This window comes from Euleptes europaea, chromosome 17 (assembly GCF_029931775.1).
Source record: "Euleptes europaea isolate rEulEur1 chromosome 17, rEulEur1.hap1, whole genome shotgun sequence".
In the NCBI taxonomy this organism is placed as follows: domain Eukaryota; kingdom Metazoa; phylum Chordata; class Lepidosauria; order Squamata; family Sphaerodactylidae; genus Euleptes; species Euleptes europaea.
The window spans coordinates 11,329,037-11,473,215 of NC_079328.1; the positions used below are offsets into that span (position 1 = coordinate 11,329,037).

At 46.0% G+C, this 144,179-nt stretch overlaps 3 protein-coding genes across 3 annotated transcripts in view; 2 read left to right on the forward strand and 1 right to left on the reverse strand.

Annotated features, from left to right (window-relative positions):
* HBEGF (heparin binding EGF like growth factor) overlaps positions 1-11,873 on the forward strand; it is a 12,715-nt gene extending 842 nt beyond the window's left edge. The window contains exons 2-6 of the mRNA XM_056862849.1: positions 58-240; positions 6,508-6,679; positions 10,072-10,227; positions 11,016-11,107; positions 11,785-11,873. Coding sequence (XP_056718827.1) covers positions 58-240; positions 6,508-6,679; positions 10,072-10,227; positions 11,016-11,088 — 584 coding nt within the window. The 3' untranslated portion in view covers positions 11,089-11,107; positions 11,785-11,873. The remainder of the gene's footprint in view (positions 1-57; positions 241-6,507; positions 6,680-10,071; positions 10,228-11,015; positions 11,108-11,784) is intronic.
* Positions 11,874-40,459: 28,586 nt separating this feature from the next.
* PFDN1 (prefoldin subunit 1) lies at positions 40,460-104,011 on the forward strand. The gene is made up of 4 exons (XM_056862709.1): positions 40,460-40,541; positions 48,050-48,216; positions 69,451-69,535; positions 103,863-104,011. Exons 1-4 carry the CDS (start codon positions 40,509-40,511, stop codon positions 103,944-103,946), a joined length of 369 nt encoding a protein of 122 aa, XP_056718687.1. The 5' UTR covers positions 40,460-40,508; the 3' UTR covers positions 103,947-104,011.
* Positions 104,012-109,267: 5,256 nt separating this feature from the next.
* Positions 109,268-134,458, reverse strand: CYSTM1 (cysteine rich transmembrane module containing 1). The gene is made up of 2 exons (XM_056862758.1): positions 134,230-134,458; positions 109,268-109,540 (listed from the first exon to the last, which is right to left on the reverse strand). Exons 1-2 carry the CDS (start codon positions 134,456-134,458, stop codon positions 109,434-109,436), a joined length of 336 nt encoding a protein of 111 aa, XP_056718736.1. The 3' UTR covers positions 109,268-109,433.
* Between the last annotated feature and the right edge of the window lie 9,721 nt (positions 134,459-144,179).

Consider the following 144,179-nt stretch of genomic DNA (forward strand, 5'->3'; position numbering starts at 1 on the left):
CGGCAGCCGCGCCTGCATGTTCCGGGTCCATCCGTTTGTCCTTTTTCACACTTGCAGGTTGCTCGGTGTTGGTGGATGGCCAAGGCACTGGAGTGCTCCAAAATGAAGTTTACCAGAAAGAGGGCAGAGAAGGTCTGGCGATTTCCCAGCTCCTCCCAGCCCGGGAGGTCTTGGAGCGTGAAGGAGAGCGGGAGGCCAGCGTTCAGTCCTCCCAGGATAGCTTCAGCGAACTCCCTCGAGGTATGTCTGTGGGTGCCCTTGGGGCAGAGATCCATCTTTCTTCTCTATAGGAAGGGAGCAGACAGTTCACTGGGGTGGGACTAGGGCAGTAAGTCCCGGGCTCCCTCCAGATCTGGGAGGCTGCTCTTTCGTGTGCTGGGCTGGGAATCCTGACTATCGGCAGATCTCTTCCATGATGCTCTCTAGCTATAATCCAGTGGTGAAGTGTAGCCATGTAGAGTTGAGAGACAGCGCGGTGTAGTGGTTAAGAGCAGTGGTTTGGAGCGGTGGAGTCTCATCTGGAGAACCGGGTTTGATTCCCCACGCCTCCACATGAACGGCGGAGGCTAATCTGGTGAACTGGATTTGTTTCCCCACTCCTCCACATGAAGCCAGCTAGGTGACCTTGGGCTAGACACACTCTCTCAGCCTCACCTACCTCCCAGGGTGTCTGTTGTGGGGGGGAGGGAAGGAGATTGTAAGCTGGTTTGATTCTTCCTTAAGTGGTAGAGAAAGTTGGCATATAAAAACCAACTCTTCTTCTTGTGTCCATTGAGAGTGGCAACTTTGAGCTGCTGATGCGGGGTGGGGGGCGCTCTGGCTGTTCGCAGGCCCTGTAGTGGACTTATGCTACAAGAAAGCACCACTTGATATATTCACAATGATACCTGGAAAAGGACTTTTACTGATTTTAGACAATTTTGTGATTTTAAATGCTTTCAGTATATTATTTTATTGTCGTGGTTTGATTGTCAGCTGCCCTGAGCCCAGCCGAGGACAGGGCATAAAAATGGATTTTTTTATGCATACACACGCACACACATACAGTAGTTAGTGTACTAGTAGGTACAGTTTCAGATTAAGATCTAGGAGACCCAGGTTCGAATCCCCACTCTGCCATGGAAGCTTGCTGGGTGACCTCTGGCCCGTCGCACACTGTCGGCCTAACCAACTCACAGGGTTGTTGTGAGCATAAAATGGAGAACAGGAGACTGATGTAAGCTGCTTTGGGGGGAAAGGCAGGGTTTTAAAATAAACAAATTTAGGCTTTGTTTAACCTGACCTGTGATGATGCTCGCTGTAGCATGGTGGTACATTACCCATTTTACATGTTTACGGTCTCCAATCCAATCTCTGGTATTTCAAGGATTTTGGGACTAGGAAAACCCTGAATCCCTGGAGAACCTGTGCCAGTCACTGCAGGCAGTATTAGGCTAGAGGTCCTGGTACGAGGGACTTCATTTTGGGTCCGATTAATTGGAAGCTCCTCTTCACGAAGGGCAGGATTAAATCCCAGCAAATGCGGTTCAGAGAAACATAACTCTGTGCCTTGTGGACTAGCTGGAGACTAATTTTTGACCTCTTCATTGTGAGCAAATATCACCTGTTTTCTTCCTATTGAGCAAAGCGCTTAGGCATGTTTATGTAGGGACAAATGCAAGAAAACGCAAGTGATGTGATATGAGGTTACAAATGAGTACGGTAGTCCTTTGAATTTGGAATAAAAACGAGCAATGCTCAGTCTAAATCCTGGGAAATCAGTGGATCTGTGGTCAGAGGACAGTCTGAGCTGTTCTGTGCCTTTTCTCTTGTATGTGTACGAGGTTAGTAGGAATGAAACCTTGCAACGGGGTGGGGTGGGAGGGAGCGAAGGCTGGAATGTTCCCACCGAATGTCTTGCCGCCTTTGCTTTCCATCCCAGCGCGTTGGTGTCTCAGTAGTTCCTGGTTTCTATTTTCTGACCTTGCTTTTATCCGGGAGGGGCCTCCCCGCCCCTGCTTTGAGCCTGTTGCTCATTCTCGGCTACCCACGGAGAGTCCGGAGTGCTGTGTGCGCTCTCCAGTGAAATGCAACCGTTCACCTTCCGCCAGCCCCTGTCTTTAAATGGAGTTTTCCAAAATGATTGAGCTGCCGGGTCAGAAGAGTGCTTTGGGGGGTGGGGGAGAAATGTCATGAAGCTCCTGGAGCCCTTCTTTTCTGCCTGCTCCTGTTGATCTTGGAAAATAGGGGCCAGGTGGAGTAACCACCACCCCTTGGCAGCTTCTTTCTGTCCTGTTGGGAGACACTTCATACCTTGTGAGTCTGGATGTTTTGGGGGCCTCCTGCTCCCCAAGTATTCCAGTGTGGCTGGAGCTTCACGCTCTGCTTCTTAGTTTCTGCTTCCAAGAATCTGCAGACCCACACACTTCTGCATTTCCCTCACACCTCCACCCTCCATCCTTCCTCATGTCGAAAATATTTGCCGGCACTGGAGAGCCATGGCGACAGCCCTTTCAGGTGCACCAAAGCAAGAGAGACCTCGAGTGTGGACGTTTGGCATCACTTGGTGCGTCCCTAGCAAAGAGGAGACTTGCGGTTGAGAAGGGCTGGATGACGGCGCGCAAGCGGGACGCTTCAGGCGTTGGTCATCCTGTGCTGATCCCTCTGGGGTGCGTAGGCCTGGCCAAACGGAAGTATTAATTTTCCAGTCCGTAGGTGTGGGTTGGTTGGCGGAGGGGATCCACAGATGACTCACTCTGTCCCCCACCTACCTGGTGTGGCTCTTCTTTGCTGGGCTTAGTCACTGAGGCTGAAGTTATGCCATCTGTGGGTGTCTGGCTGGGTTACCGTTGCATCCTCCTTGCCTGTTTATGTCCTGAGTCTCCAGCATGTGTTGGTCCTGGACTGGATCCTGGTGCAACAGGTATTTGGTTCCACCGCGTGGGACAGACAAACTCGCTGTTGGCTGACAAGGATGCCCATATCAAGATCTGTCTTGCCTTCTGGAGTCCTGCTTTCCTTCCCTTTAATCTTGACTGTGTCCTGGCATCTCCCCCCCCCCCCAGGAGGGGCTGGGCTGCCTGCATAGCAAACCCCCTCTGCGACAGGAGTCAGTGACAGCCTCCCCCAACCATGTTTTGAAAAAGAGCTTTCGTTCCTGTACCACATCCGTGCACTTCCTGGTCTCATTGTTCTCCCTCTTCTTCCTTTGTCCGCTTACAGCTAATTCTCTGACTCCCTTCTGTTTTTTTCTCCTTGGTTTCCAACTTTCCCCTTGAACACCGATTCTCCATTTTGGGTGAGATATTTGGTAGGGTGAATGACATCACCATTCACATCCAGAGGAGCTGATGGGCAACTGTGCAGGGTGTGTGACTCAGCACCCTTTGGTGGCCCTTAACGGGCTAAGCGCTCGCTTTGGTCACCGTTCCCGTAGCTCATCTCCTGCAAGCCTTTTGTGGCCCTTTCTTTGTTTCTTTAGATTCAGCCTCTGCAGTTCAACCACTTCTGTCCTTCACAAGGTGTTTGCAGCCCCAGTTGCTGTATCAGTTTCATGCAAGGGGGGGAGTGCTTAATTGGGGGGGCACGATCCCGGGGCTGTCCATCTGGCTTCCACCTCCTTGTGCGTCCTGGAAGCTGTGATGCCTCCTTTTGCTATTGGATCCTGTCTGACGCTTGAGAAAAATCGCTTTGTTGGGCAGAATGGAGAATGAACTGTAGCCCTCCCCGCTCACGCACACACATTGACTTCTGGAGTGTTTCTTTATCCATTGGTCCAGTCTTTGCTTAGAAGAGTCAAGAAGATGATGAGACAAACAGGAGAGGCCCTGCAACAAAAGAGGGTCTGAGTTGCTTCTCTGGCTCTAGACTAGGGCCCCCGCTGTATTGTTATGGAGAATGCCTGGAAAAAGGAGATAAATTTCGATTTGCTCCCTGGGGGTGCTGAATTTTGGTGCAGAGCTGTTTGGGGAAGATGGACTGGGGAGCTGCGCTAGGAAAGAGCACAGTGGCCTTCTGAAAGGTACAGGTGAATATTAAATTGCCTTCTGGCTCTGTCTGTCTGACCCAGGAGTCCTGAATGGTGCCCGCAGACACCTCTTCTGGTGCCCGCCAAGTGTTTTTAGGAGGGGGGCTTCAGATTCCTGCTCTGCCATTCCCTTTGGCCAAGGCTCTGTTTCAACCAAAGTTCTCTGTCTATAAAGAGGCCAGATATTGACAGTCTCCCTGTTACGGAGATGTTGCAAAGGTGAATTAGTTTGCACGGTAAAAGTCCTAAGGGAATTCTTGAGAGGGTCAAAATAGTGGTCATCCACTGCACAGATTCTGTGCAGATCTCTCCTTTGTGAGGAGGAACAGTAGCCAAAAATGAAATCTACGTAGATGCTGCCATCTTCTGCAAAGCTGTAAAACGGGGTACAAAGACATCTTTTGTAATGCTGCTAAGATGCTGTATGAGGACGGCTTCAAACTGGAGTTGTAATTTAGTACTCTTTGATAAATGTACACCTCACCTTGCAGCCTTGTGCCAGGTTAGCTTGATGGCTGCTTCTCAGCTCCAAAGAGCACTTGGGAGGGGCACTTGGGAGTGTAAAAGTATGTTGGGTGGGGGAAGGTGCTTAATCTTTGCATTGCTTTCCTCTTGAAACTTCCTTCTCTGAGCCATTCTTAACACATGAACACAAGAAGCTGCCTTATACTGAATCAGACCCTTGGTCCATCAAAGTCAGTATTGTCTACTCAGACCAGCGGCAGCTGTTCAGGGTTTCAGGCAGAGGCCTTTCACATCACCTACTTGCTCAGTCCCTTTAACTGGAGATTCCGGGGACTGAACCTGGGACCTTCTGCATGCTGAGCAGAGGGTCTACCACTGAGCCATGGCCCCTTTTACCTCTGCAGGAATTTCAGGTCTGTGTTTCTTGCTCTGGAACCCTGTGGGGTGGAAAACTAACCCTGGTCAGGAACTTAACTGAGGGAGAAGCAGCTTGGTAGGAAGGAAACGTTTCAGGGGAGCCAGGGTTAAACACCCCTTTCCTACCGCTTGTCTGCACTGCAGATGGGCGCTCCTGAGGCTGAGTGGGAAAGGAGAAGCGGTCCAGGCTGCACTCCTGAGTCAGCTATCGATGGAACTGCATGATAATTCCTTTGCGGAGGACCCTTTCCCCCCCTGGGATTTTGCATAACTGGAAGCTCCTCAGAAGTCTAAAGAGATAAGAGGCGTGCACACTCCTAAGCGAGGCCTCTTACGGGTCCCACCTGGAGTTCTGCAACTTTCGTTCATGCGCGGCCAACTTTGTGTGCCCGTGGGGCTCAGAAAGCACAAACGGCAGCTCTGTTGTCTGCAAGATAATGGGCGAACCAAAGTTGAGCAAGTTCATAGCAGGGGCAGTTAGGAATATCTGTGGGGAGACCTCTGTTGTAGCCTATTCACTGGCTTCAGGTAGCCATCTGCTGTTGAAGCTGCCTGGGAGTAAAAGGCAAGGTCTACACAGCCAATGGGGTGTAATAGTTAAGAGTGGCAGACTGTAATCTGGAAGAAGAAGAAGAGTTGGTTTTTAAATGCTGACTTTCTCTACCACTTAAGGAAGAATCAAACCGGCTTACAATCACCTTCCCTTCCCCTCCCCACAACAGACACCCTGTGAGGTAGGTGAGGCTGAGAGAATGTGACTAGCCCAAGGTCACCCAGCTGGCTTCATGTGGAGGGGGAAACAAATCCAGTTCACCAGATTAGCATCCACCAATTATGTGGAAGAGTGGGGAATCGAACCTGGTTCTCCAGATCAAAGTCCATCTCTCCAAACCACCGTTCTTAACCACTACGCCACACCGGGTTCGATTCCCCACTCCTCCACATGAAGCCTGCTGGGTGACCTTGGGCCAGTCACTGTTCTCTCACAACTCTCTCAGCCCACGCAGAGGCAGCCAATGGCAAACCGCCTCTGAACATCTCTTGCCTTGAAAACCTTAGAGGGTCGCCATAAGTCAGCTATGACTTGATGTCACTTCCCACCACCATTACTTTGCAGCTTCGCTCACTGCCTGCTGCATAAGAGAGCCGACAGATATCCTGTTCCATGTGACAAACCTTACAAAGTGGGCGTGGGGGGCAGAGTGGGGCACTGAAGCTGAGGGCTGGGGGAAGTGGGTCGTCGCAGCTCAGGCAATCCCAGGGTAGAGCCACCAGCAGATGTGAGGATGTGAGCAGAGGCCCCTGCACGCTGACTTGCTTGAGCGCCTGGGTGCGTGTGGGTCACTTTTCATTTAGGATTTGGGTTGTTCATGCGCTGAACGCATGAAGCTGCTTTATCCTGAATCAGACCTTTGGCCACTCTCATCTCATTGGACGGGCTGCAGCTTTCCAGAGTTTCAGGCGGAGGTCTGTTGTATCACCTCCTACCTGCCCCTTTCTGATAAGTGGTGTTATAACCAGGGGCCGAGTTTATAATGGGTGGCTGTAATAATTCAATGCTGGTTAATTAGTATTCCAACTATCTAACGGCGATCTTATTGCTTTCCTCCTGTTCCCAGTTGCTTTCCTGTCCAACCCACAAGATCCTGTGACAGCAAATAAAGAAGGGAAGGAGAAGAAAAGGAAGAAGGGGAAAGGGAAGAAGAGAGACCCCTGCTTGCGAAGATACAAGGATTATTGTATCCATGGAGAATGCAAATACATCAAGACACTAAGAGCGCCCTCCTGCATGTAAGTTCGGATTTCTTTTTGCACATTTGTACTAGCACTACTAGTGCTTAACTTGATGTTCTGCAGAAGGGAGGGCTGAATGCCTGTTCACTAATACCTCTAAAAATAAAAATTGGGGTAGAAGTTCATCTTCACATCGAAGGGATGGAGTTCACAGTCCAAAGAAAACCAGAAAAAGACAAAAACCCACAAAACAATGGAACATTTCATGGGGGGAGTTGGAGCCTGGTTGTTTGATGTGTTTTGGGTTTCATAGAATCATGGAGTTGGAAGGGACCACCAGGGTCATCTAGTCCAACCCCCTCACAATGCTGGAAATTCACAACTACCTCCCCCCAACACCCCCAGTGACCCATACTTCATGCCCAGAAGATGGCCCTCTCTCTCATGATCTGCCTAAGGTAATAGAATCAGCACTGCTGACAGATGGCCATCTAGCCTCTGCTTAAAACCTCCAGGGAAGGAGCGCTTACCACCTCCAAGGAAGCCTATACCACTGAGGAACCACACTGTTAGAAAATTCTTCCTAATGTCTAGATGGAAACTCTTTTGATTTAATTTCAACCTGTTGGTTCTGGTTCGACCTTCTGGGGCAACAGAAAACATGTCGACACCCTCCTCTATATGACAGCCCTTCAAGTAATTGAAGATGGTTATCATATCCCCTCTCAGTCGTCTCCTCTCCAGGATAAACATATCCAGCTCCTTCAACCTTTCTGATAGGACTTGGTCTCCAGACCCCTCACCATCTTGGTTGCCCTCCTCTGGACACGTTCCAGCTTGTCTACATCTTTCTTAAATTGTGGTGCCCAAAACTGAACACAATACTCTAGGTTTCTCATAGTACATTGGAGTATCTCTCAGCCCTCCAAGTGAAATAACTGACATTATAAAAGCTTTTAAAACTTCAGAAAAAGAACTGGGAATTGTGGAAGGAGAAGAGCTGCCTTGCTTATGACTGGTAATATCAAGGGTGTTGTTCAATGGCTGCTTTTGACATTGGAGAGGCAGTATCGTGTAGGGGTTGGATGAGGATCGGGGAGAGCCTGGTTCAAGTCCCGTTATGAAGCTCATGGGATGACTCTGGGCCAGTCGCTCTCATCTGCCTCGCAGGGATGTTGTGAGGATAGAATGAAGGGGGAGAACCACGTGCAGGATTCTGAGCTTCTTCGAGAAAGGCTGGGCTAAAAAATACACTCAGTTGGGCAACTGCATCTTGGGTCGTGGTCTGTATCAGGTGGGCCTGCTAGACGGGGGAGACCGCTGAAGTTTCCTGGTGATGAGAGGTAGCACCTCGAGTGCCAGCAAAGTACAACGTCCCTGCCTTATTCCATTTGTTGAGGAGGATCTGAAACTCTTCCCTCGAGTAATGAATTCGAGCGGGAGAAAGGTCCTTGCTCTTCATGGTGTTTCCAAGCAAGTTGTGTGAGTCTTGTGCCCAGTTGGTCCTTGGTTCTCCTTTGCAAGCAAGGGGATACAGCCTTGAGCTCCTCACTTTTCCATTTCCCTTTTGTGAGCCACACTAGTGCCTCCTGGAGTTTGCGAGGGAAGGGGCATCCAGAGCATGCTTTGTGCTGGGCAGAGGTCTGCAGACTGTGAGAGCGTGTGTGTGAGAGAGAGAGAGACTGAGACCTCCCATGGCGAATGAGAAGGGGTAGCTTTTCCTATTGGGAGAGCAGAACACTCTCCTTCCTCTGCTTGTAGGCATATGCACTCGAGAGGAAGATCACTAGATAGCGTCTCCGAATTCATGGTTCTGGCATCAAGTGCCATTTGAATTTTGGCCATATCCATTCCCAGAGGATGGGGAAACATTGGATTGGGTATAGTCTGGAACATTAGCACAAAATCAAATGCGACTGAAGAAAGGACGGTGAAACGGGATATACCGGATTCCCTTCTCGATGGATGTATGGTTGCTGGCATCGTTTTTACTTACAACCTAATGACAGTGCCTGGGTTTTCTTGATGGACAATTACGAATATTGTTCGTACTTATGATCTGCCCACTTGGGTCTGGACACTGAACACAAGTGATGTTTCAGACCTATTAGTCCTCTGTTGGACAAAGCATATGGTGTTATTGTTACTTGTTGCATAGCTAAACAGCTGGCATAGTCATAGAGTTACATGGGTACTTTTCATATTTTTTGTGGGTTGTTTGTCATGACACTATGGTTGTCTTATTGTTGTGGTTGTATAGATATTATATTTGTTTAAATATACATGTTGAACTTTATAATGCTTTTGGCCATAGTGCTGCTGTTTGTTTGTGGAGTGAGGCTACTGGATGATGGCATTTTGTCTCCATGACCTCCGAGGGAGGTGTCTCTCGGCCTCTCTAACAAGCATCTGCATCAGTCTGTGCCCCGCCATTCCCAACCACAGTGGAGGCTTTTATTATCCTTGCCCTCTGGGACAATGCTGCTAGAATAGGTCCCTGTGCGTCGTGTCGGCTGGTTAGCTGAGGTCACCAGTGCTTAGATCTGGATGGCGGTGGGCATTTGGGGGCCGTGTCATCAGCCATCCTCCCTTTGGCTTCTGTGTAATCGGAGCATTGACGCTTGAGGATGACACAGATGTATGGAATGTGCTGCTTTCAACGGCGCTCTTTCGAAGCATGAGACACCCAAGCTAGATGTTTGGAGCGCACCTCTTTCCTGTCTGAGCAGTGGGTCTTGGAAGGCTGTTTACTTCGCGGCTCTGACTCACCTCTGGGGGAATTTGGCCCCCAGTGGTTATTCTTACCATGTGTGTAAGACTACCTGGGCATGTGAAGATGCAAGGGCTCAGAAGCATGTCTGCTCCAAGGAACGAGTGCAGAGAGTGTGAAAAGGAGGGAAACTATGAGTCACTTGTGGTAATTTCCCTTCTCTTTGAAAGTGAAGATACTAAGTAAAGATAAGCAGCAGCATGGGTGGATGGTGACTTTGGCCTGGTCATTTGTAGCTGCAAGAACAAACCTTTATACCTTGCTGGGTTCTGCGTTGTTTGTCTCTGTCGCTGTATAAAGCACCGTGCACACTAATAGTGACCAGTCGGAACACCACATCATTTCTCCTCTTGAGATTGCCTCTTCTAAGCTGGTTTGGTCTTGGCTCCTCAGGCTTGGCCTGAGCCAGGCCTAACTGCCTCTGAGAAAGAGTTGTGCGCAGTGAGTTAGAGACGCCTTAAAGGGGGCCGCCTTATGGTGTCACGGCAGGACAGTCCTTCCAGGCATAAAAGAGAGATGACAAACAGTAATCTTAACATGCAGGGAGGGCAGCAAGGCGGTCCTTCTATTCATTAAACTTAAGAGTTGAGGAGCCAGTGGTCCCCATTCAAAGGATTATGACTTGACTGTTACTGTTGGGGTTTAAGCCATGTGCTTTGTTCTCTTTCCGTGACTCCAGATGCCAGCAGGGGTACCATGGAGAGCGATGCCATGCCTTCAGTCTCCCGTTGGAGAACCCTTCCCGCAGCTATGACCATACAACTGTCTTGGCGGTCACGGCAGTGGTCCTGTCGTCCCTGTGCCTTATCATCATTGGCGTGTTGCTGATGCTCAGGTGAGAGACTTGGGGATGCTGAGAAGAGTGAGGAAAGTCCAGGTGCCAGGCTGTGTGCCCTATGCCGGCATTTGGGGGTACCTATGCCACGAGAGCCCCCCTTTTTTTTGGCCTGACATACGTTGTTTGCTTGCTTGCTTTCATACTTCGCGGCTCTGACTGTGGGTCCCATGGTGCCTGCCAACACCTTTTCTGGTGCCCACCAAGTGTTGTTAGGAAGTGGGTGGGGCCAGGTAGGGCTTTTGACTATTGGAGATTTGATTGGCTGTGAAAAATTTTTTAATGTTGCTTTGGCAGCAGCTGCCACCATAGCAAAAAGATCTGTGCTGTGTTCCTGAGGTTAAGCTGTGGTAATCCTTTTATGGCTGGCTCCGCCTCCTACAGCAGCCATTTTCTGACAGCAATTTTGTGGCTAAGCCCACCATGCTGTGTCCGAATTCCACATGTGCCCACAGGCTCAAAAAGGTTGGGGACCCCTGTAGTAACGCTTCTGCACGGTTGAGCCCCAGGACCAGAGAAGGTTGTCCAGGAAGTGAGGGATGGAGTCCGGTTTCAGATCGCTTGCGATCTGAAACTGGACTCCGTTCCTCACTTCCTGGACAAGGAACCAGAGCTTGTGCTCTGCGTGGATGCTCTCCAAGGAAGAGGCACAAGGCAAAGTTCCTAATTTTCAGGATCTGGATGGGAACAGTACACCTGTCATCCACTGGCAGCGGACAGTTTTGCCCTGTTGCACATAGGGTTGAAATTGACCCATATCTTGATTCTTCTTTTTTTCGTCTTTCCAGGTGTCACAAGCAAGGAGTTTATGATGTAGAAAACGAAGAGAAGGTTAAGCTGGGCATCACTGCCAACCACTGATGCGCCCTGGGACCGCGAGGTAACCCCTCCAAATATGTGGCCAAGGGTGGGTGTGTGCTGTGTGGCAAGAAGGCACGACCGTGGCATTTGTCCTGGCCCTCCTCGAAGGGAAAGGACTGATCCCATGGCAGCCGAACAGAATAGGGGAAATGTCTGGGTCTTATTTATTTCCTTTATTTATAGCCTGCCTTTCCCGCAGAGGCTCAAGGTGGATTACACAGTGCAAAACCGTGCAATCAAATAGCATGGGGCATCCAACAAACAGCGCGAGTAGGACTAGGATCCCCCAGTTTTGCACATAGGGAACTAGGGACTCTTCAGCCATTGCAGGTTGCAGCCAGAAGATCAAAGTTAGGAAGATTGACCGAGAGTGCTATTTATGAGTGATCTCTGTTCCTTGGTCACATTCAAATTTTACATAGTTACCACTCCCCCGCCCTTCCTTCTGACCTGCTGTTTATAGTTTATTTTCTGTCATAACCTTGGAGATAATGTCTGGCTAGTGAGGACCCTTGACACGTATCTGAACCAGTCCATAAAAACTCTGTGCTGGAATAAAAGTGTCACCAGACTCCCCCCCCCTTTTTTTTACAGCGACAGACTGACTTGTCTCTCCCCCCTCCCATCCTGAATTATGACTGTTGAGTAGATTGACTGCCTTGTTTTGACCCTGGTTATCTTTGTGTCGCATTTTAGGATGCGGGAGCGGCTCTGCCTTCACAACCCAGCGGATAAAACTTTTTCTAGGACACATTTCAAAGTCAAAGGGGAGTTTGCATGAACAGAAGAGCGCGCTCTCTTCCAAGGGGGGGATTGCTGCTTTGAAGAAAGGATGCTCCCTTTCTGAGTTGGAAGAACTGGCCAAGGAGAGAAAGGGAGAGAGAGAGAGAGACATTTCTCTGCCATGGGCTTGTCCCTTCAATGTGAAGCCACGGCATAAAGAGAAGAGTTGGGCCCTCGCCCTGACGACGTCGGAAAGTAGTCTTCGCAAACAAACAGTGAACTGGTAAACTGGATTCCTTCAGACACCCCGCTGAGGATTTAACTGTGAAAGACTGCTGACGAAATCTAACTTCGGAACTTGATGAAAGAGGGAAAACTATTTAACAAGATATTTCATTTTAAATTATATATTTATTTTAGATACAATTGTACATATTATTTATTTAGGGCTTGATCCTGTGGTTCCTGCAATTTGGGAGGATAGACAGGAGGATTTTGCAGTGTGATACTCTAATAAATAACTCTTTGTTATACATACGGTTACTTGGAACGTTAATTTACGGAAGTATGATTTTAAAATAGAAGAAAAGAGACACCATTTGTGATACCGAATTCTGACCTGTATAAATATTTTTTACTTCCTTTATAGTCCTCACAGACACTCAAGAGTTCTGCTTAAATCACTTTTGATTTTTGGGGGGCTTTTTGCATTAATAATCATGGCTTTCTCGCTGTAATATTCCAAATACTTCCTCCCAGAGTAGTTTGACTAAGGCGTGGGCCTAGTCCTGCCTTTCTGCTATTGGACACAATTTCTGTCCAAAATGGATGTCTGCATTCATAGAAGACTGCATTCAGATGTCTCACAAATGCTATTCTAGACTAAGAGCACATACTTCCGGGATAGGGAGAAAGAATTGTCATCTATAGTGACTTTAGGCCTAGTTCTTACCATGATAGTGGACGTGTTTGGGTGTACAAACCAGCAATTGGCGGAGATCACATTAGTGTGTTCCTCCATATCAAAAATTCCCTCCACACAGAAAACTAGTATATCAGGGAGAAGCGGTCTAATGGGACCACTTCCCTGGCATGCTTGTTTTCTAGGTTAAGGTAGGAACATACTTTTTGTGGGGTTATAAACACCTTCAGCATCCCATTTCATGCACTCAGTTTAGAGTTGTACAAACTCTGTTTGTACAAATCTGGTTTGCCTTAAGCTGGGGGAGGTAACCCATATGCTGGAAAACTGCATTCTATGATCCACGACTCATTGAGCACAAATCAGGATGCAACCCAGTTTGCCTCTCCCAGATACGAGTAAGCTGTGACTGACCTGGACCCCTTCAGGCTTACAGATAGAGGCTCCTGTGCCAAAATACTTCCATGTGGAAAAGCCCCTGCATGTAGAAAACTAGCATGTCAAGGAGAAAACTAATGCCCTTCTAGCCAGCGTGGTGTAGTGGTTAAGAGTGATGGTTTGGAGCGGTGGACTTTAATCTGGAGAACCGGGTTTGATTCCCCATTCCTCCACATGAGTAGCGGACGCCAATCTGGAGAACCGGGTTGGTTTCCCCACTCCTACACACGAAGCCTGCTGGGTAACCTTGGGATAGTCACACTTCTCTCGGAACTCTCTCAGCCCCACCTACCTCACAAGGTGTCTGTTGTGGTGAGAGGAAGGGAAGGAGATTGTAAGCTGGTTTGGTTCTCCTTGAAAGGTAGAGAAAGTCAGCATACAAAAACCTACTCTTCTTCCCTCTGAAATCTAGCTTTTTATATGCAGAGTTGAATTTTTGTGTGTGGGGAAAGAGCATTCATTCCTATGAGCTTTTCCCTGCAGTTTGAAAGGGACCTGAGGCCATGGGTGTACTGTTTGTTGTCTGTGAGTCCAAAGGTACTTGAGGGGGGAAAATAGCCCCACAATGCACTGACAGATTTGAGCTTCTGCCTGAAAAGGAAACCACACAGGTACAGCAAAACACTTAAATTTCTCTCTGTGCAGGTTTGGAGTGTCTTTTCTTAAAATTCTGGTTGCATCTATAAGCTGAGGGATCCAAATGTGCAGGTCTAACATGCCTGCTTTTGTATGCAGGTGTCTAATTCATAGGGAAGTCTCGAAAGGATGTGAGTTTAGGAGAGGATAAAAGTTCTTTGCAGCCATGCTGTTCTGCATCAAGATCCCCAAACAAGGCACACCATCCACTTAACACCTTTTATTTGAATCAACTAAAATGACGCAAACCAGAGTGCACATGACAAGATAAAGGAGAGGTGGGAAAAAGATGTTTCAGGCCATGATTTTAAGGCCTGGGATGTCATCTGAGGGTCAGGGGGCAGATTTCCCAAATCTGGAAAACGAGAACAAAATAACACTGCCACCCACTCCAGAAAACAGCTCTATTTCTGATACATCTGATCAATAATGAAATTAACCTGGTATTGGAAAATGAGGAAACTATGCTAGCTAGGGGTCCAGGCAGGGTGGACTGGGGAACAGATATGCCTGACCAGAGATCTACTCTGGGCTGCAATCCCATTATCATATGGTTGATTTAAGCCATTTCAGAAATAAAATAGACACTCTTCTTTTCACGGCTCGTGAGATGGTATCTATGGACCAGGATTGTGTAAATGTAAGAACGTTTGTGGCTTTAGAAGGGGGTTAGACAGAGACACGGAGGAGACATCCGTCAATGGCTTCTAGCCATGGCGACTTAAGGGAGCCTCCATATGCAGAGGCAGCAAACCTCTGAATACCAGTGCCTGGGAGACAGCAGCAGGGGAAGGCCTTGGCTTCTATGCTCTGTTGTTGGCCCTCCAGAATAATCGGCCACTGTGTGAGACGGGACGCTGGACGAGATGGACCACTGGTCTGATCCAGCAGGCTGCCCTTATGTTCGAGTTCCTATCGGTCTGCCAGAAATGATACTCGTGCCTGCACTGGTTTCCCCCTTCCGGATTTCATGTTACTTCCATGGGAGGGATCCTTCAAAAGTCATGCAGGAAGGAATAGTCAAGTGGGGACGTGAAAGAGAGCTTTAGTATAGGTGAGCCTGGAAATCATGACTAAATTAGAGTGGGGGTTTAAAATGCGTCAAGAACCTGACATGCTGTAGGGCATGGATTCTGGAACAGTTTCCCCACCACTAGTGCCAGACGTTCTCCCCCTCCCTCTTTTTAAGGAGACTCCAAGGTGCTTCTGCCCTGACCTGGATGGCCCAGGCTAGCCTGATCTTGTCAGATCTCAGAAGCTAAGCAGGGTCAGCCCTGGATAGTATTTGGATGGGAGACCACCAAGGAATACCAGGGTTGCTGTGCAGAGGAAGGCCCTGGCAAACCACCTCTGTGAGTCTCTTGCCATGAAAACCCCAAAAGGGGTCGCCATAAGTCAGCTGCGACTTGATGGCACTTTACACACACACACAAGGTGCTTCTATTGTCTTCCTGCCTTCCGTTCTCTTTTTGTTCTTGGTTCCAATACTCTGTTTTGTTACTTTTTCTAACACTCTTTTTTTCCCTGTGTTTTGTCGCTCCTCTCAATGTATGCGAGGTTAGTTTTTTGTGCCTCTTCAGATTTCCATGTCCTTCACGCAACCCCTCTCCTGCTCAATCCCCCAGCCAACCTCTGTGAAGACCTCTGGCTCCTTGAGTAGCCCCTGCCAATTCCTCATTGAATGGGCTGCTGACATCACTCTTTGAGCCAATGGAGAGCCCTCTTGAAGCCATCTGGCATTTTTATGTTAATGGTGGGCCGTGGGTGGCTAACAATGGCTCACAGGCTGAGTAAGAGGGTGTGAAGCTTTCCCCTGTTTTGAGCCAGCAGACTATGACAATAGCCAGTGTTTGCAAGCCAAGGATTTTTCATTAGCCTGTGGGAAATTAAGATAATGATCTCAGTCCCCCCCTCCCTGCCCCAGTCAGCAGGACTGAATCCCTGGCACTGTTCCCTTAGAATTATTGCCAGGAGTAGCAGAGAGCTCGAGAGGCTTTAGCTGTTCTGTCTTTTGTAGATGGAGAGCTGAAAGACTGGTTCACACGTGCTTATGTGTGTGTTAAGTGCCATCAAGTTGCTTCCGTCTCAGGGCGACCCTATGAATCAACGTTCTCTGTAGTTAACAGCCTTGCTCAGATCTTGCAAACGGAGGGCCGTGGCTTCCTTGATTAAGTCAATCCATCTCATGTCGGGTCTTTCTCTTTTCCTGCTGCCTTCAACTTTTCCTAGCGTTATTCTCTTTTCCAATGACTCTTGTCTTCTCATAATATGACCAAAGTACAATAGCCACAGTTTAGTCATTTTAGCTTCTACGGAGAGTTCAGGCTAGATTTGATCTAGAACCCATTCATTTGTCTTTTTGGCAGTCCACTATGGTTTGCTTCCCCACTCCTCCACATGACCGGCAGACTCTAATCTGGTGAACCAGGCTGGTTCCCCCACATGAAGCCTGCTGGGTGATCTTGGGCTAGTCACAGCTCTCTTAGAGCTCTCTCAGCCTCACCTACCTCACAGGGTGTCTGTTGTGGGGAGGGGAAGGGAAGGTGATTGTAAGCTGGTTTGATTATTCCTTAAGTGGTAGAGAAAGTTGGCATATAAAAACCAACTCTTCTTCTCTTGGATGATTGTGTAAATTGACACAATTGTGACACTTGATGCGTGAAGTAAGGTGACTAAACAAAAATTCTGATTGTGGTGGTTGATCTGTGATAGCCCAGTCCAGAGACGCTGCCACCGTTCATGATTATCATTTGGAATATGAGCTTGACAGCTTGTATTGCTCAGATACCTTATCAACCATGCAATTCTTCTCTGGCTTAGTATGTCAAACGTGATGCTGCACATGCACAATCCGTGTTGAGGCTGAAAAGGCGGCTTTGTGTGTGCGCGCATAAAAGCTCTTTAGTCTCAATGGAACTTTTTGTTGGTTGCTGTGAAACTACGTAAACTACATCTGCTTTGTTGGGGTATGTATGGAAGTTCTTGTAATATTAATCCTTGATTAAATTCTCATCATTTAGTGTGAGCTCTCTGAACTTTTTTCCCTTCAAATATTTTATGCGATTGCTGACCTTCTTCCACAACTAAAATGCTCTCTTGTGTGTTTGTTGGGGGGGGGGGGAGACGCAGTTTAATGCCAAAGTGCCTTTAGGCCATGGCCGAGGCAAGGAACTTCAGTTCCCAAGCAGCCATGGTACTCAACCGGTAGGTCGCTCCCCTCAAGTGGGTCAGGATCATCTTGCAGGTGGTTCCCCTGGGCAGGAGGGAGAACAGGATCCCTGGAGAGCTGAGGTTAAGACAGGAGGATCGGGGCCTGCCTCCTCCCAGCAGTAGGAAAAGAAGAAAGGGGCTGCCAAGTTTTGTTCTTTGTTCCTGGTTCATTCCACCAGAGAGCGGTTCTGCCTTCCAGGTTAGGGTGGTGTGGGAGGAGCAGGGTGCAGAGAAGAAGAATTGGTTTTTATATGCTGACTTTCTCTACCACTTCAAGGAAGAATCAGACCGGCTTACACCCTGTGAGGTAGGTGGGGCTGAAAGAGTGTGACCAGCCCAAGGTTACCTAGCTGGGCTTCATGTGGAAGAGTGGGGAATCAAACCCAGTTCTCCAGATCAGAGTCCATCAACCTCCAAATGGTGGCTGGAGATCTCCCACTATTACAACTGATCTCCAGGTGACAGAGATCAGTTCCCCTGGAGAAAATAGCCACTTTGGAAGGTGGACTCTATGGCATTATACCCCATTGAAGTCCTAAAAAAAAACCCCTCATCACCCACCCACCCAAATCTCCAGGTATTTCCCAACCTGTAGGTGGTAACCCTAGTGCAGTAGCTGGCATCTATTGCTTCTTGGACCCATGCTGTCAGTGGTGGAGAAAGCCCCCCCCACAATGCTGTTGCCAGTGCCACCGCAGGGGTTTAGCTCAGACCTGGCATCACAAGAGGCAATGGGTATGATCGCTGATGCTTCCCAGCCCCACATTGCTGGTTGCAAAGAGTGACGTGAGCCCCTGCAGGGAAATGAGTCCCACTTCAAAAATGTTTAAGAATCAATGCAATAAGGCATGCGTGTACATCATCTAGGGTTGCCAACATATTAGGAAGTTCCTGGAGATTTGGGGGTGGAGCCTGGGGAGGGACCTCAGGAGGGTAGAAATGCCATAGTGTCCACCCACCAAAGCAGCCATTTTCTCCAGAGGAACTGATCTCTGTCGTCTGCAGATCACCCATCATTCTGTGAGATTTTCAGGTCCCACCTGTAGATTTGCGACCCTAGTTGCAAACCCAAAGGAGCCTTTTCCACAAATAGTTGTATCCAAAGTGCCGAACTGATTCTGAATCAAGCTGAAATGACAATTCCTTTTCTCAAGTTCCAGCAAATCTGGCTTTAGGGTAGAATTACCAACCTCCAGGTAGTGGCTGGAGAGCTCCTGGAATTACAACTGATCTCCAGCTGACAGAGATCAGTTCACCTGGAGAAAACGGCTAATTTGGAAGGAGGGAGAACAGGATCCCTGGAGAGCTGAGGCTAAGACAGGAGGATGATCCCGTCGATAGCATCATACCCCATTGAAGTCCCTCCCCTCCCCAAACCCCACCTTCCTCAGGCTCCACCCCCAAGATCTCCGCAATCCTGAGCTGGCAACCTTTACTTTTGGGCCTTCGGCTGCGACTGGTCCAACAAGCAACATTGGGGACTGCACATCCGACTCGAGAGAGCAGCAGAAGCAGATGGGCTGGTTGGGCACCCAAGTGTCCCAGGCAGCCACTTAGGGTGCAAAACCGGTAGGGGCAGGAGTGTAGCAGAAGGCGGCATGGGTGTGGCTTGAGACTGCTGCTGCCACCTACTGTGCTTGTGCTTAGGGTTGCCAACCTCCAGGTACCAGCTGGAGATCTCCCGCTATTACAACTGATCTTCAGCCGATAGAGATCACTTCCCCTGGAGGAAATGGCTGCTTTGGCAATTGGACTCTATGGCATTGAAATCCCTCCCCAAACCCTGCTCTCCTCAGGCTCCGCCCCCAAAATCTTCGGGTATTTGCCAACCCAGAGCTGGCAACCCTACTCATACTACCGTAGAAACAGAGCCCCCGTTTCTCTCCAGTAACTAATCCGAGCAGTTCTGGGTTTGGACCAGCAGACTCACCAATAATAGCAAAAAAGCTTTATTGAGTATAAAAATTAAGCAAAAGGTTTAAAAACACAAGTCATTGGTCTGTAGCAGAATAAACCATGAAAAATACTTACTTAGCTAAATACTTAAATATGTTACATAGCATAGCTGTTAATTAAGGCATATGGTTTCTTAAGCAAAGCAATATTCTGAGTAGCAGCATAACGGGAAACAAAGGTGCACGGCTAGGGTTACCAGGTCCCCCCTCTCCTCTGGCGGGAGATTTTTGGGGCAGGGATTGCAAACACATGGCCGCAAGCGACGCGATCCTGTCACTTCTGGTTTACTTCCGGAAGCGCCGCAGCACAACGGGACGATTCACCATTCAAACCGCCCCCTTCATCTGAGTGGTAAATCATCCCTTCGTGCTGCAGCACTTCTGGAAGTAAACTGGAAATGATGGGATTACATAGTTTGCGACCGTGGGCATGCATGTGATCCTTGTTGTGAGCCGGCCGATGAATTGGCGGACAATTGCCTGCCATTCTAAACCACCTGGCAACCCTATGGGTGGAGGAGAAGGTAAACTAACTTCTGGGTACTCAAACTTAACGAAAAGCTTGCCAGTAACAGGTGACATCTAGCATCCAATCACTGGGGTGTCTAGCTGGAAACTTTGGGTGACATGGGCCAGTTCGAGCGTTCCCAGGAGAAGATGAGCAAGTCCCCCCTGCCATCTCCTTTCTCAGCTGGATCTCATGAGCTAATTAGCTCTTGCCTGGGAAAAGGACCTTGAGGAGGCCAACTGATAACACACCTGCAGTGCTGAGAAGCCCTGGGCCTCATGACGGGAAATTACAGGCTGACCAGCTCGAGAGAACAAAATGGATTTCAAAGAAACAGGATGGATTCTGTCCTGACAGCTGCCACCTCAGTCCCATGGTACACTGGAGAGGCACTCCCTGCTGGGGCAGCAGCAAGACAAGAGCAGGTGCATACCACCTTGTGAGTCACCCTCCTCGGAGCCATCCAAGGTGGGCTGCAGATAGGGTTGCCAGGTCCCTCTTCGCCATCGATGGGAGGTTTTTGGGGTGGAGCCTGAGGAGGGCGGGGTTTAGGGAGGGGAGGGACTTCAATAGGGTTGGCAGGTCCCTCTTCACCACCAGTGGGAGGTTTTGGGGGCAGAGCCTGAAGAGGGTGGGGTTTGGGGAGAGGAGGGACTTCAATGCTATAGAGTCCAATTGCCAAAGCAACCATTTTCTCCAGGTGAACTATCGGCTGGATATCAGTTGTAATAGCGGGAGATCTCCAGCTAGTACCTGGAGGTTGGCAACCGTAGCTGCAGAGGAAGGTGCTTTTTCTGCCGCCTGCCTGAGGTTCCTTTGGAGGAGGGAGGAGAGCACTTGGGACTTTGCATCTGGTGATCCATACAAGGCATCTGTGACCTGCTGATGAGTTTTGACTCCTAAGTGGGGACTTATCGCCCAGCAAAACAGGGCATCCGGTAGCCATATTCCCCAAATGGTGGGGCACGTCCCTATGCAAAAGGATGGTAAAATAAACCACCACAAACGGCAGCCTCGTAACCGATCCCAGAGCAGCCTGCGGGGATGCAAAACGTTGGCTCCGGACCGCGGCTTCTGCTTCAGGCGGCCCGAAATGGGCTGCTGCCTGTGAGACAGCCCAGCATTGTTATTTAATCACACAGGACACTATTTTTGGGCACCCATTAATTTTATTGCCTGAGCCAAGACGCGGTGTGGAAAGGGGATCCTGCCGGCCAGAGCTTCAGCAATTCACGGCAGGGTGTGTGCGTGGGCGGCTCCCCAGAAGCTTTGGTGGGGGGCGGGGTGGATGGCAGGACGGCCAGAGCCTGTCTCCAGTGCCAAGTTTCCTTCGGAACCCAAGTTTACTCCTTGCTCCCTGCAGTTGTCTGGTTCGTCTATTCTGGAGGCCTGACAGCCAATTTCATTTTGACACTGAGTTCATCTTTAATGCTTTGCAAGCTCACCTCATCGGCCTCTTTTTCTGGTAGTTCTGCAGGCACCATTTGGCTGCAAACAGATAAATAAATCACGGCGGGGGCTTCATCCAGGCCAAGTGGTTATTTCAGTTCCGTAAACATACTTGAAGTCCTTAAGGCTCTTCAACTCCTTTGTGGTTAAGTGGGGGCTGATTTAAACATAGCTAAGGAATGCGTTTGCTGCCTAAATCATGGTGAGTTGCAGCACAGGCAGGTTGTGAGAGTAGCCAAATTTGGATGTTATCATAGCCATGCCAAGCCCCTGCCAGCAGGAAGCCAATTTCTGCGCCAACCCTTCCATCAGAATTGGTCTGCCGAGAGGAGCTGGAACAGGTGAAAAAGAGGCATAATACTTTAACTCTGTAGTCTGCAAATTTCTGATAGCTGAAGCACACTTGATTCTTACACCCCTGAAGGGGGGTACTTCTATAGTGTGTAAAGAACTGCCTGCCCTCAGAGGAGGCCACCTCATGTCTCTGTGTGAGTCACTGTTCTGGGCCTACCCCGTAACAAAGCTTGGGGTTTCCCTGGGTTTGCAGAAACATGTACTGGCTGGTCTTGTGGTGCAGATGTTTTCATCCACAGAGCTTAACCTGTGGCTATTAGATGTGTGGGTGAAGTGCCGTCAAGTCATGGCTGACTTACGGCAACCCAGTAGGGTTTTCAAGGCAAGAGAGGAACAGAGGAGGTTTGCCATTGCCTGGCTCTGTATATTGACCCTGGTATTCCTTGGTGGTCTCCCATCCAAATACTAACCGGGGTGGACCCTGCTTAGCTTCTGAGATCTGATGAGATCAGGCTAGTCTGGGCCATCCAGGTCAGGGCCTATCTGAGTATGCTCCAATACTTAAAGGTATGTCTTCATCGCCTTGACCTGCATGGCAGACTTACGGCAACCCAGTCGGGTTTTCAAGGCAAGAGATGAACAGAGGTGGTTTGCCATTGCCTGCCTCTGTGTAGCATCCCTGGTATTCCTTGATGGTCCCGTATCCAAGGACTAACCAGGGCCAACCCTGCTTAGCTTCCTAGATCTGACATGATCGGACTAGTCAGGGCCATCCAGATCAGGGTGCTATTAAATATAAAGATATGGAAAGATGGCCCATCCTCCTGAACAATCAATACGGAAGTATCTAATGCTGTCTGCCTGTAGTCCTGTGAATGACCCCTATCTGCTAATTCTCATATCCACTTTGAATGTGGTAAAAATGAGTTTTAATAGCTAAGGGCCAGACTGAGAGGAAGAGAGAACAAAACCCAACTGTTACACAGCCACTGCCTTCAAAAGTGACTGTGGCAAACAAAGTCACTCAGAGATCACTCTTGACATCTTGCTGAGTAGTTGGAAGTTTCTTTCTCTGCACCTTTGATAGGCAAGGAGCCACAGCTCAGTGGTCAAACATGTGCTTGACATGCAAAAGGTCCCAGGTTCAATCCCCAGCATCTCCAGTTAAAAGGATCAAGTAGTAGGTTGTGTGAAAGGCTTTTGCCTGGGACCTGGGAGAGCCGCTGCCAGTCTGAGTAGACAATACTGATTGTGATGGACCAATATTCTGATCAATATAAGGCAGTTTCATGTGCATGGTTGGGAAGGGATCCAAACTGTAGGAGAATTGAGAAAAAATATTGCCTCTACTCTGGAGGTGCCCAAATTAGAGCTCTTTGCACCAAATCTGACCTTTCTTTCTGGAGCCTGTTTTCATGACAGCAGAAATCTTAATTTGGAGTGCCACAGAAATGTGGCTGCCAGAGCTGCCCAGCGATACCAGGAAACAGTGGAGGCATCAAAGGGACGTTTCACTGCTAGGGAATTGTTAAGGCAACTGACAGGGTTGCCAGCTCCAGGTGGGAAAAGTCCTGGAGATTTAGGGGTGGAGCCTGTGGAAGATGGGAGTTTGAGGAGGGGAGGGACCTCGGTGAATAGCCAGTGTGGTGCAGTGGTTAAGAGCGGTGGACTCTGATCTGGAGATCCAGGTTTGATTCCCCACTCCTCCACATAGCAGCAGACTCTAATCTGGTGAACCGGGTTGGTTTCCCCACTCCTCCACATGAAGCCTACTGGGTGACTTTGGGCTAGTCACAGTTCTCTCAGAACTCTTTCAGTCCCACCTCCCTCACAAGGTGTCTGTTGTGGGGAGAGGAAGGGAAGGAGATTGTAAATTGATTTGATTCTCCTTAAAAGATAGAGAAAATCGGCATATAAAAACCAGCTCTTCTCCTCCTCCCTCCTCCTCCTAGTCCATCCTCCAAAGCACCCATTTGCTCCAGGTGAACTGACCTCTGCTATTTGGAGATCAGGTCTCCAGGCCCCACCTGGAGGTTGGCAACCCTAGCAACTGAATCGTACTACCAGCATTCATAGAAACACATCTTTCTCCTCTTTGTGGCTATGGAGATGAGTGGCTATGAGCCAGAAGCAAGAGATAACTTTCTGTCCCACCTCATGGGAGAGAGGCCAGCGTGGAAGGTTGGCTTTATTCAAGCTCATCTGGTATGTTCTGGCTTACACTTGGACTTGCTATGGCAGATCCTCAGCAGCACCAGTCTGCAGACACTTATCTCCGCTTTGCCTGCCAGGACAGAGGCTGGATGCTGACTTCGCCAAGCATGATATATACTTTGTGAAAATAGCCAGGAATGCAAACTGTAAACTCCTCCTCCACGAAAGCACAGCTTAGCACTCTCCTTCCTGAGCAAAAAAAGCAGCCAAAAAATGTGAGAAAAATCCCCCAGTTAGTCAGCAACCACAGGATTTCCTGCATATGGAAAAGTTATCAAAAGATCACGGCCAAAGCAGGAAATAAGGTGCATCAAGAATACAGCAAAGACTGCAGGCAATGTGAGACATAGAGCAGCTAGAACCCACATCAAAGTGTGATACCAGGAAAATGAAGCACAAATCAGCAGTAGAGCATCTGCTTGGCATGCCGAAGGTCCCAGGTTCAATCCCCGGCATCTCCAGTTAAAAGGACTAGGCAAGTAGGTGATGTGAAAGACCTCTGCCTGAGACCCTGGAGAGCCGCTGCCGGTCTGAGTAGACAATACTGCCGGCTGCCGAGACATCCGGCTGCCAAGACAACTGGTGAGCCTAAGATCCAGCGTGGTGTAGTGGTTAAGAGCGGCAGACTCTAATCCAGAGAATTAGGTTTGATTCCCCACTCTTCCACATGAGCGGCGGGCCCTAATCTGGAGAACCAGATTAGATTCCCCACTCCTCCACATGCAGCCTGCTGGGTGATTTTAGGCTAGTCACAGTTCTCTCAGAACTCTCTCAGCCCCACCTACCTCAAAAGGTGCCTGTTGTGGGGGGTGGGGAAGGTGACTGTAAACTGCTTTGAGACTCCCAACAGTAGAGAAAAATGGGGTATAAACAACTCTCCTTCTTCTTCAGTATTCACCACTCTTCCAGTGAAGGCACAGGTGGTGAGGTATGGGTACAGAAGAAGCCCAAATTGAACAAGTCTCTGGAAGGGAGTCTGTTGAGATCTGCATAAGCAGTCCTGCTTGGAATTCCATCTCCTTGGAAGGTTTTAATGTGTGGTTGCATGGCTTTCTGCCAGTGCCATTCATTACTCAACAAGACACATTGGGAGGAAGCAGCCTCTTTGAAAATTTAAGACCCAAGAAAAGCAGTTTGCTTTTGCCAGTTTCTGATGCGGCTGCAGTGGTTTACATTGGATGGTATGTTTTATATTTTAATTAATGTTTTAATTGCATTGGTGTATTATTATTAATAATGCACAGGCCTCCTTTACACTAAAGGGTGCTTAAGCAAAACGCCTAACTCTCCATGAGCGTCCTCTGCAACAGAAAGGTATGATACATATTTTAAAACTAAATAAAGACATGTACAAATTCCAGAACAGCGTACAGGCATTGAAAACATGTTTGGGGCGTAGTCTTTCTGAGTCCTGGCTCAAATTAAACCTTGAAGATATGCACTATTTAACAGTAACCTTGGAGACAGGGGGATTATTTCATGGCTCAGTCAAGAACTATCTATCTCCAGCCATTAGGAAATGGCTCTAGGAAAAAAGGAAACCCCAGGCAAACCTTCTTTTAAGGAGTCAGATGCTAAATATTTCAGCTTAGAATAAATAATGTATGTAGCCTCTATCACTTAATTTTTTACCAGTTAATTTTTCAGAGGAATCTCTCACTGGTCACTGCTTCTTTCTTCTCCCTCCTTCCAGCACCTTTGGCTTTCCCAATCTCAACACAGTAAATTGAGTAGGGTTGCCAGCCTCCAGGTGGTAGCTGGAGATCTCCCACTATTACAACTGATCTCCAGGCGACAGAAATCAGTTCACTTGGAGAAAATGGCCGCTTTGGAGGGTGGACTCTATGGCATTATACTCTGTTGAGGTCCTTCCCTTTCCCAAAACCCTCCCTCCCCAGGCTACACCCACAAATCTCCGGGAATTTCCCAGCTCAGATTGGCAACCCTAATTATGCAGTGAACTTTGCTGAAAATTAGATTGATGTTGAAATGCACCTTGTTCAATATGCCCTTTTTTTGTCAAGCTGAGCCTTTTTCAGTTACCTGGTAGGTTTGTTTGTGATTCAAAAGAAGCAGTATTGCACGCAGCTTTTTAGCTTCTGGGCAGTGCCAGCATTCAGCATGGTGGCTGGCCAGGTAGCTGCAGATCCTGCAACCTTGATTCTTTTGTCTGCATGTCTAAGTTAGTTTGTGTGCCCTGCTTGTGCACCTGCACAGTTGTCCTCATTTATCAGTCAGTGGCATTCCTCCCCCTCTTGCCTTGCTCTCGACAGCCACCAAACTGTTCCACTTTTTATGTTGCTCTGTATTTCTCAGTGGTAGGAGGGCTTTGCTCAATTTCAGGTTCCTAGTCCAGGAACTGCACTCCCATCCAGACAGCTTGTTTTCAATTCTTCGAAAGCATGTGTACGGCAGTGCATTTCCTTTGTGCTAGATGTGAGCACCAGCCTGAGCCTCAGGGTGTATTTAGAAACATGAGATCATAATCTGAAACAATTATGTGAAGGACCAAAGGGGCTGGGAGGCTTTTAAAGCAAGAAACTGTGACAGTTACAGAAATTAGCCGATTTGCATCTTCCACTAGACCCCACAACCTCATAAAGGGGCTTCCCAAAGCAAATGGGAATGCTCACGAGGATGCCTTAACAGGTCCTGAGGAAGCACTCTTAATTGAGAATTCAAGAAGTGAATTCAAGAAGTGAATTCAAGAAGTGAACAGGACCACACTCACTGCAGCATTTCTTGCAAGAATCGCAGCCCCAGAAAGTATCCTGGAAATTGGCCAATGGCCTACTGCTGGACTTAGGTCTAAGAACACAAGAAAAGCCAAGTTGGATAAGAACAAGACCCAGAACAAGCAGTCTGTTCACCTAGTGGCCAATGAGGTGCCTCTAGGAAGCCCACAAACAAGATGACTGCAGCAGCATCCCGCTTATGTTCCACAGCACCTAATATAATAGGCGTGCTCATTGGATACTGTAGAGAATAGGTATGCATCATGACTAGTATTCATTTTTACTAGTAGCCATGGATAGCCCTATCCTCCATGAACATGTCCACTCCACTCTTAAAGACTTCCAAGTTGGCAGCCATCACCACATCCTGGGGCAGGGAGATCCACAGTTTAACTATGTGTTGTGTGAATCATAGAATAATAGAGTTGGAAGGGACCACCAGGGTCATCAAGTCCAACCCCCAAGAATAAGAAATACTTCCTTTTATCTGTTTTGAATCTCTCACCCTTCAGCTTCAGCAGATGACCCCACGTTCTGGTATTATGAGAGAGGGAGAAAATCTTCTCCCTGTCCACTCTCTCTACATCATGCATAATTTTATAGACCTCTATCATGTCTCCCCTTAACCGCCTTCTATCCAAGCTAAACAGCCCAAAGCATTTTGGTTCTACCTTCTGGTCATCCCTGCCACAGGCGTTAAGTTTTCAGCCTCTGCTTCCTAGCTCTAGGGATGATTGATACATGTCCTAGCTAACAGGGCTGCTGTGATAACTTGAAATGCACTATATAAATGCCAAATTCAGTTACGCCTACCGCTATTTGTCTTTAATACAGAGGATTTGGAGATCCATAGTGCAACATTTAACCTGGATGGATGCAATCTTCAATTCTATACACAAATATAAATGTTATGAAGCTCAATTAACCATGTTACTCAAAATAACATTCAATTTCCTGAACATCCAGTTTTTTACCATGCAACATAAAGGTAAAGGTCCCCTGTGCAAGCACCGGGTCATTCCTGACCCATGGGGTGACGTCACATCCCAGTGTTTTCTAGGCAGACTTTGTTTACGGGGTGGTTTGCCAGTGCCTTCCCCAGTCATCTTCCCTTTACCCCAGCAAGCTGGGTACTCATTCCATTGGGATCGAACCAACTTCCGTTGGGATTGAACTAAGGTTGTGAGCAGAGCTTGGACTGCAGTACTGCAGCTTACCACTCTGTGCCACGGGACTCTTCACCATGCAACATACAGGTTAGTTTATTCAGCTGTACACTTTCCCTTAATTTCTCCAACCATTCCTCTTGATTTGGAGTTATATTCCTTTTCCAGTATTTAGCAAAAACGAATCTTGCAGAATTTACAGCATTTAAAGCAAAGTCTTGAGTCTCCTTAGAAAAGAAGACTGCAAATTCAACAAAAAAAATTTAGACGTAAAGAAATTAAAAATAAAATAAAATTATATCCCAGAAAACTACAGGTTATTTTCTGTGAACCCATGATGTGCTGTTCAGGGGGGAGTAGTGGTAAAACTGTACTCTGCTTTCGGTGACAACGTATCTTGAAACAGCCCTGCATATATGTCAGTGGAAAGTTGGCTATAAAGTCAAGATGATCACACTTAGTTTCAAAAGAGGAAACTTGTAAATAAGATTTAAAGGAAGCTGAAAGGGAGAGTCAGGTCTCTTAAAGGCACTTGGAGTATATTTAAAACCATGATAATAGGAGCTCCAGTACAATATATATGTACAGCACTTGATTTGGAAAGGAATAAAAAGAGAGTGCCAATATGGTTAACATGAAGAGTCAGGAAAGTTATGAAAAGGCAAGAAGATGATCCTTTTACTTATTTAAAACATTTCTATGCTGTCTTTCCTCCCAAATAGGGTTCCTGAGGCGCCGAATATCAAACCATTAAAACCTTCCGGCATTAAAACATTTAAAATAAAGTATATATAGATTGCACAGAGAAGCCATTGAAATTCATAAACATCAGCACAACTTTAACAGAAAAGAAGAGAGTTTAAGAATGAATAAGGCTTGGCTTCCTGTCCTGAAAACCTCCAGACTAACAAAGACTACAGTCAACAATAGCCATGCAGATTAGCTTTGGATTTCACACATTAACAGATCACTTCAGGATACAATGGTTCCATATTAACATACCACACCCTCATTAGCACATTATCTTGATACTTACAGGACAATGGTTATCACATTACCTTTGTTACTTTTTGCAGGACAATGATTCAGCTCAAACCCCTTTCTGACTATATATTACTCTTCCTACACACTTGACACTGAGAGACACTGTCCTTCGGTGTTACTCCTCTGAAGATGCTGGCCACAGCTGCTGGCGAAACGTCAGGAAAGAAAATACCAAGACCACGGTTACACAGCCCGGATAACCTACAAGAACCAATGAACTCTGACCGTGAAAGCCTTCGACAATATATATAAAATAATTCAATACAAATATATACATACACAAAACACCCACTTTGAAAGGTAAAAGTTTTAACTCTAACTGAAGTGATTTACTAGAGATAAGCAAGATTCCACCTGTAACATGAGACTTCAGTAACCCTAGAGTTAACTTTAACTTATTCTCCAGCAAATGCTGTAAAGTTGTCTTGCTAGAGTTGCCAATCTCCAGGAAGAACTGGAGATCTCCCGGAATTACAAATGATGTCTAGACTACAAAAACCAGTCCCACTGGAGTAAACGGCTGCTTTGAGTGGTGGACTCAGTGACCGCTGAGTCCCTTGCCTCTTTATGCCCCACCTTCCCCAGGCTCCACCCTTAAATGTCCAGGAATTGCCCAACTTAAGAGCTGCCAACCATATGTCCAGGTGAACTGTCCTCTCTCCTCTGGGCCAAAGTCACCTTCTTACCTTTTACAAGGAAACTATGTTATAGCTTTTTTTTTTTAAATTAAATTCCGTTCCAGAAGTTGCTTCCACTATGCCAAGATGAGTCAGCAGGACTCATGGTGTGTCGAATGCCATTAATAGTCAGATGGGAGTGCTCCAAGGAAAACTCTTGTCTGCATGGTGGGAAGCAATGTGAATGATTCACTTGCTGGCACTCCTTCCTTTGAGTCACTGTTAAATCAATAGCCTTGCCGCACAGCAGTGGTGGGGACTTGGCAACTGCAAGATCCCTCATGTAGATGACATCAAACCAAGGTGTTGACCATTATCCTTCTCACTACTTTTTGGATGTTAATGGGGGGGGGGGGAATCTGCTGAGGAAGTTATAGCAAGCAGCCTGCTTCTCAAACATCCTCCCGAGAGTAAATGCAAGCTCATCTGGGGGGACCCAACCCAAGCCCCAACCAACAAGGCCTGGATCAGACATCATCTTCCTTCCTTCCTCCCTCCTTCCTTCCTTCCATTTCCTGCTGACTAGTGCAAAATAAAATAAAAAACAAACAAGCAAGCCTCCAAAAGTAGGGCTTACTTTGATCCTTTATAGCAGGGGTGGGGAACCTTTTTCCTGCCAAGGGCCATTTGCACATTTATAACATCATTCGGGGGCCATACCAGGTGTAGCTCTCCCGGTGGTAGGGGAGAGGCTAGGGTTGCCAGGTCTCCGGTCACCACCTGGAGGTTGGCAACCCCAGGGGAGACCATGCAGAGAAGGCCTGGAGGGCACCCCCACTCCCCCAGTCCTCCCCACTCCCAGGCGAGAGGGCAGCCAGCCCACGGTCAATCAGCAAGGGAGGAAGGGAGGAAAGGGAGGAAGGAAAACATCAAAAGAGGAAAAGGGAGAGAGGGAGAAAGAAATGGAAAGAGAGGGAGAAAGAAAAGGACGGAGGGAGACAGACAAAGAAAGAGACAATTCATAGTGTGTAGCCATGTTAGTCTGTCTGCAGTAGTAGAAAAGAGCAAGAGTCCAGTAGCACCTTTGTTAGTCTTTAAGGTGCTACTGGACTCTTGCTCTTTTTCCTGCAAGCCACGGCCCCAGGAACGCCCTCGGGGAGGGCCGCCCTGCACCGCGCCTCCGCAGCAGGGCCCCGGAGCTCCGGAGGGCCACAAGAAATGTCCTCAGGGGCCGCATACGGCCCCCGGGCCTGAGGTTCCCCATCCCTGCTTTAAAGAATGCCCTAATTGTGGACCCATAGCTGAGAATGACCCTGCGTGTGATCTTGCTTGGCACACATGACACCCTTGCAGTATGGTGTTCTCAGATAGTGTTCAATGCCTTGTGGGCTTTACACATTATATTCAGCACCCTGAATTGTGCCCTTTGTGTGCTGAGGGTCACAGGAGCTACCGCGCTTTAACTAACTGTACCAAATTGAAACTGGTCTGGCTCCATTCCCATTTTTCAAATTACGGCTGCCTTTGTAGCCAGGAAAAAGCTTATCTGTTAATGTGCCTCGGAGAGTGTTGGATGTTGTTTCGGCCCTAAGAGGAGCCTTTCTCTGACTCTGTGTGACTTTTTGGAGTGAGATAATAGCATGCCCTTTCAATTCTTCGGCTGCGAGGGATCAACTAAATGAGAGCCAGTGTGGTGTAGTGGATAGTGTTTTGCCAGTGGCTGTTTTGCCTCATCTTCAGCCTTCTCTGAGGAACAGACTGTTCTTCTTCCTGCAATGACTCTGATATCTCCATCCCTTGTCTCTGGGCCCCACCTGAAGGAATTTACAAACGTCTGTACATTCACAAGAGATCAGCACGGAGGTTGTGTTTTGATCGGTTCCTATGATGTGGGAGGGCAACCCAAACAGCTAAGCCTTATCTTCAGCTGCCTCTCCTTCTTGTGGGCTTGGGCTCCATCCTCCCACAAGAAGAAGAAGAGTAGGTTTTATACCCCACTTTTCCCTACCTGAAGGAGTCTCAAAGTGGCTTACAATCACATTCCCTTCCTCTCCTCACAACAGCACCTTGTGAGGCAGAAGGGGCTCAGGACGCTTGTTCCAGGTCTAAAGCTGCAATGTCATCCCAAGTCTCCTGGAGCATCATCAGGAAAACCCATCAAATCCGCTAGATGGCCTGTTGGTCCCCATTTTCCACCCCTAGCTCCATCAGACAGTGACTTCCTGCCATTGGGGTCAGATCATCACCTTTTACCATCTGAACTCGCAGGCATCCTGGGTCCCATGCCAACATGTTGGGCCACCACCATGCCAACACATTGGGCCACCCAATTAGCAGCGAGGATGGGCTTGGTGGAGGGGATGGGATTTGTCTGGTCAAGGCCACTATGGGGCAAGACAGGTGGTGAAAGGCCAGAGCAGAAAGAGATACCTGGGTGGCCCAGGTATCTCTTTCTGCTCTGGCCTTTCACCACCTGTCTTGCCCCATAGTGGCCTTGACCAGACAAATCCCATCCCCTCCACCAAGCCCATCCTCGCTGCCAATTAAGAGTCAGCCTGGTGTAGTGGTTAAGAGCAGAGGACTGGGGCCTTCTGTGTGCCAGGCACAGGCTCTGCAAACAGCCACAGCCCCTCCCTGAGACCCTGGAGGGGCACTGCCAGTCAGAGTAGACAGTACTGACTTTGATGGACCGAGGTTCTGGTTTAGTATAAGGCAGCTTCATGTGTTCTGCATAGGATGGCATTGAATATACAAATGTGGCCAGTGTGGTGTAGTGATTAAGAGTGGTGGACTCTAATCTGGAGAACCGGGTTTGATGTTGCCAGGAGGCAACACCAGGGGAAGTCCTCGGCTTCTCTGCTGGCATAGATGGACCAGTGGTCTGATCCAGCAGGATCTACTTATGTTCCTATATTCTTGAGAGAAAGTGTGGTGCAGTGGTTAAGAGCAGAGGTTTGGAGCAGTGGGCTCTAATCTGGAAAACCGGGTTTAATTCCCCACTCCTCCACATGAGTGGCGGACGCTAATCTGATGAACCGGGTTGGTTTCCCCCCTTCTCCATCAGACAGTGACTTCCTGCCATTGGGGTCAGATCATCACCTTTTACCATCTGAACTCCCAGGGTTTGATTCTCCTTAAAAGGTAGAGAAAGTCAGCATATAAAAACCATCTCTTCTTCTTGCTGTTTTCCCTGAATTTAAAAAGTCCTCTAAGATTTTGGGGGCTCGTGGAACATGCAAAATACAGCCTTGTTTACTTACGTGAGGGCTTATTCTCTCCTGAGGCGAAGGGCATCCTGAGCTGTGGGTTGTTTTCCTCTCCATCCGGGTAGGCAGGACCAAAACTTTGACTTCCTGTCTCCCTTGGCAGGAAAACAGCCTGCAGGAAGCCAGTGACCGTCTAGACTAGCTAATTTTCCAGCAACGAGACTAACTCACGAAGAAAGAACATGTGTATAACATCAACTTGTTTTAAACTTCAAAGAACATGCAATAAACGTAAAAACAGTAAGAACAATTTTTAGGAATAAATGCTCATTATGTCTTGATTGTCAGTTAATATTGTCAGTTAATCCCCGGGTGGGGCAGGATGCCCTTCGCCTCAGGAGAGAATAAGCCCTCACGTAAGTAAACAAGGCTGTATTCTCCACTGAGGCAAGGGCATCCTGAGCTGTGGGACTTTATAGAGCTCCCAACAGGGTGGGTAAGAATGACATATCTGCTACTCAATTACGTTTTGTAAAACTCGGCGTCCGAAGGCCGCCTGGGCTGAGGACCATGAGTTGATCCTATAGTGTTTCACAAATGTTGAAACAGACGACCAGGTGGCAGCGCGACAGATTTCCTCAACTGGCGCTTGTCTGTCAAAAGCAGCTGTGGTGGCCGCGCTACGGAGTGAATGCACCGTGATACCCCCCGGTACAGGAGCGCCACTCGCTTTGTACGCCTCAGAGATGCACTGTTTGAGGGTGTAACTAATGGCAGGGGCTGACATTCTCTGACCCTTGTTGGGGTTAGTTATTCCTATGAACATGAAGTCTGACTTTCTGATTTCAGCTGTGCGTTTAATTAATATGCGGATGGCTCTTCTTAAGTCTAAGGTGTGCCATGTTGCCTCCTTCGGACCAGAAGGATTGGGACAGAAGGATGGTAAATTAATTTCCTGGTTTCTATGAAAATGCGAATTTATCTTGGGTTGGAAGGTGGGGTCTGGAGTGAGCACCACCTTGTCTTTGTGGAAGACGCAGAGGCCTTTCCGGATAGATAAGGCCCTAAGCTCAGACACCCTCCTGGCTGAGGTGATGGCTGTAAGAAAGAGAACTTTCATTCGCAGGTATTTTAAAGGCACGGTTCTGAGGGGTTCAAAGGGCGATGCCGTAAGGGCTTTTAGTACAAGATTGAGATTCCAGGATGGGAATCTGTGGATCACCGGAGGTTGAGTGTGTGATACCCCCTTTAGGAATGCAGAAATGTTTCTGTGTTGTGCTGTTAGTACTCCTTCAATGAACGGAATGACCGTGGCTAATGCTGCAACTTGACGCCTCAAGGTGGAGGAAGACAACTTGAGTCTGACTCCCTCTTGTAAAAATTCCAGGATTTTTGGAATGCCTGGGTTAATGGGGTCGACGCGTTTTCTCCTAGCCCACCTGATGAAGGCCTTCCATGACATATTGTATATGCGCCTAGTGGAAGGTCTTCTGGCCTCTAGAATGGTGTTGGCGACTTCACTGGAATAGCCAAGGTTTAGTAATGACCTCAGTTCAAGTGCCAGGCGGTCAAACTGAACCATTGTGGGTCTGGGTGTATTATCGGACCCTGATGGAGTTTGGCCCGTTCTGGAGGAATCCTCCAGGGTTCCTGGCAAGACATCCGTTTTAGGTTGACAAACCAAGGTCTGCGTGGCCAAAACGGGGCTATGACGATGACATTGGCTCTTTGTTGGTAGATTTTGCGGAGAACCTTGGGTAAGATGGGGATTGGGGGGAAAGCGTAAAGTAGTCGCCGGGGCCATTGACTCAACAGAGCATCTGTCCCTTCCGCTCTTGGTTGGAAGTACCGTGAGTAAAATCTTGGTACCTTGTGGTTTGAGTCTGAGGCAAATAAATCGACTAAAGGGATGCCAAATTTTTCTGTAATCTGCTGAAATGTTTCCTGATCTAATTCCCATTCTCCTTCGTCCACGAACTGGCGGCTTAGCCAGTCGGCCTGGATGTTGAGGGAGCCCTTGATGTGCTCCGCACGAATAGAGGGAATGTTTGCCTGCGCCCACGTAAAGATTGCCATCACCTCTTGGGGAAGGGACGAGGACCGGGTACTGCCCTGTTTGTTGATGTAAGCCTTTGTTGATGTGTTGTCGGTCCTGATGAGGACGTTGTGATTCCTGAGTGTACCTGCAAACTCCCTGAGAGCCAGCCGTACCGCTCTGAGCTCCAGGAGGTTGATGTGTAGTCGTGATTCCTGGTGCGACCAGTGTCCCTGAGCTAACTGGTCTCCCAGGGTGGCTCCCCAGCCTGTTAGGCTGGCGTCTGTAAATACCTGCATGGGTTCCTCTTGAATGTATTGAGTCTCCTTCCTGAGGTTGGTTGGATTGGACCACCAAAGGAGACTCTTTCTGACGCTGTATGGTAAGGCTATCGTTTTGATCTTTTTCTTGGTAATGTCTGACTGATGTGGTCTTAGGAGCCACTGTAGTGGGTGTGAGTGGAATCGAGCCCATGGGACGATCGCTATGCAAGCTACCATTAAGCCCATGAGTCTCGCTAGGGACATGAGTTTGGTAGTCTAATTTGGCAGTGTTTGAAGCCAAGGTTATTATTTTTACCAACCTCTCTCTGGGTAGGGATAATGAATTTGTTTTGGAATTTATCTTGGCTTCTAGGTGAGTCATGGTCTGGGAGGGCTGTAGGGAGCTTTTGCTGAAGTTTATAAGGTACCCGTGCTGTTGAAGTACCTGAACGACTCTGGTTGTGTGAGAGTGTGATATCTGTGGAGTTGGGGCACAGATCAGGATGTCGTCCAGGTAAGGATGTACCTGGACTCCCTCCTGTCTGAGGACCGCTATTACGGAAATGAGGGTCTTGGTGAAGACCCTCGGGGCGGACGTCAGGCAAAATAGGAGGGCCTTGAATTGGTAGTGTTGATGTCCGTACGCAAAGCGCAGGAAACGTCTGTGGGAAGGATGGATAGGGATGTGGAGGTATGCCTCTGTGAGGTCCACAGCAGTCATAAAGGTGCCAGGGAGGAGGGATTCCACGATTGATTTGACCGTTTCCATACGGAAATGTCTGCGGATCATTCTTTTGTTGATATATTTCAGATCCAAGATTGCCCTCCAGTCCCCATTCTTCTTTGGGACGGTGAAGAAAATAGAATACACTCCCTGGCACCTTTGTTGGCTGGGAACCTGTTCGATGGCCCTGATACGTGACAGATGTTGAATGGCTGCTAGGGTTCTGCTGTTTTTGCCCTTCCTGTAAGAGGTGGGGGAACGGAGGAAACGATCTAAGGGTTGGGATACAAATTCCAGAAGGTATCCCTGTGTTATTATTTTGAAGACCCATTTGTCCGGATTGAACTGAGCCCACCTTGTGGTGAACTGTTGGAGTCTCCCGCCTACGTGGCTGGCGTCACTGTGTGCTATTCTTTGTGAATCTATCTGGTTTGTCTGATCTTGGTTGTGATCCTTGTGGTCTTTGGAATCTGCCTCCCCTACGAAAGGGTCGGGGGTTGCCCCACGATCCCCGGGAGGATTCCCATGAGCCTCTCCTAAAGTCCTGCCTAAACCTGGGCGAGATCTTGAAGGCACAAAAGGAAGGATAAGAAGTTGTACGCTGATCATTTTTGATTTGCATTGGCAGCACCTGTTTCTTGTCTTTGGTCTCTACCAAAATGCTGTCTAGTTTCTCCCCGAAGAGCCTGCCTTCTTTTATTGGATAAGACATAAGTGTTGTTTTGGCTTTGAAGTCGGCCAGCCAGGCCCTCAGCCAAAGAGCTCTCCTGAGGGAGGTAACCTAGGACATGGACCTTGCTACTAATGGTGGCATTAAGGACTCTTTCAAGTCCTCCTATGACTCTAAGGTTGTCCTCCGGGACTAATTGCATGATCTTTTTAATCCAAAGATATGAAGCCCTGGCGAAGATGGAAGTGGTAGCACTGGCTTGGATGGCTAGGGCCGATGCTTCGTGAGCCCTTCTGGCCAAGAAGTCTGACTTTCTGTCCAGCTGATCCCGTAGGGACCCTACCCCGTCCTCTAGCACCAGACCTGGGGACTGCAGGTCAAGCACTGGGGCATCAACCAGGGGAAATTTTATCATGGTCATAGCATGTGGAGTGAGAGTGTAAAGTTTTTTAATGTTTTGAGGAACCTGTCTGTTGGAGGAGGGATTTTCCCACTCCTCTCTGACAGCTCTGATGAAAAATTCTGGAAATGGGACCAGATTAGTGTGGGACTGGGGTCTAGGAAAGCATTCCTTGACCCCTTGTTTCAATTTTGACTTAGGTTCCTCAGATAGTCTAGCATCCTCATTCAAGTCGAGGGGTCACCATAAGTCGGCTGTGACTTGACTGCACTTTACACACACACATTCTGCCAAGAAATAAAATGGCGGCCTCCGCCGTTTAGAAAGGGGAGGGGGGGTTGCCAACTCCCGGTGGGAAGGGGCCGGCTACCGCAGTATTACCCGTTCCCGTCTGAGAAAAAGCTGCCGCCACCGTCGCCAAGTTCGCCTGAGCGCTGGGGACGAAGATTGGGGCGTTGGGAGAAGAGTCGGGCGTGCTCCGCCCGGCTTTCTGTCCGGCGCTGACTTTAGCGCCGCGTCTCTTTCTCTTCCCGCTCTGGTGCTGCGGCGCGGACTTTCGCTCCTTTTTTGCCTTACGCAGCACAGGGGACTGTTCCTTAGGCGCGAGTCCGACCGGCTGAAAAGTACTCCCTAATGGTCCGCCTTCACGGCCGTTGGGGGAGCCGGGAGCCTTTGAGGTGGTCTGAACCAGCCCACTCTGAAAATCCTTCTCGGAGAGAAGGTCATCCTCCCTAATACTAATGGGGTCCGCCATTTTAAGCCCTGCTCTTCTAGAACAGAGGGAGAAGGACACACAAGGAGGGTTAGGGAGGGTTGGTGAAGTAAGAAAGAATTAGGAAGGTAAAATTACAATACAGACTCACAATACAGAAGGAAAAAGGTGAAAAGGGCTACTCTAGCTATCTTTATCTAACCTTTGGCACAGAGCTGTGCGGAGGTGCCTGCTCTACCCGAAGAGGCAGGACAGAAACTGGCTTCCTGCAGGCTGTTTTCCCGCCAAGGGAGACAGGAAGTCAAAGTTTTGGTCCTGCCTACCCGGACGGAAAGGAAAACAACCCACAGCTCAGGATACCCTTGCCTCAGTGGAGAATGAGATATCTCTCCCATTGCCTGTGCTCTTCTGGGTGTTCTGCCATCATTTGGGGACTGCGGTTAGCTTTCACAAAAATCAGCAACCAGCTCAGGGACTGGACCAAATCTTTGGCTTATTCCTGCCAGTCCAAGAGGCAATACTTTCGGGGGAGCAGCACATGGGAGGGGACGTCTCATGGGAAGGTTGGAATCTGATGAAAAACAGCTTGAGAGTAATCCATGGGGTTTATTTCTGAGTGCACCAAACTGGGCTGCAGGGCCGCTGCCCTCTGCCCATTGACTTGGAAGTAAGTCAAAATGAAGTAAACAAGGCCCGCTTCCAAGTGAGTATGTCAAGGCTTAGGGCTGTAACCATTTCAAAATGTGTTTGCTTTAAAATGTAAAAAGAACTCCAGCTGGCAATTAAAAACTTCCAAGGCGTGTGCAAGCAATTCAACATTTTACTAAATATTTCCCTACGGTTTTTCCTCTCAGTTTCACTACTGTTAATCAAAAAAGAATCTTGCTGTTTAGGACACAGGAAATGAAGTATTTGGTGTGTGTTAGCGCTGTGTGTTGCCTTCACAGTATTTAAATTTCCTCACTGAGACTCAAGTACCATTCCACATGCTGAGTACTTTACTCTGGGTTAGTCCGCTGGGGCATGAACGCTACGAGGGGTGCAGGCAGAGAGAGGCATGTGGAGGCACCTCTAGATAGGAGGCCCCAGCCTAGAACCCAGAGTCGGCCATGCACGGCACCAGCTGTGTGGGCCAGCTAATTAGGGCCAGGCTGCAGGGTAGAGTGTGTGACATTGGCACCATCGCATGCTTTCTGGAATATCTGCCAAAAATTGTTGGCCACCATGTTTTACTCCATGGCTTAGTCAGAGGGAGTCATGGAGCCATAAATGAATATCAACAGCCAATATTTTGAACAAACATGACGGCATACCAAAAGTGTGGGCTGGGATTGTGTTTACACTAGGGCAACTTTGTCAATATGTTTATGAGTCCACCTGCCCACACATCCCTATGTTAGTCATTTGTGGCACATCAATGGCTTAAAAGGAAAAAAAAAGTCTCCACACCAAGTTGTCAGGAAATGATTTGTGTGCTGTAAGTTACAGACAGGCTGTTTAAGAAGAAGAAGAAGAGTTGGTTTTCATATGACGACTTTACCACTTAAGGGAGAATCAAACCGGCTTACAAGCACCTTCCCTTCCCCTCCCCACAACAGACACCCTGTGAGGTAGGTGGGGCTGAGAGAGCTCTAAGAGAGCTGTGATTAACCCAAGGTCACCCAGCTGGCTTCATGTGGAGGAGTGGGGAAACCAACTCAGTTCACCAGCTTAGCGTCCACTGCTCATGTAGAGGAGTAGGAAATCAAACCTGGTTCTCCAAATTAAGAGTCCACAGCTCCAAATCACCAAATCAGTTTCTTCATTGTCAACTTTAAACCTGTGTAATTCCCCAGTAGTCATTACTTTTGTCTTCTTGATATTCAGCTGTAACCCTGTTTTGGCACTTTCTACTTTAACCTTCATCAGTAGGCGGTTCAAGTCATCACTATTTTCTGCCAGTAATGTGGTGTCATCTACGTATCTCAAACTGTTAATGTTCCTTCCCCCAATTTTCATTCCACCTTCATCTAAATCTAATCCAGCTTTCTTTACGATATATTCTGCATATAGATTGAAGCAATAGGGAGATACAATACATCCTTGTCTGACCCCTTTGCCAACTCGAAACCATTCTGTTTCTCCATATTCTGTTCTAACAGTATCCTCTTGTTCAGAGTACAGCTTGCACATCAAAACAATCAGAAGTTGTGGCACACCCATTTATTTTAAAACCAACCATAGATTTTCATGACCCACACAGTCAAAAGCTAGGAATGTATATTGAGCACTCCCAGTCTGTGGGCCATTGTTTTGTTTTCCATATTTGAGGGCATATTCTTGTTAAGATTTAATGGACTCGTTTCTGTGGCTTGGAACAGCTCTGCTGATATCCCAGACAGGAATCTGACATTCTTTCATCGGTATAGTTTTTCATTGTATTGTTCCCATCTTTATTTTACCTTGTTCAGTTAATGTGTTTCCATGCTAGGGTTGCCAGTTCTGGGTTGGGAAATACCTGGAGATTTTGGGGGTTGAGCCTGAGGAGGGCGGGGTTTGGAGGGGGGACTTCAAGGCCATAGAGTCCAAGAGCCGAAGCGGCCATTTTCTTCAGGGGAACTGATCTCTGTCATTTGGAGATCAGTTGTAAAAGTGGGAGATCTCCAGCCTCCACTTGGAGGTTGGTAACCCTATTCCATGCTGATCTTTCAGCACACCTAACCTTGCTTTAAATTTCCCTTTGATTTCTTGGTTAATAAAAACGTGACTGATAAATAGATATGACTGTGTGTTTAGGCAGCCTTACAAGCCCTGGTGCATAAGTGCTTATTCAGATAAACCAGGCCGAAGCTTTTCTCCCTCTTTCATAATACTAGAACGCAGGGTCATCTGCTGATGGATGATGCATACCTATTCTCTCCAGGATCAGAGGAGCATGCCCATTATCTTAGGTGCTGTGGAACACAGGCAGGATGGTGCTGCTGCAGTCGTCTTGTCTGGGGGCTTCCTAGAGGCACCTGGTTGGGCCACTAGGTGAACAGACTGCTGGACTTGATGGGCCTGGGTCTGATCCAGCAGGGCCTTTCTTATGTTCTTAAGTAAACCTCACACTTTTGTGCCGGGCGACCCTTGTTTTTGGAAAGGGAGGAGGGCCGACTTCTACAACTCTGAAGAGGAGACCAAGGACATTCCAGTCATCCCAGCAACAGCCCGGGAGGACCTTAGGCAGATCATGGGAGGGAGGGCATCTTGGCCATCTTCTGGGCATGGAGTAGGGGTCACTGGGGGTGTGGGGGGGAGGTAGTTGTGAATTTCCTGCATTGTGCAGGGGGTTGGACTAGATGACCCTGGTGGTCCCTTCCAACTCTATGATTGTACGACAGCCCAGGCAACGAGCGACAGCCGCGCATGCGCGGTCCGAAGTTGCCAGGCCGCAAGGAGGGGGCGGAGCCACGCGCGAAAGGGATTCGTTGCAGCCGTTGCTGGGTGCGCACGCGCAGTGGCTCTTCGAGCTGGCAAAATGGCGGCGCCCGTAGACCTTGAGCTGAAAAAGGTACCGGGCTGGGCGAAGCGGGAAAGAGACGAGGGGAAGGGAAGGGTGTGGCTGTCTGTCCGGGCAAGCCGAGTTGGTCGCGTGCGAGAAGGTTGCCGCTTGGGCTGGGCCTCCTCGGGGGAAAGGGCTGCTCGGGCTTCGGGGGGGGGGAGTCGCTTTCAAGATCCTGTCAGCGTCTCCCTCATCTCGCCCCTTGGGCGGCGGCGCAGGAAGGGCACTCGTGAAACGGGGCTTCTCGTTTACGAGGAAGCGGGGCGCCTCTTCGGAAAGATGAGGTGCGCTTCCTTGGTTTCCGCGGGGCTCGGAAAGTATAGCTCAGCCCTGTTCGCCTTGACGAGGCGAGTGTTTCGGAAGCCGCTCCAGACCGAGGGGGCGTGAACTAGCTCGCGAGCACCCCCCTGGCCTTAATTGCCCGCGCATCCCTGGGGGAGTGACCGGCTAGCCTAAAAACAGTCGTTATGTATGTATGTGTGTGTGTGTGGGGGAATGCATAGTACAAACAAAAACACTAGAAAATTTCCCTTTCCATCCGTATCGCCTTTCCCCTGCTCCTGCATATACTGCATCTTACAAGCCATACCCACCTGCAGTTCCTGAAGGAAACATGCCTTGCAGTTAAAAGGAATCAATAACTTTGGCCAAATTCTTCTGTGAGTCACACCTTGAAGGATCGATGGAGGCCAGAATAAATACAGCGGGGTTTTTTTTTGCACACAGGGAAATGCTTTAATTTCTCTAGATGCGTCTGGAAGGGTTATGAAGAAGTTTTGTTTTAATCTGCAAGTAAGCTACCCTGACCTGGATGGCCCAGGCTAACCTGATCTCGTCAGATCTCAGAAGCTCAGCAGGGTCGGCCCTGGTTAGTATTTGGATGGGAGACCACCAAGGAAGTCCAGGGTTGCTATGCAGAGGAAGGCCCTGGCAAACCACCTCTCTGTTAGTCTCTTGCCATGAAAACCCCATAAGGAGTCGCCATAAGTCAGCTGCGACTTGATGGCACTTTACACACACACACACACACACAAGCTAGCAGGGGTTTACATGCTTAAATCCCCCCCCCAGCTTTTTAGTTTTGAAAATCATGTTATCCATTGTAATATCATTATTACAGTGCAAAACAATATTCAGCTTGAAAATCCACTGACGTACAGTCATCCCTAACAAACGACACTATTTTATGCGTTTCTCTGCCACTAAATTTAAATATCTAATTTGAGGATACCAACTTTGTACTTAATACTTTACACTCCCAAAATGTTGCAACACACTGAATTTTACCATTTGCACAGTATTAAACTTTTTACAGCCATTCTTTTTTATTGGGCCCTTCAATGTCTAGCGAAAATCATTCTTGTACCGTCAGTAAATTTAGCACCAGTGCCTATGAGTAACTGAAACAATTTCAGTGCAATTAAGTAAAAAACCCTTCAGGCTTAATCGGAACAATAATGTTTCAAATATCATTAATAACTTTATGAACCATCTGACATGAGGTGGGTGGCAATCCAAGAGAGGGCCTTCTTGATTGTGGCACCAAAACTCTGGAACTCTCTCACTAAAGAAACCTGCCTGTCCTCTTCTGTTGCCGTCTTCTGGCAGTGAGTGAAGACTTGTTTCGTGTGGCGGTCCCTCAGTGATCCCTTTTTCTTACCTTGTTTTTAATTGCTGGTTTTATGTGTGGGTGTTTAATTTTTGTATGTGTAATTTAATGGTTTTTATTTGAATGATGGGTTTTTGTTTGGGTTTAATGGTTTTGAAAGGTGTGTTTTTATTATGTGTGTTTTTACTCTATTTGCCACCTTGGTGGGTCTGGTGAGGGCAGAAAAGTGGAGTCTAAATTCTGAAAATAAAATCAGTTATGAAGTTCATGCGCCTACAGCAACTAGTATCACCTCTGTCGGGTCTAGATTCAATTTCAGCTTGTTTCTATTTGACTATGCGTTTTAAGAGACTGGTTCAGAGCAAGTGTCTTCAGTATTTTTTAATTTTGATATTATTTATTTACTTACATTATTCATTGTCTCCCTTTTTCACTGGGACTCAAAGTGGATTAAATAGAATAAGTCAATACAGAGGTGAGGCACAGTGTAAGTATTAATATGACATGTTAAACGAAAGCAAAAATTACATATTAGGAACCTGCTTATAGCAATCTTACCTGGATGGCCCAGGCTAGCCTGATCTCATCAAATCTCAGAAGCTAAGCAGGGTTGGTCCTGGCTAGTATTTGAAATGGAGACCACCGAGGAATACCAGGGTCACTATGCAGAGGAAGGCAGTGGTGAACCACCTCTGTTAGCCTCTTGCCTTGAAAACCCTACTGGGTTACCATAAGTCAGCTGTGACTTGACAGCACTTTACACACACTTATAGCCCATTCCTGAGAAGTGTGTTAGGTGACTGCCTCCACAGCAGGATCCAGCTCCCCCACCAAAGCTGGAATTCTGCCCTTACTTGTGAGCCCCATGGAACCGCTCCATAGCATTCCACAGGACTACGCCACCTAAAAAGGTGGCATAATTTGCAGTAAGGGCAAAGGGAGCGTTCCCGGCCTGAAAGGGGTTAGGAAGCTGCCTAACGGCCACGAGAGCCAAATGCTGATGCAATCCTTCCTACACTCCCTCCCATGATCTGCCTAAGATCATAGAATCAGCATTGCTGACAGATGGCCATCTAGCCTCTGCTTAAAAACCTCCAGGGAAGGAGAGCTTACCACCTCCCGAGGAAGCCTGTTCCACTGAGGAACCGCTCTAACTGTTAGAAAATTCTTCCTAATGTCTAGATGGAAACTCTTTTGATTTAATTGCAACCCGTTGGTTCTGGTCTGACCTTCTGGGACAACAGATAATATGCATGCTGTGTCTGGTTCCTGATCAGAATTGATTTGCAGCATTCTGTACCTACTAGAGTTTTTGGATTAACTTTGAGGGGAGACCTGTGTAGAGTTTATTATAGTAGTCTAGTCTTGATGTTACCATGGTGTGAATCCAGGTGGCCAGATTGGTCATATCAAGTTAAGGGGCCATCTTCTGGGCTAGGCTGAGTTGGAGTTTTTTCCAGCTACGTTAATTTGCTAATTAATTTGCTTCTCTAGCAGTAATGCTGGGTCCAAGGCTCTTAACTGAGTCAGCAAGGGTCAGATGAACTCCTTTAAAAGTGGGGAGTGTAATGTCCTTCAAGATCTCCTCCTTTCCAACTAGGATTTATTTATCTAGGATTTATTTTCAATTTATTCACTCTTAGCCATTTAACCTCAACAGCCAGGCAGATATTTAGGACCTTTACTGCATCACGAGAATTGGATAAGGATATATACATAGATGAGTATCGTCTGCATATTGATGACAGCCAACCCCACAACTATGAACAATTTGGAATAAGGGCTTTACATAGAGATTGAAAAGCATGCAGGCTAGGACGGTGCCCAGTGGAACCCCACAAGATAGGTCCCACACTGATGATAACTGGTCTCCAACAACTCTTTGAATCTGGTCCATCAGGAATTATTTGAACCAGTCAAATGCACAACCCCTGATTCCTACTTCTGCCTCCAAGCTCCTCAACAAGATGTTATGTGGTAGGACAGAATTAAGGAGTTAAGTTGTGGCCATGGAACACAGGAAATGTCCAACACTACATTTCCTTCTTTCACAGTGATTCAGTTCTACTAGCTTTCTGACATATCTCAGCACCTAATGGAGCTTTTGGTCTGAATATTTGGGATCAAGGTAGCAATTATACTTGACCATTCCCTTCACCTACCTGCTGCCTTTTGTTTTTTTTAAATCTAGTTTTAGATCATGTGACCGAATTTACTGGAAGTAATCTTGGATAGCTCTAAATGCTTGACAAAGGAGATGAAGGCTGTGGGTTTCTCCTCCACTACAAAAGGCCATTGATGGAGCCTAGGAATAGAATTGAATCTGCTTGGATGTACTGTTGTTTTATTCTGATTGAACAAAATTGTGTTCCTTTCAGAGGGGGGGAAAGGCTGGAAAACTCAAGAGTCATAAACCTACCTTATTCTTTACACTGATCTCAAACGTTCAGGAGTGTGTAAAACACCAGTCTGCTCACTGAACTTTTTACTGCTAATTCCACCTTTTCCTGCAAATACTGTTAATATTTATTAAGTGAAAAGTATGTGTGTCAAACTGGAACTTCCTGAGAACCTGAATGTTTGCTCAAGAAGTTAAGGGTCGAAAACCTTTAGTCGTAGCTAGCCTGTACAACAGTTTATGGTAAGCTTCCTCCCTACCAACTGTTGCCATGTAGAACAAACTTTCACTGCTTGTTGAATGGAGAGCAGTGGCCTGGAAAATGCTTAGCTAGCTGAACAAACATCATTGGGTGAGTCAGGGTAACTATTTGACAGGAGAGGAACAGCCCTGCTTTTGAGGAGCGGAAAAACTAGGGAGGGGATATATAAGGTGCCTTAAATGTTAGCTGCTTAAGAAGTCCTTTAGAGAACTAGTCTTTCTTTCAATATAGCCTTTGAATTAATTACTGGGGATGTGAACCTGAGTCTCCCAGAAGAGCCCCATGGTGCGGAGTGGCAAGCTGCAGTACAGCAGCCCAAGCTCTGCTCACGACCTGAGTTTGATCCCAACGGAAGTTGGTTTCAGGTAGCCGGCTCAAGGTTGATTCAGCCTTCCATCCTTCCGAGGTCGGTAAAATGAGTACCCAGCTTGCTGGGGGTAAAGGGAAGATGACTGGGGAAGGCACTGGCAAACCACCCCATAAACAGAGTCTGCCTATGAAATGTCGGGATGTGACGTCACCCCATGGGTCAGGAATGACCCGGTGCTTGCACAGGGGACCTTTACCTTTTTTTAAACTCCCAGATCGTAGTTTGAAACTCTAGCTGGCATCCACATTCACAGTGAGTGGAGAGAATGCATGTAAATTCATTGCTCTGTCTCTTCACAGCAAATTAATTCATTCATTCAAGGTAGTCTATATAGCACATAGGCTTTTAGACAAAATAATATAACAATAATTAAAATAGAAGAAGAAGAAGAGTTGGTTTTTATATGCCGACTTTCTCTATCACTTAAGGGAAAATCAAACTGGCTTACAATCACCTTCCCTTCCCCTCCCCACAACAGACACCCTGTGTGGTAGGCAGGGCTGAGAGAGCTGTGACTAGCCCAAGGTCACCCAGCCGGCTTCATGTGGAGAAGCGGGGAAACCAACCCGGTTCACCAGATTAGCCTCCGCTGCTCATGTGGAGGAATGGGGAATCAAACCCGGTTCTCCAGATCAGAGTCCACCGCTCTAAACCGCCGCTGTTAACCACTACACCATGCTGGCTCTCATTGAAGAAGGAACATTCGTCACTTTGGGGAAAATATTGAATACATACCGCATATACTCGCGTATAAGCCGAGTTTTTCAGCCCAAAAAAAGGGCTGAAAAAGCCGAACTCGGCTTATACGTGGGTCAATACGGTAGAGGGGGGAGGAGGGAGGAGGGAACTTACCGCCGTCACCACCGCTGGGCCCGCGCACCTTTCCCCTGCCGGCAGCGGCCTTCCTGGGCCGGCAGGAGGCCCCTGCAGGCCGGGCCGCTGCGCCCTCGCACCTTCCTCCAGCCTGGGCCGGCAGGAGGCCCCTGCAGGCCGGGCCGCCGCCGCCGCACCCTCGCACCTTCCTCCGGCCTGGGCCGGCAGGAGGCCCCTGCAGGCCGGGCCGCCGCCGCGCCCTCGCGCCTTCCTCCGGCCGGCAGCGGCCTTTCTGGGCTGGCAGGAGGCCCCTGCAGGCCGGGCCGCCGCCACCACCGCGCCCTCGCACCTTCCTCCGGCCTGGGCCGGCAGGAGGCCCCTGCAGGCTGGGCCGCCGCCGTGCCCTCGCGCCTTCCTCCGGCCGGCAGCGGCCTGCCTGAGCCGGCAGGAGGCCCCTGCAGGCCGGGCTGCCGCTGCCGCCGCACCCACGCACCTTCCTCCGGCCGGCAGCAGCCTTCCTGGGTCGGCAGGAGGCCCCTGCAGGCTGGGCTGCCACCGCGCCCGCCCGCCTTCCTCCTGCTGACAGTGGCCTGGAGGGGCCTCCTGCAGGCGCAGGAAGGCCACGCTGCCGCCGATTTGCCGCCTCTCCCGGTGAGTAGGGGGTTCAGGGGCTCTTCCCCCTCCCCCCCTTGGATGGCACTGGGGTTGGGATGGGTTGGGGTGGGTCGGGAGGGCCCAGGAGGCCGGCAGGAGGGCGACCAGGGGCGAGATCATCCCTGCGCTCTAAAATGGCTTAAACGCGGGTCAATAAGAAATTCCCTTTTCTGGCCTCAAATTTGGAGGGGTCGTCTTATACTCAGGTCGGCTTATAGCCGAGTATATACGGTATTTTAGGTAGCAAATTAAAATTGCAGTTTAAAAGAATGAATTTGCAGAAGAGACAGAGCAATGAATATGCACGCATTCTCTCCACTCACTGTGAATGTGGATGCTGGCTAGTGGTGCCCAACATATTCCATCAGCTTTACAGGTGTTTTGGCCAAACATCATAGCCCAACTTATAAATGGGGTCCCTCTGTGAATCCAAGCTTTTGGTTCCAACATGGAAGCCATTCAATCATCTTTCCTCAGTGCATTGTTTGGCAGCCCCAGATGTGTGGCTTCTTCAGCCCTGCACCTTGAAGCTGGCAGGAAACAGCTGGCCACCTCTGCTTGGTTTGCTGCCTTAAAGTTCAGACTGTTCTTACACTTTTCTTAATCCTCCCCCTTTTGCTTCAGGCACGTTCTGCTCCCTTTGCAAGTCCGTGGTGCCAATTTTTGGATTCTAAAATAGCAGGATTCGGGTTTTCCCTCTCTGGCTTGTCTAATCTAGGCTTTGATAGAGCTTGTACTTTGATTAAAAAAACACCTGGAACTAGACTGGAGTCATCTTCTATCAGATGCCAAACGAATTTGCTCTCCATTTTATTTGAGTTTTACTCCTTCAAGACTATTTGTCAGCAGTAAGTATCTGTATTTTCTCACTGCAAATGATTATGAGCTCCCACTGGCATGTACACATTTTGAGCTGCTAGTACTTGCCTTATACAGATTACAGCTGTGGTATTTCCTCCATGAAGGTAGTTGGTTTGAAATAAATCTCAGGCCTAGCAGATAAGCAGTAGAGTAGTTTTTTGTGAGTGGTCTCCTCCCATACAGGGGGGACCAGGGGGGTGAGGACCAGGTTGCGCTGAGCACAGTGAGAGCTGAATAACAGCTCCAGCTGTCAAAGTGGCTGATGGTCAGGATCTGCTAATCCTATTCAAGGGTACAGGGTAATCTTTGAAAAACTTAAATAGAGCAGAATTTTCTGAAGCCTCTCCCATCTCTGCCGAGGTCTTTAGAAATGGGCTGGGAAGGTATATAAGGAGGTCCTTCAACACAGACTGAAAATGTGTGCAACAAATGAATGGAAATTATTTATATGTTGAAAATTGCATGAATATAGTTCCTAGCCATGGTTAAGTTGGTTGCCGATTACTTTATTTAACTGTAGCTACATTTGTACTGTTCTCTTCTGTATCAGGCATTTAGTGAACTTCAGGCAAAAGTCATTGATACCCAGCAAAAAGTGAAACTTGCAGATATACAAATAGATCAGCTAAACAGGACGAAAATGCACGCGCATCTTACAGACACAGAGATTATGACCTTGGCTGACGAGACACGAATGTATGAAGGTGTAGGAAGAATGTAAGTAAACATTTCTGTGTATGAGCCTTTTGCAAAATTGAATGTGAATAGCGTTGCCGTAAAGTCTGACGTTCCGTGTGATGTGTCTCACTGATACCCTGCTGCTAATAGCTGGCTCAGTTCAGTTGTCCCATGAAACCATGGCTGAATGAAAATAACTATAGTTGGCGGAATTTCCTCCACTATGCATCACTAGTTAGGGGTACATCAAACCAGAATATGAAACCATAGTTTGAAATTGGTTTCATGTGATATATGAGCCCAAACATCCTGGCTTGTTCCCTGGTGCCGTCTTTGCTGCAATGCAGGCCAGGATACCAGATGCTTCTCTGCATGGGGTGGTGGATGGGAAAAGGAGTGAAATCAACAAAGCCATCATTTGTCAAGGCAAAGCAGGATGTGAATGCTTGTCTGTGAGACTGATTTATGTTTCACAAACTCACAGTAGTTAAAATAAACCATGATTTTGAGTAAACCAGGCCACTGAGCAATAATTTGGGGTTCCTCTCTCTGTGTGTTCCACTTTTCCAAATTAGGTTGAAGCAGTTTACGATACAGTTTAAAAACATACTGAAATAAAACCATATATACAGGCAACAAACAAATACAAAAAGATCATCATCTTCAAAACATGGTTGCCTTCATCTTCTAACCAAAAGCCCTCCAGAGAAAACAGCTTTACAGGCTCTCCTACATGGAAAAAGAGAAGGAGCACATGGGACTTTCTTTGGAAGGCTATTCCAGAATGCAGGAGTGATCACAATAACGGAGTGTGTGCTGTTTTGGTTACAATTCAACCCTGGTCATAATAAATGTTTTCCCGGTTTTCCGTTAAGATCATTCTGCTAACACTGGTAGTGTTTTGGCATGTCTCAAGAGACCCAAGGCTCTATGCAATTCTAATACTGTGTTGTAGATTGAACTGAATGTGAACAATAGCCATTGATTGAATTGTTAACAGTAACAAAGAGTAGACTATATGGGTGGTTTAATTAGTAATGAAAAATTGATCAATCCTAGTATTAGTTAAGAATGATAGCCTGTATATGAATTAGTTAAGAATGATTTTAAGCAAACAATTTTTTATAACATACACTTTTAAGAAGTTACGTTATTGCTCAGCTGCTATTAAGGCTGTTAGTAAAAGGCACCCTTTAGAAGACCTGATATATTGTATGTATGGTTACGTATGTATGTTGTGTTTTGTTTTTATTAAAATATAATTTAAAAAAAGAGTCCCAAGGCTCTAGATCACCAACCTCTTTGCTGCAAAGAGAGCTGCTGGTGTAGCAATCTAGGGGTGTTTTGTGCAGCAGGAAGGGCAGTGAGGCTGGCCCCCAGTGACTGAGCGACACATGACTCGTTTCCTTGCTCCACGGTTGGAATCCTAGTACCGGGTCATGTGGTCTGTGTTTCCCACTCTGTGACAGAGCATAGATCAGCTCCTGAGATAACCGAACAGTCCAGACCAGGAAGTTTTCATTTCAGTTTTGACCTCTGAAGCACCAAAATTGCCCCCGAGTTTTTATACCAGGTGGATTACAAGTATTTCCTAAACTCCAACAAGTTCTATTAATGATCTGCGCGCTCAGAGGGTGCAAAGGGAAACATCCTCAACTATTCAGACGGGGAATTATGCATTTAAACTTTCATCATAGTTCTGAAAGTAATATGTTGATGTCAGTTCACAAATAGCTTAAGAGGCAAAACTAGACGTTGGTGCATGTGTGAGTGAGGGAGGGAGAGTGTCTCGAACTACATAATGAGCCTTTCAAAAGAATATGAACTAATAGAATTAAAATGTGCTGGCATGATGCCAGGAGTCTAACTATCTTCTGAGCAACAGATACCGGTTGCTTACAGTATGCACCAGTTCATCATCCCCCTACTGTGTGTCGCTGGCTTTCCTTGTATGAAGCCCAAAATAGCCATGGAGGGAGAATCGCATGAGTCCTGTCAAGCTTCTTGAGACTCAGGAGTTATGCATGGCCTGAAAATTCTGTTATGTTGCATGTATTATGAATTATTATCTTATTTAGATATTGCATTGATGTGCACATAGATGTGCTGTTGTTCAAAAAGACTTGGGTTTGGGGAGAATAAGCTTTAGGCTGAAACAGAGGCACAAGGCCTCTGAAGGGTGAAAGTGGCAGACAGCACAAGGCACAAGAGGTTGGTTAGGAAGACTGATTTCAGGAGTATTTGTTTTTATTTAATGAAAATATCTTTATTCCATCTTTCCCCCAAATGTGCTCTTTGCAGCAGTTTACAAAAATGGATACAATCCCAGAATGGCAATTAACTATATTTATAATCAGTCCAGTAGTATCAAATTATCAATCCAGTAGCATCAAACCATATTAAAGAACCAAGCCCCCATTTTGGTACAGAGGCCTGCTTCATCCTTCCCTGCATGGCGGTACATTGACTTGAGTGGTTGCAATGAAAATAATTCCTGGTGTGGACAGACTAGGACTGCTCCAAGTGCAGTCATGTTAGTAGGGGATGCTCTTGCTTGGAAGAAAAAAGCAGAGGTGCTTAATTCACATAGTACTTTGTCTGCAAAAACTGCAGTGGATTCAGGTAATGGCAAGGATGCTGCTTAAGGCACACTTTGTTTTTGAGCAGCATTCAGTCTGGACTCCAGGTCAGAGCTTAGCACTACCAAAAGCTTACCCTGGAATCCCTATTGGTGGGATGGCGAAGTAAAGGGACTAGGCAAGTAGGTGATATGAAAGACCTCTGCCTGAGACCCCGGAGAGCCGCTGCCAGTCTGAGTAGATGATACTGACTTTGATGGACCAAGGGTCTGATTCAGTATAAGGCAGCTTCATATGTTCATGTGTTCATTCATATGAGCATAATGATACCTTGTGCCCTTGCCCTCACTCTACTTCTGGAATAATGACCCTAAAGGGAAGTCAGTTTCCCTCCCCAGCTGTGGTAGAGAAGTCTTCTTTGATTCACCCAGGGCCTGCCTTTTGGGGGCGGGCTGGCCCCACACTCTCCCAGAGCTGTAATTGAGGGGGCTGGAGCCACATGAGGCAGTGGGAGTGGGATTGGTCCTCTGGTGAGGCCCTCCCATTAGGCCTGTCCCTGCCCCAGTGTCTCCAGGGGAGGTTTGCCTGGCTGCTGCAGAACCCAAAGGGCAGAGGAGATCTCGGGCATCACATTCACATTGGATGGGCTGGCAGGTGTGGCTTGTTAATGGCGCCCCACGCCCTTGCTAGGCTTGGCTTTGGGTGCAGCTGGCTCTGAGAGCCAAGCTGCCACATTTCCTTCACCACCAGCTGATTGGGGCATCCTTGGGGGAACAAAACCATCCCTGCAAGTCAGAGGGGGGAGAGGTTCCATGTGGGCATGTTGGGCACCCCCAGAAGAGCTGGTGAGTGCAGGAGAGGGGCTTCCAACCCCAGACCAGTCCCCTTTTGGTGTTGCCTCTGGGAAGATCTACCACCTGGGCAGGCCCAAGGGAAATCCTTCCTTCCCCAGGAAATGAATAAGTCAGTGGGGTGGCATTTCCTCACTTCAGTCACCTGAGAAACTAAGTCTTGCTCCAGTTTTCCTTGTATTTATTTTATTTATTTATTAAAACATTCATATCCTGCCTTTCCTCTCGGGTCAAGGTGTCTTACAATAACAATGGCCTTGGTGATAAGGAAGAGGATTGAGAGGCATTTACTGACAAAATCCTTCGAGTGCTCCTGTCACTGCCTTACTTCTCCTTCCAGCTACCACATTTTCACATTTTTCTATGCCCACTTTAAGTTTGCCATCTGCATTTTTTGGCCCTCTGTTAAATAGTTGTCCTCATTCCCATACAGTGGTGCTGGAAAGTGCCATCAAGTCGCAGCCTACTTATGGCGACCCCGTAGGGTTTTCAAGGCGAGATGTTCAGAGGTGGTTTGCCATTGCCTGCCTCTGTGTGGTGACCCTGGACTTCCTTGGTGGTCTCCCATCCAAATTCTAACCAAGGCTGGGGGTAAGTGCTTAGGCTTGCACTGTTAGTCAAACTAGCCAAAATTAATTTAACTGAAATAAATATTGGACTAGGAAAAATCCAGTAAAACCTATTTAATGTGGATTAAATGTTATAGTAAAATTTGTATTTGGAAATTATTTTTATTGGTAGACTTGTAAATAGTTAAAGGCGTTCAACTCAATGGTAACTTCCATTACATTGCTTACATTAAAAAAAAACCAGTCAAGGCCCTGAAAACTGCTAACATGCTATTTTTAGCTCACCCAAAGAGCTGTGCATGGCTTGCTCCAGTTGGTCATTAAGCAACTTCTGTAGGGTTTAACTTTGGCTGAAGGAACCAGCCAAATGACCGTAAATAAACAAACTGAACTGGCTGAAGGAACCTTCAGTTTCACTATGAGTGCCTACCGACATACTTATGAGATTACTCAAATTCAGAACTCCTTGATTCATGTTGTTTCCCTGCATTGTGTCTGTGAGCAACTTATTACAGTTCACTCCGCTAGCTTTACTTGTGCAATGTGTGTACTAAATATACTTCTTCAGTGTAGTCACCTGGTAAAGGTTAATTACCATTTTGAAACTGTCCAGTTTGACTGGCACCGGGTAGTATTTTGCTACTAATTTTATCAATAGAAGAAAAAAGAGGGGAATGAAACCCAACCTAGAAGACAGAAGCTGGGTACCCAAGGTTAGTTATCATAACTGCACACATCTTATATAGAGACATATACTGTCCAGTATAACAACTTGAGTCAATCCTACCAGATGTTTGTGTAATTGGTAATATATTATACAACCTATATACATTCCTGGTTGGATTTAAACTGTCTGTATATGTATATATATCTGTAAATGTGTGTATATTTTACATGAGTTTCAATTGACCACTGAGGAAGGCCAAATAGGCCGAAATGTGTCTGGCATGTGGTTATAGACATCAACCTTAAGGAATGCCATTGTGCTGTTTTAATGTTTTAAAATAATTTTTATTTAAATATAGCGCTCCAAATAAGTTATATTTTCATTATTTTTATATTTTATTTATTTATAATTTATTTATTTTTTATATTTTATTTATTATTTTATTTATTAGTAGCTTGGGTACCCAGCTACTAATTTTATAAAACTATGGATTTTTAGAAATGGAAACTTTCCTGTGGCAAAATGGACTACCCCACATCACCACAATTCTCAGTCACTTTTTGTATTAGGGCTTCCGATTTTCCATATGATCAGCGATGTTTATGTAAAGATCATTTGGTCTTTGTGAAGTCTGGTTTATGAAATTGTATCATCACAGTCTAACTTGATGAGAAATCATAGCCCATTCAAAGTGTCTCACTCACACCATCACTATAGATATCCTATCACATTAACAAATAATACAGATTGCCTCTTGAACTGTAAGGCTTTTAGAGACCGTCAAGCCCCACTTGGGATACTGTATATAGTTCTGGTCACTTTATCCTCAAAAAGAATGTTGCAGAGCTAGAAATACATAAGAAGACAACCAAGATAAGTGAAGGGGTTGGAGCACCTTATCTATGAGGAAAGTCTGAGGAATCTGGGGCTTTTCAGTTTAGAAAAGAAACAATTAAGGGGTTATATGACAGAGGTTTATAAAATTGTGGATGTCATAGAGAGAGTGAACAGAGACAACCTTTCGTCTCTCTCCTACAATACTAGACTCAGGGGCATCCAATGAAGTTGATAGGCCATAGATTCAGGACAGACAGAAGGAATTACGTCTTCCCCCTTTTTTATTAAATCTTTTAATTGCTTTTTTATAGTAAAACAAAAACAAAACAAAAATAAAATCATAATACAATACAAAAAAGATACATAAAAAATACAAAATCACACAAAGGGTACTATTACATCTATAACAAATGCATTCTATGCTATCCTTTATAAAATATATAGTTCCCAAACCTCCACCACCCACCATTGTGCCCTCCACCCTTGGACTTCCGGAGCGGTGTTATGACAGTCTTTAAAAACCTATTATTATATTCCTTTATTAAAAACACATTAATCTATAGTTCATTAACTATACCTGTAAGATCCATTTTTGCCAATTTATCCCAATATGCAGCGGCCTTGGACCATGTTTTTTTAAATTCATCCATATCTTTACCATGTAAAGAGTCTGTAAGTTTGGCCATCCGCATATATATATCCATAACTTTTCTCTCCAGTCTTTAATTGAAGGTTTATTTATTTGCTTCCAGTTCTTAGCAATTATAATTCTGGCTGCAGCAAAGCTATATTGGCATATGACTCTATCACCTTTATCTAAATTCTTTCTAGGAATACCCAATAGACAAAAGGCGGGGTCTTTTTTTATTTTTGAATTACTCAAATGGTTAGTTTTCTTTAAAACTAGTCTCCAAAATCTCTTTATTTTTTTTACAAAACCACCAAACGTGCATAAATGTACCTATTTCCATTCCGCACTTCCAGCACAACCCCTCATCCTCTTTTTTCATTTTACTTAGTAATACCGGGGTTATATACCATCTGTAAAACATTTTATATAAATTTTCTCTTATTTCATTAGTAATGGTAAATTTAAATTCCTTCTTCCACAAATTTTCTCATACTTCCAAATCTATATTATAACCTAATTCCCTCATCCATTTCACCATCCCTGGTTTAACCCTTTCCTGTTCTAAATTCATTTCTATCAATAATTTATAAATCCTTCCTATCAATCCTTTATTCCCCTTAGTTAATATAATTTCAAATTTGGATTTAGTCTGGTTAAACCCTATCCTATTATCCTTATTAAATATATCTTTTAATTTATAATACATAAATCTTTAATTTGAAGCTCTTCTCTAGTTTTCAACATCCAGATCCCATCATTATATTCTATCATTTCTCTATATATATTACTATCCAGATTTAAATGCATGCCCTTTTCATAAAAGCTTCTATGGGATTAATCCAACCGGGGGTTTTACTTTCCAAAAATTCTTTATATTTCTTCCATGTTTGTAATAAACTGAACCTAATAATATGGGAATTGAATTCTTTATTTACTTTCTCCTTTTCGTACTACAGGTATGTGTGCCACCCAAATCGTAAATTAAATCCCTCTAATTCCAATAATTTCGGATTCTCTAATAGATTCCAATTTTTTATCCAGGTGAAACAAGCTGCCTGATAATACATACTCAAATCTGGTAATCCCAACCCTCCTGTTTCTTTCAATTCCACTAAATTATTATATGCTATCCTATGTCTTTCTTTACCCCAGAGAAAATTTAGAATATCTTTCTTCCAATTTTTAATATCTGTACACCTTTCAGTATTGGCAGATTTTGAAACAAAAAAAGCATCTTAGGTAATAGCATCATTTTAATTACTGAAATTCGTCCTTACAATGATAATGGTATTTTTCCCCAACTTTTTAAATCTTTTACTATCTGTTGGCATTGATTTACGTAATTGTTTTGGAACAAATTAAGATTATTAGGTGATATCCATATACCTAAATATTTAATTTTATGTTCAATACTAAATCCTGTCTTTTTAATCAATATTTGTTGTTGTGAAAGAGTCATATTTTTAACCAATATCTTAGTTTTATTTTTATTAATTTTAAAACCTGAAAGCTGTCCATAAACTTCCGTAATTTTATTCCATCTATCAATTTGTTCAACCGGATCTATCAAAAAACACACAAGATCATCAGCATATGCTTTAACTTTATAGTGATTTCTCCCTATTCGTACCCCAATTACTTCATTAGTTTGTCTAAAAATTTTTAATTACAGTTCTAATACCAAAATAAACAACAAAGGGGAAAGAGGACATCCTTGTCTCGTTCCCTTTTGAATTTCAATCTGTGGTGATACCATTCCATTTATCAGCAAATTAGCAGTTTGGTGAGTATATACACTTTTTATGGCAGTTTTAAAGTTCTCCCCAAAATCCATAAATTCTAATATCTTAATCATAAACTGCCAATTCACGTTATCGAACGGTTTTTCCGCATCCAGAAATACCATAGCCAACGGAGTTGTATCTTGTTCCGCATATTCTAAAAGGTCTATTACCGCTCTTACATTCTGACTAATCAATCTTCCTGGTAGAAAACCTGATTGATCTTCATGTATTATTTGATTTAATACCCTTTTCAATCTAGTTGCTAAAATTGCAACAAATAATTTATAGTCATTATTTAGTAATGAAACCGGTCTATAGTTTTTAACTTCCGATATATCGGAATTCACCTTAGGTATTAATACTATATTTGCTTGTTTCCAAGTGTGAGGAATAGACCCATGTAACAAACAAGAGTTCATCACATCTAATAAATAAGGGCTTAGCTGGTCTTTAAATACTTTATAATAAAATTCGGTAAATCCATCGGGCCCAGGTGATTTATTTAATTTGCTTTTATCTATTACCTCTTTAATTCTTCCCTAGTTATTGGAGAATCCAGTAATTCTTTATTTTCTTGAGTTATTTTTTCCCCAATGTGATTGGGAAAGGTATGTATCCATATCTAACTCTGACACTAAATTCCTTCTATACAAATTTGTATAATATTCCACATATGTGTCTATTATCTCCTCCTTATCTCTCGTTATCTTACCCTTCTTTTTAATTTGGGATATTGGTACTTTTATCTCTTTATGTTTGAGTTGCCATGCTAACATTTTACCCGGTTTGTTGGCGTGTTCAAAAAATCTTTGTTTATTAAAAATAATTTTCTGTTCTATTTCATCCGATATTAAAAATTCATACTGATGCTGCCACTTCCTAATCTTATCAAGCTGTTCCTGTTTAGATGCTTTATCCTGAAGTTTTCTAAGTTGTCGTTCTCCTTGTCTTATTTCATCCAAAATATTTCTTTTCTTTGCCTCCCTTTCCTGAAACCATCTTGTGTTTTGTTGAATTAATACTCCTCTAATCACCGCCTTACTAGCATCCCAAAAAATATCTTCCCGAGTATCCTTACCTATATTTTCATTAAAATAATTCTGTATGTCCACCTTCAATTTTTCCACTATTTTGCTATTTTTTTAATAAAAATTTACTATCCAAGGTTTATATTTTCTATCCCCTATTTTAATTTTTACTGTTACCGCATTATGATCTGACAATACCTTAGGCAGAATCTCTGGATTCTCTGATCTGTTTACCAACCCTTTCGAAAGCTATAGCATATCTATCCTGGAATTTGTAAGATGTCTTGCAGAAAAATAAGTGTATCCCTTCTTGTTACCATTCCCCAGTCTCCAGACATCAAACATATCCCATTGATCTGTAAGAGCATTAAAAGTTCCGGGTAATTTACCTTCACTTTTGGCTTTTTTCTTTTTTCCAGACCTATCCAGCTTAGGTACCATTACCCCATTAAAGTCCCTCATCCATACCATTTTTTCTGTTGCATATTCAGTTAATATTATTGCTAAATTATCATAATTTTTTTTGATTAGTATTAGGTGCATATATTCCAACCAATAATATCTTCTGAAACCCACTAGTTATTTCCACCACCAACATTCTTCCTTCCTTGTCTTGATAAACAATTTTCGGTTCTAATGTTAAGGGTAAATACATAGCTATTCCATTAGTTTTTTTTTCCATTACATGACGTGAAAAGTTTACCCAACCTTGGATGTTCCAGTCTAACTATATCCTTCGGAACAATATGCGTTTCCTGTAGGCAAATAATATTAGCTTTAGACTTTTGCAAATGGTGAAATATTTTCTTCCTTTTGTTAGGAGAATTCAGCCCATTAATGTTCCAAGAAAAAACCTGTAACATATTAAAATTCAGTTAGATCCATTATCTCTTCGTAAAGCCAAAAATATCATCCATACCCCATGATCTACCCCCTCCCTCCCCCATAGTTCCCTTCATTTTTAATTTGTCTCCGTTCAGCCTTCCTTGTCATCTGAGTCTGCTGAGTCTATTGGTAGGCCTCCACCAGTTGCTTCAGACGCCTTTTCTTCTTCCGTAGCTTCTTTAGCAGAGGGTTGTTTGGTCAGTTTTGCTGGTTTAAAGAGCTCTGCATCATATCTTCGCAAGAACTGTTCAGCCTTGTTGGTATCTGTGATCTTAAACCTTTTGGCCTTAAAGGTAAAAGAGATGCCTTGCAGAAATTCCCATCTGAATTGTATTCCATTTCGTCTTAAACGTTCCACAATCTCCATAAAATCCTTCCTTTTTCTCAGCAACCTTGCAGGAATTTCCTTCATTAATCTCAGAGGTTCATCTTCAACTTGGAGTGGTAACTTGTAATGGCTGTTAAGAATAAGATCACGATGACTCCTTGAAAAAAGTTGAAGTAAGCAGTCCCTTGGAACTTTGTTTTTTGTTGCATATTCCGAGTTAATCCTGTAAACTGTCACAATCATCCCTTCAATAACCTCTTCCTGTTCCTGTAGAAATTCTGCCAAAAGACCTTTCAAATACCCCCGCAAATCTCTTCCTTCTATTTTTTCCTTCAGCCCACGTATGTGAAGGGTAGATTCCTTGATCTTAAGTTCAAGCATTGCCATTTGGTCTTCTTGCTTCTCGTCTCTCTCCCGCGAGGCCTCTAATGACATCTCCAAGGTGTCCATCTTTTTCTTGATCTCTTTAGTCTCCTGTGTAGTTTTAGAAAGTTTGGCTTCCACCTTGTCTTGCCTAACAGTCAAGGATGTAATTGTGTCTTGTAAAGCAGCTATTGCAACTGAATTCTGAGAAGTAGTAGCTGTATTTTGACTCAGTTCCTGCTTCATTTCTGTGACATCTTGATGAGTCTTGGTTAACAGTCCAAAGACAGAATTCAGCGTCACTTCAGGTCTGGCTTTAGGGGCCATCTTTGCCGGTAGTGATGTGGTTGTTAAAGGTGAAGTTGACAATATTGACGTAGGTGTAGATACAGAAGCTCTTCGTGGGGGGAGCTGTACCTGTAACTTTGATTCTTTGAGAAATTCTCTGACATGCTTCTCCTTTTCTCCCATTGATCTTGGAGGCTAAGTAGAGTCCAGCTTATAATCCAGAAAAAGGGAAGGGGGGGCAAATTGCTTGTTTTAGTTCATCAGCATAAAAAAAATTAGATCAGATGAATCAATCCAGTTTGGAGAAAACACATTCACTATGACATACCAATTGTTGTATTCATGTCAATGTAGTTGTTTTCTTACTCCTTTTCTTTTTTTATAGGAGTCTTCCAATACTGAAAGTAGTTTTTAAACTGGGTCAGTCCCCTGGCAAAAAGCCAAAAGTCACTGAAAACGGCTTAATGAAACTTTAGCTAGTTCAAAATAGTCCTCTTTAATAGCAACTCTGCTGAACACCCCAGTTTTGATTTTTTTTAAAAATAAGATCTTTAAAACTTGCTTTTTTAAAAAAAATCAGAGTCCTCCACCGCATCTCTCCACCTGTCCCTTTGAAGATGGCGCCGGCTCTTCAGCAGCGCCCGTCAGAGTGACTGCCACCGATTTCTCGGCGGCTATCGCTCGGATGACGGGGCAGCCACCGGCTCCCGTGTCAGCATCCCCTCTTCCTCCGAGGGGTGCCGCTCGCCGATGTTTATGGGGGCAGATTTTTTGCCCCCAGGCAGCGTTCAGCTGGAGCGCGAGTCCCGCGCTACTGGCGGTGGGGCCGTCTGACCCGGAAGTTCAGGAATTACGTCTTGACTCAACAAGTAATTAAATTGTGAAATTCACTGCCAGCAGACACAGTGATGGCCATGAGCATAGACAGCTTTAAAAGAGGATTAGACAGATTCAAGGAGGACAGGTCCATCAATGGTGACTACAGACCCCCCTCCCCCCCAGGTCAGAGGCAGCAAACCTCTGAATAACAGTGTTAAGAAAAACGGGATGGTTTTGGCCTCTGTGCCCTGTTTAGGGACCCTACAGGGCAACTGCGTGGTCACTGTGTGAGACAGGATGCTGGACTACATAGGCCACTGGTCTGATTAATCACTGCTCTTCTTATGTCCTTATATAGATTTCTCCAATTACCTACAGGAATGCAGCTTCTGAATATGCATAAAATGGTTGTGTGTGTGTAGCCTTGTATTTGTTCATAGTTTCTATGGTCCTTGTTTTCTTAACGTCCTTTTCCTTGAGGTTATTGCATAGAAGTGGTCCCAGACTGGCCAAATAGGAGGAATTCTATGGTTGATTTCATGCTATGTAAAAGACGTAAATGATGCAATATAATGTTGTTGAGTAACTGGGCAATTTAATTTTTAAATGAATAATGCTACATGCTTTGCAGACATCAGTGATCAAGGACCAGGTGGTGTTTACTACCCAGTAACAGGGCATAAAACCAGTCTTGGGATGCCCTGCACCTACACAACCCAAGGTTGAAAGTCACTTGATTTCAGACTACATTCTTCTTTTTATCTGAAGAGAAAGTGTACAACTTGAATCTCTTTCTTGCCTCAAGCTGTTGACACACATGAAGCTGCCTTATACTGAATCAGACCATTGGTCCATCAAGGTCAGTATTGTCTACTCAGACTGGGAGTGGCTCTCTAGGGTCTCACGCAAGGTCTTTCACATCACCTACTACCTGATCCTTTAACTGGAGGTGCCGTGGATTGAACCTGGGACCTTCTGCATGCCAGGCAGATGCTCTACCACTGAGCCACGGTCTCTGTTGCAGCTCCCATGGATAGCAGTATTTGATCCAAGTTTGTAATGTGTGAAAGCAACCTGAGTTCCTCTTTTTGTGATATAAGACTGACATTTTAAATACATTAAAACTCCATGTTAATTTTCACTCCTGTATTTCTTACAGTCCACATGTTGCAGAAATGCTTGCTACTGGCCTGCCCCCCCTTCCCTTACCTCAAAGGAAAGCTAACATGCTTTCTGTCCTCCTGTAGAGAGAACAGGAGAGTCAAAAAGGATGCCTGAACAATGAGTAGCTGTCTTGGCTTGGAATAAATTGGTCTGTGCTAGCCAACTCTCTGAACTGGCTTGGTGTTTTGGAAGTTCTTGAGGAGGGACAGGGCGTTCTTGTGCCTGGCTGTCACTTAGCCTTGGCCTTTTGGTGATACGTTAGTCCTGGAGCATGTGAAGAGACAATAACAAACGGTACTTCTGAGAAGACCTCTTCCCACTGCAGTTGGCACAGCTAACAGGAATAGGATTTCAACAAGCCATTGACCGAAGGAAATACTCATTCGTTTCCCTATGGAAACAGTTTCCATTCCTTTTAAAGCTTGTTGAATGTTAGTTTTGTTGGTATGTTTTAGATCTTGGATTCTGTGAAAAGGTTATGCATGCATTGTGCTAAATTTTGTGACTTGTATCAATTATGTGAAGTATGCACATTTGCACATGTTTGTTTTCTTTGCTTTGTTCTGCTAATGATAGGAAGGGGCAAAGAAATTTCATGGCCTTTTTTTTGGCTACAGAATCTTCTTTTGGGCTCCTGAGAGTTCATCAGGCATTGCCACACAGTTTCAACCCTGTGCAGCCTGAAGACCACCTGGTTTTCCCAGGTGACAGGTGTCCTCAGCTTGCAGATTGAGGGAAAGAAGACTGAGACGCTTACATATTTGCTTTGCTACTCCCGTATTGGTTAGAACAGTGTATTGTTTAGCAAGTGGTGTGTGAGCTCTATATTTGTTTCTTTGTTTACTCTAATTTTGCACACCTGCATATGCAGATATCAGGAATGAATATGTGACTGCACATGTGTAGAAAAAAGGATCACAAAGCCCTAATGCTGCACTGCACATATGTACTAAACATTGGTTATGACAAGGTAAATACATATATGTGCAGACATAATAGAACACCAGGTTCTTGGGGTTCCTGTGTGTGTGTTACGTGCTGTCAAGTTGTTTCCACCTTATGGTGACCTGATGAATTAATGACCTCCAAAACATCCTATCATTGTCAGACTTGCTCAGGTCTTGCAAACTGAAGGCAGTGGCTTCTTTTATTGAATCATTCTATCTCATGTTAGGTCTTCCTCTTTTCTTACTGCCTTTAGCTTTTCCTAGCATGTCTTTTCTCATGATGTGATCAAAGTACGATGTATGTGTGTGTGCGCCGTCAAGGCAAGGGACATTCAGAGGTGGTTTGCCATTGCCTGCCTCTGCATGGGTTGAGAGAGTTCCGAGAGAACTGTGATTGGTCCAAGGTCACCCAGCAGGCTTAATGTGGACGAGCAGGGTATCAAACTCAGTTCTCCAGATTAAAGTCCATCGTTCTTAACCACTACACCACACTGGTTCTCAGTTTAGTCCTAGGAGAAGATAAATGGACAGCAATGAACCTATATGTGTTAAAAAAACCAAACGACCCCTCACCTCTCCTTAACAAATAATGGGCCTCGTCCAGTCAAAGGGGAGCTTCTCGTAAGTCCACCTCCACCCACTCACCTCAGCCCTTCTTGCCAGTACTCCCACCTCCCATCCACCAGTGCTGAAAGTAAGTTCTTAAACTGATACGTTGTGTGGAAGGAAAAACAAGGAAAAACAGCAGTTCTTGCCAGAAAGCTTGTTTTCAAAAGTCCTGGACAAACACACAAGGACAGAGGAGGGGAATATATTAAAACCAGAATGTCACTTCGTGGTAAAATTTGTTAAAAGAGAGGAACGCAACAGCAGATGGAAACTGCACATGACAATTTTTAAAATTTTGTTTGTTTTTGCATTTTTTGTTTGTTTCTTGTTTTAAAATGATAGAACATAATTTATATTATAAGTAAGTGCTAAAGTATATTTAATTATGTTGGTAGCTGCCCTGAGCTCAGCTTGGCCGAGGGAGAGCAGGGTATAAATAAAAGCTTATTATTATAATATTATAACAAGTAAAAACAGGAAGGGGAAGCCTGGGAGAAGCAAGCTTAATATGTTTCTGAGGAAGGTAAGAGAAGTGTGACGCAGGCAGGCATCCAAACGACTGTTTAGAAACCAATTGGCGTGGAATGCGGCCACAAGACTGCCAGCTGGTAAAATAGTGTGGGAGCATCCCATGCCAGTTTGCAAGAACTTTGCTGTTTGTAAGTTTGTGTGCAATTTGAAGGGCCCTGAAATGTCTTGGATGGCCTGGAGCCAGGATACTTGAGGGCCCATCTTGTCCCATATGGACTTGCATGGACATATTGACTTCAATTATACGGCACCTGTCTCCTCAGTGGGGCCCGAAAGCAGCTTCCATTGTTCTCTCCACCATTGTATCCTCACGACAACCTTGTGAGGTAGGTTAGGTTGAGAGTGTGTGGCTGGCCCAAGAAAGCTTCCATGGCAGAGGGGGGATTCAAACCTGGGTCTCTCAGATCCTGTTCTAACATTCTAACCTCTGCACTGTGCTGGCTCTCATAACCACCCTTACCTGAGATCTTCCTCTGTATGCTCATTTTGTTTGAAGTGTACTGACCACAAGAGACGGGACCTTCTCTGTAGTGGCACTTTGCTTATAGACTTCCCTTCCCTTTGTACTGATATGGTTCACATATCAGACAAAGTTATGTTTGTTGTCCTGGGCATTTGTCAGTAATCAATATTTTATGGTTAATTACCGTAATGCTTTTTTTGGGTGGGTGGGGGGCTTATACATTTTATTTTAATGACTACTGTTACTATTTCTTTCGTATAAGTTATTTCTAATTATTTATTACCACTGGTTTTCATGGAATTGTTACAGAGTGGTTTTATGATGTCGTGGTGAATTGTCAGGAATTTTGGTTGGGAGGTGGCATAGAAATGGTTTAAATAAGTGCTGACAAGTTTTTTTTGCTGTACAATCCTAATCAGACTTATACCCTTCTAAACCATTGACTTCAGTGTACCTGAAAGAGTATAATTGTGTTTGGGATTTCACTGTTAATTTCCACAAAGTGGGGTGTTGGGGCCCAGTCCTAAATCCCTCCTATTTTTACAGGCCCCCCAAACAGAAAATAAAGTTGAGTGTTTTCTCTTGTAAATACTGCCTTATAAGGTATGTGCGGGGGTATCATAACCATGTGAGGACCCTTGTCATAGAAAAAGCAGTGCAGCTAAAGGGGAGAGTCTCCTCTGCCAGTATCTTAAGCACACGATAGCCTTGCTGCCTCTTCTTCTCGGATGCCTCAACACTCTGTCGGGCTCATTATTATCTCCCGTCTTCTGTCATTTTCATGCTGTTGTATTTTATTTATTTATAAAACCCCCAGGCACTGTACAAAAGTTAAAAATAAAACAGGCCCTGCTTATGGGCTTACAATTTAGTTTAGCATTTATGTATGCAAAATATTTTTATCCCTCTTTTTGGTCTCTCAAGATCCACAATGAAACTTCAAAGCATCAGCAAATCCATAGAGTAAAACCCAATTGATACTGCGAAGCGCCAGGTGATTAAAATGGATCAGTGGGACTGGTGAACCCAAATGAGAAGAAAGCAGGAGACCAGGAGTAACCAGCCCAGTTAATTTGAACTCCAGTCAGTTTCCCCCAAATGCTCCCTGAAATGGAGCAAGTGCCCCAGAAACCAACTCGACCCAGTGCAATTGTTTTGAAACTGGTCTTGAGTGATAATAGTGACACTTCCCTGTAAATAACCTGGCAGGCTCCTTTTGTACCAGTTGTTGTTCAGAATCAGAACACTTTTCCATTGAGCCTCCGTAATGATAATGCTGTTGTCTGTTCCTCCCCGCTTTGCAGTCATACTTGATTTTTCCTCTCCTTTTCCCATTAACTCTATTGCCCCATCTTGTTGTTTCTATTCTTTCGAATACTGGGCACATGGAATGGCTTGGAGCAGGGGTGTCAAACTCAATTGTTACGAGGGCTTGATCTAGCATAAATGTCACTTGGTCTGGTTAGGCCAAGCCTCTCCAGCCCAGATCGAGAGTGTGTGTGTGTGTGTGTGTGTGGGGGGGTGGCTGCCTCAGCTGGCTCATGGGCCGGATAAGAGCTCTCAAGGGGTCGGATCCGGCCCACGGGCCTTATGTTTGACACCCCTGGCTTAGAGTTTTCCTGATACCCTCCTGCCCCAACCCTGGTGTTCCTCCATTGCTCACAGATGGCCGGGGATATGTACTTCTAACCATTTCCTGGTCCGATCCAATAAGCCAGGAAACACAGGGAATCTCTCCTTTTCCAGTCATCCCAGCAACAGTGGATTCTCCTGAGCATGTGCACTGGATCATGCATTGATACTGGGATGCCTGGGAAAGGAAGCTCCCAATCATTCCTGGTTCAGTGGATGCGTTGAGAAGCACTTGAAACTATGTGTCCTCTCTGCCTATGGAAAAGCATCCAGGCCTGATCTGCTGGAAGTAGATGCACAGAAGTTGCATTGTACCTTACAACCTTATCACCGTTTGAACGTATGGCATATAGATGACAATTGCACATGGACACACTTTTTATATCTCGAAACATTTTATACATGCTGATCTGTAGACATGCCACCATGGTTATATTTTGTTATATGTTTTGTTTCTTTTCTGTTTGGGGGTTGTAATTAATTTTTTTAATTAAATAAAAAGGTGGAGAAGGCAGTTTGTCATTCCAAGCCCCAGAGGAGATTGAAGGGGTATTTTTTTTGGGGGGGGAAGGGGTTGCCTCCTGCAATAAGCGAGTCAGCAAAACTTGTTTATAAACTGGGTAACTTTGTACTTAAGCTACACCACTATCAATAATAACCTCACATCTTCATTCCTAGATTTTTTGGTAAGTGCTCCAGTTATTCAAGCCTTTTGTATTTGTGGGGTTAAGAGAATAGGAAGTGAGACCCCACCCCACTTTCCATGAATCTTTCCCTATCCCTTTGTTGGCCTTACAGTGGTGGTTTGGAGCGATGGACTCTGATCTGGAGAACCGGGTTTGATTCCCCACTACTCCACATGAGCTGTGGAGGCTGCTCTGGGTTTGTTTCCCCGCTCCTACACATGAAGCCAGCTGGGTGACCTTGGGCTAGTCATACTGTCTCAGTCCCACCTACCTCACAGGGTGTCTGTTGTGGGGAGGGGAAGGGAAGGTGATTGTAAGCTGTTTGCTTCTTCCTTAAGTGGTAGAGAAAGTTGGCATATAAAAACCAACTCTTCTTTTAGCAATGATGACATTGGCAGAAACAATGTTTCATGCTAAGCCAATTCCCTCTTCCCAGGATTTTTCAGTCAGCTTCAAAAACTGGTTAAGATGGGATGCATTTTACCATTGGTCATGGTTCATGTCAGAATTAATAAATGCTTAGATGTGGTTAAAATTAGCATGAGAATGTGTGTGGGATTCATGCATGAGAGGACAGGAAGGAATTGGGCTGAGGAGCCCAGGATCTGACAGCTCTCTTGCTTATTTCGACCATAGCTGAGAGATGAGAACACTTTTGCCTCCACCTGCCCTGATACAAAAATGCAAGGTGAGATTCCAGGCTCTTGTGTTTTCTTGAGTGCTTGCTGTAGAATGTGTGTGTGTAAAGTGCTGTCAAGTTGCAGCCAACTTATGGCAATGGGCTTTCAAGGCAAATGATTAAGCAGAGGTGGTTTGCCATTGCATTCCTCTGCAGAGTCTTCCTTGGAGGTCTCCCTTCCAGGTACCTGCTTAGCTTCTACCAACTGGCGATATTGGCCTATACCATGCCACCTTCCCGCCCTTTGTTGTAGATTAGGACACTCAAAAGGAACGTTGTCAAAAATTTACATTTTTAAAAGGGCATAATGGTGAAGATTTATTAAATTATATTTATTTTGATTTTGGAATACAAGGCTGCATAAGTTTTTTTAATTATGAAAGTTTATTCTTGCATTTTTTAGATAATTTCCCATTGCATATAAAGTGCAAGTTAGAGTTTTTGTAATTGGCTATTCATAGATCTTTTAAACCTTTGCCTTAAAAATATTATGGCATAAATATCATTTAAAAGCAAGCAGTCTCCTTCTTATGCCATTGCTGTGCTATCTTGAAAGGTTACTTTAGAGCAGTTCTGCCTTATTTTTTAAGGGCTTGAACAATGGTGTAAATCTACCATCTGGTTAAGTGTCTAGCAATGCAAAAAGCCCCATTTGGAAGCTGTGTGGCTATTTCTGTTTGCTTAAGTAATGTAATATGTTAGAACTGTAGTTCAGCCTCCTCCCTGCCCCCCCGGTGTAACTAAAGTTACTGTCATTCCAGGTATAATACCAGCATTGTGTTCTATCCAAGGAGCCTGCAAGGTGTTGCCTTTTTACTGCTCCTTCCATGTTCCTTTGACCACCGCTTACCTCTATACTACAAACATACTTACCTGTTAAGGCACAGGGGAAGAAAAAAGGTGGCAGCCCTAAGAGCAGGTGCGCCACGATGAAGAACACACCATTTTCTGGTCTTCATCTCTGGGTTGTGGTATCAACAGCAGGGTCAGAAATTATTTTTCGTAGTCACAATTCAAGTGTAGGACTCTAGGTGACGAGAGTATCCTAAGCAGAGTTACACCCTTCTAAGTCTCTTGAAGTCAGTGGGCTTAGAAGGGTGTAGCTTTGCTTAGGATGGCACTTTGAACCTGCCTGATTTTTACACTCGTTGGGGAGGCCCTGTTCTGGGTGTCCCTGCTGTCAGCAGTGGTATAGGTGGACACTGGGTAGAGGACCCTATCTGTGGTGGCACTCTGGTTACAGAGCTCTTCTCTGATAACTGTTCACCTGGTATCAACTCCTTCAAACAGAGTTTTGACAGCCTTTAACTAACGTAATATATTTTTGACCTGGCTTTTTAACAGTATCTGATAACTGAGTTGCACTGCTATTCAGCTGGTTCTGGTTATGTTTTAAAACTGAAATGTGATTATGTTGTGTATCGCTGTTTGTTTAAGCACTGATTGTTTTGCTTGTTGCATTGTAATATTTAACACTGTTTGTAACTTGTGGGAGAGCATTTGTCTACCAGGATGCACTGTCACAGACACGAAAGGATTCAGACTAAATTTTCCATCAATGGAACAGAACTTTCCTGCTTCCTTCCACAGATCTCCATGAAATGCTGTTTTTGGGGACTCTGAGAAACAACATGGGGTGTGTGTGTGAGTGTGGTGGTGGCGGGGAAGGAAGGTCTGAAGGGGGCATTAGCAGAAAATTTAGTCTGGATACAACGCCATACTTCAAGAAAAGGAGTTTATAGGGAGGCTCTAAAAGAATTTAACTGATTAGAATTTATCAATAGATTTAATAGTATGCAGTAGGGCTGGAGAGAGCCAGCATGGTATAGTGGCTAAGAACGGCGGACTCCACTTGAAGCCTGCTGGGTGACATTGGGCCAGTCACAGTTCTCTCAGAACTCTCTCAGCCCACACATAGGCAGGCAATGGCAAACCACCTCCGGATGCCTCTTGTCTTGAAAACAAGAGGGGTCGCCATAAGTCAGTTGTGGGATGTGAGGGCGATCTGGCTGCGGCATCTGTCACCCCATTGATTGCCAGGGTTGATTCGGCTGATCTGGCTGGCTGGGCGAGTGTCCCCTACCTTTCTCACTGCTCCATGTGCGTCCCTTCCGAAGCTGCTCGCTCGGTGGAAGAGGACGACCATCCTAGATAGGAGTGTACTGTTCTTCGGTCAAGGGTGTACAATAGCTGAGCTCCTCTGCTAGAACCTCCAAAAAAGCTCAAGGTACATTTGTAGGAGAATGTAGGGTAGTCAAGCTTCCAAGACTCCAGACACATCCAAGTGAGATGCTGCATGTGGCAGTATGCCATTCTTTTTAAAAAGTCAGTTGTGACTTGATGGCACTTTCCACCACCAATAGGGCTGGAACAAAACTGGCATAGTTTTTAGCCTCTGCAGATGTTAAACAGCATAACAGACTGCTTACCACCCATTTTTTGCATTTTTTTGTTTTGCATTTTGCATAGAAATGTCATGTGCTAAATGTTTGATTTTCCATAGCCTTTTAATCTGTTGTTTACACTGATTTATCCCATCTCTCTGTGTCTCTATATGTCTGCTGAGGGTCTGCTTCATGTGCTCTAGCCCTTGAAAGTTTAGGCTTCCAGATCTTCAGCAGAAGAAGCTAACTTTACAAACTGCTCCCCCATTACCCCTGCCCTAACTGTGGCTAGCCCTTTGATGCTGTTATGAGCTCCTGGGTTGATTTGGATCAGGACCACAATCACAATGCATGAGGAGATAGAAACTCCAGGTGCATGTTTAATGCAGCATCCCTGTGGCAACCATGTACAAGGCCCATAGCCTCTTGGTTCTAAATCCAGCATCCTCTTTGTTCAGATTTTGATTGCTTATTTACAGAAATGAATGCTTGGTTACTTAATAAATGGGCATATTTTCTTTTTTAACCGTCTTCCCTTACACTTTGTAGGTTTATTCTTCAGTCCAAAGGAGTAATTCACAGCCAACTTTTAGAAAAACAAAAAAGCGCAGAAGAGAAAATTAAGGAATTGGAGGTAAGTTTAGGCATCTTGATAAGAGAGCACTTATTTCATGTGTGTGTGGGGTATTTTTATTTTTCCTTTTATCAGAACTGAGAGGTTTTGAAACCTGTTTTTATCACTGAACTTTTGGGTGGGGGGCAGGGCTTCAGTATTGCAAGTAGCAATACATTTCCTGTCCAGCATACACAACTCACATTTCTTGTGAAGCTCAGAAATAATAAGAGTACACAACCATATTATGTAATGTGAGGGCCACTGGGAAGGGAAATGGATTTGGTGAGTTATGTCATTTGGCATATTTCAGCTGGCAGAACTCCACTTTGGCTAACCCTAATGGTCTCTGGTTGACAAACATGATCTTGTGAGTGTAAATTTGAATTAGAATTCTCTGGGTAGTGAGAGCAGGTCTGCGAGTGCAAAGTAAAGAAGTGTTCTGTGATATGCCCAAGGAGTGTATAATGGGATAACTGGGGTGTGCTTTTGGTGTGACATGCCTCCAGAATGCCTCCAGGGTTCTTGTGGCCAATGTGCATGTGTTGCGGAGAAAAAGAGTTTGCTTTGAAGTGCATGCTATGTAAACCTTTCTGTAAAAGGCAATGAACATGCCACTGTATCCTTCCTGCTAGGATACAAACCTTTCTTTGTATTGCATGCTTCTTGCCCTAGGCTTAACATTGAAAGTGTTTTAGCAGGAAAAAAGAGAAACCTTTCTGAGTGACTCTAGATATCCTCTGGGAAGGTATTTCCCCAACTACTAGCTCTGAGCCTGGAATTAGAGCACAAAACCAGACAGTTTTTCTTTATTAGATATGATTGTACCCGTCCTCCAAAGAGGTCAAGGTGTTATATGTGCAGTTTCTATTCCTCCAAACAACTCATGACACAGGTTAAACAGGGAGGAAGTTACCAACTCAAAGCTGTCATGGCAGAGTTTGAGAGTTGCCAACCTGCTTGTGGAGTCTGGAGATCTCCCATAATTACCGTATATACTCGAGTATAAGCCGAGTTTTTCAGCCCAAAAAAAGGGCTGAAAAAAGCCAACTCGGCTTATACTCGGGTCAATACGGTAGGGTAGGGGAGGGGGGAGGAGGGAGGAGGGAGGAGGAAAACCTACCATTGCCGCCATCCTTCGCTGCCGGCCCACTCGCGTTCCCGCGGCCTGGGAGCGGCCAGCGGGGCCTGCCTGGGAGCAGGCAGGCCTCGCCGCCGCCCCCGCCCGCCGCCGGCCCGCTCTCCTGGGAGCGGCCAGCGGGGCCTGCCTGCTCCCAGGCAGGCCTCGCCGCCGCCCCCGCCGCCTCCCCGCTCGCCTTCCCGCGGCCAGCGGGGCCTGCCTGGAAGCAGGCAGGCCTCGCCGCCGCCCCCGCCCCCCCGCCGCCGGCCCGCTCTCCTGGGAGCGGCCAGCGGGGCCTGCCTGCTCCCAGGCAGGCCTCACCGCCGCCCCCGCCGCCTCCCCGCTCGCCTTCCCGCGGCCTGGGAGCGGCCAGTGGGGCCTGCCTGGGAGCAGGCAGGCCTCGCCGCCGCCGCCGCCCCCCCGCCGCCCCCCCCCCGCCGCCGGCCCGCTCGCCTGGGAGCGGCCTGCGGGGCCTGCCTGCTCCCAGGCAGGCCTCGCCGCCGCCCCCGCCGCCTCCCCGCTCACCTTCCTGCGGCCTGGGAGCGGCCAGCGGGGCCTGCCTGGGAGCAGGCAGGCCTCGTCGCCGCCCCCCGCCGCCGCCGGGCCCGCGAGGGTTCCTCCGGCCAGCAGGGGCCTCCTGCAGGTCCAGCAAGGCCGCGCCGCCATCCCCGCCGGGCCCGCGAGGGTTCTTCCGGCCGGCAGCGGCCTCCTGCAGGGCCGGGAAGGCTGCGCCGCTGCTTCCTGCCGCCGCTTCTCATGGTGAGTAGGGGGTTCAGGGGCTCTTCCCCCTCCCCCCCTTGAATGGCACTGGGGTCGGGGTGGGTTGGGGTGGGTTGGGAGGTCCCGGGAGGCCGGTGGGAGGGCGACCTGGGGCAGGGGCAAGATCTTCCCTGCGCTCTAAAATGGCGGCCGCCATTTTAGAGCGCAGCTTTACCAGAAAAGGGAATTTCTTATTGACCCTCGGCTTATATGCGGGTCAATAAGAAATTCCCTTTTCTGGCCTCAAGTTTGGGGGGGTCGGCTTATACTCGGGTCGGCTTATACCCGAGTATATACGGTACAACTGATTTCCAGACTAAATGGCTGCTTTGAGGGGTGGGGGTGGCACTATACCCTGCTGAGGCCCCTCCCCTCCTGAAATCCCACCCTCGCCAGACAGGGCATGGCAATTTCACTGCTTCCTCCCTCCCCTCCCAGTCCTTTAGCCTCATGACAGCTTGTTCCAGGGGGTTAGCAGACCTTCAGGAACCACATAGTGGGAGATATGCATTTTGAGGAGGGAGTCAGCAAAATAGTCACCCCTTTCTTCTTAAGATGACTTAAGGGCACAAGTTTTGTTAACGTGGTTGGAGACTTGTTAACAAGACACTTAGCCGGAAGAATTTTATGTGACGTTGCCACCTCCTCGAACCTAAATCAAAGTGATCTGTTGGTTTCCAGCCAGAGTTTCCAGCCAGAGTTTTAGTAACAGGAAGGCAGCTTAGCATCACCCTGTTTAGATCAGGCATATATTGACTGCTGTTTCATTTTGTGCATGTGTTCATACTGAGTCTCAGGCAGGAAATTGGTAGCTTTGAGGTATTGTAAAGACTCCCAGCATTGGCTGACACGGTAGAATACCTATTAATCTTCCAGTCTTGTTCAGTGCTCTGTCTTGATCACTTGCAAACCACCATGATGAATCATTCTAAGCTGCATCCATGTTTTGTCCATAACATCTGTGATTTTCACTTTATGCAGGGTGCAATTTATTACATGAATGCTGCCAGTCTCTTGCAGCCAAGGGACAAGCTGGCAGCGCCTTCATAGTCTTCTAGCTGTAGTGGTCTGTCAGTGAGCACTGGCATGGGCAGGTATGCTCACCACTGTGGATTAGGATGCCAAAAGGTAGATGTGCCACCCTTTTCCTTTCCATGCAGCTACCGAAGGAGCCCTGCCACCCAATGGTTAACATCTCCTTCACAAAGCTGTTAGCATGGCAAATATGTTCTTGCTGTAATATGTGTATTATCTATCTATATATGGATTCATACTGAAGATCTAGCAATTTCCTGGTCTTTGAATGTCTATTTTTAACTGTTTATTTAAAATGGAAGGGGAGGGATACATATGCTTAGGGACAACTGTGCTAATGATATGAAGCAGGCTAATATTTTAATTACATTTGGGGCTGAATGTCGGGTCTGATCAGATGGAGACAAAGTCTGTTTGACTCGGCAGCTAAGGACAGCCTTGGCGGCCAGGGTAGGTCAGATGTCTTAGAGGAAAAATGGCAGAGATGTTTACGGCTATATTTGGTCCTCTTTCGAAAATGCATTTAAGAATAACAGCTGTCAATTCTGAGTGGTGATGATCACGGTACCTGCATTGCTTGGACAGTTGGCATTGAAGTAGTCCTCTGGACTGCTTCCGTTCTTTTCTTGTGCGGGCTTTACAGTTGCTTAAAAACATCACCCTTTCCTATTCTGTTCACAATCAAGGGATTTTTTCAGCCATTCTGTTAAACTTTGTGCATGTGAGTGTGTTTGTTTGGGGGTTAAGCGCATGTAAATGGAGGCTGAATTGATATTTCATGATAGGGAATGCATATAAGGTGCAGTGGAGTCACGCTGCGGATGTTGGCCTGGCACTTCAAAGTGTCAGTTGCTTTTATAATTCAATGGAGCAGACTATTTCAACAGTGGCAGTTCTTCAGAGATGCCAGGCAAGGTTCAAAATGCAAGAAGTATCTGTCGGATGTGGAAAACGGTCACAAACTTGTCCTTCGTGTTATCTTTATTTTATTTTGTATTTAGCTTGCCCTGTGGGCCATTGCAGGCCCTCAAGGCAGTTGGCAACAGTAAAAATGTCTTTCAACGTTCAAATCTCCAGAACTCCAGCTAAGAAAAAAAAGATTTCTAACATCTTTTTATTTATAAAACAGCAGCTCATAGTAATTATATGATACTTCAACTTGTCAGAACTTCTGCTGAGCTTCTGTTTGTGGGAGGAAATGTTACTTGACCTCCTGCACTTCTGGGGAGCTTGCTGTCCTGAGAAGAGTGGATGGAGCTCCCTTTCACTTACATACAGCCTCGGTAGCCTTTAGGCAGGAGAGTGTCTCTGCTCAGAGGCACACAGGGTGGCCTGTGAAACATGTGAATTTTGCCAGAAACAGACAGGCTTTAGGGAAGGCTGTTCAGGGCTGTAGTCAGTTAGATGTCCTTTGGCACTGCTTTTACCACTGGCCTAATTGCGTATCTTCTAGCTGAACTAGTTGTCCTGGTACAGAATCCTCTACCAAGTTCTCCATTTCTTCAGAGTTCCCTCTTCTGCCTCCTGTCATAAATTTGCCCAAGGGTGAGAGACAGACAGACAGAGAGACTTGCCTGTGACAGCTTTGCAAGTGTAGCTAAGTCCACATTTGAATGGGGAGGGCAGGGTCCTGGTTTTCATACACCTAGCTGGGGGAAGGAGGATGGTTGGCCAAGGATGCTTGTCAGCGTGGTGTAGAGGTTAAGAGCGGTGGACTCTAACCTGAAGAACTGGATTTGATTCCCCACTCCTCTGCAGGAAGCCTGCTGAGTGACCTTGGGCTGGTCACAGTTCTCTCAGAACTCTCTCAGCCCCACCTACTTCACAAGGTGTCTGTTGTGGGGAGAGGAAGGGACGGCGATTGTAAGCCTGTTTGAGACTCCTTAAAGGTGGAGAAAATTGGGGTATAAAAACCAACTCTTTTTCTTCTGTATGTGCTTTTTAAAAATGTGAAATATATATTTACCTCTCCTGCTATCTCGTAGGAGGCAGCTTACAACTTTAAAAAATCAATATAAATAGCAAAAATATCTACTAAATAGTAGCAAACAATTGCTAACTAAAAGCAACAACAAAGTCTATGAAATCACCAGCAGCAGGCACTGAAAATCTGAGCAGCAAGTTCCAAAGTCCTGTTGCAAAGAGAGTTTTCACCAGGTGCTGAATACTTTGCCCTTTCTGTGGCAGCCAGGCGCTTCCCATACAAAGGTGGGAGAATGCCGAACAGGACTTTTGAAGAAGACCTTACTTATTGGGCAGATCCGAATGGGAGTCGGCTGCCCTTAGGATCACTGTCTAAGAACGTTTCTCCCGGAAATAAATTGGTTGTCATTGAAATTCTTTCAGGACTGGTAAAATACATGCCCTCCTGTTCTGACAGTAAACCTGCCTTGCAACTGCATTCTGAATCTGTCATGGTTTCTGAATAGCCTTTAATGTCAATTCTCCATAAAGCAACTTGTACTAGTTTTATTGGATGTGATCAGACCAGGGATTGTGGCGCACTGATCAGAGCAGGGTCACGTTTTCCCAGGAACGGTGACAGGAGAGGGTGGCCTGAACTTGGCTAAAGCTGTTTGTGCCAGAAGCAACCCCTGGATTTCCATCTGTGAGGCTGGACCTAACAAAAGCAATCCCTGGATTTTCATCTGTGAGGCTGCCCCAAAGTTGCATGTCTCATCCCTCAGGGGAAACACAGCTGCATTTGGAGCAGGATGAATCCTCTGTCTTTGGTCAGCTACATCACCAGCCATCAAGAGCTTGGTTCATCTGGATTATGCATTAGTTCATTGATGCTGGTCCAGAACTCTGCGCTGATGTTGCACTCTATGAAAGACTTAAACTGAGGTCTTGTCTTCCGTCAGTCATACAGCAGAATCTCCTGCATCCCCCAGAGACCTGTGAGTCAGGGGTCATTGTGGCCTGTGCCTCGGTTTCCTTGCATGCCTGGCGGCATTTCTCCTTCTCAGCTTGGACTCTTGGAGGCTCATAAATCTCAGAGTACGTGCATGCCTTGTTTTGATGGAGAGCTGTGTTCCAAGTTGAAAAAGAGGGCGTTATACTTGTAAACAACTTTTGTCTTGGAATGAACAGGTTATAGTTCAGGGGGGAATCCGTTTGTCCTAACATTTGGGAGGCAGTCGTTCCCTTGACAGCAGAGCTGTCTAAAACTCTCCTCAGGTCTTTGCTTTTTGTATCATCTTGCAATGTGTTTATTTCACTCACCAGTCCTGCTCAATCAGTGTTTCTTCTTGTACATTGATTTATATTTGTCTCAAGCTGCACAGGCAGGATTCTCCAAGCAGGCTGAAGCAGGGTCAGAGGTTTCCCCCAGTGTGCCCTGACGGACCGTTGCCAGGCACACCCGCATTTCTTTGCTGCTTTGCCTATTGCCAGGGAAGCCTGACAAAGAGATGCAGACTGCCCAGGCTATGCTGCTCTGGTTTTATGTTTCATGACTGTCGGGCAAACTCCCTGTGCAGTCCCAAGAGACTACAAAGGTTTGCAATCCTGCTGCTGTTTATTCTGCTATGAAAGCTTCCTGCAAGGAGGGTAGGAAATATTGGCCTTGTTGGGCATGTGATGCACCCAGGGCGCAAGGAAGAAGAAGAGTTGGTTTTTATATGTCGACTTTCTCTACCACTTAAGGGAGACTCAGATGGGCTTACAGTCACCTTCCCTCCCCCTCCCCACAACAGACACCCTGTGAGGTAGGTGGGGCTGAGAGACCTCTTAATAGAACTGTGACTAGCCGAAGGTCACCCAGCTGGCTTCGTGTGTAGAAGTAGGGAAACAATTCCAGTTCACCAGATTAGCCTCCGCCACTCATATGAAGGAGTGGAGAATCAAACCTGGTTCTCCAGATCAGACTCCACCGCTCCAAACCACCGCTCTTAACCACTACACAACGCTGGCTGTTATAGGCACTGGGATCAGAGCTTGGGAAAGCAAAAGCTATCCATCTTCCATCTACTAGTCAGACCCTTGGTCCATCCAGCCCAGGATACTGTACTGTAGTGCTGACATCCTGCTAACTGGCATCCTTTGTTCTTGATGTCAAAGCTTGAACATCAAGCCTTCTGCCTGCCAAGCACAGGCTGTGCCACTGAGCTGTGCCCTCTTGCCAGGATTGTTTGTACTCAAGGAAAGCCACCTGCTTGTTGAAAATAGGCTTCTCACCGTCTCCTTTGGTTGCTGGCATTCCCAACCAATTTTATATATTCTTACTGTATCGAGGGGGGGTATGTGCAAGAGAAAGAGAGGGAGAGAGGAGAAGGAAAGAGAACAAACTATTTCAGATTGTGTGTAGCTCCCATGTTAGTTCAACAACTGCTGGGAGGAAAAAATAATGTTTTTCTTCCCTTGTTTTCAAGGGAACCCGACGTACAAGTCATGTAACAACCCTTTGTTTCCAGAAAGCATTATCTGTTTCCATTATGGTACTAGTTATATTCCATTTTTAAATGTGGTATTTCACAGCGCTCTAACTTTGTGAAGCTCAAAAGGATGTGGAAAACTTGCACTCTTCCTTACTGGAGGAAGTGGTTCTGGTGGTGTGTGCTCCCTGGTCCTACTTGATAATCCCTCCTATTTACTATTCTCAGCCTGCTTAGTTGTCGGGCGTTGTCAGACGGGGAGGCTAAAAATAACAGATCAGGGGAGGCTGCCACAAGAGGGCTTTTCTCCTTTGCTGCCATTTGCTGAATGTGTTTTTGCCCTAGGAGGGAAAAGAAAGCGCCTGCTGGCAGTGTTGAGAAGTGGGGGTTGTTTTGGTCTGCTTGTGGGTTGCATGGTTCTCAAACTTCTGTCATTACGTATGGGAAGGGCAGAACCCCAAGTTGGTATCTGCCTGTCTTCAGCCAGAATTTGCATCCTCTGAAGAAAAACAGAGAAGGAAGGCAGAGATCTCGATTCTTTCCGTGAGGCTTGTCAGCTTGTGGTAGAAATTGCCACGATACTGTTCCAGCCTGTTTAGATGGTCTCTTGATATATTTGAAAGGCCTTGTGATCTAAAGTGGCTCCTTTCTAAGTTTTTTTTTAATTTGGTAATTTTGTTGTGGAATTTATATTTACTGGTTGAACTCAACGATTCGTTTTAGAAAAGTATATTGTTTTCGTGAAACATTTCACGTGAAAGGGTCTGCTGCTACATTTTAGCTTGATATCTTCAATTTTTCATCTGTTCTTCACCATGATGACTAATGTACTAGCTCAGGGAGCGAAAGATCTGCCTTTGTCTGCTGGTGCTGGCCCTCCCACCTTTTGGGCCAAAGGAATGTTTTAAAAAACACGTGTTTGGGGATGCATAACTCCTTCCTGGCCACCTCCTTTGCCTCTGCTGCCGAACTTTTAAGTTCTGCCCCATCTGCTTAGGGTTTCTCCTCCCTTAAAGAGAACAATTTTGCAGCCCAAGGTGACATAAGATCTAGTTCTGGCAATGCTGAGGTAGTGTCTGTGGCTCAAGGCACCTTTTAGCAACTCAGATGGGTATATCAAATGCAGCCCATCAGAGAGAGCCTAGCCGTAGGTATCCATGCTGTTGTGTAACATTCAAGTTTAAATGACTATAATGTGACATGTGGAGATGCCATTGGAGATTGTTCAGAAAGTTCCATTGATCCAGAATGCAGAGACGAGCCTACTAATTGGAAGGCGATGGACCGATCACACTTTGCTGATGGGAAAAGGGCTGCACTGGCTTCCAGTTTGTTTCCTCTTACAATTCAGGCTCCTGACTTGTACCTGTGAAGCCTGAATTGCTTGGGATGAGGGTGTTTGAAGAACCACTGTCCCACATATGAACTTGCCAAGTTCCTGCTTTTCAGTAATTGGGCAGGGGTTTACCAGGAGAAGGAGCCTCTTTAGTGGTGGCACTCCATTTATGGAATCCTCTCCCCATGCAAATTAGCATGCCAATATTACCTGCTTAGGGGCAGCATTAAAACTTTTTTTAAAAAATCTCCAAGGCTTTTAATGATGGTAGTGTTAGGTTCATTCATCCATGTGTCTCCCAAAAACCTTGACAATTGTTTTCTTGTGTAATAAGTGGGGACAGTTCCCTTCTACAATTTATTCGCATGAACTGTCCACCTCTGGGAAAACCTACTTAAAGATGATGAACATAGAGTTTTCATTTGTATGTTTTTTTTTGCAGATATGTGATGGAGAAATAAAAACATAAAAATATCAGACTCTTTAACTCTGACACCACTAAAAAGACAGGCACATTTTGTTCATTTACAAGTATTCTTGGTCACTATCACTATCATTATCATTCTGTGGTGGTCAGGGATGGGGCAATCTGGATCACATGTTATGAAGATCACGTGTTCCTTCAAGGATTGAAAGCCACAATAATAAATCTTATATTTTAAAATACTTTGTGTTTGAGCAGCTTGAATCACAAATTGAGAAATTAACCCAAAAAATTGGCAGAACCTCAAAGTAGCAGTCATTTTATGGGCCTGGAATTATTGCCAAAGCAGGTTCTCTTCTTTACATACAATAAAACATTACCATATATAGATGCCAAAGTGTCATTCCTGTTTTAACTCTTTTTTCTTTTGGGGGATCTTGATGTTTTGTGTCTTATTTTCTATGTTTGTACCTTGTAGTGGTTAACTTGGAAAAAATAGTCAGTGGTTTGACCAAACAGCACTCTTTTACACTTGCCTCCAACTGCAGTGTTTTTAGAAACCAAGTTTTATCTCGGTGGTATCTCCATCCTTTTGTAACATTCCAGTGGAGAAGGCTTTTGAAACATGTTGATTTGTACACGCACCCTACTAAAATGTACTCTCTGCAAAGAAGGAACAAGAATCAGCAACACACAGGCCCTGGGCAGTTATATTCTGCCAGTATTTTAATCTTGGTTTATAATGTTGACTCAGCTGCATAGTGTTCACAGTGTGCCAGCTGGATAATGGGAGTTTCCTGATTTCATCATTTTGTATGGAAAGAAAGATGAGGACCCTCTGGCTCTGTGCTGTGCTGGGGGGTGGCAAGGGACCTGCCCTGTCTCATCTAAAATGTATCTTGGCTCACTGACTGAAGAAGAAGAGCTGGTTTTCTTGGTTCTGGGGGGAAGGGCATCTTGTCAATCGTGGGTATTACCATCACGTGCCCAGGGAGGCAGGACAAAAATTTTTTTCCTTCAGTTTCCTGTCTCCCTGGGCGGGAAACCCAGTTTCCGTCCTGCCTGGGTTAGGGTGGCAGCTTCGTTATAGAACTCTGTCTTTTAGAGATAATTTTACCTTGTGTGTTCCTGTTTGTGTGACTTTCATTCCCTATTCTGTTAGACCATCTCTTTCCCTGTTCCCGCCTGCCGGCTCGGGTCGCAGGCACGTCCTTTTTTCCTCCCCCGTCTTCCCCGCTTGTCCTTTACTCTCCGCCCCCACTTCGTCCTGCTGGGCAAGATGGCGGACGGCAGGAGAGACTCAGACTCGGACCTACTGTCCGAGGAGGACCACGACGCAGCCCTCGTTGCCTCAACAGGGCGTCGTCACAGAGACCATACCAGCGGTCGCAGCTGCGGTTCGGCGGCACGGAAGGGCCGACCGCATCAAAAAAGGCGCGCTCAGAGGAGCCGCCTCAAAATGGCGCGAGCGGCAGCGAAACACGCCAGTCAGCTCCCAAAGCGCCTTCGACCACGAGGAGCCCACTTAAAGAAGGCACCTCAGTGGCAATCGATCTTCATCAGGGGGGTAACGTATTTCTGTCTGAGCCTGAGGCTCCTGTTACATGAAGGGAAATTTTAGATCTTTTTAATGGGGTTTTGGATAAACAGGCACAGATGATGAACGCCTTTAGGGACTCCATTGCTCCTATCATCCAGGGCAATGATATGACCCGTCCCCACCTTAATCCCCTCCCCCTCCAACAGGGACAAGGGGAACAGGAGAGAAGTTCCAATTCACAATGGCGCACAAAGGCGGCACTGAAGGCCCAACCTCCCCCCCAACCACCCCAACATGTGGAGGAATGCTTATCTATGGCTTCCGACACAGAGAGCAGAGAGGAGGGGGGAGTTTGATTCCGACAGGGACACCCCAGTCCTGCTGGAGGAGCAACATCCTCGGCTGTTCCTGGCAGAGGATTTCCAAGGCTTATTAAACAAGGCCCGATAGCTCTGGACATAATGAGGATCCAGAACCAGTAACCGATTCCAAACTCAAAACCAGAAAGTACCAAGCCACGTATATGGGAGATTCCCTTCCCAGAATTCTTTGAGACCCAGGTACAGGCTGAGTTCAATAAGCCTTTGACCAATAGGCAGTTTTCTTCCAACACCAAAAAGCTTTACACCATGGTTCCTCAGGCAATGTCCTTCTTTCAACTCCCTCTCATAGACGCTCCCGTGACAGCTGTTCACTCCCCGGACCTACCCTCTGAGGATGGGATGGGGACAATTAGGGACCCTATAGACAAGAAGGCTGAAATCTTGTCTAAAAAGGTACATGAGGCCTCTACTCTTGCCATCCAAGCGTCAGCAGTGACTTCAATCATGGCCAGAGCTTCCATAGTGTGGCTGAGAAAGATCATCCAGTTATACACTGGGGACAGCTGCAAGCTCTCTGAGGGACTGAACAGGCTCCTCAAGGCATCAGCCTTCATGGCTGACGCCTCACTGGACGCCATGTCTTTCGCGGCCAGGGCCACTTCGTCCAACATTGCCATTAGAAGGGCTCTCTGGATACGTCCGTGGCAGAACAAAATCAAAACCAAAAGCCTTACTATGTCATACCCCTATACTGGGGGCACACTTTTTGGGGAAAGACTAGAGAAGATTCTAGTCAAGGGGGCTGGCGCCATGGCCTCGAGGGAGGGAGGGGCAGTTGGGGGACTCTCCTTTCTTCCCCCTGTGGAAGCTGCCTGGGCACGCGGCCCTGCCTGCCTGCCCCCCCAGCCGAGGGGGGGGGGGCTCCTCCAGCCAAGCTACTTTGCTCGGGCGTCTGCCTGCCCTGAATCTGGAGCCCGTAGGTCCCAGTATGGTAGGGGGGGTGAGCACCTGCCCCTCCCTCTGGCCAGGAGGGAACTGGCATGTCCGTGGTGGGGGGGAGGATGGATGAACTGTGCATCTCCCTCTCTCCAGGGAGGGAGGGAGGGGCCGTTGGGGGACTCTCCTTTCTCCCCCTCCCCCCCGTGGAAGCCGCCTGGACACGCGGGCCTGCCTGCCTGCCTGCCCCTCCAGCCGAGGGAGGGGGGGCTCCTCCAGCCAAGCCACCTTGCTCGGGCATCTGCCTGCCCTGAATCTGGAGCCCATCAGTCCCAGAATGGTGTGGGGGGGTGAGCACTTGCCCCTCCCTCTGTCTAGGAGGGAACTGGCATGTCCGGCGGGGGGGGGGGGGAAGGATGGATGGACTGTGCATCTCCACCTTGTTTGTTTGCATGGAACACACACAGACCGGGGACCTGCTGGCCTCTTCCTCTGTGCCTGGGATCCCTGGACATCTGGACCCTCGCTGGGTGATGGGCCTTTTTGTCTGGCAATTGTTAGCCCTCCCCTGGCCTATTACTACAGGTTTCCCCTCTTCCTGCTACTTTGTGCCTCTTTCAAAAGGAACGGGGGGGGGTGGGTTACACTCTCCCCACAGCCATTCAGCACCCCACTGTGCAGTAGGTGCTCTACTGGTTTCTACTCCTGCTTCTTTTCTTTTCTGTTACCCAGATGGAAAACTCGGCACTTATCCTTGTTGAATTGCATCCTGTTCACATCTGCCCACTTTTCCAGTGTGTTCAGATCTCATTGAATGCTTTCTCTATCTTCTGGTGTGTTCGCTGCTCCTCCCAATTTGGTGTCATCTGGAGTAGTACCTCTCTTGCCCTCTTCCAGATCATTAATAAAAAATAATGAAAAGTACCAGGCCCAGAACTGATCCCTGTGCCCCTCACTGGACACCTCTCTCCATTCAGATGAAATTCCTGCTCCTGCTGCTTTCTTCTCCCCCCCCCTGGGGGGGATTTAATATATTTATGTTGCGTCCCCCTCTAAGCCACCTTTTACTCTGATCTGAGAAGCGCCAAATGCGTTTGTTTTTTCTCTCACGTAAGAGCTGCTGTGAATCATGTCCCTTGCAAACTATGCCTTCCCACCCAGCCCTGGAGAGCCCGCTTTCTTTTCTAGGTCGGCTGCCCTCAATAGTCATTTGGGGTCATTTAGTCCAGGATCAGAGGAGCAGGCCTGTTAGGTTCTTTGGGGCACAGGCAGGACAGTACTGCTGCTGCAGTCATTGTCATGATTTAATGTTATGGATACCTTACTTACAGGTTAATTTTTATCAATAAATAAGATCATTATTAAGTTTGATGTCAAGTTTTATTCAGTGTACCTATAGTTTAATTAAGACTTAAAACTTTAATTAAAGTTTATTAAGTCAGTAAACAGTGTACCTACCTATATAGTTTGAGTTTAAAAAATTTGGCTCTCAAAAGAAATCTCAATTGTTGTACTGTTGATATTTGGCTCTCTTGACTAATGAGTTTGGCGACCCCTGCCCTAGCCAAACTACTAGGGAAAATGATAGCCTGTCTCAGCTCAGTGCCCTGGGCCAGGTTTCATTCCAGGCCACTCCAGATACTTTTACAGCCATATCAGGATTTGATCACTCAAAGCAGGGACAAGACAATCCCTCTGTCCCTATCATTCCGTCAATCCCTACTCTGGTGGGGCAAGAGTAGCAAGCTCAACCAGGGGATGCACTTCGTTATAGAGGATCAAATACAAGTGTACATGGATGCCAGCCTAGAGGGGTGGGGAGCCACCTGTCAGAATCTCACAGCCCAGGGACTCTGGTCCATGAGAGAAAGGGGAATGCACATAAACTTACTAGAGTTAAGGGCCATCAGATTAGCACTGCAACACTTTAAGCACCTCCTACGTCACAGACACACCTTGATTAGAACAGACAACATATCTGCCAAAGCCTATATAAACAAGCAGGGGGGGGGTCGAGGTCATCCGGACTCCACCAGGAAGTGGAGATTATCCTAACCTGGGCCGAATCAAACCTGCTTTCTCTATCCGCAGAGCACGTCAGAGGGGCTCTCAACCTGCAAGCCGACTGGTTGAGTTGACAGGTTCTGGACGAGGGCGAGTGGTCCCTCGACGAGTCAGTCTTCAGACAGATCACCGAGAGGTTTGGTCACCCCAAGGTGGACCTGTTCGCCTCTGCAAGCAACCACCTCCTACCCAGGTTTCTCACTCGCTACTTCCACCTGGGGGCGGAGGGCATGGACGCTCTCATGTCTCCATGGCCAAAAGAACTGCTGTTTGCCTTTCCTCCCATTCCCATCATCCCGAGGGTGATACGGAAGATCAGGAAGGAACAGGCCACGGTCATCCTAATTGCCCCTCTATGGCCAAGGAGACCTTGGTTTTCCAGCCTTCGAGTGTTATCAGTGCAGACTCCTTGGGAACTCCCGAATATCCCAGAGCTTCTCTCCCAGGGTCCCCTCTTCCACCCAGACCCTCAATGGCTGCGCTTAACCGCGTGGAAATTGAAAGGAGGTCCCTCCTAGAGGAGGGTTATACCACAGGGTTATGATAGAGGCCAGGAAACCTTCCACCAGAAGGATATACAACACCTCATGGAGAGTGTTTGTGCTGTGGTGTAGGCGCAAGTGCGTCGACCCACTTTCCCCGGGGATACCCACAATCCTGGAGTTCTTGCACGAGGGTGTAGAACTGGGTCTTAAGGCTTCCACCTTACGAAGACAGGTGGCAGCCATGTCCACTGTCTTGTCCTCAGATGATGGCCTACCGCTTTCTAGACATCCGCACATCATGACTTTCCTAAAGGGGGTGGTTCAAACCAGACCCTCGGTAGTCCACCGCTTTCCTACATGGCGCCTCAATGTGGTTCTCAAGGCACTGATGCGACCCCCATTTGAACCTATTAGGGAAATTCCCTTAAGGATGTTAAGGATGAAGGCTATCTTCCTTACGGCGGTGACTTCTGCTCATCGAGTCTGTGAACTGAGGGCTCTTTCCGTACGAGAGGGCCTCTGAATTTTTCACAGGGACAAAGTAGTGTTGAGACCAGATCCCACGTTCATTCCCAAGGTGAATTCCGTATTTCACCGATCACAGGAAATCCACTTACCATCTTTTTGTCCAAATCCTGTTCATCCCAGGGAAAAAGAGTGGCACAATCTGGATTTGAGAAGGTTGTTAAAAGTATACCTCAAACGCACTGCTCCCATAAGAAAATCAGATTCGCTGTTCATCTCCCTGACTAATCCGTCCAAAGGGGGAAAGATGTCTAGCCCCGCTATTAGTACAGCTGTTAGGCAATGTTATCACCGAAGCCTACAAGGCATGCGAGATTCCCCCTCCAATGGGAATCACCGCACTCTCAGTGCGCAGTGCAGCCACATCAGCGGCCTTTCACAGGCAGGCTTCCCTAGACGAGATATGTAGGGTGGCCACCTGGTCCTCAGCCTCTGCATTCATCAAACATTTTAAAATAGACTCCATGGCCTCTGCTGATGCAGCCTTTGGTAGAAGGGTTCTGCAGCAGGTCTTGGATGAGTCCTAATTCCCACCCGGTACTCTAGCTCTTGGATGTCCCGCGATTGACAAGATGCCCTTCCACCCAGAACCGAGCCTTGTTTACTCACCGTGACGGCTCCTTCTGGGTTGAAGGGCATCTTGCCCGCCCATTTGGATCCAAGACACAGCTCCTTTAATTTAATAGGGTGTTCAGAGGTTTGGAGATCTACCTAGAATTAATAAGTTGTTATGGGTGCTCCCTATGTCCGCCATCTTCTAAGAGATCTTCCTATGTAATCTCATATCTGTTTCTTGGTTTTAGGAGTTCAACGTTTGTTATTTGCATCTTGTTGGTGCTTGCCTGTTGTATGTTCTTACCTGTCTCCTATAGCTCGGCGGGTCCGAAAACTGGGTTTCCCGCCCAGGGAGACAGGAAATTGAAGAAAATTTTTTTTAGTCCTGCCTCCCTGGGCATGTAATGGTAATACCCGCGACCGACAAGATTCCCTTCAACCCAGAACAGAAGGAGCCGTCACGGTGAGTAAACAAGGCTCCGTTTATCTGCCGACTTTCTCTACCACTTAAGGGAGACTCAAACCGGCTTACCATCACCTTCCCTTCCCCTCCCCACAACAGACATCCTGTGAGGTAGGTGGGGTGGAGAGATCTATGACTAGCCCAAGGTCACCCAGCGGGCTTCATGTGTAGGAGTGGGGAAACAAATCCAGTTCACCAGATTAGCGTCCGCCGCTGATATGGGGAATCAAACCCGGTTCTCCAGATCAGAGTCCACCGCTCCAAACCACCGCTCTTAACCACTATGCAATGCTGGCTGAGGAGGAGGGATGTGTAGAGGTTAAGAGGGGTGTGTGTTGTGGAGCCCAAGGACAGTTGAAGTAGTTGCTCCTTAAGCAGATTAATATTTCAGGAGCTCAGCTTCTCTGCTGACCCCTTGCTGCATTTAATAAATGTATACACTCAAGGACAGTGTGTCTCTGCGCATGCCAGGGTGTCTTCCTCCTGTGAAGGCAGATATGAAAAGTGGAACTGTTCCCCTCCATCTCTGCATACTGCACGGCAATGTAAAGAGCTGTCCGTAATGCAGGTTGTGGGGATGTATATCTGAATCACGATACAGCCCCGTGGCAGATACGTGAAGAGTGGCCAACCCCTGCCTGCTTGTGAAGTTTAGAGAGAGAGCCCCTGATACTTTCCAGCAAGGCGGGGTAAACTTGCTTGGCTCTCTGGCAGCTTCATTTGCTCCTCATTGGCAAGATCTGCTTGCTTAGTGCTTCCTGAGCTGGCCTTAGTGTGCTACTTTGATGGGAAGGGAGCGATTACAAATCCAAGCCTTTCCCCACAAAATCCCAGCATCTCTTAAACACTGAGAGAGCAGGTGCTGATCTGCTGAGGTTTCCCATTCGAATGCCTACTGCAGTCGCCTCTAGCCTATAAAACGCAGTGCTCTTTTTTTTTTTTTTTGGAGTGATGAACTCAGAAGAGCATTTTTAACCTTTATTTAAAATTTATATTATAAAGCATTGCGGGTGTTCTAATATGAAGTATTTGTGACTTAAAGAAATGCAGCACTTAGATTTATTGAGCAGCATCCAGATTTCCAACAGATCTGGCTTTTTGTTAGTTTGTTGTTTTCTCGCTCAGAGGGAGAAGGGCATCTTCATTATGGGTGTTTCCTTTTCCTCTTATCTCGGGAGGCAGGAACCAAATATTTAAATTTTTCTGACCTCTGAGGGTAAACGCCCCCTTGTGATCAGTTCTATTTCCTGCCTTGAACGGGAGAGCAGCCTTCTAGCAGCTCTCTGCTACAGAAATAATAGAGAAACCTTAACCTTACTTATTAGACCTAAAAATATTCTTATTTTAACAAACCTAAACTTAACCTAACTAATCTACTACTCAATTCTATTTACTGTCTTAATTTTCTGCCTATTCTCCTCAGAAGGGTCTTTTCCCGCCCAAAAAAAAAAATAAAATAAAAAAAAAATAAAAAAAAAATGGCGGATTGGCATCAGGACAGCTATATAGCACCTGCCAATTTAGACCCTAGCCTGCTAGTGGCCTTACCACTACAATTAGATGAACCCTCGGACAGTCACTCTGGTGACCTGAGGACCAAAACTCAAAAGGGAAAGGCAAAAGCGGCAAGAACGGCGCAGGCAAGTACAAACGGCTTGGCTCGACCGCTAACAAGCGCGCCAAATGCCTGCTGCAAAACGCACGCTGCTCTGCCGCGCCTGAAAGACGCGACTGCCAGATCGCAACAGAAAGCGGCCGGGAGAAAACAGCGGCGGTAGCCGCTCCTCCCACACAGCATGAACGGGGGAAATGAAGGAGGTTGGCGGCTCGCCTTTTTGCCTCGCCCGCCGTGCTCCGTCCTTAGGCGGCTCGCCTATTGTTATTCAAGGACGGGAAGCAGCGGGAAGCAGCCAGGAGAACACAGCGGCTATAGCCACTTCTCCCACACTGCACAAACGGGGAAAATGAAGGAGGCTGGCGGCTCGCCTTTTTGCCTCGCAATGCTCCGTCCTCAGGCGGCTCGCCTATTATTATTCAAGGACGGGAAGCATCAACGGAGACATCGACTGCCGGTAAGGTGACTTCGCCCCCCCCCTCATAGATGCAGCCTGTTTTACTCCTGTAAGAGCAGAGCTCTCCGCCCTGATTAAAAACGCCTTCTCAGATGGCTTAAGGGCAGTACAACCTCCTTATCCTGCCCCATCCATACAGGGATCGTAGGGATCACACCCTCCAGCACCACAAACAGTAATCTGATTGCTAAAAGGGCAGAATATCAGCCAAAGCAGGGGAACGGCTGTGGCTCAGTGGCAGAGCGTCGGATTGGCATGCAGAGGGCCAATTCTGGTAGTAGGTGATGTGGAAGACCTCTGCCTGAGATCCTGGTGAGCCAATCACCAGTCCAAGTAATACCAAGAGAGTACGTGCTGGCCAGCCTAAGCAGCGCTGAAAGCTAATTCACGGTCCCAAAATTGCCAATTGGTACCCAGACTGTCTATAGTATTTAACGCAGAAGATTTCCTTCTGCATTGGCATAAAAACCTAGCTACTCTTGATCTCTCAGAGGACTCAGAGTGGGAGAAAAGACTCCAGATAGGTTTGTGCCAGCGCTTGATTATTTCTAACTCTGTTGAAAGCAGAGCGGGAGAAACCAATGGCACCCATACAATGCTCCACAGCCTCTAGGAAGCCTTTATATTTGGTTTATCGGTGCTTCTAAAATTCTAAAAGTGCCTTCAGTAGAATCACCTGTCACTGCCTTCACTCCTTCAACCTTGTTACATGGCCTTGCCATGATTAAGGACCCTACAGATAGGAAGGCAGAGTTAGCAGGCATAAATGCTCAGAGGCCTTGGCACTCACTATCAAGCGCTTCTATCACATCTGCCCTAGTATACAGAGCGGCAATAATTTGGACTAGGAAGTTATATCAACTTTTTCCACAGGAAGAAAGAAACGCCTTTACAGGAGTACCCTTTTTTTTTTTTTAGAGTGGTATTCTTTCTAACTGATTCGAACTTCGATACCATGCCATATGCAGCTAGGACACTAGCCGCAGCATCAGATGCCAGAAGGGCATCCATGTTTTTTTTTTGAGAGTGGTATCCTTCCAGCTGATTCTACCTTAGATACCATGTCATCCATGTTTTCGAGAGTGGTATTCTTTCTAGCTGATTCCTCCTTAGATAACATGTCATATGCAGCTAGAACACTAGCCACAGCCTCAGCTGCCAGAAAGGCTCTCTGGGTACGCCCCTGGCAAGCGGAGTATATAGATCAAAATTGGTTATTATGGGCTTCCTGTATCAGGGAAAGACCTTGCTTGGAGACAATTTGGTCCCCATATCAGTGGAGACCAAAGACAAGTTTCTACGCAAGGAATCCAAGGGATCACTCCCCCTATGTCCTTTCGTGCATACCACATACTTCAAAGATACAGACCTGATCAACCCAGAAACCACCGGAACCAGAATCGCAGCTCCTTTAGTAAAGGAGGACGATTCAATAAATCTCCAAAATCCTCCACCTTCCAGGGCAATAAAGGGGATAAACCCGACCGCCCAACCAAACAGTGACGCCAGCCACCAGTCAGTGGAAGGCAGGCTCAGCCTATTACACCGTCAGTGGTCACCTCCCAACCAGGCCTCTGGGTCACAAACATTATCTCACAAGGCTATCAGATAGAGTTTTTCTTACACTCCTTCACATCGACTAGTAATATCTCCAACATTCCCCCCCCCCAAAAAAAAAAAATCCATAGAACTTCAGAGGCCTCTTAGACATCAAGGCGATGGAGCCAGTCTCACCATTAGAGCATACATTGGGAGTCTATTCAGTATTCTTTACTGTTCCCAACAAAGGCGGCGGATGGAAAGCCATCCTAGACCTCAAGTTTCTGAACAGATTATCCCATTAAAGCGCTTCAGGATGGAGACACTAAAGTCAGTCACACAGGTCCTCAGGGAAAAGCATTTTCTTACATTCTAATACACCCGGCACATTGTTGTTTCCTTCGGTTCCGTACAAGGGACACCTCTTCCAATTCAGGGCCTTACGATTCGGGTTATCATCGCCCCTCCTCGAGTATTCACCAAAGTTCTGGACACACCAGTCACATCTCTGCGCAAGGAGGGCGTGAGAATCACCCTTCTCAGACGACATTCTGATTTGCGCAAGCTCAAACTAGCAGAGCATAGATCATTCAGAGAGAGTTCTGAAGAGGTTAACAGAACACGGGTCATAATCAACTTCAGAAAGACCCACTTAGTTCCATCCCAACGATTGAGAGAGATGGGGGATGGACATAGACACACTGACAAACTCCTTATACCTTCCAGTGGACAAAAATCCACAACATTTCATCTCTAGCAAAGAAAGCGATTAATTCCCGGTCGCCTTCTCTAATGTCCCTGACCAAACTGAAGGGTCACATGTCTGCATGCATTCCCGCAGTTCAAGGGGCACGCTTACGAGCAAGACCTCTTCAATGGTTCTTAAGGCCATACCAAAGAGACATACCAAGGAAGAAGTGACAGAAATCTCATCCTGACCGAGGAAGTCAGATCAAGACTAGTATGATGGTTTCAGTCTCAGAATTTGACGAAAGGAAGTTGGTATCTCCGTCCAACACCAATTCAAATCTTCACGGACGCGTGTCTATCAGGTTGGGAAGCCACGCTCAAGGGACAATGGCTCAAGCAACATGGACCATCAAGAACAGAATCTTCACATCAGTGCCCTAGAAATCAGGATGATCCTCAGAAGCGACTACATTTTTCCTTGGGCCGAGTCCAACCTCTCATCAAAATCAGCAGAACATATTCAGGGCACAGTCAACATACAAGCAGACTGGCTCAGCAGACAGGACATCAGCGAGGCAGAATGGTCTCTACATCCAGAGGTCTTTCAACTTATTACTCAGAGATTCGGCACGCCACAGATTCATCTGTTTGCATCCAGCATCATCCACCAGCTGCCAAGGTACTATTCCATGTACCGTCAACAGGGGGTGGAACAAATGGACCTCTTAATGTCACCAGGGCCACACGACCTACTGTACGGGTTCCCCCCCTCCCTCCAAGGGTATTGAGAAAGGTACGACTTCAAAAAGCATCAGTCAGATTCATAGCTCCATATTGGCTGCGACGACCGTGGTTCCCATCTATAATTCAGATGTCCATACAGAACCATTGGAGACTTCCAGACAGACAAGATCTCCCTCTACAAGACCCAATATGCCATCCCAATCCAGGGTGGTACAAACTGACCGCATGGGCACTGAAAGGAGATGACTTATAGCCCAAGGTTATAGCCCGGTGGCCGTCACTACCATATTGACAACAAGGAAGCCATCAGGAGGGACAGAGCTTAGGGCTAGCTACCTGCACTCTACAAAGGCAACTGGCATCTATAGCTACCATAGTACCCAAGGTATCTGGATACCGCTTAACCAAACACCATCACATAAAAGCCTTTTTAAGGGGCGTCAGTTATTTAGCTCCTCCTGTTAGACACAGGTTCACAACTAGAGCCTGCACACAGCTTTGACAGCACTCACACAACTACCATTCGAACCAATCACTGAGATAGGACAAAATGTAGCTGCAAGTTTCACAGGGAGCAGGACATAGTGCTTTCATCTTCTGCACTAACCCCAAGAATCCTAAGGAGAAGGCCTGGCACTAGCTAGACCTAACAAGGGCACTACCTGTTTACATTTATCTTACTAAAATTATTAGGAACTCTGACTCCTTATTCGTTCATATCTCACCACCTGACAAGGGCAAGCATATGTCCAAGGCATCCATTAGTAGGACCATTACCTTATACATAACACAGGTTTATAGAATAAGTAACCTACCTGCTCCTGCGGGCGTTACTGCCCACTTGGGAAGAAGTGCGGCTACTTCAGCAGCCTTCGACTGCCGTGCTTTATGGAAGAGATATGTAAGGCTGCAACTTGGTCCTCGGTGTCCACATTTGTGAGACACTACAAATTAGATCTATACTTGTCAGCAGATGCCGCCTTAGGCAGACGAGTACTGCAAAGTATACTTCAGGACGTCTAACCCTCCCAAGGGCGGGGGACAGCTCTTGTATGTCCCATAATGAAGATGCCCTTCTCCCTCTGAGCGAGAAAGAGCCTTGGCTACTTACCGTGAAGGCTTCTTCTGCTCAGAGGGACGAAGGGCATCTTGCCCGCCCAGACGTCAGTAAAATATAAATAAAACAAATAAAATAAAATTACAGGTAATCATGGTTACATCTAACTTCCAGTTGACGTTCAATTCAAGTTAAACGCTGTTTGTTGGTTCATGACTTATAGTTATCCTAAAGGTTCATCGTTAATGTTTATTAGGAACTTATTTCTTGTATAGAATTATAACTAACATGTTTCTTCAGTCTATCTTAAATATATAAGGCTCGGAAAGTCTTTAACTGATCACAAGGGGGCGTTTACCCTCAGAGGTCAGAAAAATTTAAATATTTGGTTCCTGCCTCCCGAGATAAGAGGAAAAGGAAACACCCATAATGAAGATGCCCTTCGTCCCTCTGAGCAGAAGAAGCCTTCACGGTAAGTAGCCAAGGCTCTTTTTGTACTCTGCTGGTCAGTTTTTGTCTTATTGTCTAGTACTGATTCTGTTATTTGTTGGGGGAGAGGTTTGTCATCAAGCTTTTTCTTGACATTGTTTGCAATGTCTTCCTTCTACTGATTCCAAAATGTGTTTCTCCAAGACAGCGACTATAGCAGTAGCAGCAACGAATGGCTGCTGGGCTCGTCCAAAACATTTGCAGCAGCTTTCTTTCCTGTTTGTGTTTCTTTAGGCATCCTGCAACACACAACATTTCCTTCTAGGCCTTGTCTGCAGTCTCTGGGGCCTTGTGTACAAAGGAAGTGTGGGCATAGAGCTGCTCGCTCTCTGATCGGCTCATACATCAGAGTTGGTTCCTCCTACTGGACCTTAGGCCTGCCATTTTAAGAGACCTGGACTCAGAAGAGCTTCCTGGATTTCTGAGTGGGGAGGAAGGGAAAGGAAAAGACTAAAGTCCCGCAGGGCTCTTAGGTTCTTATCTAGACAATGGGAGATCCTGCAGGTTTGGGAGTATTACTACGAAAGCCTTTATGGCATTAAAAGGGACGTTATGCAATGGAGTTTACAATAAAATCATATTATAAAAGATATGCAAGAATCATACAATGAAATTTACAATAAAATCATATTATAGAAACATAGGAATACACTAGGGTGGTTACTTGAATATCACTATCCTAAGTCAGCCATTATGTGGTGCAAAATTACGATTGCGTTCTCTGATTGCGAGCTTTAGGAACCTGGCCACCGAGTCCATTATTAATACGTCCTGTGTGGTCATCAGGAAGGACACCTTAGTTTTAGCAGGTAACCATTCCCTTGTTGCTCCAAATGTGGTCCTATTTATGGCGTGACCGGTTATGAACATGAAGGGATTTTGGTGCTAAGGAAGGGTGCACCCTGGGAGCTTGGTACATGCACAGCGCAGAAGATCCAGCATCAATTCTAATATGGTGCTACAAGGAATGAGGGAGGGGCCATAGCTCAGTGGTAGATCATGTGCTTGGCATGCAGAAGGTCCCAGGTTCAATTCCCGGCAGTTAAAGGGACTAGGCAGGTAGGTGATGTGAAAGACCCCTGGCTGAGACCCTGGAGAGCAGCTGCCGGTCTGAGTAGACAATACTGACTTTGATGGACCAAGGGTCTGATTCAGTATAAGGCAGCTTCATGTGTTCAAAGACAGAGGAGTTGTGACTCCTAGAGGGATACCTAATCTGCCAAAGAGATTGAGCTGGCCTTGGGGGAGAGGAGGGGTGGAGTGTGGCTTCCCATGTCACTGTAGTATAAGATGGCAGACATTGTGGGGCTGGAGAGCTTAGATGTGGGGCTATGATATCAAGGGGGAAATCCAACAGTTGTGGGGGTGGGGAAAGAAACAGTACCTTTTTAACACCTAAACTTGGGACTGTTTTAGGCCATGGCCCTAAACTTTGGGGTGGGGCTTGAACCCCCTGAGATTTCCTGAGGGGGCAATTCCCCCACCAGACTGCTAACCAATGCTCTGCTTTCTCCTAGCTGGGGCTACCTGAGAGTGCACCAGATGTTAAAAGAACACTATCATTTTCTTCTTCTGGTCAGGCCTGCAGTCTTTCATTTTATCCTGGACTCTTTCTAGCCATGATAGCCCAATGTGAAATAATTGTGTGTTTTTTAAGGCATTGCAAACTTCCCCAAGAATTTGCTGAGGAATGTTACTTTTCAATGGTTTCTCATCCTTCCCTTCCTTTTCCCATCCATACCTTCACTCAAGTAGAGAACCATTTCCTTATTTATATGAACAGAAGCTTCTCTTTAGTATTCTCTGGTTCTCTCTCTTTCCCCCCTCTCAAACCCACCTGCACTATCTCCTTAACAATGTACCAGGCAACTTTCCTTTTCTTTGCTCTGCTAAATGTGAGCTTGTGAACAGCAAAATAACTTCTTCATTGTGAATTCACCACTCATTGCCCGCTTTTGTCTGACTCTGTCTTGTGATGGAAGAGTTTTTTAGCACTGGTTGGATCTTGTGTTACGCCAGTCTCTCTTTTGAGTGTCCCAGCCAGAAGGATGTACATATTTATGCTTCTGAGAAAGTGAGCGGTGGTATTCCTATGTTAGCCTTTTTATATCCTCCTGTGCAATTAGATCAGAATTCTTCCCTCTGACAGTGGGAATGGGTGATACGTTTTAACAATCTTATTTGGTCATGACTCATGAGCATTGGGGAGGGGCAAGGCCCCTCCCCAGTCTTGGCTAAAAGATTCTACAATCAGATGGGGAGTGTTGGAGGTCTGTGATTGGACTGATGTGACCACTGGGGTCACTTTGGCAGGTTCTATGTGGATGTAAACAGATCTCTTAGAAATGAGTCTTCACATTATAGCTAATGAGTTCATCAAGAGAGCACAAATTAGAAGAAATCCATTCAGAGTTGAATAATCCTAGCAATACATGTATAGACTGCATTTGTTCTAATTAATGCTTTGGTTAGCTGCAATACATTTATTGTTAATTAACGTAATAAAGATCTGTATAATATAACTTATTTTATATTATATGACTTATTTTGACTCCCTTTTGGGTTGTTGGTCTTTGGCACCACCCTCTTTCCAGGTGTGTTTCCCCCTCCCCAGGAAACTGAGAAGTCTAAACCTGTTTCTGGCTGAAAATTGATATCTCCAAGCTGGTTTTACTCCCAGTGGAGAAAATGTACCACATCTACTTTTTCAAAGAGGGTTAAAGCAGCTGGATGGACAGGAAAGGGTTAAGTGAAGTCCCCCCCCCCCCCGAAATTGCCACTCCTGTGGCTGGACTTGGTAAAAGAAAGTCCATGGAAGGGAGCTCTGCATGGTGTGTCCTTCTGTTCTGTAATGATGAGCTTCAGTCTGGAGGGAGCTAACCACATGGGTTGCTTCAGCACAGTTAATTTGTGCCCTTGGGGTGTGTGTGCGTGCAGATGTTTGGGTATTAGGTTTTAAATGTTGCATTCAAATGTTTGTGCAACCAGACAGCACTGCCGGTTTTTGGCTGAGTCGTGGAGCCTGCAGAGGAGCTCTTCTCCACTTTTAAAGGCGGCAAAGGTAGCCCTCTGTGGAGTTTGGCTGGGAACTCTAGTGGCATCGCAACATTGGCTGTGTATAGGACCCCCCCAAAAAAAATCCCCTTTCTGCCTTGCAAATAGGTTATTTCCTGTTAAATATTGGTGTTAAAGGAAGAGATGAGGCATCCTGATTAAAACTGGCTCTAGCCTGAACTTTGCTGGTCATCTCTACTCACAGGAGTGCCATCATGTTTACCACATTTCTGTTTCTCCTCTCAGTCCCTCTGCAGTTTACTGCTTGGAACTGGAATAATCTGGTAGATCTCTCCCCCCTCCTTTCTAAGCCAGGGCTGGACACGCTTGAACAAAAAGAGAAGAGCCTCCCGGTGTTCTCTTGGAAACAGCTCTGAGTCACAATTGCTAAGCACGCCTTTGCACTCAGGTATGTGGATGTGGTCTTGCCACTTCCGGCGTGGTCCTCCCCCCTCCTTTTACACACCTTTCCCTCTGCTTACAGCTCGATGCTAATTGTGCGGCTCACTTCCTTTCCTTGGTACATCACACAGAAGTGTAGATGGAGAAGTGACAGAAAATCTTATTGAGTCTTGTTTGACTTCGAGGTCTTGGCTGGGGCCCATGACCAATTTCCCATGCTTGGGATAAGCAGTGCCTGTTGATTTTGAAAACAGTTCTGATGCCTCAGGAACACAGGCCAAAAGCTTGAGCCTGACATTGTGAAATAGTTTTGCAAAGGAGTTCCCCACAGAATATTGCTGTAATAGATCAAGTTGGAGGTACAATGAGACACGGTTTTTAAAGGCACTCAGCTTTGACTTCTGTCTATCTTAAGAACAGTGTGCCAAGATCTCATCACGCACTGATCTGACCCAGGAATCCAGCCCAGGATGGGAGTGTGCAGATGGTGGGCTGGGCATACTTCTCAGTGGTTTGGGTCACTAGGGGGCAAGGAGCAGGTTCAGTCTTCACCCCCAGTGGCATCCCCCATTTACCTTCTCCTGTATGAGCTCCTCTGGAGGACAGTAAAGTGCTGCACTTGGGACAATTCTCTGTTGTCTATATTGCATAATAAATAGATAGTAAGGAGGAGAGCGCCCTGATCTGGCTGGCCCAGGCTAGCCTGATCTGGCCAGATCTCAGAAGCTAAGCAGGGTCGGTTAGTACTTGGATGGGGGACCACCAATGAATACCAGGGTTGCTATGCAGAGGCAGGCAATGGCAAACCATCCCTGTTAGTCTCTTGCCTTGAAAGCCCTACTGGGTTGCCATAAGTTGCCTGCGACTTGACTGCACTTTACACACACGAGGAGGAGAACAGGTTAAGAGCTTATGTGAGTTCTGTACATTTCATCTGGTGGGCTTTCCCTTAGTACCATTTTTTGGTCATGTTGTCCTGGTGCATTATTTCACAGGAGGAGGAGGAAAAATGGACAGGTTCTGGGAGGAGTGATAAATGTCAGAGCTCCATAATGTGCCATGTAATGAGTCCCGTGGCTTGACTGCACTTTACACACACGAGGAGGAGTACAGGTTAAGAGCTTATGTGAGTTCTGTACATTTCATCTGGTGGGCTTTCCCTTAGTACCATTTTTTGGTCATGTTGTCCTGGTGCATTATTTCACAGGAGGAGGAGGAAAAATGGACAGGTTCTGGGAGGAGTGATAAATGTCAGAGCTCCATAATGTGCCATGTAATGAGTCCCGTGGCGCAGAGTGGTAAGCTGCAGTACTTCAGTCCAAGCTCTGCTCACGACCTGGGTTCGACCCCAACAGAAGTTGGTTTTAGGTAGCCGCCTCAAGGTTGACTCAGCCTTCCATCCTTCCGAGGTCGGTCAAATGAGTACCCAGCTTGCTGGGGGTAAAGGGAAGACGACTGGGGAAAGCACTGGCAAACCACCCCGTAAACAAAGTCTGCCTAGTAAACATCAGGATGTGATGTCACCCCATGGGTCAGGAATGACCCGGTGCTTGCACAGGGGACCTTTACCTTTTAATGTTAAATCAAGAAAGAGAGGTGATCTCTGAGGATGCACTTTGTTGATCACTCCTAGTTTTGATTTAGGCCTTGGTTCTAAATACACGTTCACCTTGAAGGCCAAAGGGGCTTCGATAAGAGGGGCTTGCTGGTCACTTCAGCCTGGCTTAAGCCTGCTGCAGGTACCCTTTTGAGGTGCTTTGGTGGAGCTAACCAAACAAGCATTCTTTTATAATAGTTATATACTGCCTTTTCTGCCGTCAAACAGTGTCTTCACCGTTTGAGTAACCTGATAATATCTGCCCAACTTAAGTTGCTTATTTATGTGTCTCACAACACAGACAACTTGACCGGAGTCTGGAATAGAAGGAAATCTAGATCTAGCAGAATTCCCCATGGTTTTATTTTGATCCAATGTTGGTAAAATGCCCTGTCCTAGATCCTCCTCTTTGGAGAGGCATTCAGAACAACTGGATCGTCCTAGCTAGCATCAGTAACCTTGAAAGTAGCAGAGTTGGCACGATGGCTTAAAGGTTGCCGCTGTGGAAGGAATAATATGCTTTTTTGGCTTTGTAAGAGGAGGTCTGTGAGTGGTGTGTGTTAAACGCAATCATTCAGCGATATATTCTGTGCCATTAGAGAGTCGCTGGCTTCTCTTGCATTCCATCCAATTAACCTGAGCTGTTCGAACCTCTTGCTTTTACTGTGGTTCTACCATTCTCTTGCTTTTATTATTCCCTACGCTGACAATCTTTGACTGCAGCGATCCAGTCCTAAAACACTTTTGAATAAATAAATAAAAATTCATTCCACAGTTTTGCAGGATAGGAAAAAATATTTGACTTTGTTGACCTCGAAGTATTTATCAAAGTCTCCTTTCCAGCTGGAGCGATGTGAGCAATTCTAGGCATTCTAATGGTGTTGGCTGCCTGAGCAGCAGCCCGGTTAGTTTCCCCATAACCTCATGCTGCTCCTGTCTGACATCTCATGGTAGGATGAATGTTTTCTTCCTTCTTGGGGCTTGGGTGTACGGTGGGTGGGTGGGTGGGAGAGATGAAGAGCATTCTCCAGATAAACGAGTGTGCCTAACTGCATCTCAGGATACGACTGTCACTTTCCCAAAGGGTGCTCACACACAGTGTCAGAGGAATGCCAAAAATGAGAAGTGTTTAACTTTAGAGGTATAGAAACACCAGGGCCAGACATTTTTTCGAGGCGGCGTCACAAGGCACTTGACATCACCGGTTTTTATTCGAGGGGTTTGTATCATGCTGAAGGATTCTAAGTCTTCATGGATGAAGGCATTGGATGATGTGAACAAGAGGCCCACATCTCACAGGACCGAGGCTTCTGAATGTGGTGCCAGAGGTCCGGAAGGCAATCCTCTGCCAGGGAAGCTGACCTTGTGACTTAGCTCCATCACTCCAGGGATGCTGACCTGGCCTCCGTGGTCCAGAGATAGCCGCATTCTTCTCGTTTTGGAAACCCAGTGACTGAAACTGGCTAGTCAGTTTGTCTGGCAGACTCTGCAGGGGAAAATGATATTGTAAGTGGCTTTGGGCCCCTGTTGGAGAGAGAAGCGGGTGGGGAGATATTTAAATAAATAAGGAACTGTGGAAGAAGAAAGGGCATGTGGTCCTCACAGTAGCCTAGTCTCTAGCCTTCAGCAATAGATGCTGACAGGAGCCCCATTCTGTTTGGTTAGGCTTGTGCCTGCAGAACGCTTTGCAGAACAAAAGCCTTTGGAGAACAAGTCTCAGTACCAGGTCCCAAACCAGTGCCAGAATCTAGGTCAGCTAACTGGCATTTTGCTTGATTCAGCCATGTTGTGGCTGTATAATGCATGTTGGATGCCAGGCAAGGAAAGGGAATTCTTAGTTTGGAAGGTGAGTCGTCGTGGGCTCTGACTCATGGGTGTTCCATGTGGGCGTGGAATTCTTGCTTGCTGACTGGTGCTTGCATCTTTCTTCTGGGTGCTTGTCTGAGTGGCAGCGAGTCATTGCTGCTGCTACCAGTAAAAGGTTTTACCTGAGAGTGGCCTTGTGAAATGCTGTGGGTCCCAGAGTGAGATGATTCCTCCCCCTTGCCAAGCTTGAATGAGAGTTGGCTGCAGTCTTCTGGCAAAAGACACGTCTGTTCAATTTTTTATACATTCGTGGTGGTTATGAGAATGCCGATGGAAGCCAGAAAACATGGCGGTGGCAGCACATCCCCTTTCTTGGCATATGTGCAGGTGGTCAACCACCAACCTGAGTACAAGTGGCCTGGAATGGGTGGGAAGGCTCCTGTCTGGGAAATGCTTGGCTTGGTGACTTGCACGTTTTGCGGAGCTGACTCAGCAGGGAAAGCTCTGGTAGAGAATGTGGGAGAATCGCCAAATATCTAACCAGGCATGCTGAATTTTTTGCCCCATCAATTTCTGAACATTAGTTCCTCCTGCCTGGAGGATTAGTTGCAATTCCACTGGTGAGCTTGTAGCTTCCTTTTGGACTACTTGAACAGAAGCTGGTCAAGGATCATTGAGGAAAGAGCAGCCAGGCGTTCCCAGGGTGTTGATTCATGGTAGTGAAGTATTTGTAAATTTGGGGCTTGTTGGCATATATTATGCTAGCTTCAGCTGCTGGTCGCAGGTGAGTTTGTCTCCTTGGGGTAGGGAAAGAGTATGGAGACATTTCCCGACTCGGTACACATCATACAAGAGAACAGGGGAAAACAATTGGTTTCTGAGAGCAAAGGTGCAAAACCATGATTTATGATCCTCAAGAGACTAAAATCAAGAGGAGCATAGATCATGGTTTTGCACCTTTGCTCTCAGAAACCAATTGTTTTCCCCTGTTCTCTTGTATGATGTGTACCGAGTCGGGAAATGTCTCCATACGCTATTTCTAAGCCCTCTCTATAGCAACATCGAGTACCGAGTCGGGAAATGTCTCCATACGCTATTTCTAAGCCCTCTCTATAGTAACATCAGTTGGATTAGCAGTCTTGCCAGCAGGTGTTGGGGGAAGGATACTATAAAGCTAGAATCTGTTTCTGAAGATGGCACATCTTATGGGGTCCTAGATAGGAGCTGGCGTTGTCAGAGGAGCTGTCGTCACTGCAGATCCTCAGGGGAATGAAAGTCCTCCAAAAGTCCCTATGAATGAAAGTCCTCCAAAATGTCCTGTCTTTGACAGCCTTGCTCAGATCTTGCAGATTGAAGGCTGTGGCTTCCTTTATGGAGTCAATCCATCTCTTGTTGGGTCTTCCTCTTTTCCTGCTGCCCTCACCTTTTCCTAGCATGACTGTCTTTTCCAGTGACTCTTGTCGTCTCATGACGTGACTAAAATACGATAGCCTCAGTTTAGTCATTTTAGCTTCTAGGGTCAGTTCAGGCATGATTTGATCTATAACCCACTGATTTTTTTTTTTGGCAATCCACGGAATCCGTAACACTCTCCTCCAATACCACATTTCAAAGGAATCTATTTTCTTCCTATCAGCTTTCGTCACTGTCCAGCTTTCACACCCATACATAGTAATAGGGGATACGATGGCATTAATTAATCTAGTCTTGGTGGCCAGTGACACATCCTTTGTTAATTAGCATAGTAGTTAATTAGCATAGCCTATTTGTGTAGCCTGAAGGCGTGTAGCCCGAAGTGTTTGATCTTGTGAGCTAGGAAACAGAAATTACATTCCTAAGGTTAGAGGTAATTCAAAGACAGCTTTCTCTCTACTGGTGAGAGGCACTACCAGGCAGAGTATGATTTGTTGGCTCAAAGCCTTTGGATGCCAACTTCCCTAAAGCTTCTATGTGTGTGCATATGAGTACATAGTGTTTTCTACCAGCCCTTAAATCTGGGCACTACAAATCTTTACTGCAAATTAGCCAATCTCCTTAAGTAAGTTTATCTTCCACCTGCTCATACTGCTGCACAGAAGTGGCAACCATGTCATGTAGTGCCTGGTATCTTCTCTTTTTCACCTCCGGACGACCTGTTTGTGTATTAGCCAATGTTAATTTGTGGCAAGCCAGGTCCCTCTACAGTCCATCAAATAGAAACCACACACTGGGATGACTGCAGTGGAACAGGGAATTAAGAGCGTTGTGAAATCCTTCACAACAGTTAGTAGTTTTTGGTGACCGTTCAAGGGCTGCATCATGATGATTCCATATTCTTATAGGAAACTGAGGATCTCTACCTGCTGCACCCTCGATATATATAGAAAAGAAGTACGTGAACACCTCATTATAGCTGTCTTCATCTGGAAATGTGGTGGCAAATAAGATGTTTGCTTCCAAACATATTGTGAATACGGAAATTTTTCTACTTTGAGTATTTTTCCATGTGGGCTTCTTTCTGTGTGGGCGTTTTTCCTTGTGGGCTTTCTTCCGTGTGGGCTTTTTTTCCATGTGGGCTTTCTTCCATGTGGGCTTTTTTCTTGTGCATTTTTTTCATAGAATCTATTATGACACATCAGGCTACTGGGATAATGTATATGAAGCGCTTAGGACACTGAAAGAGCTAGACAGATACTAGCTAGTGGTGGCATCTTCCCTGCCTGTCTGTGCTTTCTGAGAAGAGAGGTACATAAAACAAAGGGAAGGGGGAGAGATTTTGATATGAAGCATGGAGGAAGGAGGAAGGACCTTGCCACTGGAGGAAAGTGCCTCTGCTAACCGATCAGATCCACAGGATCCATCCCTGTATGTATCACCCCATGCGTAACCGTAAATAAGCCAGCAGAGGAAAAATCTGCTGAGCTGTGTACAGTTCTGTGTAAACCATCTACTTTGTCCTCAGCTCTCAGAGCACAAATATTTTGCTCATGTGCCAACCCCTTTTACTCATTTGGAGTTCCAACTAAGAATGCTTTAGTCAAGATTTCCTGCGGGTGGAAATTAAATGCTGTTCATCCTAGAAGTGCAGGCAGAGGCTGAAGACAGACATCACACCAAACCACTTCTAAGGAAGCATCACTCCAGCCTGGGCCATCTGGACCATGGTGCCAGTCTGATTGCAGTCTTCAAATTGTGCCCCTTCCATCTGCCTGTGTTGTGCTTCCTGCATAGACCCCCCTCCCCCCTGGCAGCAGTCAGGAACTGATGGCTGAGGAAGCTGAGGTTCTCTTGGAGCTTCTTCTGCAGCCACTGAGAAGTTGTGGCTCCTCCTGGCTGAGGCGGAAGAGGGGCCCACCTGGGTAGGTGCCAAGTGGAGACTTTTGCCTCAGATTGCTGGATGCCTACAGTTGCTCCTTGGGATTGTGGGCATGTTGTTCCATGAGTAGGAACGCAAATTACCCAGGAGCTGTCGGAAATTCTCATGGGGTATGCTGCACAGGCTTTTGTGTGAAGTTTGAGTGAGAATGTCGTTAACACAAAGAAATGCACGCTTCTCATGATGACGATTTGGGATGAAATGTCCCAGCTATTTATGGTGAGGCACGTTCAGCTGGTGCAGCCAAATCTACCTGAGAGCCATTCTGGAAAGCTGCTCCCCATTCCCCAGCTTGGATCTTGGGTTGCCATTCTTCAAAAAGTCTAAGGGCTACCTACATAATGACCGATTTTGGAGCCCGGGTGCGTGCCTGAAGGCTTGTGATGACCAGTTTTAATCTAAAAACCCCCCACCAAAAATCCTGTCAGTGTGACCAAAGTGCAGTGCAAAAGAAAAAACACCCTCCTTCTGTTTAAACAGGCCAAATGGGCCAGCCTCTTCATAAGAGAGTAAGTCAGCCTATGTTGCCCAGGGTAGCCTGGTCTTGTCAGAGCTTGGAAGGGAAGCAAGGTCCGCTGTGGTTAGTGCCACCAAGAAAGTCCAGGGTTGCTCTGTGGAGGACAGCAATCATACCACCTCTGCTTATCTCTTACCCTGAAAACCCTATGAGGGATTTCCATAAGTTGGTTGTGACTTGTTGACACCCCCCCCCAAAAAAAGACGTTAAAAATGGTAATACTCAGTAAGTGCTGGACTCCAGCACATTCAGTAGCAGACCTTAAAAGTCACCATTCTCCGGACAGTAACATTTCAAAAGGAGACATGGAGATTCTAGTGTGGTTCTGCTGCTGTTGATCCCTGTGGAATTGAGTCTCGGACAAATGCTGGGAGTGGCCGGCTCACAACTTTCATTAGGTGTTTATTTACCCCGTTGATGTTGCTGTGCTATAATTCATCACCAGTGGCCGCTGGCCAACAGAGGAGCACACCCATGCTTATTGGATCTTCTGTGCCTTTGACTGGATTCTTTTCTGCTCCCTGTATGATAGTGACACACCCACTGTTATCTCTCACGTTTGTGGCCTTTTGGCCTCACTTTGTAAAAAGCCAGTCCTTTGTTCCCCGTTCTCTTTGTACTGGCGTGTGTGTGTGTGCATGAGCGTATGTATTCTGACAGTTTCATGCATCTGATGAAGTAGATTCTGATCCACAGAAGGAATTCATGTTGTGGTTGTTCAAGGTGCTTCAGGGAACAAAAATGATAAACCCAGGTACCCCTCTGGAATTTATATATCTGAGGTTTAAAGAATTTCCTTAGAGACTGTTTTCTGCCCAGTTCTCTCTCTGGCTAGGGGAATAAATCACAGTGAGAGTCTGTTGGGGCAAAGTTTTTCTGGAGTTTGATTTCACTCAGTGGTATAAAAGGTTTTGCTTCAAATTTCACGGCACAGTTCTTTGAGATGCATCTCACAGTAGGGTAAAGCTCCCCGTGGGCCACTGGACTGAAGGTTACTGGAATTCATGCTGTGGCTGCGCCCCCAATGTTCTCCATGTAACTGATACTGGCCCACACACTCTTTTTTGTGCTTTGGTGTCTTTCAGCAGAGAAAATCGTACCTGGAGCGGAGCGTCAAAGAGGCTGAAGATAACATCCGGGAGATGCTGATGGCCCGAAGAGCACATTAGGGGGCTTCAGCCCCCCTTCTTGCCTTTGGACTGAGCAGAGAAAAGCAGAGCAGCCTGGAAGCCAAATCTTTAAAGACCGAGGACCCGAGAAACTCGGGTTATGCCACAGAGCTGTGCCCACCCATCCTATCATTTGATGTACCAATAAATTCTACCTAATGGGTATGGTTCTCTGTTTCTTTTTTTGAGCCTACAGCTTCCATGTTCCCATGAGAGCCAGTGTGGTGTAGTGCTTAAGAGCAGTGGACTCTGATCTGGAGAACAGGTTCAATTCCCTGCTCCCCGACATTGTGCAGGGGGTTGGGCTAGATGACCTCGGTGGTCCCTTCCAATTCTATAATTCTAAGCCAGCTGGGTGACCTTGGGCTAGTCACAGTTCTCTCTGAACTCTCTCAGCCTGCCTACCTCACAAGGTATCTGTTGGGGGGGGGAAGGGAAAGATAAGATGCTTTGAGACTCCCTAAAGGTAGAGAAAAAACAGGGTATAAAAACCAGCTCTTCTTCTTCCTCTTGTGGGGGTTCAGAGTTTTCTATTGAAAATCTTGCTGCAGCTGGGGGAGGGATATTTTTTCCTTTGCAGCCTCAACAATAAACAAAGAGTTCTGTGCAAAAGAACCTTTGTCTTATCCTCCTGATAATGGTGGATGAAAACCGTATGCACTGCAAAAAAGTTTCAGGAGGATTCAAGCAGCAGTTGAGCTGGGAGCTGTAGAATTTTTGCTTCAAGGTTACCTTTTTCTGGGGGAAGGGGGGGTGCACAGTTCTCTGCAACAGATCAGAGATATTCAGAAAAGCCGTTAAAGATGTGTTTAGTATGTGTAAGTATGACCAGAAAGAATTGGGAAAGTTAGATACACGGAGAATTTTTGTAAGTACATTGGATTTTGATATGGTGAAGGGTGAGGTGGGAGTGCCTTCCAGGCTGGGGGAAGGTCTGCGGGAGCAGGTAATGATAGAGCACAGGAGGATTCCTACACAGTGGAAAAACATTTTATCAAAAAGCTGCTTGATGCTGTGAAATTGTCAAAGGCTAACAGGATACTGTAGTGTTGGTGACACCTTGTGGAAAATATTTGTCATAAGTGTTCATTATGGTCTTGCTACAAATATGCCAGTCCCCACCACCACACACTTGAATGAATGACTATAATTGAGACACAGGCTGTTACCGTACTAGGTATTCCCAGCGATATATTAAGAGTTTGAAAATGTTATAAAAAACATCGCTTTAAAAGGGTTTTTGGATGCCACGGCTAAAAAATGGTTGGAAGACGTCTTCACAGCTAAAGGTGCCAAACAAAGTGCAAACAGTATTTTTTATAACAGTTTCAAACTCTTAATACAGTGCTGGGAATACCTAGTGCGGTAACAGCCACAGATAAGGACAACTGTCTGCCTTCAGCGCCTGGCACGGACATCAAGATCTCTCCTCTGGGGCAATATGAAAATTATGCTGATTCAAGGTCATGCAGCCAGTCCTTTCCTGTTTGGTGGGGGCTTGTCTGTGTGTGTGTGCCATCAAGTCACAGCTGACTTATGGTAACCGCCATAGAGTTTCCAAGGCAAGAGACGGTGGGAGGTGGTTTGACATTGCCTGCCTCATGGGCTGAGAGCGTTCAGAGAGAACTGTGACTGGCCCAAGGTCAGGCTGCATGTGGAGGAGTGGGGAATCGAACCTGGTTCTCCAGATTAGAATCTGCCGCTCTTAACCACTACACCACACTGGCTCTCAGGGGGGCTTGTCTGGGGCTAGCGAAATCTTGTCTTTTACATTACACACTGCAACGCATCTCCTTGCTTGCCAGCCTGGATTCAGCTATGGAATTAGACAAGAGGGGCACTTGCACAGAAGGGAGAGGACATCCACTTTCTCCCTCCTCCCCTGCCCAAACTCACTGTTGCTGTGTCTTCCTTTGAAGCCCTGCGCGGAATTTGTGGGGGTACTTTGGTGTGCACTGTAGTTAGGGTTGCTAACCTCCAGGTGGTGGCTGGAGTTCTCCTGCTATTACAATATATCTCCAGGCAACAGAGATCAATTCACCCTAAGAAAAACGGCAGCTTTGGAAAGTGGACTCCATGGCATTATACCCCATTGAAGTCCCTTCCCCAAACCCCGCCCTCAGGTTCCATCCCCAAAATCTCCAGGTATTTTCCAGCCTGGAGCTGGCAACCCTAGTTGTAGTTGCTATGGCAATCCACGATGCCAGCCAAATTCTAGAAAGGATTCTTTTGCACATATGTTGCCACTGAGGTTTGGAAGGGTTTTACGCTTCTATTCTTATATTTTTAATTTCCCTACAAATGGCCACACCATAGCTGTGGTTGGCCCCATGGCATAGATTTGTCTGTCTGCACAGGGGTCAGTCCCTGCCCTATATATAATTCTACATCTGGCTTGAACTGGGTGCTCTGCAGGACAATCAGAATTGGAAGGAACCCATATGCTAGCTGCAGGCAGCCCCAGAATTCCTCCTGACCCAGTGTTCCCCTGCAACTCTTCAGCACATCTGAATACCAACATAAACCCACAATAGGCTACAGCAAGTCTGATTTGAGACAAAGCTGAGGAGGAAAGGCAGAGCAGGCAGCAGGGACACCATCTTATGCTGGAGAGTCCCACAAGAGCTGTCCTGCCTTTCTGCAAGGGATTGGCTTCTTGCATCAGATTGCTTTGGGTTAGTTCTCTACAGGAATTGGAGTATCTGCAATTAAGGGCTGACGCAACCAAGCTCCACAGAAATGTGGTTAATCAGGCCACAGGAGATAGTTGATGCTGCCCTCTGGTGGTGGAAACCTATACTTTAATTTAGCAGCAAGGTGATGGTTGGCTAAGCTACTGACACTAGCTGAAGACTCCTAGTATTTTTTTAAAATGTGCCTAGTGTGCCACTACAGAAATGACTGACAGCAAAGAAACAGTGAAAAATCAATAACTTCAGGGCAGACGTTTCCTGCATTCCCCTCCCACTGAGCTCCCCTAGTTTTTTCCCTGGGCTCAGTAGCTGATTGGCAATAGAAGATAAAAGGGGTGGGAGGGAGGAATCAAGAAAAATCATCATCCCCTCCTCTGAAGATAGAAGTGCCCCTCTATCTTGTGGAATGGAGTAGTTAGAGACTTATCAGGACAACATTCCATTAGTAGCCCCCTTCTGTCTGACCCAGGCCAGTTTGTGCAGTGGAGAAAAATGAAACAGGATCTTACCACCTTTGCCAGCTATACTTTTAGGTTTCACTCATTTGCCCAAGCACAGGAAGGCAGAAATACGTTTACTGGCTACTGAGTAGACGACTGCCTGCTCACTTTTCCTTTTCTGTCAGTAAAAAGAATTGTAGTGTTAAAAGTTAAAAATTCAGGCGCAGGGCCTCTCGTGTCCCCTCTGCCACAACATCCTCCAGGAGTGGAGGATGTCAGACCTTGTCTAGGCATATAGAATTCTCTAACTACTCCATTCCACAAGAGAGAGGCGCACTTCTATCTTCAGAGGGGATGGTGATTTTTCTTGATTCCTCTCTCCAACCCCTTTTATCTTCTGCTATTGCCAATCGGTCACTGAGGCCAGGGGAAAAAAATAGGGGAGGGCTCAGTAGGAGAGGAATGCAGGACAAGTCTGTCCTGCAAGCAACTCTTAAACTGAAGCTATTGGTTTTTCACGGTTCCTTTGCTGTCAGTCATTTCTAGCTGGAACAGGCAGTACAACTTGTGCTGTAGCTGAAGGCCCTAATTGGTATGCTGAGTGTTTCACTAGACATGAACAAGGAAAAGAGCCACAATCTTGCACTGCCCTCCCCACCAATCACAGGATCCAACCCTAAGTTTCATTTTCCTTTCTATTCTGCTCAGCCAGAGAGCACAAAAGCTGATTCTTGCTCCCTCACCAATACACGGAGGTTCTCCAGTTCCCTGCAGAGTTCGCAAACAGCAGGCTCTCTGCTGTCCACTGTGGCTTTTACAGCACAGGCACAGAGAGCCCACTGTTTACCTAGTTATGTTTCAAATGGCCTCTTGCAAATAGCCACACACACAAACACACTGGAGAAGCAGCTTCACATGCAGGCTGATTCTGCATTGAGCAGGGGGGTGGACTAGATAGCCTGTATGGCCCCTTCCAACTCTATGATTCTATGCAGAAATCTCAGAAGCATCCAGAAGTCCCTAGTAAGATAATGTCCAGCATGTTAAGGAATAAGCAGTTGTCAGTGCTGAACAGAGAGACTCTTCCCCAAACACCTGACCTCTAGACGGAATAAACTAATGTATGTGAATGTAGCTTGTGCCCTGCCCTAGATAGCCCCAGGCTAGCCGAATCTGGTCAGCTCTCAGAAGCAGGGTCAACCTTGGCAAGTATTTGGATGGGAGACCACCAAGTACCAGGGTCTTGACACGGAGGAGTGTGTGTGTGTAAAGTGCCTTCAAGTCACAGCTGATTTATGGCGTCCCCTTTGGGGGTTTTCAAGGCAAGATACTAACAGAGGTGGTTTGCCAGTGCCTTCCTCTGCACAGCAATCCTGGTCTTCCTTGGTGGTCCCCCATCCAAATACTAACCAGGGCTGACCCTGCTTAGCTTCTGAGATCTGACGAGATCAGGCTAGCCTGGGCCATCCAGGTCAGGGCGACATGGGGGCAGGCCATGGCAAACCACCTCCGAACGTCTCTTGCCTTGAAAACCCCACCAGGGATCGCCATAAGTCAGATATGACTTGTTGGCACACACAAAAATGTAGCTGGCTGACTGCAACAGCTGGGATTATGTAGAATTCAATACAATACAATTGTTGCCACAAGGGCAAAGCCTGTCAGACAGAGTAGGTAGAATTCAGTATCTGAACCAACAAAGGTCCGAGGACAAGAGAAGAGGCTTCTGGGCACTTTCCCAGGATTTTCCCTGTGAAGTTTCTCAGGAAAGCAAAGGGGACCACATGGAGAAGGGCGCAGAGCTGCTCTTGAGGAAGAACTGGCTTAACAGCAGCTGATGTTCACCTTCTGACAACTCACTGGAGGAGACAGACTGAGCAAAAGCACCTGGCCCTCTTTGGAGCGCTCTCCACAAACTGACCCACATCCAATTGTTACTTGGCCCATAACTTTATTGGACTAAGTTCATTTACAACAGAAGTGGAAGTTAGCAAGAAAAACGATTGGCTTTAAATTATTGCATATTTTTTTCATCTCTAATTATAAATACATGATTTGTAAGAAAAGCTGTTTGCAAAACGCAAAAAGAAAAATAAAGACGTTTAGCACATTCTTCAAAGGACAACAGAAATAGACTCTATAGAGGTGGGAGGACGTCTTCTGCTTAACTGAAAAGTGCATAACCTACCAACCGTCACGGTGCTACCTCTACGGTGGACGTGTGCTGATGTCACCTGTGCAAAGAAGATCATTTTTATTACAGTACTAACAAGCTGTCGAATCAGAGGAGAGATCAGGGAGAATGCATAGCACTCCACGTGAGAGGTATCGAGAGGCTCGGCTTCTCGGGGCACTCAGGTCAGCATGTCCCAAAGGCAGCAGCAGCAAAGCGCAGTCCAACACGCCGTCAGGCAGGTACTTTCGCCGGTGTCATCCCTCCGCCGCTCTTCCACGACGTACACTGCAGAGAGGAAACACAGAACAAAGCCCTCAGCGGAGCTGCATCCACCCAGGAAGGTTGCCACGCAAGAAACCATATCAGTTTTTCCATAGCAGAGGGACCATTGGAAGCTGTCAAGTGCTGGAGAACAAGGTTATAAGATGGCTCAGTTGCAGAACTCACCGCCACCGCCGCTCATCTGTTGCTCATCAGCAACTGGAACACAACTGAATGGCTGGACCATCCCCTGAGCCAGGATTCATGTCGAGAGAAGAAGAGTTGGTTTTTACATGCCAACTTTCTCTACCACTTAAGGAAGAATCAAACCGGCTTACAATCACCTTCCCTTCCCCTCCCCATAACAGACACCCTGTAAGGTAGTCGGGGCTAAGAGAGTGTGACTAGCCCAAGGTCACCCAGATGGCTTCATGTGTAGGAGAAGGGAAACTAATCCAGTTCACCAGATTAGCCTTCGTCGCTCATGTGGAGGAGTGGGGGAATCAAATCCGGCTCTCCAGATCAGACTCCACCGCTCTTAACCACTACACCACACTGGCTTTCTTTGGGCGCTCTCCACAAACAGAGAGGCAGCAAGAAGCCAGTCTTGCACACAAGGCTGAGCTGGGGCATGGCAGCTGGATTCACACAGCTCCCTGACACATTAACGTGGCATCTCATGCACCAGGGGCACAGGAACAAGCTGGGAGAAAGATTCTTGTCTGTCCTTCCATCCTAGTGCTCTAACAAAGCCTTTCAGGCAGCCACTATCAAGAGACACAGAAAACACTAAAAGGAGCCTTGTGACTTGGAGGCAAAGAACTGGACTCCCCCTCCTTTTTTTTGCCTAGCTTGCTTTAGAACAGTGGTTCCCAAAGGAGGCAGTACCGGGGGGGGGGACACGCTAAGAGGCAAGGGGGCAGCAGGGGGGCACTGGAGACGGGCCCTTTCAACCAGGTTGTTCACTTATTTACGATTGACCAGACTATGGTGCCATGCTGGCAAATGGCACTCCCCAAGTTTCTGCCTCTGCGTAGTCAAGGGCTGACATCCACGTATGCCTGGAGTTGCTCTGCTGCCACTTTTTCTGTATGTGTGTGTTAAGTGCCGTCAAGTCGCTTCCTACTCATGGCGACCCTATGAATCTAAGGGCGAAAACGCATGGTTGCTTTATCCTCCTTTAATCCCTGTTTTAGCCAGGATCGAACGCACATTAAGCGAAACGCATGTGTTCGATCCAGGCTGAATCCTGGCTGAAACAGGGATTAAAGGAGGATAAAGCGACCGTGCGTTTTCGCCCAAAGTCCTCTAAAATGTCCTGCTTTTGACAGCCTTGCTCAGGTCTTGCAAATTGAGGGCAGTGGCTTCCTTCATAGAGTCAATCCATCTCTTGTTGGGTCTTCCTCTTTTCCTGCTGCCCTCAACTTTTCCTAGCATGAGTGTCTCTTCCAGTGACTCTTGCCTTCTCATAATGTGACCAAAATATGATAGCCTCAGTTTAGTCATTTTAGCTTCTAGGGTCAGTTCAGGCTTGATTTGATCTAGAACCTCTCCGCCAACACCACATTTCAAAGGAATCTATTTTCTTCCTATCAGCTTTCTTCAATGTCCAGCTTTCACACCCATACATAGTAATACATAGTAATACCCATACATAGTAACAGGGAATGCGATGGCATGAATTAACTTAGTGGCCAGTGACACATCCTTACACTTTTTCCATACATTCCCTATACATTTTTCTATACATTCCCTAAGTATGGAGGGTTGGAACCAGGTTGATAACTGCAAGCATCACCCACAGGCAATGAAGATTTCTTCAAACGGGTCTTACGGCCTCCCGAAGAAGAAAAAACTTTCCCCAAGGCCCATTCGTTGCCCATTCCTGGCAACAGACAATCCACTTGCCCTGAGAAGTCTGCGGCTTCTCCCCCAACCCCACAAGACAGAATTACCAAGACCTCTCCAATGTCTTCACTGTAGCTAAGCACTTTCTGGTATTAAAGACTAACACAGATTTTTTTTAAATGAAGGGGGCTCGAGATTTCCCATGTGCACACCTCTCTTGCCCTCCAGAGTTCCAATGAAGAAAAGCAAAGGCACAGGGATGACTGACAACCTCTTGGGGCTTTTTAAAAGGCTTAAATAAGAAATTTATTCAATTTTAATATTAAAGCAATGTAAAACTCCTGGAATGTCTGAAGCCATGCAAAATTATTTTCCCTCTTTAAAAAAAGAATCTGGGCAATATTTAAATAAGCAAGAGAAACAGTCTCACATAGTCACATTTGGACTAGAAGCGTATTTGGAGACAGTTAATTTTATCACACTGAACTCTTCAGTAATGTATTATTATACACATTAGAGCATACTGACAGACTTAGTCACATTTAATACGTTGTAGCCACCTACAGTATACACAGGAACCATTCGATAAAAAGCTGTACTCTACAGCATTAGATAAGACATTGTAAGTGAGTAAAGCCTTCTTGCTTTAGCATTTCAATCATTCCAACAAGAAAATATTTCCTAGGAGGTCCTTCCCCCCCCCCAAAAAAATACAACCAAGTTCCCCACAAATCCCAAATTTTCTACTGGAAAAATCGCAAAGAGCCTGGGTGCGGGGCAGGCCTCTGCATCTCTAGTTATAATTTAAGAATTCACTTGCCTTACTCTGGCTTCTGCATCCTGCGCTGACCTCCTCCTCATCCCCCTCTCCATCAACTGTAACATTTTCAGCTGTGCACCTGCAGGATCCTACTCAAGCCAATGCCTGGCCTCGCTTAAACTAACCAAACATGTTTGGCTTGAAATCCATCTGGGCCTTCCTTTGTGGGGCCGGCTTGCATGAAAGGCGAGCCTCACAAGCACGAGTTATCCACACAAAGTGAGCGCGCTCTGGCAGACCTTGGTTCTTGGCAGTCCCCCTGCAGCATGGCCTCTGGAGCCAGCAGCTCGGGTGCTCTGCAGGGCGCTTGCAATTGCCGAGGCCTTCCTGTGGGTGGGGGACCAGGGCCACTGTATGGAAGAGGAGGAAAACGCTTCTGCTGGCCGCTTTCGCCTTCAACCTTTGCCCTGCAATGAGGAATGCAAAGCTGCATCGTCACCGCAAGCAGACTTTGTCCAGCCACTCCTTGCTAACATCTGACACAGCTGGGGGGGGGGGGGCTCCAGAGAACTTTATGGAACAGTTCAGCTTTTGCTTAAGCCAATGGTTCCCAAAGTGGACAGTACCACCCCCTGGGGGGCGGTGGGACTACCTAGGGGGGCACTAAGAGGCAAGGGGGCAGCAGGGGGGTGCTAGAGGAGGGCCCCTTCAATTGTGTTGTTCACTAATTTACATTACATCAAGCTATGGCCCCATGCTGGCAAATTTGGTGGAAACTATCAGAATTTTGAAGAGCTGGTACCACTGGATCAAGTTCATCAGTTTTGAATAAATTTCAACTAATTTTTTAAATTTTGAATAGATGTGCAAATAGATGTTTTGAAATTTTATTGTTCTTCTGTAGTGAGTCATGCAAACCCCTATTTTGAATAATGCTTTTTATAGGATGGGGGGGCTGGGGTTAAGTTTGTGGAACCAAGGGGGTGGGTTCGATTCCCCACTCCTCCACATGCAACCTGCTGGGTGACCTTGGGCCAGTCACATTTCTTTCCAAACTCTCTCAGCTCATGCAAAGGCAGGCAATGGCAAACCGCCTATGAACATCTCTTGCCTTGAAAACCCTATGGGGTCAGCTGTGACTTGTGGGCACTTTCCACCACCAGTGCAAATCTAGCGCAAGGTGGGACTCGAGCTCAAAATGAGAACAGTGTCAAGGCAACTCCTATCAACAGCATTTGGCCTTCTTTGCATTGCCTTGCAGTGGAAAACTTCAAGTCTTAAGACTGGGATTTCCCACCATTGTGCTTCAACAAATTGTTCTGCACTGCTGTTAATCCTTGGCTACCAGAACTAAACCAGTTTTATGTTTTGGGCAAAACAAGAACAATCTTCAAAGGATGGTATTCTCTGTGTAAATATTTGCTCTCCTGTTGCATGAAAGCAAGAAATCAGAGGTGATGTATGCAAGGCAAAAACTTGCTGTCTTTAAGAGCTACTTTCCATTGTAATAGAAAGTTCTGACACAGGCCTCCTGCCTGCTCACGGCCCTTCCCACCTACCCCAGCTTCATGCACCCAAAGTTATGGGAGAGATGCTATGGCAGTGCTTGTCCAGCAATAACATCCCTACCCTGGCTATGCTGCTACCCAGCAAAGCATTTCCTATTCCCCACCTACATTCCCATTCTTCCCCCAGGGTCATGAGGTGCTGAAGCTCTGAAGGGTATTCCGAGGGGCATCTGCTGCTCTTTAAGGGATCCGTTCATTCTTATGAGGGAGATCCTGGTGCATGGTGACCACAGATCACCACACAGGCTGTATGTATCCTTGGGGCTCCATTTTGTTCCCCCTTCCCAATGTGTACATGAAGCCCAGGGAGGCGTGAGTGTCTTAAGACTGACAAGTGTTGGATGGAAGGCGGCAGGAGCTGTAAGTGAGAAGAGAGATCGTTATCTTGGGTTTAGTGAGGGCGCTGGTGTCAAGTGGAGAGGAGCACGGGATTATGGCAATACTTCAAGTGACACAAAGCTTTACTGTGGCCATTGAGAACCCCCTAAAACAGCGAAAAAAATATTTTCATGCTGTGGCGAGACAAGCCACACAGGCCACTTGTGAAGGAGCTATTGCCATGTAAGGGAAAGGTTTAATTTCCACTCAGATAATGCTCTGAGGCTAGCTTAACACCTCCTTCCCAGCTAAACAAAAGTTGTAGAATAACCGATATGTACAAAACGGGCTTTTTCTGAGTCATATTCTCAACGGAGGCATACTGAAGATGCTACCTAGAATGATCCATCAGAAGCTACCTAAAATGATCCATCAGAAGCTACCTAGAATGATCCATCAGGTAATGTTTGGGGCATTTTTTATATAGAAATAGATTTTAAGACGATATTCCACCAGCTACTCCTATCACAGATAGGTCTTCTTCTTCTTGTTCCTGCTCTTCCGGAGTGAGGCCCATTAGTTCTTTTTTATATCTTCTCAGAAATTTTCCAACATCCACGTCTGGGGCGTTTTTTTTTTGTTTTTTTTACCCTGACGTCACAGCTATGGCAACTCCTAGTGGGCTTTTCAAGGCACAAGATGTTCGGAGGTGGTTTGCCATTGCCTGCTTCCATGTCGCGACCCTGGTCTTCCTTGGTGGTCTCCCATCCAAATACTGACCACAACCTACCCTGCTTAGAGATATGACATCTGAGGCATAATGAAAAATAATTCCTTCATCATAGAAGAATTACAGAGGGGGTGAAAGTGCAGCATTGTTTGCCCCTTCACCTAGCAGGGGGAAGAGACAACGGCCATCTGGATAGAACCAGTGTTAAAGAGTTCCAAACAAATTTGGCAATTTTTAAGGTTATTTCACTTCTCTCAATATTGCAGGGAGAAACTTAGGTCAAGGGAAAGAGGACTGCATATGCCACAGCTCACTTTTTAAAAATATCTTTTGCTAAGCAGCATTTATAGCAAGCAAATAAATCTATTTTTTTGTTCCTTTTTGTAATCCATAGTCTAATTATAAAATGCTTTTTTTCTTTCAGGAATTGGTATCCCAGTGGTTGTTGTGCTCCATATGACAATGCTCAACTTGCACAACTATTTACCAAGATGCAGAAAGGTGGGGGAAGCTCCTAGGAAGACTCACCCCTACATTCAGTATAAGCTGGATCAGGTGACCGAGAAAAATGTCTGTGATCATTCCGTGAAATTACTTGAAGGTTTTTGATTGGTAGGAAGCTGAGAACACAAAATCTCCAGCTGCTGTGAACAGTCAGAGGGTCTTGAGGAATGGGGTTGGAGAGATGAATTCTCTACTAAGGTCTAGGAACATGAAACATGAGAAAGCCAGGTGAATTCCACATCCTCAGAGAGTCATCTGAGGGGCCTGGTTCCCAAACACAAGCTAGCAGAATCACATTGGGTAACAATCCTTATTAGAAGAAGGACTTCCTTGAGCTGCCCCTCCTTAATGCAAGTTTCACAAGATGCTCAGTGGCTGCACCTGGACAAGGAAAGCGCTTCCAAGTTGCAATCCCTTTGCAATATTTGGGGAAGTCTCTTTAAAAGCTTCTCTCCAGCCAGCTTGTCCCTGGAATAAGCAGGAACTCAAGAACACATTCACAATCTATTTCAGAGGCAGCCTAGAGGGGGGGGGGAGGAGTTAAAAATAGCCTCAAAGGGTAACTTCCAGTTAACTCCTCCATCAGCCACTGGCCTGCTTTAGAAACAAATTTGTGAAAGGGAGTATACAAAAATTACAGTGGGCAGTTCACAGCATTCAGAATCTGAAGAGTAAAAGGGGGAGGAAAAGAAAGAAAGGCATTTAAAAGAGGCAAATTATAAAAGCAGACCATGAGAACTGGGATCAGTGCTTTGATCCCATCTCCTTGGATTGGTGTGAGGAAACCAAAGGATTCATAAAGACCACTGCTAGGAAAACTGTTTGCAATGGAATTCTTGTTGAGCGCTGGCAGCATTTCAACTGGGTGCATTTCTCAAGACGTTCTCAGCCCACATCTGGGTTAAAGGAGAGTGGAGAACTGGCAATCCTTTCTCTCTCTCTCTCTCTCTCTCTCTCTCTCTCGGAACAGGATCATTTGTCTTCCCAAATGCTGCCTGTGCAAAACTGTTTTGAATTACTTGTAATCTACCAATATTGACTCAGTGCCTGAGCAACACACCATTTTAAAACAGGCCTCGGCAAATTAGCTTTAGAAGCCACCCCAACAATTTAAAAGCCAGACTTTTTCAGCCTTCAGGTTTTTATATTTTAATGGCCGTGTATTCAGTGCCATCAAGTCACTTCCGACTCTTGGTGACACAATGAATCAATGTTATCCAAAACGTCCTATCGTTAACAGCCTTGCTCAGGTCTTGCAAACTGAGGGCCATCTACTTTGTTCTTTAACTTTTCTACTGCGATGCAGAGACACAGGAACCATTCCATCTTTTCTCATAACTAAAAGACTCTTCCTACACACTTGACACTGAGAGACACTGTCAGGGTTACTCCTCTGAAGATGCCTGCCACAGCTGCTGGTGAAACGTCAGGAAAGAAAATACCAAGACCACTGTCATACAGCCCGGATAACCTACAAGAACCAATGAGGGCCATGACTTCCTTTATTGAGTCAATCTATCTCTTGTTGGGTCTTCCTCTTTTCCTGCTGCCTTCAGCATTTTCTAGCATTATTGTCTTTTCCAGTAGCTCTTGTCTTCTCATAATGTAATCAAAGGACAATAGCCTCAGTTTACTCATTTTAACTTCTAGGGACAGTTCGTTTGATTTGATCTATAACCCACTGATTTGTTTTTTGGGGGGCAGTCCACGGTATCCGTAATACTTTCCTCCAACACCACATTTCAAAGGAGTCCACTTTCTTCCTATCAGCTTTCTTCATCGTCCAGCTTTCACACCCATACACAGTAATGGGGAATACTATGGCATGCATTATCTTGACCTTGGTTGACAGTGACACATACTTTCTAATTATTGCTAGCATAAAACCTCATCCTAAACTCTTTAGTTGCTTGTCGTTTTTTTCAAAGCTATAACAAAAACATTGTTATGTATAAACAAGTATGGAGTAACCCTGGTCGTCATCACAACAAGATGCTGCCCTCTATCCCTTGCCTAAGCAAAGCTTTGTACTTCTACTGAGAATCACCAAGAAGAACTTGCAATACATGCCTGAAGAAAATACTCGGTGCCCCAATGAAATTTCTAGGTGCCATGGCACCCTGGCGTCTGGGATTTGTCGAGCCTTCCTTTAAAATACATGTTCAGGGTAGATGCAAACAGAGTTTCTCACACCAGCAGAGCAAGCAGACCAGATATTTCTGACCTAGATTTAGAAAAGACCGAAAAAGGGGGTCAGAACCCCCATGAGCTAATGGTGGTTAAGACAGAGCAGACGTATCCTTGCAAGGCAGCTGTTCTTCTCCTTGGGTGTCAGCTAAGGCATTCTGTCGATCCCGGATAAAACAAGATGGTTCCTCACATGAACAAAATGGAGTTTTTAGTTCGCTCCGTCCTTCCCCGTTTGCACTCTGTCCCCCGTCCGGTATCTGCACCACAATGGAGACCCGCCCGAGTAATCGCTAGTATGATACCAGGTCCCGCAGAACAATGCCTGGGAGCCCTGGAGATCGTCCAGCTATTGCCCACGTTAAATTCTTGCATGCGTTTTCTTAAGTAGTTACCGGCAGTTTACTTCCGTATTGTTTCCTTGTATCTGAACTATTAAGACAACTCTGCTGCTCCCTGTCCTTTTGTATTGTACCCTGAACATGATCAACCCCATTGTATGTACCCTATAAATGTACCAGTATTTCCCCATGCCTGTATTCTAGCCTTAAGTTTCTATGACTTGCTGAACTCGCTGGCTTTCTTAATAAAACTTTAAACTCGCGACTACGTCTGGAGTGAAGTTTCCTATGAAAGAAACGCGACGAGGTGCTGAGGTCTGACATTGGGTGACTTGTTTTTAAGTTTCAGAATGGCCCCCAACTGACCACAAAAGTTCTTTGTTCCCCTAAAAGCCAATGAATTGGTAAAAAACCATTGTGCTTTTCAGATTGTAGAATCTTTATGCAGATGCCTGTGAGGATTTCAGGGCATAGCATGGTGTAGTTAAGAGCGGTGGACTCTAATCTGGAGAACCGTGTTTGATTCCCCACTCCTCCATATGAAGCCTGCTGGGTGACCTTGGGCTAATCACCGTTCTCTCAGAACTCTCTCAGCCTCACCTACCTCACAAGGTGCCTGTTGTGGGGAGGGGAAGGGAAGGCGATTTTAAGCCGCTTTGAGACTCCTTAAAGGTAGAGAAAACGCGGGGGGGGGTATAAAAACCAACTTTTCTTCTTCGTCAATGAGACAGCTTTATCTTACTACACAAACTGATATACAAGCTGTGACTTCTGTAAGTTTCTGTTCTGGCTGCATATGAGAGACTGTCTTCCAGCCCACCCTTGCCCTTCATGCCTATTTGTTCCTATTACACATTTGCTTTCCTCCTCTCCCAGCTCCTTGTCCCGTCATTCACACATATACAGCTGTCACCTCTTCTTACATCAGCCATTCTAGGAAAGATACCAGCTCAGGCACAAGATGCTGTTCTGCTGCTTTCAAAACAGGGCAAGAGATCCCCTCACCATTACAGGGGGCTGCCCCAATTTCTCTTTTTGGAAAAGATGGGAAAGTTCCCAGAAGCAAACCTCAAAAGAAACATCAGATGACATGGACCGTGCAACACTCACAGCGAGCCGTTCTAGCAGAGATTGAGAGTTGACCTCTGTATCTGTCACACATGCCCTGCAGGGTCCCTTTCTGCACCAGAGCCTGTCAGAAACTCTACACTCCCTGCACCTCAGAAATAAGCCTGCAGAGAGTGCAGAGTCTGGGTTGCTGTTGTTGTTTGCTTCGCTTAATTCTGCAGACTAGTTTAAGATCCCAAACATCTCATTCACTGGGTAATGTATTTTGTAAGATTTCAGAGCTGGGAACAGAGAAAAACAGAACACCCAAGTGTGTTGAAAGGGAAACTCTTGTGGGGAATAGACACAGCCTCTACGGTGCCAGTCAAGAGTGACCTCCCATCTCTTCCTCCCTCCCTTAATCTCCATGCATGCCCTGTTCTCTGATCACATGGGTGAGGAAACAGGGGTAAGTAGGAGGCTGCAGGGATCTTAGAAGCCAGGCTCTTCCTGCTCAGAGCAGAAGACAATGGCCCACAATTTGTGACTACTTCTGGAGAAGGTGGCCAAGAGGGCACACAGCAGAAGCAGGAAAGGCTCCTTCTAAGCAAAGTATTTCCCAAGGCACTGTGGGCCCTTCACCAGGCAGAAGAGCAGCACAAAACCCAGGGTAATGGAATTCCATGTTACACTTAGTCAGGTCACTGGTCCACCTAATGAAGTATTGTCTACTGTGATTGGTTGCGGCTCTGAGAGCCAGCGTGGTATAGTGGTTAAGAGCGGTGGACTCTAATCTGGAGAACCGGGTTTGATTCCCCACTCCTTCACATGAGCGGTAGACTCTAATCTGAAGAATTGGGTTGGTTTCCCCACTCCTCCACATGAAGTCAGCTGGGTGACCTTGGGCTAGTCACAGTTCTCTCTGAACTCTACGCCCCACCTACCTCACAAGGTGTCTGGTGTGGGGAGAGGAAGGGAAAGATTGTAAACTGGTTTGATTCTCCTTAAAAAGTAGAGAAAGTCAGCATATAAAAACCAATTCTTCTTCTCTCCATGGTTTCAGGCAACTCCACCTGGAGGACAGGTGAGAAACAGTGCTGTCTATCTGGAGCTCTTGAGGTGACATACAGGACCTGTTATGGGAAATACTCCTCTACTTCTATGGAATCTGTCCTCCAGGCAATGGGACTGGAAGCAACAGATGGAAGAGGATTTATATGTCCAACATTGCCTCTTAGAGAAGGCACACTAAGGGAAAAGGCTGATTAAGCTCAAAAGGTTAATTGAAACTGGTGCTGATGATGCAACATGCCCCACCTTAGTGACTTCGTTTTGGTGTACAGGAATAGCATCTCTATCAGGAGAAGTGGGAGGTACTCTTCTCTGAATAACATAATTTCAGTTATGAGAATCTATTCACCATCATTAGAAAATACAGAAAATATTATTCCATGTGCACCAATTAGTAATTAAAAACAATGGGCCTGAAAATAGGCTTCATTAAAATAATGGCAGGTCTACATCTCACTGAGATTAAAAAAACTGGAAAGATTTCCAGTTGATGACACCACATCCCACAAGAATTGTACAACCTGCACCAGAGTATATAAAACACTGCTTTATTTGAGTGTCTACATTACAACTGAAATATAAAATCCATGGTTTCTTTTTGAGATCCATTTTGAGCAACACACAATAGACAGTGAATAACCACCTGGTCAGTTTTCTTATACCGGTAATTTATTATAATGTATACCACTGGAATGTGGGTTTTAAGTTTGTACATTTTGTGACCGCTGAAGAAGGCCCTAGTGGCTGAAACACATCTGGTCTTTTGTGGTTTATTGTGAAGTGTATGTTTTATCAACTTTGTATGATATGTTTTTTTTTTAAATCTTAGTGACACTTAGGTCTGCCATTATTTTAATGAAGCTAATTTTCAGGCCCTATGTTTTTAATTACTAATTGGTGCACACAGAATATTTTCTGTATTTTCTATTTTTGTTGACTTTAGCTCAACCTCTTAAGACTTTTCAGTTGATTCTTGGTTGAGTTTGTCCCCCTTTCCTTTTGTTAATCTATTCACCATCTCCAGAAAAATCTTGACAACTGAAATTACACCTTGCCTTTCAACTATTTCTAGAAGTCAAACACTAAACACTCTAATATCTAACTACCTGAAGCAAAACAAAACAAAAAAGTGAAAACTTATCTATACTTTTCATGAACAGGGCAATTTCAAAAGTTTCTCTAGTCTTCATGAACCTTTCTAGTCTTCACAAACAGAGAAATCTACCATTTAGCCTTTAAAAGCCAGCCAGCCAGAAGCAAGAAGTTTTATCTGAATCCAAAGTATCACCCCAGCCCTGGAAGTTCAATATCTAATCAGCTACAGGTAAAAGGAAACCTTACTTTATCATCGATGGGTGTAGACACGCCAAGTACCAGGCAGCACAGTGCAAATAATACGAATGGCTTTATTTCAAAAGCAAATATCTTACCTTTGTCTCACTACCGAGCCCTTTGGTTAAATGCATTTGTTTTCCGCTTGTACACAATTCCTCAGTTAATAGTTAACTCAAAATGCTCCTCACAATATCCATGTCTGTGTATTTTCTAGCTTTGTACAGCAAAAGTTAGATGGATATGAGTTGTCTGTTGCCTTTACTAAACACAATAGACATAATCTCGCAGTAGAAGAGGCTGCCTATGATCCAGTGTGGCATTTTGCTTAGCAAATCAGTGTAGGATCAGGCAGACCTAGGTATTAACCCCCGCTCTGCCATGGAAGCCTGCTAGGTGACCTTGGGTCCATCATACACACTGAGCCTAACCTACATCGCAGGGTTGTTGTGAGGATAAAATGGAGGGGAGAATGGAATAAGCTGCTTAGGTCCCCCAACTGGAAGGAAAGGCTGGATGTAAGTGAAGTCAATAAACACAGTGTATTTATTACACTGACTCATTACACTCAGATCATTTTCAACGGCAAGCCCCTCCTAAAACTGGGATGGCTCGTCCTCATCATTGCTCAGTAGCCCCTTTATAGCCACTGAGCTGGCAGGTCATTTGAAAGACCAGCAGCAAGGCAAAGGCAGAAGCTCCTTGCAGACAACCAACCAACCAACCAACCAACCAACCCATCCATCCTTATTTTAGAGACGGTATCTCCTCCACTGAATTGACCCTAGAAGCTAAAATGACTAAACTGAGGCTGTCGTATTTTGGTCACGTCATGAGACGACAAGAGTCACTGGAAAAGACCGTCATGATAGGAAAAGTTGAGGGCAGCAGGAAAAGAGGAAGACCCAACAAGAGATGGATTGACTCAATAAAGGAAGCCACAGCCTTCAATTTGCAAGATCTGAGCAAGGCTGTCAAAGATAGGACATTTTGGAGGACTTTCATTCATAGGGTCGCCATGAGTCGGAAGCAACTTGACGGCACTTAACACACACACACATCTCCTCCACTCAAAGTGTGAGTGTTTCTTGGAACATGCATATCACAACACGCATATTGTTAAATGTACACATCTGACTCTTCAGGGCAAAATGGCATGAATATGAGAAACCAAAAATGGAACATTGGACAGTGCAGATCTCTCTCCGGTATATGGAAGTCACCTCTCACAAAGCCAAAGATTAAAAAACTCAAAATGGTACTGTTGGTGTTAGAATATAACGCCTCACGTGTAAGAATTAAAAAGGAAAATATATCCAAGTAAATAAGCCCCTACACTAGCCAAGCTTTGTAAATTGTTCAATTTCGGTCTGCCTAATCCCAGCAGTTGAGTTTATCCTGAACCTGTGTGCCAGATTCTCACACCAACCACCAGAGGCCAATACGTAACAATGAGCAACACCCACAGATCTTTGCTCCCAATCTTGCTGAGCTCTGGGAGACTCTCCTTAACTCCTGCGAAAGAATTTCACAGTTCAACCCCCATCCTGAAAGCAAGTGTACTTGGGTAAGGACGCCACAGGCACCCGTACCCAAACATGCAGGGCCTGGGGTCCTTTGTAGCTCAGAAAGTTAAGCTTCAGGCAAGAGAAACTCCCTAAACTGAAGCTGGAATGGCAGGAATCAGATACTGATCTGTTGGGCAAACAAAGGCCAAGCTTGCAGTGTTTGGTCTAGGCTTGGTCAATCTAGAGGCTTTGGACTGCTTGCCGGAACTGTGAAGAGCGATCATTGGATCTGGACCTGGAGGAGACGGCCCCCTCTTTCCTTCTCTTACTGCCTCCCCCCCACCCCAATTGAGATGAGGCATGTACCCTGAAAAGCTCCATTGCATGAACAATGTAGCAAACACTGAGAGAGACACACCTCCGGGTCCAAAGGCAATATAGTCCCCCCAAAAAAATATTGTGTCAAAAGCCATCTAACCTATTGGTTCTACCTTACCTCTTCAACACTTGTTTCTCTAGAACATTTTTTTCCACCTCACCTTTCCTCAGAAGACCTCTTGAGTACTCTCCCTTCCCCTCATTCTAACCTCGCAATGTTCCTGTTAGGTAAACTAGGCTGAGTTTGTCTCAAAGTCACCCAGTGAACTCCATGGCAGTGGTGGGGAAGAATTTACATTAGGTTTCCTAGGTCATAGTCTGTGGCTCAGTAGTAGAGCATCTGCTTGGCCTGCAGAAGATCCCAGGTTCAATCCCCGGCATCTCCATTTAAAGGGACTAGGCTGGTAGGTGATGTGAAAGACTGAGACCCTGGAGAGCCGCTGCCGGTCTGAGTAGACAATACTGACTTTGATGGACCAAGGGTCTGATTCAGTATTAGGCAACTTCATGTGTTCACTACATGACACAGGCTCGCAATATTCTGGGTGGGTTAAAATATATATTTTTTGTAATTTGAGGTGACAATTGCCAGATAAAAATATTTTTTGTTATGGCATATTTTGTCAAGTCAGAGACCAGGTATGTACCAAATGTATATAGCCCAGGTCTCTCATTTAGCCCCAAAGGCAGGTTTTTAAAGTTTTCTGTTTCCAATGTGAAAAACTTTAATCACACCTTTTTTGTAATTAGTCATACACACATGCTTTGGCTTAGAGATCTTAAACAAAACAAAATCCATCTCCACATTTTTGAAACATGCATGAAGATATGATACTGCATACTTAATAATACAAGGGAAGGAAGGGCCGTGGTCTCACTCGTGAATTTGATGTGGTATTTATGTGATGACCCTTGTGTGTAAAGTGCAGTTAAGTTGCAGCCAACTTATGGCGACCCCTTATGGGGTTTTCAAGGCAAGAGACTAACAGGGGTGGTTTACCATTGCCTTCCTCTGCATAGCGACCCTGGTATTCCTTGGAGGTCTCCCATTCAAGTACTAACCAGGGCCGACCCTGCTTAGCTTCTGAGATCTGATGAGATCAGGCTAATCTTTTGAAATCAGGCTGACCCGTCCAGGTTAGGCGTGATGACCCTTACTATAACTTAATTTGTTTCCAAGTATGCAGTACCTAATAAATCTGTATCTATGACTTCAACATATGAAATTAATGCGAATGGAGGTAAGACCCAGACTGGCTTTAAATTTTTTATAAACTCTCAAGACTGCCAACAAAATTGATCAAAGATAGGGTAGAGTCCATGGCTCAATGGTAGAGCACCTGCTTGGCATGCAGGAGGTCCCAAGTTCAATCCCTGGCACCTCCAGTTAAACATCAGGTAGTGAAAGACCTGAAACCCTGGACAGCCACTGCCAGTCTGAGTAGCCCTTGAGGGACCAATCATTGGATTCGGTATAAGGCATCTGCTATGTTATCCATATAGTCAGATAATATTCTCTAGAGTTTTCTTATCACTGTCTCAAACTATGTATTCTTTGGATCTTTTTTATTTTATTTACCGGTACTTACTTCATTCATACACCAGTTTTCTTCCCTTTGGGGACTCAAAGAGGCTTACATAATTTTTCACTTCTCCATTTCCCCCTCACAACAATCCTAAAATGTAGACTAGGCTGAGGGTATGTGACTGGCCCAAGGTCGCTCAGAAAGCTTCCATGCCAGAGTAGGATTTAAACCTGGGTCCAACCACTCTGGAGCAACTAACCACTACATCACACCAGCTTGTCATGGTGCACTGTAATATTTAACATTTACCACTCCAAGACTGTCTTGTCTCACAAACTGACATACAGTAAAAGGAATCTGGGTCTTTAACTCTGGAATATGACAACTAATGAGAAGATATTTATTCTTTTTATCAATATGTTCTTATTTATAGGACTCGGGAATGCCATAAAATACAACCATTTTCTTAGCAAACATCTTTCCTATTTATGACACTTGGTGTCCCAATCCTAAATGATTTTTGAATGATTTTCAGTGTTACCATAATTAGTCTCAAACAAATAGATCTTACTAAAAATTATACCAAGACATTTATCTTTATTTCCACAAGGAATCCCAGCCATGGTAGAGAGATTATAAAATAAATAAGGAAATTTGAGTTCTTCCATTGTCTCCTTCTGATTTATACTCCTGTACAGTACTAAAACTTGAAAGAATAGTAAAGTCTTCTGGAAGAAATAGCCTGAAATTGTTAATATAACAGCTTTATCATGCACATACAGTATGATTTAATAGATGCAGCCATTATTTATTGTTTAAAGGCTCTACTGATAGAACGATTACAGGGGAAATGAATTCTCCTCCAGAGCCTGAATGTACTCCAGAGCCTGAATGTACTCAACAGAGATTGGAACAGCACCAGGTTCAGTTAAAATTCAAAACCCAGGCAGGTATAAACAGGAGCATTTTAGGCTTTAAAAAGTCCTTTCCATGACTTGCTTTCTGGCTCCCAGAATAAAACATTTTGGTGTTAGCAGCCCCAGTATCTAAGCCATGTGCCTACATTTAGACACTGAATGATTTGGCTAGATCTCTCCAAAGCCTTCTGGTTTTATATACTTGCCCCTTAATCTGAACATTTTATTTGGGAAACTTTTATCCTCCCGCTGTTGAGAAAGTGCCTCAAAATCCAGAGAATTTATTTCCCGGGAAACCTCGCTGAACCACAAGTAACCTCAGATTACCAGTCAAGGACAAGAGTTGGCTGTGCCTCTTTTGAACATCACCACTGCCACCTCTATGCAGCTGTGCCAGCCCTTAACCACACACAAAAAAGAACTCCCTCCCCACACTATTTATTCATTAAAAACTCAATCTTTTCTACGACGGCAGACCAGCTACTGAAAATGACAGCCGGCTGCGGCTTGAGTTGTATGTTTTTCCACAAAACCAATTATTGTGATAAGCGTAAGAGAAGGGAGCAAAGTCCATTTAATTTTGTGAACGCTATGGAACATGACTCACAGAAAGTACGCTTTTGTATACTTTACCATTACTGGTGAAGCAATTTCATTAGTTTCAGCGAGGGCTGATCCATACATATCCGTGGTAAATAAAACGGAGGACCCGGCAGAACTGTAACAATTTATCTATTACTTCAAAGATTTCTACCTTACCTTTATATCCTTTAAGACTTGGACAACCAAAAATGTGTAATTTAGAACTCGACACATATTATTTGGCATATTTATTCAAAGTATAAATGCCTTGGTTTTTATAAAACTGCAAAAATGTATCCAATACTTGACAGAGAGCTGCTAACTGATGCACATGTACCTTTCTTTTTTTCAACTGGAAATGTAGGGGCAAGGAATGAAAATTGAAAATAGAATGCACAAGTTGTAGTAAAGAAAAAAAGTATTATCTGCATAGTTATAAGAAGGCTAGCAGCAAATTTGGGTATCAGGTTAGTTTTACAACATTGGAAACCCTGAACTTTGATAGTGTATTATCATACACATTATAGCATATTAACTAATCTGATTTGATTGTGTCTACTTGATTGTAACGGCCTTTGGCTACATGCAATAAATCTGTACCTACCTACCTACCTTAACTGTGGAGAAATTTAGTCACATTTAGACAATAAATATATCCTTGGAAATATGCCTCCCATATCTATAGTACACATAGGAATGAGTGTCTAATGCGCTAGAATGAAGATTTTTATCTAAGATACCATACATTGAATGACTAATGCTTCGTCTTAAACTCCTATAAAATAATTTCTCTTTGGGAACAATTGAAGAGTTTAATTGCTCCATGAAATTTTCATTTTTTTCCTGTTAGAAAAACTGGAAGTCCAAGCTGGTTTTGGGGTGGTGGGGGCGCGATGATGTTCTCAATTTCCCCCCAGTCCTTCACATATTTAATGAAGAAAAGCAGCTGACAGGTGAGCTGTGAAAAATCAGGTGTGTGCAGAAGGAATCAAAGAGACCCTTATTTGGGGAGCAATTAAAAATTGGTGGAGCTGTTTACCTGGCCAGAGGTGGCACCTTCAAGGACTGGCACGCAACTGGTCAACACACACATGGCTGGCGGCTCCCCACTCAGAACTCCTAACTTGAATCAGGCCTGCAACGCATGGGGAGAGAGTCCTTAAGCCTCCCCCCACACCATTTTCTCAACCTGAAATGCTCCCAGGAGCTGCTCTTTGTTCTGTTGAAGAAACCTGAATGCAAGTTTCCCCAATAGGGCAAACAGCGGCCTGTAGGAGTAGTTTCAGATAGGGGAAATGGTGCAAGGATACATCTTAGTAACCTGTTTGGAACGTTGTGAGTTACACGACTGTGGCAAGATTTAGCTCATATATATTAGAAGCTTTTTGGAACTGAAGAAGTTAGATGACGAAACGCATTACTTCTAGAAGACTGTCTTCTTTTTCTGTTTGGCATTTCCTGTGATTTTCTTTTCGCCTGTATACTCTGCAACGTGCTTTCAGCAACAGGACTATATAACATCACTTTCCTTTTGGAATATTATTCCTCTTGATGTTTTTGTGATGTGTTGGTTGTGATAGGATAGTATGTAATTACTTTTTGTCTTGAAACAAGATATTTTGTTTTTGTAAATCTTTATTTTGTCTTTTCAGCATTCATTAGAGTATTAATTGTAATTATTATTGCAACCACTAGACAGTTCTTTCAGACATTGTTATTTATTGAATAGTGGCCTGCCTGTGTTAATTTACGTTGTATTCACCTTGGGGACTGCACAGAAGCCATATAACTATGTACTGGAGCTCCAACAGAGAACTATCAAAGCTGTCTGATTGGAAAGCCTTATGGTGGTCACAAGGACTTTGTAACATGTGAATCGGTCTGCAGAGAGAAGAAGAAGAAGAGTTGGTTTTTATATGCCGACTTTCTCTACCGCTTAAGGAAGAATCAAACCGGCTTACAATCACCTTCCCTTCCCCTCCCCACAACAGACACCCTGTGAGGTAGGTAGGGCTGAGAGTGTGACCAGCCCAAGGTCACCCTGCTGGCTGCATGTGTAGGAGTGGGGAAACAAATCCAGTTCACCAGATTAGACTCCACTGCTCATGTGGAGGAGTGGGGAATCAAACCCGGTTCTCCAGATCAGAGTCCACTACTTCAAACCTCCGCTCTTAACCACTACACCATGCTGAACCAATTGCAAGTTAGTTTGATTTTTTGTTTAAGAGAAATAAGTTATTGGTGCAACTGACGAAGCCAAATCTAACTCTAACCAGAGACTGGAAACGAGCCAGTCAGCCAAGAAATTTTCCCAGATATGCCTTACTTGCAGCCTCAGAGTAGACTACCAAAATAAAGACATTCCAGCCCCAGGCCTATTTCTTCAGACTAAGAATTTCTCTGAACTTTAGTCATCACCTGCAATTCTTACCAGGAAGGCAACTATTTCCTTCTACATGCAAAAAAATACCCTCAGCTGTGGCCGTGCGGGTGCAAACTGGGGAGTTCTGCTATTACGCAACCTGTCCACTTGATACAACAGTGCATGCAGGTTACATGAACTGATTTTCAAAGGTGCCTCATTTACATATGTTCTATTACAATACTTTTTAAGTTTCTCAGTCAACAACTGTGTGATTGTGGTAATAACCACTGATAGAATAGGTAAGAGTAATGAAGTGTAGAACATATAGGTGTCTTATTAGAAGCAGTAATCAGAAATGTGTAATTCGATTATAAAGTACAAACAAAAGATTTAGTATGTAGCCATGTTAATTATATAGTTCAGAAAAACAGTGTTGCTTACCTGTAACTGTTGTTCATTGAGTGGTCTTCTGTGCAGGCACACATGGGACTGCGCAGACGCAGGCCAGCCACGGAGAAGATGAGCAAAGCTTCTGGAAGAGTCGGCTCCCAAGGAGTGCTCCCCTCTCCCCGTCAGTGACCAAGCCTTAACAGCTTTTCCCGCCCAGGAGTCACATGACTGGGGGGTGGGGAGCACTCTTCCCTCAGTTCTCCAGGGCCGCCGTGGGGAGTTCACTCTTTTACGGTGACAGCCCACAGCGGGGAAGGAGGGAGGGATGTGTGCCTGCACAGAAGACCACTCAACGAACAACAGTTACAGGTAAGCAACACTGTTTTTCGTTTTCATGGCTTCTGTGCAGTCCCACATGGGAGAATAGCAAGCTCACTTACTGTGGAGGTGTGTGTGTGATGGTCAACGAAATAACGTGTTCAACACTGCTTTCCCCACAGCTGCGTCAGCTCTTGAGTCCACATCGATGGCGTAATGCTGAATGAAGGTCATCGGTGTGGACCACGTCGCAGCCTTGCAGATCTCGGCGATGTCGACCATTGATGCGAAGGCTGCTGAGGCTGCTTGAGCTCTCGTAGAATGTGCATGCAGGTGAGGAGGGCAATCTACCCCTGCTGCTTTGTATGCCAGTTTAATGGCTGACACCACCCATCTGGATAAGGTGAGTGGAAACCACCTTCCCCTTATTTCTCCCCTTAAAACAAATAAACAAATTGTCATCCCGTCTAAATGGTCTTGATCTCTGTAAATAAAATAACAGTGCCCTGCGCACATTCAAGGTGTGAAGCTGTTGTTCTGACAGGGCCTGTGGTTTTGGAAAAAACACAGGTAAGGTGATGTCCTGTGAGAGGTGAAACAGATACCACTTTAGGGAGATAAGACAAGCTTGGACGTAGGACAACCCTATTTGGGGAAAATCTGGTAAATGGAGGGTCTGATCTAAGGGCCCTCAGATCACTGACCCTCCTAGCCGATGTTATGGCTACCAAAACCGACGTCTTGTAAGACAATAAGGATATATCACAAGAAGCCATAGACTTGAAGGGCTTTGACGTCAGGTGAGAAAGGACTAGAGAAAGACTGCACTGCTGAATAGGAGTTTGCACTTGAGGAAATAAATTCTGAAGCCCCTTTTAAAACCTTTTTGCAGTTTATTAGAAAACAGTGAGGAGGCATTGATACCATCATGGAAGGCCAAAATAGCTGCGAGGTGACATTTAATGAACGAGTTAGATAGGCCACTGTCCTTCAGGGACAGGAGGTAGTCAAACACAAGCGGTAAGCGACACCTCTGTGGTTCAATGCCCCGTGACAAGGCCCAAGTCGAAAACCTCGTCCATTTGAGGGTGTACGCTTTCCTGGTAGACGGTTTGCGGGATCACAGGAGGACATGGGCCACTCTGTCAGACCACTCCATTACCAGGTGACCCTCCATACTGTTAAGCCCAGTACAGATGGGTTGTGGTGCAGTACGTGGCCCCTAGTCAACAGGGCAGGGGAGTTGGGAAGTCAGACATATCTGTGATGTGACATGTTCCAGAGGGTGGGGAACCAAGGCCTCTTTGGCCAGAATGGGGCCACCAGAATCAGGTTTGCCTTGTCCTGAAGGGCCTTCCCCAAAACCTTGGAGATCAGAGAAATGGGTGGGTAGGAATACATCAGTCCTACTGACCACGGAATCTGAAACGCATCTCCTAGTGACGCTGCTCCCTGTGATGCCCTTGAACAGAACTGCGGACACCTTGTGTTTTTTTCTGAAGCGAAAAGGTCCACTTCTGGCCAACCCCAAATGTGGAAAATAGGTTCCAAAAAATGGAGGGGGATAGACCTGGGTATTATAGGGCTAGATAGTCATGACATGTTTTTCTGGCCCCCTTGATCACGAGGAGGGTAGCCCCCCTTCTTCCCCCGACCCTTAGGGGTGAACCTCTTGTCATATTGGGGAGCAGAGTATTGCTGGGACTGGGATTGTTGGTATCCCCAGGATTGGGGTCTAGTAAACTTCCCGGAATAGTAGGGTTGGAAATGCCTATATGGAGGTTTAGGCTTGTAAGAGGGTGCAGACTGCTGAGTGACACCCAACGATTTAGCCATCGCCTTTTGCTTTCTGAGGTTATGTAAAACCTCATCTGTTTGCTCACAGAAGAGCGCCTTAGCATCGAAGGGCATATCCTCTATTCTGGCCTTAACATCCTGTGCTAGAGAGGAGGCTCAAAGCCAGGAATGGCGTCTGAGAACAATGCTTGATGCCATGCCCCTACCCGAACAATCCGCCATGTGGCGGGAGGTTCCTACCCAACTTCTGGCTTTCTAGTTGGATGCTCTTAAGAAGGACTCTCTTGTCCTCAGTCAAAGCGTCATATACCTCCGACACTCTGTCCCACAGGGACATTTGGTATAGCCCCATAAGGGCCCCGAAGTTAGTGATACAGATGCCTAAAGCAGCTGAGGAATACAGCTTACGTCCTAAACCATCTAACTTACACCCCTCCTTGTCGAGAGGGGCTGAGTGAGAGCCCGATTTGTACTTTGCAGCCAATACCTCAGTTATGATGGAGTTAGGCTGGGGGTGTTTGTATAGAAATTCCGCACCTTCCTCCATAATCTTATATAAATTCTCTATCTTTTTGATAGAGGCTATCACGGAAGCAGGTCTCTGCCAAGTAGCTACAGCGACCTCCTTAATGCCTTGCACCATCGGTAGCTTGGCAGGGCCCGTATCCGGGCTATACAAAACCCCCATGATGGGGTCAGATGGCTTGGGGTCAGCTTGGATTGCCATCAAGCCCAGAGCCCTAGCCATACGTAGCAGGAGCTCTGAGAAAACCTTAAGGTCTTCTGTGGGGGAAACCGGGGTAGGATCCCCCACAGTGTCCTCGGGGGAGGGGAGGGAAGTGTCCTCAGAACACGGCTCTGACTCTAGTTCCGCGTCGTCGTCGGAGTATTCGACGTCGATGACTTGCCTGGCTCTCGACGTCAAAGGTAGATCTTCGGCAGCTGTCGCCGTCGATGGAAAAGGGTCCCGCATCTGTCGCTGGGATTGAATCCCTATGGCGTCGACGGGGTACAGCGTCGAGAGGAGGCAGTGGGAGCCGGTTCTTCGAACCCGAAGCTGTAGCCCTCTCCGCCGGCTGGAAGTAGCCCGAAACGGCCTGGCGTCGTTGGCCCCAATCGGAGTCGAGCTGATGTCTTTGATAGTGAACGGTGTCGACTTGGCGTCGATGATCAAAATAGCCAAAAGGGGGGTACCAAGGGGGAGGGCAATATCCCCAAGGGCCCCAATCCTGATAGCAGGAAAAATTCTGTGGCCGGTGCATCTGCCTCGGCAAGGGTTCCTCAGGGCCGGAGATGACGACCTCTGGGATCTCCATAACCTTGTCGTCAGACGAAGAAAACTGAACGTCCAGCCCCGATGGCGATGGGGTGCAAGGGTGCCTAAGGCAGGTGCTGCCGCACTCTGCAGGCAACTGTGAGAGCTACGGCCCCGTTCACCAGGAGGAGTAGAGCTCCTGCTTGAGGGTGTTCGGCGCCGAGGCGAAAGCGATCTCTCTCTTGGGGATCCAGAGCCCTTCCTCGATGGTGCCCGGTGCCTAGGCGACTGCCCATCACCGCACTCAGCCTCCGTTCTTAAAGGCGCTCCCTCCTGAGCCGAAGCTTTCGACACCGACTGCTTCGACGGCGAGAGAGTAGAAGCCCCTGGCGCCTTGCACACCGATTTCCCCCCATTCTTATTCTTGGGGGAAGAAAGGGTTTTTTTTTTCTCTTCATGTTTTTTTGTCTGTGGTTCAGACATGGCTCTCGCCTCCCTAGGGGTCTGGTTGGTTCCCCTCTTAGAGGCAGTAGCTGGGGAGTCTAGGGATCCTGGCCTCCCCCCCCCTGGTCCGGACGAAGGGTCTGTTCGTACAGCACAGCCATTAACTTCTTTGCCCTATGCTGGCGGCATTTGTGGGTAAACAGAGAGCAGGCCTTGCATGAAGCCACCGCATGCCCCTCGCCTAAGCATAAAAGGCAATCCTAATGCTCATCCGAAGACGCCATCTTCATACCACAAGTGCGGCACTTTTTAAACAGGGCCATGTCCATCTATCTTTAAAAATTCAAGGGAGGTAAAAGTTGTAACGATTTACCTCAATGCAAACTCTTAAAGTTCTCGAACTCTATATAAACGCTGTTCTCCCCGCGGCGGCAGAATGAGAACTGGGGGAAAAGTGCTCCCCACTGGCAGCAAACAAGACACTGTGGTTCTTAGAAAGGGGAGCAGGGCCTGCCTGCCTGACTCCTCCCTCCCACCAACCCCGCTCTCTGGTGGGCAGCAGGACTCTAGCATCAGCAACTAGGTACATGTTTGGCTATGGATGTACACAATTTTTACTTTTATGATGGTTTATGTAATTTTTTTAATGTGCATTGTTGATTGTATTTCATATAAGCGTCAGCTTAAGATTGTGTTTTATATATGTGCTGGTCTATGACCGTAACAATAAATTGAAACTAGCATCAGCAGTCTGCTTCACAGCCATTTGTTTTAATACATGCTATGCCACAATCTATCCCAAGAATGGGTCGGCCAGAATAAAAGCCACTCACACAGCTGCTGAGATGACCCTCCTGGACCTGAAATTTAGGAACTTGTGGGACACCTGCCTGTTAGGACCAGAAACTGACACATTTTATAAAAGAACAAAACAAAAAATAGCAAAGACAGACCAGATGTGACAAGCCAGACCTGTAACTACAGCCGAAAGTGGAGTGGCTTCTCCATCATGGAAATCCTCCCCACTCCTGGGGCAGAAAACTCACAGGATGGATATAAGCGCAGGGAAGCCAAGTCACATCCTCTCAGCTTGGCGCAGTCAACCAAGTTATTATCTGGGGATAATAAGTATACTGATTATATGGATGTATAATAAGAAATAAAAACATGAAGAATCATAGAATCATAAAGTTGGAAGGGACCACTAGGGTAATCTAGTCCAACCCCCTGCACAATGCAGGAAATTCACAACTACCTCCCCCCCACACCCCCAGTGCCACTTTTCTCTACTTTCAGGAGTCTCAAAGCAGCTTACAATCACCTTCCCTTCCTCTCCCCACAAAAGGCACCTGAGGTAGGTGGGGCTGAGAGAGTTCTGAGAGAACTGTGACTGGCCTAAAATCACCCAGTAGGCTTCATGTGGAGAGGTGGGGAATCAAACCTGGTTCTCCAGATTAGAGTCCTGCGACTCTTACTCACTACATCATGCTGAAGCCAGCACAGTTCAGTGCACAGAGCAGCTATTACCTGTGTTTTTAGGTCCATCTGCATAGACTGGTCCAGGAGGTGGAGCAGCATTCTGCCAGCCATATTGTGGATATCCTTGGTAGCCCGGCTGAGGTGCTGGATACGGCCCCGCAGGCCCCGGTGGGTAGCCAGGGTAAGGGCCAGGACCGGGGGGTCCACCCGGCTGTTGGGTATATGGTGGGTATGGGGCAGTAGGGCCCGGATAAGGTGGAGGATTTTCGTAGTTCATGTAGGATGCGAAGTCTTTCCTAAGAGAAGGGAAGCACAAGAACAGATTTACCGGTAGCTTTGGTTTGTTTTCTTTAGTCATGCATATGCAACAAGTTCTCGGTTTGATACATTTGTTCCTGCATAGGATGCTATTAAATTATTAGCACGCAAAAGCACTAAGAGGCCGAGCGTTTCTAGTCTCTATCTGAAGTAACGCTAAAACGAAGATGAGGGTTGATGAACTACAAATGGCTGTTCTACAGAACAGCCAGCAAAAGCATACAAATAATCACAACTTTGCCAAAGCTGCAGCACTTAAATCACCACATAACAATATACTCTATGCGCTAAGGTGACTCAAGGAATAAACTAAGTCAGTCTGACAAAGTGAGGACGTGGAAGGTAATCCACACGGGGGGAGGGAGGGGAGGGAGGATTGCATTATTTCCAATTTAGCAACTCACATGACCATGTTCAACTGAACATACTTCAAGGTAGCTTACAATATTAAAGAAATCCAGATTAAGATAACATTCTACAAACTATGAAAACCAGAGATAGCAGCAATTACAGATGTAAATAAAAACATCATATCAGATAATAACAGCAACAGAACAAAGTTAACAGCAAACCCATGACTAAATGCCTGGCTTGGGAGAAAGGGATGAGTTTTGACTTGCCATTCAAAGTTGATGCTGTACAAATGTGTTCGGGGACAGCAAATCTGATATAAAATGTGAATAATATTCAGGAGCCTGGACATTCTACCCCCAAACCCCAAGAACAGCTGACAGCTATGGCATTGAGTCAAAGCTGCTTAATGTAAACAACAACATTATTAAGCATTATAAAAGATACATTATGAATTATATCTGTTATTGGGGCTTCCTATTGAACTCAGAGATTAGCAAATTACCACAGGTACAAGGATCCAGAGAAATCCCAGCCTATGTCTCACCAGGATAAGTAACGCTCATACAAATGAACGTGTGCTCTTCTTATGTACCCTAACCACCCAAACTCTACAGTGTACTGAATTCCCAAAATTATGAATTTGGCATTTACCAAATATGGACACACACTTCCCAGCACCAGTGTGACCAGTGACTACCAGCCCTAGCCCATGGACGGTTGACACACTAACTTCAAAGTAAACATGCATAGGATTTAGTCCACAATGTGGTGTCTGTGAGCACCATGCTACCCACTGATGGGTCTCCTGGTGCCCACTAACTGTCCCTGTAAGCCAGTTTGAGTCTCCCTTAAGTGGTAGAGAAAGTCGGCATATAAACCAACTCTTCTTCTTCCAACTTCCCACAGTCATCAGACACCCTCCCTTTCTTCTCTCAAGCTTTCCCTCCTTTGCTTCATGGCTAGCACTAAACAACTCACTATTGCTCATAAGCTACAAGGCAGCATTTTTAATGGTTAATAAGAACCTTTGTTTACATGATCCTTTATATAATTCTCCCAAGAGGAAGAACCTGGCGTCATTCCCTAAGGTGTCATTCCTGGTTCCTCTGCTTAGTTACAGGCCTCCTTTTCCTAGTTTGCAAGATGCTGTTTTTTTTAAAACTGGAAGAAATTTCTCCATCTGCTTCCCGTTGCTCATGGAGCGAGCGTTTTGTAGGTTTAATCCTGTTTGCTCAAAAGCCCTGTAACCTGCAGCAACTGCCATGCCTAGGAAACGCTGCTAGTAAAAAGCAATTTCCCTAAGTGCTTCCCAGGAGAAGAGATTTTCCACCAGTCCTACAGTAATGCTGTAAAGTAGTTACAACTTTGGAAGAATCATTATCCCCACATTACAGACAAGGGATCCAAGGGAGTTGTGGCTTGCATTAACAAAAGAGGACAGCAACAAAGAAAAAGAGGCCCACAAACACATACAGCTGATTTCCAATTTGTACTGACAGAAGAGATTACTCCACCCATCTCAAACACTATTTCACAGATGTTTCTACAGGCACTTTACCTGTGCTATGTCTTCAGCATATTAAGAACTTTCCTACTCCACATGCGCTTAGCTTGTGGACAAATTTATTAGGAAAGAAGCTGAAAATAAGACAGCTGGTGTGGTACGGCCATTATATAAAATTTGATCTTGCTATTTGGAGTGCTGGGCACAGTTCTCTACTCAAAAAGAGATACGCTGCTGGGAAAGCCTGGGAAAGGACAAAAGGATGAGCAAGGTGTTAACTAAAATTCCCCTTTATTTAAGAAAAAAGAGGGCATGATAGAGGTTTATGACATTAAGCACAGTGTGAAGAAAGCAGATAAAGATTTTTTTCTTCTTTCCCCGGGCATCTAGAATCTCATTGAATATTATCAGAGAACAAAAGAAAATATTTCTTTATACAAGGCATCTTTCTTGAAATTCACGGGCCAAAATACAGGGATAGCCAATGACTTAGATGGCTTTAAAATGTGATCAGACATGGGAGGATGGGTCTATCAACACTTACAAGCCAGAACAAGTTGCAGGACCACAAGAAATTTCTGGGCTGAGGGGCAAGGGATGAGAGGCAAACAACTGGGAAATCCCCCCCTCCCCATAGTGCAATGCATCAGGATTGCCAAGCTCTAGACCAGGCAAGGAACATCCTACATCCAAAAGCCCTGAACCCTCAAAATCGAGTCCTGTGGCACAACAGCCAAAGCGCCGTGCTGAGCACAAAACTGTGAATCAACTGCACACCTGAGCAAGACAGTACAGGAGGAAAACACTTGACCAGAGCCATCTCTTGACACTTAAGGCCATTGAGGGACTATCCATGATTGCTAAAACACATTTCCCTTCTCTTTTGTCATACAGGATAGAATGATCCACAGTGATTAGAAGCCAAGTCTGTAAGTACCCCCCCACCTCCCAACAACTCTCAACTGCCTTTTGGAGGGCAATAAAAATACTCACTTCAGGTTGCTGTAATAAGCATGAGACTGTCTGTTTTGCTATCAGAAGTTGTGATGGCTAAATAAAACCTCCAGGTTCAGAGGCAATACACCTGCTGAGTATCTCTTGCTAGGAGGCAATGGGCAGGGAGGGGGTACTGCCTTCATGCCCTGCTTGTGGGTTTCCCAGAAGTATCTGGCTGGCCATTGTGCAGAACAGGATGCTGGACTTCATTGATCCAGGGGTCTGATCCAGCAGGTCTCATCTTGTGTTCAAGCTCTACCCTTTGTCAGCTCAGTAGGTTAAGCTTTTTCTTCTTCTTTACAGTGAAGGTTGAGATAAGCACTAGAGATTGCCCAGCCTGCCCTTGGGACACACCGACTATTGATGAGTCATACAGATTGTTATAGCTTTCACAAGAAGAACGTGCAAGGAAGCAAGCACACAATCACGGCCTTCTTACAATTCAGGTCAGATTATGCCAACTCACTTCTGGGATTCTTAGCATGCAGACGTCAGTCTTGAAAAGCAGAAACTAAAACTGCCTCCAACATGAGGATGACTGGCAGACGCATTACCAAGAATATAAGCTTTAGGATTTGAAACCATGAAGTCAAGCTTTTAAAATTAGCGCTCCCCCAGTGAGTCAGTCACTAAATGGCCAGTACTGTGGGAGCAGGGATTGGATAGATTTCCACTCGGAATCCAGATGGGGACTTGGGTACTCAGTTAGGATTGAAGTATTTCTAGAGCCTTCTTTTTTGGAGAGTTCTGGGCCCCTACCCTGCAACAGGTGAGTATAGAATAGCCTGGGATATCAGTAGACCATGCTGTTTACAATTCTAACCCGCTCTTCTTCCATCATGGAACTCAAGATATTCCATGTATGCTCCTAAAAAGATCGTCCCATACAGATACTGACTGCATTCGGACTTAACATCAGCACTGTGCCTTAGTTCTAACCAATTCCTGGGATGCTGACCAAGCACATCAACTCTGCTGGTCAATTTTATGTAGGCTTTGGGCTCAATTTTAAGGCTTATATTTCAGCCTTGATATTTTGGCATGTATTCAACCTTGCAATTTTCCAACCAAATGACATTTTCATTTGCAGGAGAGGGGGCAGTGATTTCTACCGCTTCACTTCTCACACTGCAAACCCCTTCATTGCCCCCTATGGCAGTCCCGCTGATCCCCAGGGACAAAACCTGGGGGGGGGGGCTCAGTGAGCTTCAGAAGGGGGAAATCAGAATGTCCTGCTCCACAAAGTCAACTGTGTGTCCATCCACAATCTCTGTAATGCACAGAAGCCACTATGAGCACACTTTGAAGTAGACAGGAAAGTTATTATTTTGTTTCTAAAATATACAGGTGTTGTTAGGGCAGCTTCTATATAGTCATGAATTCATTACCAGAACTCCAGAGTGGATTACAGCACCCAGAACCGACTCCACTACATGGTGAGGAGCAACTGTGTATTATAACCATGCCCATACTGTATCAGTTCAGGTATGCTACATCTTGTCATCAAGCTTTAGTGGCTCTCATAATGGTTCGTATACATTAAAAAGGTAATGGTGCAAGCACCGGGTCATTCCTGACCCATGGGGTGACAACATATCACGGCATTTACTAGGCAGACCATGTTTACGTGGTGGTTTGCCACTGCCTTCCCCGGCCATCTACACTTTACCCCCAGCAAGCTGGGTACTCATTTTACCGACCTCAAAAGGATGGAAGGCTGAGTCAACCTTGAGCCGGCTACCTGAAACCAACTTCCATCAGGATCAAACTCAGGCCATGAGCAGAGCTTTGACTGCAGTCCTGCAGCTTACCATTCTGTGCTATGGGGCTCCTTTCATATACATTAGTAAAGGCAATAACCAAGGCAGATGGCCTAAATTAAGACAGAATTAAGGCAATATATTTGGTCAGTTTTAAAACCAGCATGCAACCATTGCTTCATCAGGTCGTTCAGTCGGGAAGTCTTAACATCTCCCAAGATGTTAAGAGACAAGAAAGAATCAGTCAAGTGAATCTCCCTTGGCAAGAGCCCCCATCGAAGAGAGGCATTACCACAAAGACCTGAGATCACATTTAACCATAAGAAAGCTCTCCCCTGAAGATCTTAAAGCTTGCAGGTATCAGAGAAGTTGGGGTTTTCATGCATTATTTCCCTGGAACTTGGATCCCAGAAAATCCACATAAAGTTTTATTCATGTGCCTAAACAAAAAAAGGAAACGCTGCATTTATCAGCGATGTGCCATGAATGCTTTTTATAAACATGAAGGATTTAGACAGTTTTCAGCTTTGTAAGTGGTCCATTAACAGCAACAGAAACCCTGCCACTTGCCTTCTCTTTGCATATCTGAAATTCAATCTCCTTTCCCCTCTGCAGTTAGAGGTCTGAAACAGAAGTGCTGGAGCACTCTTATGCCAGCCAAAATCAGAGCAATAAATCATTTCGCCTGCTTTGTACATTCTGTCGTAGATACAGATAGTATAGAAGGGATGCAATTAATGCCAATCTTACCACAAAATAGAATTACAACAATTTACAAGCATATCACTATATTTAATAGTAAACTGGATTGTCCCTGTGCCAAAAACCAGACATTCACTCACAGGCAATGCGTGTGTGGGAGGAAGAACACCCTGAGTATACAAGAAAACAGTTCTTTGTAAATTAACCAAAGCAATGAAAAAAGCCCCTAGAAACCCAGCCTGACCTAGCCTAGGATTTGTTTCAGAAGAGGAGAAAAATCAGACTGCTGCGTTCACAAGCACCTTCCAACCAGTCCTTGGGTGCCCTGACTGAGTGGTTAGTAGTCATGACAACAGGATGCTCTTGAATGCAATGCCTTTTTCTCACAAACATGTGCAAGCAAGTAGCTTAAGAGCAACAGCTCATTTATTTAAAACATTTTTTTAAATCATCTTTCCACCTAACGTAGGGCCCCCAAGGTGGTGAACAATAAAAACATTACAACAAGCTTAAAGAGACATTTAGAGATATATAAAGCAAGCAAGCAGCTTATCTGGTTTTAACCCCATAATTAAACACTTCAATAACAGGCACTCTCCTCAAGATGCAACTTCCTTAAACATTCCATAGAAATTTTTAGTCACCAACCTACTAGAGTTGAGGCAATAAGTCGTCATCTGGTCAAGCCGTCACTGGATTCCAAGTCTGCTTGCTCCAATTACAACACTTAGTTTCAGTTTCAATTGTGTCATCCTACTTTAACCACATCAATATGGTACCCAGCACCTTCTGAACATATTGCCTCAGGTCAGCAACCAGTGTTGCTGGACAGTCACAAGAGACCACAAGCTGTGGTTAGGCTTGACTGACAACTGTCATTTTTGGTAACCCCTGCCCTGCTTCTTCATCTCCCAACCCTTTCCCCTCATTCACACCTCTGGGGCTGCCTTCATTCAGAACACTCCAGTAATCATAGGAATGTCTCTGAACAAGAACAAACTGTGTTTCCTTGACCACTTATTGCCTAAAGCCAACACGCACATACCCAAATTAGAAAGCAGGGCATTCAGGTCAGTATTCCTCTCTGGTTTTCAAGCAGAGTTGCCAGCTCCGGGTTGGGAAATACCTGGATATTTTGGGGACGGAGCCTGAGGAGGGCAGGGTTTGGAGAGGGAAGGGACTTCAATGCCATACAGTCCAATTGCCAAAGCGGCCATTTTCTCCAGGGGAACTGATCTCTATCGCCTGGAGATCAGTTATAATAGCAGGAGATCTCCAGCCACCACCTGGAAGTTGGCAACCCTATTTTCAAGGCATGAAGTCAAAGTTTCCTTTATAATTTTCTTTAGCCACAGTAGAAAACAAGAAAGACAAGAGCAACCAGATAGTTGGAGAAGGTAGCCAGGAATCTTAACACCTGGTGAAGGGGGTAGGAAGGAAAGAAGAGATCCAGAAACTACAGCGGGAACAAGCTGACTGTGTGACCCCAAAATGTGAAGAGTGCTTTCTCCTTGGTATGAGATAACCATAGTTCAAAGAGTATGCCAGGCAGGTGTGGGCTCTCTGCAGTTTAGTGAAAACAAAAGGAAATAATGCAGAAGAAAGTAGACTAGCAGTAGAAACCAAGAAGCAGCCCAAGGAAAGACAGGAATCAACTCCCCCCCCCACACACAGAATTAAGACTCAGATCCTATACACCCTGACCAAGATGGGACTTTAAGAGGGGAAGTAAGCATGAAATGGGTGGAAAACACAAAATTAATTGGTGAGGGGCAGGAACTAGGCACAGAAACCAGAAGGCAAAATTAAGGCTGCAGTCACATATACATGAATAAACACAAAGTAGGAGAAAGTAGACTGCAGGCTTTTGGTCTCCCCTTGCTGTTTTTGTTCCTGGATTGTGACCATGCACAAGCTGCTAGATTTAATTGGCTAGGGGTGGCCTGGCAAGTGTATTTGAAGACTGAGTTAAGTATACAGCACTAAGGAAGACAAGGCCTGTCACCTGCTACAAGTTCCAGTGATACAGAGGATTGAAGTGTATTTAAAGTCAATCAAGTACTTAAAGGTTTACAATCTGCTTTAGAATATTTAATGAGAAGGGGTTCTAGTATACTGAGTCCTGAAGTGTTGCTTGGTTGAAGGAGGGGGGAAATCCCAGGACATACAGGATTCATGCGATGCTACAAAGTTAGCCATGATTCAACTATGGATAATCTTCAAATTATGGCTGCTCATTTCTAAGAAGATTTTAAGGTTCAAAGCCTTAAAAGACACCGCTTCTAACCTGAAATGCACCCCATCCCAGATTTATGGAGGTTGCCTACAACTATTCAATACTAAGAAAACTATTCAATACTAAATGAAGGTGGAGGCAAGGGTTGTCTTGTCCTCGCTTTATCTCTGGCTGAAAATTAATTTCAACCCCAAGGGTCTTCTTCCACTGATTCTTTGTGATACCTTTAGGTCAAAGTGGATAATAGCCATTGAAGACTAAATAACCTGGGTTTTACCCCCCTAGCACTACTTCAATTAGGGTGGGATCAAGCTAAGTCAACTATAAACCAAAGGGTTAAAGATATCGAGTGACAAGTAGATCTAGCAGGAGTGCCCCTATTTATGGCTCCCCCCCCACTCCAAATTTATCCTTGCACCGGCAGCCTATCTCTGTTACTTAGAGATTAACAAATATAGGAGGGCTTTGACCTTGGCTAGGTGCGCAGCCTTACCCTCTGCTATGTTAGAGGGGAAATTCAAGAAGATACGTAGGGCAGAGAGACTATGCCCCTGCAAATCCAGGGATTTAGAAACCACTGAACATGTTCTCCTGAACTGTAACTTTTACTCTATACCCCGTTCTAAGTTTATTGAGCCCCTCATACTGAGAATGGGACCCGACAGGGAAAGAGAAAAGATGGAAAAGCTCCTACAAGGAGATAATCCCTCAATCACCTCTCAGGTAGCAAAATTTTGTATGGCTGCAATGAAAATTCGTTGCCACAGAGTAGTCTCTTAGTCCAAATGGCAGATGTAACTTGGATGTTATTTATTTTATTTTTTTAAGTGACTTAAGACTCGGACTGTAAACCTTTGTCGGTAAGACCATTTTAGTCCATGTATCTTGTTTTATCTGGCCAAGGGCCGCAAATAAACTATCTATTCAATACTGAGATCCTAACAGTTCCCCCCAGGCTGGCTGCGGACCTCTGTGCAGAGTGAGAGTGAGAGAGTGAGAGAGTTACTAGCCTTCAAGAAATATTGCCTAGCCTGCATACATATTGTATCTGTAGCATGCAGGTGGCCAAAAAATAGAAGAACTGCCTCTCTTCCAGCTTATAAAAGATCTTCTACTGGTTCAGACTCTTACCCATTGCAGACTACCAAGCTAGTTAGCTAGGTACAAGCTGATGAATGGCTTTCAGCCATAGAAAAGCACTGCCTCAAAGCAGGCAGGAAATTATCTCAGAAGATATTTACTTATACCCTACTTTTCCTCCCATGGGTATCAAAAGTAGGGTTGCCCACTTCCATGTAGTGGATGGAGATCTCCTGGGATTATAACTAATCTCCAGGCGACAGATCGGTCTACCTGGAGAAAATGGCTGCTTTGGAAGGTGGGCTCTATGGCATTGTAGCCCATAGAAGTCCCTCCTCTCCTCAAACCCTGCCATTCTCAGACTCCACCCCCAAAATTTCCAGGTATTTCCTAAGTCAGAGCTGGCAGTGGCAACCCTAAAAAGTGACTTACAACATTGTTCTCACCACTTCCATTTTATTACCACTCTGTGAGTTAGTTTCAGCTGGCCCAAGATCTCCCAACAAGCTTTCATGGCACAGTAGAGATTCAAACCTGGGCCATGTCCGCACTGCGCATTTGCAGCTCCAATTTCCATGGCCTTTCCTTGCATGTTCCCACTTCATCTCACCCGAAGGATTCCGAGGACGTCTCCAGAGCACAATTTCTTCGCGTTAAGCGCATCCGCTTATACGGCGAATTAATAAAATAAAACGTCTTCCACACCCGGTGCCTTAAAGTGGGAACATGCAATGTGTGTTCAATCCACTTCCTGCTGCCAGCCAACCCCCGCACTCCCCCCGCCTCCCTTACTAACGCTGGACCAATCGCCATCCTTGCTTGGAGCGCCGACTGGGCATGCGTGGGAGCGTGCCGGTCTTCGGGCTTATCAAATGCAGTGGAGAAAGGCGGCGCGGTGGGAACAGAAATTTACAGTCGTTTTGGATACTGGGCATGGCAGCACCAGCACTAAACCTGAACCAGTCATTTACAGCGTTCAAAATAGTCTTCAGCTTTAAAAACAGGCAGCTTTACTCTTGTTTTAACTCACAGGACCCTGGGGAAAGCC

Excerpts from the sequence above, each read along its gene's own strand:
- CYSTM1 (XM_056862758.1), bottom strand. The coding sequence starts at position 134,458 with ATGAACTACGAAAATCCTCCACCTTATCCGGGCCCTACTGCCCCATAC. Across the intron at positions 109,541-134,229 it reads AGATGGACCTAAAAACACAG|TGTACGTCGTGGAAGAGCGG; the intron begins GTAATAGCTGCT and ends TCCTCTCTGCAG.
- PFDN1 (XM_056862709.1), top strand. The coding sequence starts at position 40,509 with ATGGCGGCGCCCGTAGACCTTGAGCTGAAAAAG. Across the intron at positions 40,542-48,049 it reads TAGACCTTGAGCTGAAAAAG|GCATTTAGTGAACTTCAGGC; the intron begins GTACCGGGCTGG and ends CTTCTGTATCAG. Across the intron at positions 48,217-69,450 it reads TATGAAGGTGTAGGAAGAAT|GTTTATTCTTCAGTCCAAAG; the intron begins GTAAGTAAACAT and ends TACACTTTGTAG.